At 38.6% G+C, this 134,321-nt stretch overlaps 14 protein-coding genes, 3 long non-coding RNA genes, 1 other non-coding gene and 2 pseudogenes across 44 annotated transcripts; 9 read left to right on the forward strand and 11 right to left on the reverse strand.

Moving 5' to 3' along the window:
* Positions 1-1,675: 1,675 nt before the first annotated feature.
* LOC110755627 (uncharacterized) lies at positions 1,676-2,617 on the reverse strand. The gene is made up of 3 exons (XR_015834350.1): positions 2,525-2,617; positions 2,322-2,394; positions 1,676-2,164 (listed from the first exon to the last, which is right to left on the reverse strand). It is a non-coding gene; the product is annotated as an uncharacterized LOC110755627 (long non-coding RNA).
* Positions 2,618-4,687: 2,070 nt separating this feature from the next.
* On the forward strand, positions 4,688-9,517 carry LOC110755622 (transmembrane 9 superfamily member 12 pseudogene; annotated as a pseudogene). 2 transcript variants are annotated; one of them, XR_015834513.1, is made up of 2 exons: positions 4,688-4,909; positions 7,078-9,517. The product of XR_015834513.1 is annotated as a transmembrane 9 superfamily member 12 pseudogene, transcript variant X2 (transcript). The 2 variants fall into 2 exon arrangements; XR_015834512.1 differs by lacking the exon at positions 4,688-4,909 and adding an exon at positions 6,609-6,748.
* Positions 9,518-10,249: 732 nt separating this feature from the next.
* On the reverse strand, positions 10,250-12,761 carry LOC110755625 (protein PHR1-LIKE 2-like). 2 transcript variants are annotated; one of them, XM_088250079.1, is made up of 7 exons: positions 12,416-12,758; positions 11,944-12,329; positions 11,758-11,834; positions 11,614-11,668; positions 11,313-11,379; positions 11,110-11,182; positions 10,250-10,953 (listed from the first exon to the last, which is right to left on the reverse strand). In XM_088250079.1, the coding sequence occupies exons 2-7, from the start codon at positions 12,323-12,325 to the stop codon at positions 10,501-10,503; spliced, it is 1,107 nt and encodes a 368-aa protein (XP_088106205.1). In that variant the 5' UTR covers positions 12,326-12,329; positions 12,416-12,758; the 3' UTR covers positions 10,250-10,500. The 2 variants fall into 2 exon arrangements, with proteins under 2 accessions (XP_088106205.1, XP_088106206.1); XM_088250080.1 differs by having other exon boundaries at positions 11,944-12,761.
* A 1,068-nt stretch (positions 12,762-13,829) lies between these two features.
* Positions 13,830-21,034, forward strand: LOC110755621 (portal protein). The gene is made up of 22 exons (XM_021956850.2): positions 13,830-14,075; positions 14,212-14,742; positions 14,857-15,128; positions 15,255-15,344; positions 15,645-15,779; positions 15,883-16,004; positions 16,302-16,466; positions 16,772-16,877; positions 17,125-17,230; positions 17,333-17,443; positions 17,567-17,730; positions 17,835-17,952; positions 18,126-18,350; positions 18,460-18,650; positions 18,794-18,961; positions 19,122-19,227; positions 19,325-19,462; positions 19,551-19,709; positions 19,886-20,095; positions 20,177-20,371; positions 20,455-20,526; positions 20,696-21,034. The coding sequence occupies exons 1-22, from the start codon at positions 13,830-13,832 to the stop codon at positions 20,852-20,854; spliced, it is 3,789 nt and encodes a 1,262-aa protein (XP_021812542.2). The 3' UTR covers positions 20,855-21,034.
* Positions 21,035-21,250: 216 nt separating this feature from the next.
* LOC110755620 (RNA recognition motif (RRM)-containing protein) lies at positions 21,251-30,049 on the reverse strand. Of its 2 annotated transcripts, none has more exons than XM_021956849.2 (4): positions 29,751-30,049; positions 29,278-29,610; positions 23,469-24,709; positions 21,251-22,768 (listed from the first exon to the last, which is right to left on the reverse strand). In XM_021956849.2, exons 1-4 carry the CDS (start codon positions 29,751-29,753, stop codon positions 21,538-21,540), a joined length of 2,808 nt encoding a protein of 935 aa, XP_021812541.1. In that variant the 5' UTR covers positions 29,754-30,049; the 3' UTR covers positions 21,251-21,537. The 2 variants fall into 2 exon arrangements, with proteins under 2 accessions (XP_021812541.1, XP_088106347.1); XM_088250221.1 differs by having other exon boundaries at positions 29,278-29,668.
* Positions 30,050-30,679: 630 nt separating this feature from the next.
* On the reverse strand, positions 30,680-36,385 carry LOC110755609 (vacuolar cation/proton exchanger 5-like). 2 transcript variants are annotated; one of them, XM_021956837.2, is made up of 13 exons: positions 35,872-36,382; positions 35,325-35,478; positions 34,982-35,230; positions 34,824-34,891; positions 34,475-34,503; positions 34,124-34,320; positions 33,800-34,012; positions 33,162-33,296; positions 32,845-32,961; positions 32,703-32,756; positions 32,298-32,414; positions 31,505-31,601; positions 30,680-31,190 (listed from the first exon to the last, which is right to left on the reverse strand). In XM_021956837.2, the coding sequence occupies exons 2-13, from the start codon at positions 35,412-35,414 to the stop codon at positions 31,162-31,164; spliced, it is 1,395 nt and encodes a 464-aa protein (XP_021812529.1). In that variant the 5' UTR covers positions 35,415-35,478; positions 35,872-36,382; the 3' UTR covers positions 30,680-31,161. The 2 variants fall into 2 exon arrangements, with proteins under 2 accessions (XP_021812529.1, XP_088106017.1); XM_088249891.1 differs by lacking the exon at positions 30,680-31,190 and having other exon boundaries at positions 31,268-31,601; positions 35,872-36,385.
* Positions 36,386-36,587: 202 nt separating this feature from the next.
* Positions 36,588-39,955, forward strand: LOC110755631 (Homeodomain-like superfamily protein). Of its 6 annotated transcripts, none has more exons than XR_002526515.2 (6): positions 36,588-36,745; positions 36,872-37,810; positions 37,971-38,040; positions 38,385-38,552; positions 38,642-38,682; positions 39,707-39,955. XR_002526515.2 is itself a non-coding variant. In XM_021956862.2 (5 exons), exons 2-4 carry the CDS (start codon positions 36,948-36,950, stop codon positions 38,523-38,525), a joined length of 1,074 nt encoding a protein of 357 aa, XP_021812554.1. In that variant the 5' UTR covers positions 36,588-36,745; positions 36,872-36,947; the 3' UTR covers positions 38,526-38,552; positions 39,707-39,955. The 6 variants fall into 6 exon arrangements, 2 of the variants coding, with proteins under 2 accessions (XP_021812554.1, XP_021812555.1); XR_002526514.2 differs by having other exon boundaries at positions 38,657-38,682; XR_015834339.1 differs by having other exon boundaries at positions 38,482-38,552.
* A 73-nt stretch (positions 39,956-40,028) lies between these two features.
* Positions 40,029-43,687, reverse strand: ADG1 (ADP glucose pyrophosphorylase 1). Its single transcript, XM_021956861.2, has 9 exons — positions 43,265-43,687; positions 42,870-43,166; positions 42,502-42,771; positions 42,234-42,413; positions 41,741-41,844; positions 41,508-41,619; positions 41,216-41,314; positions 40,945-41,064; positions 40,029-40,385 (listed from the first exon to the last, which is right to left on the reverse strand). The coding sequence occupies exons 1-9, from the start codon at positions 43,538-43,540 to the stop codon at positions 40,269-40,271; spliced, it is 1,575 nt and encodes a 524-aa protein (XP_021812553.1). The 5' UTR covers positions 43,541-43,687; the 3' UTR covers positions 40,029-40,268.
* A 1,278-nt stretch (positions 43,688-44,965) lies between these two features.
* Positions 44,966-46,806, reverse strand: LOC110755662 (period circadian protein). The gene is made up of 4 exons (XM_021956898.2): positions 46,648-46,806; positions 46,447-46,546; positions 45,426-45,809; positions 44,966-45,303 (listed from the first exon to the last, which is right to left on the reverse strand). The coding sequence occupies exons 1-4, from the start codon at positions 46,746-46,748 to the stop codon at positions 45,175-45,177; spliced, it is 714 nt and encodes a 237-aa protein (XP_021812590.2). The 5' UTR covers positions 46,749-46,806; the 3' UTR covers positions 44,966-45,174.
* Positions 46,807-47,803: 997 nt separating this feature from the next.
* On the reverse strand, positions 47,804-49,469 carry LOC110755664 (uncharacterized). Its single transcript, XM_088251193.1, has one exon. It carries the CDS (start codon positions 48,853-48,855, stop codon positions 47,923-47,925), a length of 933 nt encoding a protein of 310 aa, XP_088107319.1. The 5' UTR covers positions 48,856-49,469; the 3' UTR covers positions 47,804-47,922.
* Positions 49,470-49,801: 332 nt separating this feature from the next.
* Positions 49,802-53,777, reverse strand: LOC110755656 (putative membrane protein At3g27390). 3 transcript variants are annotated; one of them, XM_021956893.2, is made up of 11 exons: positions 53,617-53,776; positions 52,699-52,807; positions 52,420-52,612; positions 52,106-52,242; positions 51,728-52,016; positions 51,490-51,596; positions 51,234-51,399; positions 50,953-51,148; positions 50,622-50,859; positions 50,243-50,488; positions 49,802-50,145 (listed from the first exon to the last, which is right to left on the reverse strand). In XM_021956893.2, exons 1-10 carry the CDS (start codon positions 53,708-53,710, stop codon positions 50,248-50,250), a joined length of 1,770 nt encoding a protein of 589 aa, XP_021812585.1. In that variant the 5' UTR covers positions 53,711-53,776; the 3' UTR covers positions 49,802-50,145; positions 50,243-50,247. The 3 variants fall into 3 exon arrangements, with proteins under 3 accessions (XP_021812585.1, XP_021812584.1, XP_088106133.1); XM_021956892.2 differs by having other exon boundaries at positions 49,802-50,488; XM_088250007.1 differs by lacking the exon at positions 49,802-50,145 and having other exon boundaries at positions 50,347-50,481; positions 53,617-53,777.
* A 6,721-nt stretch (positions 53,778-60,498) lies between these two features.
* Positions 60,499-64,470, forward strand: LOC110755617 (uncharacterized protein At4g26485-like). 3 transcript variants are annotated; one of them, XM_021956844.2, is made up of 8 exons: positions 60,499-61,064; positions 61,330-61,534; positions 61,992-62,310; positions 62,487-62,649; positions 63,345-63,388; positions 63,627-63,732; positions 63,841-63,934; positions 64,045-64,470. In XM_021956844.2, the coding sequence occupies exons 1-8, from the start codon at positions 60,917-60,919 to the stop codon at positions 64,133-64,135; spliced, it is 1,170 nt and encodes a 389-aa protein (XP_021812536.2). In that variant the 5' UTR covers positions 60,499-60,916; the 3' UTR covers positions 64,136-64,470. The 3 variants fall into 3 exon arrangements, with proteins under 3 accessions (XP_021812536.2, XP_021812534.2, XP_021812537.2); XM_021956842.2 differs by having other exon boundaries at positions 60,502-61,064; positions 61,989-62,310; XM_021956845.2 differs by having other exon boundaries at positions 60,504-61,064; positions 61,989-62,310; positions 63,627-63,687.
* A 436-nt stretch (positions 64,471-64,906) lies between these two features.
* Positions 64,907-69,207, reverse strand: LOC110750507 (uncharacterized). 12 transcript variants are annotated; one of them, XR_015834526.1, is made up of 7 exons: positions 68,861-69,207; positions 67,011-68,005; positions 66,666-66,731; positions 66,507-66,567; positions 66,306-66,404; positions 65,896-65,991; positions 64,907-65,788 (listed from the first exon to the last, which is right to left on the reverse strand). It is a non-coding gene; the product is annotated as an uncharacterized LOC110750507 (long non-coding RNA). The 12 variants fall into 12 exon arrangements; XR_015834528.1 differs by having other exon boundaries at positions 66,306-66,399; positions 66,490-66,567; XR_015834527.1 differs by having other exon boundaries at positions 66,490-66,567.
* A 6,165-nt stretch (positions 69,208-75,372) lies between these two features.
* Positions 75,373-87,472, forward strand: LOC110755610 (uncharacterized protein At4g26485-like). Its single transcript, XM_021956838.2, has 3 exons — positions 75,373-86,410; positions 86,639-86,843; positions 86,961-87,472. Exons 1-3 carry the CDS (start codon positions 86,251-86,253, stop codon positions 87,331-87,333), a joined length of 738 nt encoding a protein of 245 aa, XP_021812530.1. The 5' UTR covers positions 75,373-86,250; the 3' UTR covers positions 87,334-87,472.
* Positions 87,473-89,025: 1,553 nt separating this feature from the next.
* LOC110755612 (uncharacterized protein At4g26485) lies at positions 89,026-90,787 on the forward strand. Its single transcript, XM_021956840.2, has 3 exons — positions 89,026-89,258; positions 89,428-89,632; positions 90,152-90,787. Exons 1-3 carry the CDS (start codon positions 89,108-89,110, stop codon positions 90,480-90,482), a joined length of 687 nt encoding a protein of 228 aa, XP_021812532.2. The 5' UTR covers positions 89,026-89,107; the 3' UTR covers positions 90,483-90,787.
* A 1,014-nt stretch (positions 90,788-91,801) lies between these two features.
* Positions 91,802-93,073, forward strand: LOC110755611 (uncharacterized protein At4g26485 pseudogene; annotated as a pseudogene).
* A 12,734-nt stretch (positions 93,074-105,807) lies between these two features.
* On the reverse strand, positions 105,808-105,914 carry LOC148295965 (small nucleolar RNA R71). The gene has a single exon (XR_015834919.1). It is a non-coding gene; the product is annotated as a small nucleolar RNA R71 (small nucleolar RNA).
* A 17,758-nt stretch (positions 105,915-123,672) lies between these two features.
* On the forward strand, positions 123,673-125,155 carry LOC110755619 (uncharacterized protein At4g26485-like). The gene is made up of 3 exons (XM_021956847.2): positions 123,673-123,885; positions 124,054-124,258; positions 124,811-125,155. The coding sequence occupies exons 1-3, from the start codon at positions 123,735-123,737 to the stop codon at positions 125,142-125,144; spliced, it is 690 nt and encodes a 229-aa protein (XP_021812539.1). The 5' UTR covers positions 123,673-123,734; the 3' UTR covers positions 125,145-125,155.
* Positions 125,156-126,426: 1,271 nt separating this feature from the next.
* LOC110755608 (uncharacterized protein At4g26485-like) lies at positions 126,427-128,085 on the forward strand. Of its 2 annotated transcripts, none has more exons than XM_021956836.2 (3): positions 126,427-126,802; positions 126,901-127,105; positions 127,534-128,085. In XM_021956836.2, exons 1-3 carry the CDS (start codon positions 126,613-126,615, stop codon positions 127,892-127,894), a joined length of 756 nt encoding a protein of 251 aa, XP_021812528.1. In that variant the 5' UTR covers positions 126,427-126,612; the 3' UTR covers positions 127,895-128,085. The 2 variants fall into 2 exon arrangements, with proteins under 2 accessions (XP_021812528.1, XP_021812527.1); XM_021956835.2 differs by having other exon boundaries at positions 127,525-128,084.
* A 1,935-nt stretch (positions 128,086-130,020) lies between these two features.
* Positions 130,021-132,657, reverse strand: LOC148295966 (uncharacterized). Its single transcript, XR_015834309.1, has 2 exons — positions 131,160-132,657; positions 130,021-130,630 (listed from the first exon to the last, which is right to left on the reverse strand). It is a non-coding gene; the product is annotated as an uncharacterized LOC148295966 (long non-coding RNA).
* Positions 132,658-134,321: the final 1,664 nt, after the last annotated feature.

Here is a 134,321-nt window from a genome sequence, read left to right on the forward strand (position 1 = left end):
AAATCGCTATGTACGGGTTAGAACCACGGGTTGGAATCAAAACTTAAAAATAGACTTAATTTTGAGTTAACCTGACCGAATTGCCCAATCCAATCATAAGAAGTTTGGATTGGGTTGAGTTAGCCTAATAATGAGTTGGTCTTGAATCTAAGAAATCATAAATAGCTATATATCGGATTGAGTTAAGGATTGAGACTCAAATTGACCCAACTCAACCCATGCCCACCCTTATGGTTAGGAACGATTTTTGAGTGTCACCGGTCGTATAAAACCATGCCCAAAAGTCCATGATTGACTCCATAGTCCATAGTAACAAAGCACCTTGAATAAATTCAGGAGTGTGCCATGAGCAGTCCAAAAAAGAAATAACCACTAGCAACAAGCATAACTAAGCTGCCAAAGTTTTACACCAGAACAAAAATCTTAAATTATGAAACTCCACAAGCAAACAACATAAAGGTGGTTTTGTTCTTTCATCCAGAGTGCCTTATGTCACGGATCGCACTTGAGCGTGTGCTTTCGTGACTCCGTTGGGACATCCATGCGCTTATGAGGTAGTCTAAGTGTGGAAGAGCGAGGGCTTAAGAGCTAGAATGGTTTGTGTTGGCCGGGTTGCATGGCTGAGGGGTATTTTGGGTATTTCCGAAGGTTACGGGAGGAATCTGAGGAAGCTAAAAATACTGGGACGTTCGTGTTGTCGACATACATGCAACGCAACTGATGGTTCGCCATTCGGAGTTCGTATGAATTAGTTATGCTCAATTATGACTCCTCGTGCATAGGTGATGTTCCCTCCTGGAAGAAGGCTAAATGCATAAAATGCTATATAGGGGGTGACATGGTGTCATGCTTTCCACCACCCCTGGTGCTTACACCCTTGTGGCACTAAGCGAGCATCCTTATGACATTGGAGGTAGTCATAAGGGCGGGCATGAGATTGTTGAAGGATAATCTATGTCTCCGAGGGAAAGGACTTCCCGAGGACAGTACGAACACGCGGGGCCGTTCGTATTGCGCATCGTTGGAAAGAGTGAGGTCAACGTATGGCATTCGCTATGCCGTCGGCTAGCGAGGCATTTGACGAGACTCGATGGACTTGGCTTGGGTTCGGCCTTGTCTAAGATGGAAGGAAGATATTCGGATGCCGGTACGCGTGGGTTGCGACCCCATGCAAAGCATAGATGGTTATGTGGGACATTCGGAATACATATGTCGCCAAGGCTTGGGCGACATGCGAGCGTGACAGCTTGCGTGGATAGCTTGAGGATGTGGGCTATCTTGGTTGCTAACGGATGACCGACAGAAGTGTGGGTAAACCGATGGTGTGTTGGATCGCTATGTCTCGACTTGGACATGAGCGAGCCACGAGTTTGGCATGCGACGTGGTCGATGCAGTTGACGTGTCTTATGCAACGCTTGATGTATGGGCGTCGAGGGTTCGTTGCCGGATGCGGGGTGATTGTGTTGTCACAAGGAAGTGTGACTCGTTGTCTAGCCATAGGGCTTGGCGCCTATGGGAGACGACACATGATGGTGAACCTCTCGCGGAGTTGTGAGAGTCATGAAGTAGGGAGAAGGCTGACTGGGATTCGAAGGGATCCTGGGCCGCACGGGTGTGTTTGTGCGAGCGAAATTTGTGTTTTGCTTCCGCCGCGCCGCGTACACTCGTCCCGTGACACTTAGCACACCATGTTGATGTGGGTTGATGAAATTAAGTTCTATGACTGGAGGTTCCCATTTCAGCAGTATCCAAAACCAAGTAAGCTTCTGCAGGGTCATTATCCAAACTCTGCTCCATTATCTTGTCATCGTCAGCAAGAACATAGAAATCTTCCACAGACGAATTTTCTGAATTTCCATGTGAGATCAGGTGGCCTTCAGTTTCGTGATAAGTTTCCCTCTGAGCTTCAAACCCACCAAGTTGGTCTTCAAGACTAAGCTGCATGCTGGTTTCCTTAGTTATGTCATATGCAGGGAATTGATCTTTCTGAGGTATTTTTGACACCATAGTTCCTAAACCAGCTACAACATTTCGAAATACGCCTGCAGAGTCTACTGCAACACTTCCAAGAAACTGATCAGCAAGCTTTTTACATGCATTATCTAGTGCATAATCCATATATCTTCGTTCGGCATCCTGACGCAATTTTAATCGCTTCTCAGCCTGCAAAATTATGGTGTATTGAGGATAAGTTTCATCAGGTACTTTACCCCTTAGTGTTTTTCTTGCAACATGCCACCAAAAAAACTAAAGAATAGAGAACAAGGTTCATATTTATCAGCTTAAGTTCCCAAATAAATTTCCAAACTTGAAAACTTGCCTCAATTTGCAGACTAAGTTTTTCTTCAACTTCCGTCTGGTTTAGAGCTTTCTTTATTAGTTTAGAAGAATGCCTATGTATGGAGACACATCCCACACAAATAAAAATTCACAGCCTTTAGCAGATAATGCACTTGAAAATGGAATTGTAATTCTGAAGAAAGACGTGTTTAGTGGAGATAAAAGGAGCAGAGCAAATCATACTTTTTCTGGGATCGCAACGAGCACAAGGAAGTGGTACTAACGCTTCTGCCTTCCAAGTCCTGTGAAACTGAGATCTCTTTCGTTTAGTGGTACTGAAAATCTAAGTCATCTCAAAAACATGATATTTTATTCACAACTCACAAGTTGGTTTTTCATCATTACATCAGGTGTTTAACTACTCTCTCTCCCCCCTCTTTTATTTTTGGGTTTTACTTTCCCGGGTGGGCCCCTCTTCAACCCTCTGGGATTTGGCAAAGATGAGAAGTCTTTGAAGGAGTTGAAGCTCAAGGAGGTGAAGAATGGGAGGCTGGCTATGTTGGCAATTTTGGGTTACTTCATACAAGGCCTTGTGACTGGTGTGGGGCCCTTCCAGAACCTTCTGGATCATTTGGCTGACCCTGTGAACAACAACGTCTTGACCAGCCTCAAGTTCCATTGACAGAGATTTGTAAAATATATCTTGGTTGCTTGGAACATGATGACCCTTTGGGTCTCTCTCTCCCCTTTCTCTTCTTCCTATCTCATTGTAAGTTATGTGAGAACAATTTGTTGTTATTATCTGTTTGTGACTCTCTGTAAGAAATGACATGTTAAAAGAGCTATTTAGAACCCTAATTGATGCTACATGTTCAGCTTTAGATTTCATAGTTAACAAACATATGGTGCATGGATTTGTTACTAGTTAATGCCTTCTTTTGAGTAAGATAGTTTAAATTATAAGGGGATGATGGTTTCTCATACATATACACACTATCAAGGTGTTATGAGAATTTGAACATGAGACTAGTAGTCTAAATAACTAGTTAATTCCTTTTTTTGGGGGAGATTGGCTACTCTCACCACGGACGTCTGGATAGACTCACAACCTCGAGTCGGAAGATAGTATATCTGATAACTGAAGCATGAAAATAAGGTTGGTATAAACAAAAAAACTTAATTGGCATTATGAATTGGAAGTAGAATTAGAAAGCACATAATCTCATGACCAAAAAAAAAAAAAGAAAAAAAAAGGAAAAGTAGATTCATATTATACATTCATACCAAGTATAGTAATTGCAAACCAAAGATTTGTAAACTAAAACCCATAAACCAAAGATTTGTACAGGATATATACAATATTGTCAATCACATTTTTCACAAAAATGAGATTCATGTCGGACTGATGTATGCAAATGGGGTCTCTTCTACTTATTTCCATACCATAAATCTTTATTTTCTAATGGCTTCTTGATGACATGTTCATTAGCAAGATTACTTTATAAGCATGTAATTATGACAAAAATTAAGTTTCATGTAACAAAACATTAAGTAACAATGATATTTTTAACCATTATAATGATGATAACAATGCACTTTCTTTACCATAAGAGCAAGTGCAGCCATGAGCCTAGCCCAAGGCTGGGGGGAGAAAAGCAAAAAAAGGAGTTTCCAGCGGTGAGCCCAAGCCCGGGCAAGGTGCGGGTCCCAGCAAGTCGGGCTGGCCCGAAGGCCAGTTCAGCTCGAGGTCCAAAACTCGGTTTGGGGTGACGTCAGGATGACGTCATCGCTACAGTACGCGCTACAGTACTCGCGTGCTACAGTGCCACTAAAGTCCACGTGTCATGCTCTGAGCTCTCCGATCAAATTTTTTTCTCTAATCCAACGGCAGCCAATTTTTGTGCAATAAAAAAAATGAAAAAAAATCGAATTTTTTTAAAAAAAATTACTGATTTTTTTTCTATAAATACCAAAATTTTATCCGATTGAGATATGAATTTTATAATAAATATTGACATGTACGAACCCAAAAATCTTATCTGAAAATATTATCCAAATTAATTATTGTGGTAAAAAAAATTGTGAAAAAAACAAAAAAATGAATAGTAATTGCCCTTAGCCATGGCAACGGGTGGAAACACAAAATATACTATTTGCAAGGGCAACCACTATTCACATGAATAGTGGCTGCCCTAGCCCCCTTGCCATGGCAAGGGGCAAATGGGTGGAGTTGCTCTAAAGCATTATAAAGTCGTCTCACTCTCAGATCTCAGTCGGTCAAGCTCATAAAAAATTAAAATAAATAAAATAAATAAATAAAATGAAAATCACACACCCAGATATTCAAGATCCAATCTAGCTTTTCCTTAAAAAAAAAAAAATTCCAATGTAACTTTAGCCAAGTGGGTTTTTCACAATACCAATATGAGCGCGTAGAGAATATGTTATTCTCATCTCCATTCGCACCATTTTTCCAAAGAAAGCAGAGTTAGTTCCTTCACGCCTTCCTCTTTGCTCTAACGGGAGTAGCATAAAATTTTAAAAGAAGGGTACGCCGAGATTTTGAGCTTCGCTCTCACGCACACAGCCTTCAGCATCCCTTCAAAGTTCTGCTCCAGATCTATTACGGTGCGTCTTCAATTTTCTCACATCTTCCATGGATCTATTGCATGTGTGAAATCTATAATTCCAAGTTGTAATATTTGAATTCATGGATCTGCTTCTGTTTTTTTAATTTTGTTTTTAATAATCGGATCTGATTGAGTGAGTATATGCTTGTTTATGCTCTGTTATTAGTGTATCTGATGCGAGTTAGAAGCTGCACCCTTTTAAGAATTGGGAATGGAAACTGCCAAGTGACCAACTTCTTTGGCCTTACTTGGAAATTCAGAAGTGCACCCAATGCATGTAGCTGGTTGGCATGAGAAATATCCACTTTTGTGTTTGCCTTATGGAACCTCCACCCTTGTCTCGAATTCTCATATGATAAGCCAGCTCAAGATCAATGGCACTACCACCATTGCACAACCCACTTGAGTGATGCATTATCATGACTTGGAAATGCAGAATTTCACCCAAGTACATGGTTGTGTTACCCACCAACTTTGCCCCATGATCAAAACCCGCAAATTCATCGGCAACTTCAAAAATTCTGTGGCCTCCGCCTTTGTCACGAATTGCCATGTGGTAGCCCAACGCAAGAGCAACAATATTGCCACCATTGCAAAGCCCAGGTGAGCTGTGCATTACATCAAACAGGTGGAGTGCATGTCTGCCACTGAAATCTTGTGTCACATATGGAGCAAGAACACCCACAATTGATGCAAGGTCCTTCAAGAAATGCAACTCCCCACTTTCAGAGGCTACAATACCACACTGCAGAGCAATGGGTTCAACTTCCTTCAGTGACATTGAAGTCTCACTTGTCATGGCATCATCATCAGAAACAATAAATCCAGAAACCAACTCACAAGATTTGGTCTTTCTTGAAAGAGAAACCAAATTGCAAATTTTGCTAACAGGTGGATCTTCCTTTGCTGCATTAGAAAAGAGATCCATATCAGGAATGGACTTCAGCGTTGTTTTTGCAGCAGAACAAAGGCCCATGGCATGAATGGGCGTCGGCTCTTGCAAGAACGGTTGAATCCCAACAAGACCCACTTCACAGAACACAGAGGGGTCACCATTCTTGGGGACGACATCTGAAACAACCTTCTCTGTCTCAACAAAACTGGGCCTTGGAAGTCGCAGTAAGCACTAAATCATCACCGGAAACATGAGACGCAGAAACCAAATTGCAAGCATGGAACATGGGATAGTCGGAACAACTCACGCCAAAAGCAGACTGTGGAGTCCTAGCAAGACCCACTGCCCTGACCAGCGAATCTTCAACTTGTTCGCTTACCAGAGATGAAAAGGCATGGACTTGAGGCGGGTTGGTACTCTGGAACACCGAGACAACATTTTTTGACCCAACGATGGCCATTGGAAAAGTCTGGAACTTGGGACCATCGGAAAAGGCAGCCTCGTCGGTGCTTGGCAACAAAGAGTCACATGAAGCAAGAACCGTTGGGGACAGCAAATGGGGCTTGAGATCCCAAGAAAACTTGTGATCCAAAGCATCGATGGTCTCCTGAAAACGGTTCAAGATTTGAGCCAGAAGTGCATCAATTCGATCAAATGAGGCCTCCATGGCCGGAGTTAACGTATCGGTGTCCATGGCGGCTCGAGAAACGTACTCGAGAAGGGAAGCGTAGGACCACTGGCTGATACCAATGTTAGACCCCGTCCAACCTTGAACCAAATGTACAGAGAGAATATACTATTTCTATTACTCAAAACACAATACAATTCAACATCCTTACAATACTAATTAAACTCCTAATATAGTCAATTAATGCTAATACAAAAGACAGAAAACACACAGCCTTCAGCATCCCTTCAAAGTTCTGCTCCAGATCTATTACGGTGCGTCTTCAATTTTCTCACATCTTCCATGGATCTATATTGCATGTGTGAAATCTATAATTCCAAGTTGTAATATTTGAATTCATGGATCTGCTTCTGTTTTTTTAATTTTGTTTTTAATAATCGGATCTGATTGAGTGAGTATATGCTTGTTTATGCTCTGTTATTAGTGGATCTGATGCGGTTGGAGAGTAGAAATCAAACAATAAACAACTTCATGCTCTAATTTGTTAACCCAAATGGTTATTTTGCTAATCCAGCTAAAAAATTTATTCTTTATTGTTGGCTGATACGGGGTTTTTTTGTATTTCTTTTGAAACTTTGTGTAGATTTATTGCTGAATGCATCTGTAAGACTAGCGTAGATCCACTGCTTACTCCAACCTCTGGTGAGTGCTATTTTTCTCGATTTCGATGGCGATATCGAATCCGAGAGTGACACTGACCTATATCAAATGGGCTTTGCTTGTTTTGGCTCTATTTGCGCACACCTGTAATGGGTTTTATCTCCCGGGAAGCTACATGCATACATATTCCAAAGCGCAAGAAATCATTACCAAAGTTAACTCCTTAACTTCTATAGAGACTGAGCTGCCCTTCAGCTACTACAGTCTCCCTTATTGCAAACCCCCTGATGGTATCAAGAAAAGCGCTGAGAATCTCGGGGAACTCCTCATGGGAGATGAGATCGAGAATTCCGCTTACCGCTTTAAAATGAATGTCAATGAGACTCTTTACCTATGTACCACACACCCTTTGACTGAGCACGACGTAAAGCTGCTGAAACAAAGAACCCGTGATCTGTATCAGGTCAACATGATCCTTGATAATTTGCCGGCGATGAGATATGCTTACCAAAATGGGGTTAAGATTCAGTGGACTGGGTTTCCTGTTGGGTACACTCCACCCAACAGTAAAGATGATTACATAATCAATCACCTGAAGTTCAGGGTTTTGATTCACGAGTATGAAGGGAGTGGTGTGCAGATAATTGGGACTGGGGAAGAAGGTCCGGGTGTCATTTCCGAAGCTGAAAAGAAAAAGGCATCTGGGTATGAGATTGTTGGCTTTGAGGTTTACCCTTGTAGCGTTAAATACGACCCTGACACCATGAAGAAAAAATCCATGTACCAAAGTATCCCAGCTGTAAATTGCCCCTCAGAGCTTGAAAAGTTTCAAATAATAAGGGAGCAAGAGAAAGTATCATTCACTTATGAGGTTGAGTTTGTGAAAAGTGATATAAGATGGCCATCAAGGTGGGATGCTTATCTGAAGATGGAGGGGGCTCGTGTGAACTGGTTCTCTATCTTGAATTCATTCATGGTGATCTTTTTCCTCGCTGGTATTGTCTTTGTCACATTCCTAAAGACTCTGAGGAGGGATTTAACAAGATATGAAGAACTGGACAAAGAATCTCAAGCTCAGATGAATGAGGAGCTCTCTGGGTGGAAGCTTGTTGTGGGAGATGTGTTCAGAGAACCAGATTCTTCAAAGCTTCTTTGTGTTATGGTTGGAGATGGGGTTCAGATTACAGGGATGGCAGTTGTCACTATCATTTTTGCAGCATTTGGTTTCATGTCGCCAGCTTCACAAGGAATGCTATTGACAGGAATGATCATTCTATATCTTTTCCTTGGGATTATTGCCGGTTATGTTGCTGTCCGTATGTGGAGAACTATAAAGGGAACTTCCGAAGGGTGGAGATCAGTTTCCTGGTTTGTGGCATGCTTCTTTCCTGGAATCGTCTTTCTTATTCTTACGGTACTGAACTTCATTCTATGGGGCAGCAATAGTACTGGTGCTCTTCCCATTTCCTTGTTTTTTGTACTCTTGCCCCTCTGGTTCTGCATTTCAGTGCCTCTCACTCTTCTCGGAGGGTTCTTAGGCACACGAGCTGAGGCAATTCAATTTCCTGTGAGAACCAACCAGATTCCAAGGGAAATTCCTGTGCGCAAATATCCATCATGGCTTCTTATTCTTGGTGCTGGGACGCTTCCATTTGGAACCCTCTTCATTGAACTTTTCTTCATCCTTTCTAGCATCTGGCTTGGGAGGTTCTATCATGTCTTTGGTTTCCTGCTTATAGTGCTTCTGTTGTTGGTTATTGTTTGTGCTGAAGTTTCAGTGGTTCTCACCTACATGCATCTTTGTGTGGAGGATTGGAGGTGGTGGTGGAAGGCTTTCTTTGCTTCAGGTTCTGTTTCCCTTTATGTGTTCCTGTACTCCATCAATTACTTGGTATTTGACCTGCAGATGAGGTTGAGTGGGCCTGTGTCGGCTATCCTTTACCTTGGTTATTCATTGATCATGGCAACTGCAATCATGTTGTCAACTGGCACAATTGGCTTTCTCATGTCTTTCTACTTTGTTCATTACCTCTTCTCATCCGTAAAGATCGATTAAAAGTGTTGACTGGAATTCTTCATTAAACAGCTGGGAAATGAGTCTGCTATGTAGGAAGAAGTATTTTTGGTTATTCATTTTGGTCTTTACTTGGTTGCATTGAAAGCTGATTGTATTGCACCATCTCAAGAGGCTCTCCGAGTATATGGCAAGAAGACCTATTTTCTGTTTGCTGCCTCGCTTGTGATATGATCAGCGGCAGATTCTCCTTTCACCCCACACATATCCGATTTGGTTTCTTACCACTTCACTAGTGTTGCGCTTTACTTTAGCTTAATCACATTCTACTAGAAAGTTGTAATTCGTGGACCTTCAGTCCTTGTATTATCTTTTACTTCATATCTGAATAGAAAGGTGAATTAGATAATTCTTTCGAATCCCAACAACCGTTTGATTTTGTGCTGGTAAATTTTTTAATTTGATACACCTCTTTGATGTTTCCTTATGGGATTTAATTCAGTTGAACTGTTGTTTTGTTTTAGTCGGAAGCTGAATTACAGGCTCATACAGTCCCACTGTTCATTGGTTAGTGAAGCTTGCCAACTTCAGGAGAGATTTTTGGTTGTCACCACCCTTATATAATCATGTGTCTATATCTTTCATCTCCAGGGTTGTATACAACTGGTGATAGGGTGGATTGTGTCTATATCTTTCATCTCCATGGTTGTATACAACTGGTGATAGGGTAGGGTGGATTTTAATAACGCTAGAGCCAAGGAGTCCATGGTTTGAGGGTGGGCACAATTTTGGGTCAATTTGGTCTAATCGTCCAACTTGGTCATAGTGAGTTGGGTTGGACTAAAAATGAGCGGGTCTTGAATTCAAAAAATCATAAATCGCTATGTATGGATTAGAACCACGGGTTGGAACCAAAATTTAAAAATAAGCTTAATTTTGAGTTAACCTGACCGAACTGCCTAATCCGATCACAAGAAGTTTGGATTGAGTTGAGTTAGCCTAATAATGAGCTGGTCTTGAATCTAAGAAATCATAAATAGCTATATATCGGATTGAGTTACGGATTGAGACTAAAACCGACCCAACTCAACCCATGCCTACCCTTATGGTTAGGAAAGATTTTTGAGTGTCACCAGTCGTATAAAACCATGCCCAAAAGTCCATGATTGACTCCATAGTCCATAGTAACAAAGCACCTTGAATACATTCAAGAGTGTGCCATGAGCAGTCAAAAAAAGAAATAACCACTAGCAAAGCAGAACTAAGCTGCCAAAGTTTTACACCAGAACAAAAATCTTAAATTATGAAACTCCACAAGCAAACAACATAAAGGTTGTTTTGTTCTTTCATCCAGAGTGCCTTAGCACACCATGTAGATGTGGGTTGATGAAATTAAGTTCTATGACTGGAGGTTCCCATTTCAGCAGTATCCAAAACCAAGTAAGCTTCTGCAGGGTCATTATCCAAACTCTGCTCCATTATCTTGTCATCGTCAGCAAGAACATAGAAATCTTCCACAGACGAATTTTCTGAATTTCCATGTGAGATCAGGTGGCCTTCAGTTTCGTGATAAGTTTCCCTCTGAGCTTCAAACCCACCAAGTTGGTCTTCAAGACTAAGCTGCATGCTGGTTTCCTTAGTTATGTCATATGCAGGGAATTGATCTTTCTGCGGTATTTTTGACACCATAGTTCCTAAACCAGCTACAACATTTCGAAATACGCCTGCAGAGTCTACTGCAACACTTCCAAGAAACTGATCAGCAAGCTTTTTACATGCATTATCTAGTGCATAATCCATATATCTTCGTTCGGCATCCTGACGCAATTTTAATCGCTTCTCAGCCTGCAAAATTATGGTGTATTGAGGATAAGTTTCATCAGGTACTTTACCCCTTAGTGTTTTTCTTGCAACATGCCACCAAAAAACTAAAGAACAGAGAACAAGGTTCATATTTATCAGCTTAAGTTCCCAAATAAATTTCCAAACTTGAAAACTTGCCTCAATTTGCAGACTAAGTTTTTCTTCAACTTCCGTCTGGTTTAGAGCTTTCTTTATTAGTTTAGAAGAATGCCTATGTATTGAGACACATCCCACACAAATAAAAATTCACAGCCTTTAGCAGATAATGCACTTGAAAATGGAATTGTAATTCTGAAGAAAGACGTGTTTAGTGGAGATAAAAGGAGCAGAGCAAATCATACTTTTTCTGGGATCGCAACGAGCACAAGGAAGTGGTACTAACGCTTCTGCCTTCCAAGTCCTGTGAAACTGAGATCTCTTTCGTTTAGTGGTACTGAAAATCTAAGTCAGCTCAAAAACATGATATTTTATTCACAACTCACAAGTTAGTTTTTCATCATTACATCAGGTGTTTAACTACTCTCTCTCCCCCTCTTTTATTTTTGTGTTTTACTTTCCTGCTCAATTTTTTCTTCAGTTATTTACAAAAGAACTCGTTTAGAGGTATGTTTTTACATTTGCTAGTTTTGATTAAGAACTTACAAGTTTCCGGAACCTCCTTCCACTCCTTCACCGAGTACTTTCCAAGTCTGTATTTCTGCAATATGATTACACATCAATGATCAAACACTTAACAACAAGAATTTCTCCTTAAATAACATCAATTAGTGAATGGATCAAACAGACCTGGAGGTGGCTCTTCAAGTGGTAAAGAGTTATTCCCTTGACACCCATTTTCTGCAGAAGCTTTTTCGGAGTTGCCTCTGCAAATGTAATATGTGACATGTTCAGTTGACTGAAAACAAGATACTATATATGTGTATGCATAGGTATATATATATACAACAAAGCCAAGGGAGATGGGTTGCTTACTGTGGGGGCCACCAAGCTGATTGATAGCATCAACAAAGCAGGCATGAAGGTGAGGAGTCCATCGAAGGCGAGGTTTGAAGTTCGAACTCAGAACCGAAGGTGTTTGAAGATCATGGGAAAGGTCCTCTTCTTCTTCTTCCTCCTCCTCGTCCTCCTCTTCACCCTCAACAACAACACTGTCATCACTCTGTGTGACAGTGGGAGTTGGGGGTCCTTGAAAATCTTGCTCATCATCACCAAAATAATCAAAACCATAACCAACCATCCTTTCTTTTTCTTCTTCTTCTTCCTGAGGCTGAAGAGCAGCAGCCTGCAGAAGCTGACTATTATATGTGTGATTTGGAACACCACTTCCTCCTCCTCCTCCTCTTCTATGAAACATCTACCTACAAACCCAGATAGAATAAAAACAGATAAGAAAACTTACAAACACAAACCCCCAACAACCAGATAAAGCCCCAAAAACACAAACTGATGAGGTTGGACTGGTTTGAACTTTGAACAGCTAGCTCTTTCTCTGTTATTTCCTTCCACACAACAACCAGGTGAAAAAACCGATGTTTAGGGCCTTGCAGCACAGAATTGGAGGTCTACACAGATGATCATGATTTACATGAGAAGCAGCACAGCAGAGGCCAATGACAGCAGGGCTTGCCAGAGATGAGCATAGCAGAGAGGCCTTTGATTTCTACTGCATGAGAGGCGAAACGTGGAAGCCTCTACTTACTTAGTTTCCTGTAATTAATTGTCTTCACCTTCTTCATTGCTCCTCCCAAGAATTTAATGCCAAACTGCTCTCTGGTTTTCAGGCATGGCTTGCTTTTCAGCTCTCTGTTTGTTAAGCTCATTTAGTGTTGGTTGGTGCACAGCAGTTATTATGATGCATTTAATGTTTTTATTTTCTTTCTTTCCTGACAACCTCTTTCATTGAGAAGAATTTACATAATTTTCTAGGATACAAGATAAGAGCAACTACAATGGTGGGATGTAAAACGGGTGTATATAATTTACACCTGCAATGCAATGGTGGGATGTATAAGGTGTATATATTTCGGAGGTGTAAGAGGATGTAAATGTGGCTTTACACTCCCGAATTTACACATAATCATTGGAGTTGCTCCATGTGCTATATCTTCAACCCAAATTCCAAACTAATAATATTCCAATAATAATAAAAATTCCAATTAGAAGAACATGCAAAAAGTGAGCAATATGGTTGCAAATCTCTTGTGGAACAGGCAAAGGGTTGAAAAAGCTCCCATTGCAAATCTCATGTTCTTTTTGGATCCATGTGGTGGGCATAGATAGAGTGAAGGTGAAGGGTCCTGTCTTCAAGTTCAGGTCAATGTGATGGTGATCTTATTAAAATAAAATAAAATAAAATAAAATAAAATAAAATAGTTATGATTATTTAATTTTGAGGAGTCTTCTCCATTGTGTGGTATTGTATAACGGTACACCAACATAATGAATACAGCAAATTACAGCTCTCCCCAAAAAGTTTCCATCACTCCTTTATCCTTAAAGAAGAGTGCAAATAACAATAATATTTTAACTTGTGTTTATTTGCATTTCCCCCACTCATTTTCTCTTCTTCTCCCAAAAAAAAAAAAAAAACAAATCTTTAAGTTGTTTATTTCTTGAACTAATATCTGGCAAAATGTAACGGTTCATTTTCTCTTAAAAAATAATATTTAGAGAGGAATTATTATTTCTTCAACTAAAATCTAGAAATTCGAAAATAATCGCCAGATTATTTAAATGAGCTTAAATGAATCATATTTTTTGTTCTTTTTATGTTTTTAAATTGTTGGATTGTGACATGAGGAAAAGTCCCCCGTCCATTTTTCCTAGAAAAAATAAAAGAAGAAAAAGGTCCCTTTTCTATGTTTGAAAAACATTTAAAAAGTCTAACTAGCCGTTGGCAGCCGAAATCCCCACATCTGCACCACCGACCTACGAGCTCTTTCTCTCTCTTCTTGTTCTTCCACCATCTCAGCTCCCTCAACCTTCCTTCTTCAACAAACTCTCTCTCTCTCTCTCTCTCTCTCTCTCTCTCTCTCATTCGCCCAGAACCCTGCAAAATGTTCACCGAAGGCCTCGACGAAAATGCAATCAAGTGGATCAAACAGGTACCCAAATCCCAAAAGCTCTTAACTTTTTAAAAACCATATACATAATTCATCTTTGAGAATCTAAAAATGCATGTTGAATCTGCGTGTTCATGTGTATTTAAGATCTTTATGGATTTCAATTGAATACCTGCAGGGATCAGAGGCTGAGCTACTTGAACAACAACAGCAACAACAACAAACACCACAAGCCATTCGATCTCCGCTCTCAGAGAAACTCACTTCGGAACCGTACCCAAAATCGCCTCTGCGCTTCAGCTCCAACATTGGAAGCCATGTTCTGCCTCCACTCAAGTTCCACGCTGGCCTCCTCGCACCTCATAGCTTGGTAGCTTCTTGTCTAAGCAGCGACACTGATAATGAATATGATGATAACGAGAGTGTAGCTTCAGTTTCTGATGATGGTTCAGCTGCCAATTACTTCGATGAAGAGACAAAACCGATGGAGCAGTACTATGAAGAAGAAGAGATGTTTGGTTACAAGAACAAGTCTAGCACAGGGTTGAATAGAGGGTTGTTGAAGGAGGGTCTGAGGATTGAATTGCCTGGAAATTGCAGGAGATTTACGGATGGTGAGGTGGGTTTCAAGAATAGATGTGCCCCGAAGACTTTGACACCATGTGCCGGCAATCAGCTTCTGAAAAGGGCTCAACTTCGTAATTTCAATGTAGGCCTTGATGCTGGTCTTTTTAGTTATAACTCAGAGTTATTTTTTTTGTAGTGGGTAAGACCGTAAGTGTTTGTTTGTGATTTTGAATCTTGGTTGGTGATTGTCTGGCAGTGTACTACCCCAAGTGGTGATGAATGTAGTATGCTTAGAGATTCAGCAGACTTGGGAACTCCAAGTGCGCCTCCCATTTTTGAAATTGCAAGGGACGAGAAGGGCTTTGAGGTTGAGAGTCAAGGGCAAGAAGCTTGTCAAGGGTTGACAGAGAGCAATGGAGCTGAAAATTGGACTTGCCCATCAAGGGGATCAATGGGTTTTGATGGGAGTGTAGACGCTTTAGCAGATTTGGATACTAGTTCTTTCAAAGCTTCTGAACTTGGTGACAGGTATTGCAAAAAGACTGGTTGCTCCTTGTTTTAGTATTTTTTTGTGAACTGTGACTTTCACTTGATTTCTTTTGTTTCTTTCTTGTGTTTTTTATAATTCGCAACATTTAACATTGTCTTCTGCAGAGCCAACAAAAGCATAGATGGAGAGACAGAAACAAGAATCCCTTCTTTGCAAGCCAGCCAATTAGACCATTCAGCTTATTATAATACCAGGTGCATCCAATGTTGAATTTCATATAAAGTCAGATACTTGTTTACTGCTACTTTGGTTTTAGTGGAGTTTTATTGCTTTATCAGTAAGAACTTAACTGTGTTTGCACTTCTACATTGAACAAGGAAAGAGTTGCCTTTCCAAAAATTTGATTATGATTTCAAATTTATTATATATATTCGTACTGAGTAAAACCCAGTTAGATCCAAAAGATTCTGCACATATATTAGTTTTGTCATTCTGAAATTTGAAAAACTATCTTTTTTTCATTCTTTTTATGGCATCTCAATTCATCATTGCAGTGGCCAATATGCCTGGCAAACCTTGATCGCACACGAGGCATGTATACGCTTATGCCTACAAGCATGGGCAAGAGGCTGCACTGAGGCACCCGAATTTCTACGAGATGAGTGCCTGGCTCTTCGGAATGCCTTTGGGTTAGCTACCTTTTCCTAATGCTAGATACTTTATTTTTTGAAGTGCTAAGGCTAGTTCTCGGGCTTTGTATGGGAATTTCAGATTTAAACTCTGATTATACAGGCTAAACACATTTTTGTTGCAACCCCGGGGTGTGCAACCAGTAGAAGCAAAGACAAGTAGGAATGCAGACCAAATTTTTCCTCCGAAGGCAAAGAAGGTGGTTGGAAAGATAAGAGTTGAAGGTGCGATCTTCTAAATGAATTGACTTTATAAATGAGATATTGACGAATGGGCTCGAAGTTACTTTCAGTTAAGGAAATTAACTGGATTTGAACTTCAAAACGCTCTTTTACCAAATTCAATTAATTGCTTTATATACAACTGTTTTCGGAGGCCAAAAAGTATGAAATGCTATCTTAACTATTTCTTAAAAGTAATAGATGGTTTCTATGCTAGCATTATTTAATCTTATCTTAGGATGTTAGGTTTATTTTGGACATTAAATTTTATAATTTAATGTGGTTTTTAAATGATGGCAGTGAGAAAACTTCGAGTAATACCAAGAAGGAAACTGAAGAGCACATATTCACAGAGAGGTGCAATGTACATACAAGCAGGGGCAGAATACGTCCGACATGTTTCATCACTAGTAAAAACTGGCATAAGTTCTTTAAAGTCATCGACATTATCAGTTACCACAGAAGGTTTGTACTGTACAAAAACTCTGGTGTTGTTCTTAAATCAAATTTTCTCTGAATAATTAATATGAAGGCACCATCTACTCTCTCTCTCTCTCTCTCTCTCTCTCTCTCTCTCTCTCTCTCTCTCTATATATATATATATATATATATATATATATTAAAAGCCTAGAGGTTTTTTGTTATTGATTAAGATAAGCATGAGAATATATCTATGTAGCATCCCTTGGTGGATCTTTCGTTATGACCTGTGATACGAATCCTGTGTTTCAATGGATGGATGATTGATGGTTATCTTTTAATGTGTGCAGAGACACTTTCCTGCATATTCCAACTTAGTAGTGCCACCGAAGACACTGAAGTAGAGTCAAGTTCAGCAATTTGCTTGCGCCCCGGAAGTGGTGATTACCATGTGTTGTAAGTTTCTATTTGACTAAAATGGAAAGTATTCTGTTTCTAGGCTTTAGTTTTTTGATCTCATGTTGTTAGTTATATTTTGATCCTTCTTTTTAATGGATATGCTGGTAATTTGCGTTAGTATTGTCTGTGGCATAATGTACCATACCAAAATGTATGTCAGCCCCTTCAAGGGACATTGGTTACAGTTTGAGAATTATGTTATGTTAAAAGTGGAGAAGATCTTACACATTCCATGTAATTTCAGTTTCCCAGAGAGTCAAGTGGACGCTCTGATGGTGGAAGTTCAAGACACGAAAAAATCAGTCCAAGGTCGAACCACAATTCCTATTTCATCCTTGACTGACACCACAGTATGCATCCTTCCCTATCATCCAATGTCAGATTTCCTAAAGGTGAAACAGTACCTTTTTACCATCCACATGTTATTTGATGTGATTTTTGTGACTATGCAGAATGATAAAGTTCGGTGGTGGCCTTTATACCATGATGATCAAGAATGCATTGGGAAGATTCAGCTCAATATTGGTAGTACGATCACAAATGACGAAGCTAATCATATAAAGGTTTCATTTCTTCCAACTCAACCGATACCCATTATAAGCAAATCTTGTCACATATTTTCTTTAGGTAGGTAGATTGGTGTATACTTACCCAGGTTCTCATCTATACTCTTTCACATATTATAGAGTGGACCAGTTGCAGAGACTCTAGCCTATGATTTGTTGCTGGAGGCTGCTATGCGGGCACAAAACTTTCATTCCCGGAACTTATGGTTAAGTGGACCTTGGAAGTGGTTGTTGACCCAATTTGCAGACTACTATGAAGTTTCCAAGTCATACACAAAGTTGAGGTACTTAGCAAATGAACATTTTGCCAAATTTAGTAACTAGAATTATTATGAAAAAATTTGTGATGGCTTGGCATCATATTCACTTCCCTTCGGTTCCTTTGTAGATATCTTTCACATGTCATGAATGTGGCAACTCCAACAAAGGATTGCTTGGAGCTTGTGAATGAATTACTTGTACCTATACTAAAGGCCAGGAGTGAAAAATGTTTGACAAGGCAGGAGGTATGGCTCTGCAAAAGAGCAAGATTACATGATACTACAACAATTCTTGAACCAATACTTTGTTTCTATCACTAGATTTAAAAGCTTTTTTTTTTCTTTTTCTTTTTGTGGTTATTTCCCTGTGGATCATAACTTCCTTTTCTTTTGTTGGCTTTGATCTTTCTTTCTTGCAGAAAAGTATACTGTTAGATTGTGAAACACAAATTGAAAGTCTTTTAGCAAATGTTTTTGAAAACTACAAATCATTAGATGAAGGCTCTACTACAGGGTTCGCAGCCTTGTTTGGTCCAACTCCAGAGTCTGCAGCGCCAGCTCTAGCTCCTGCTGTACAGGTCTACATTCTCCTTCATGATATCCTCACGCAAGATGCCCAAACTATGCTGCGCAACTATTTGCAGGTACATGAAAAATGTCAATTTAAAACTTGGAGGCAGGCTTCTTAGGCTTGTTTGTTTTTCACTTTGTTTTGATTGAGTATTTACTCAAACCAAATGCGTTTCTTAACAGACAGCGGCAAAAAAGAGGTACCGGAAACACACGCTGGAGACTGATGAGTTTGTGTCAACAAACTCTGAAGGTTTCCTTATGGACTCCATATCCATCTCAACAGCATATTTGAAAATGAAAATTTTGTGTATAAATATACAAAGGGAAATTCAGGCAGACATCAAGATCCACAATCAGCATGTACTCCCCAGGTACAGACCTTTCTTTTTCGTTCCTAATGCTGCTGACTCATGTACAATATTATAGTTGGATCCAACATCATAAAGTTTTTGAGTGTGAACTTTTTAATTTTGATTATTTCATATGTATGCTGACAAATGTTACCTATTTCCAGTTCAATTGACCTCTCGAATATAGCTGCTGCCATTTACAGCACTGAGTTGTGCAACAGGATTCGAGCTTTCCTTGCTGCCTTGCCTCCATCTGGTCCACAGCCACATGTAAATGAGCTTTTAATTGCAATTGCTGAATTTGAAAGGAACCTTGAATCATGGAATATCAGGTCAGTGAAAGAAATTTGGACCAAAATCCCTAGCATTAAATAAAGTTTTGTGATTTGATTTTCTAGAATGAAATGGTGCCCTGAGAAAGTCGCAATAAATGGTAGCAACAAAGTTTCTGTTATTTTGTATAGTTCTGATTTCATGTTTTATTTACTTCAGTCCAGTGCAGGGTGGCGTAGACTCAAAGAATCTGTTTCACAATTATATAATGGTCTGGGTACAGGATATGCAACTTAACTTACTTGAACTTTGCAAGGCAGAAAAGGTATCCCCTCTCTTAAAGAGCTTTTTGTGTATCCCCTCTCCTCTCTCCCTCAGTTGAGGAATTGTGTTTAACCAAGTAGCTCTAAATAATAATGCAGGTGCCATGGTCTGGGGTGTCAACAAATCATTCCACCTCACCATTTGCTGAGGAAATGTATGAGAACATTAGAGAGACCCTTATACAATATGAAGTGGTACTCAATCGATGGCCTCAATACTCATTGATTTTGGAACAGGTGAGTTCTCATCTCATTTCATGCCTATAGTTTTTGTCAAAGAGCTACCCTATACATTCATCTAAGCTATCTTATTGGTTCTGTGCAGGCAGTTGCCAATGTCGAAAGAGCAATCATAAAAGCACTGGAGAAGCAATATAATGATATCTTGACTCCATTGAAAGATGGTATCCAAAAGAGGCTCAATATGCAGGTACAGAAGCTGACAAGACGACAATCAATGGCAATCTACACTGTTCCTAATCAAGTGAGTAACCCACTTACAAATATTTCCTATGCGACCTAAACATGGTATCAGATTTATCCACTGGGCATCTGATACTGGAATGTAATCAAATCTAATCTAATCTGTCACTCATTCACACAGAGGCAAAATTATGTGTCACAATTCTATATATTAATATGTTTCTATATCTTTCCCAGCTCGGAATTTTTTTAAACACCCTGAAGAGAATTCTTGATGTCCTTCATAGTAAAGTAGAAGACATCTTAAAGCCTTGGGCATCCTATCTTCCTGACATGGGAGATAACAAGAAGTCGCTGTTCGGGGAGCAGATGAATGGAATCACAGTCCTTTTGAGGACAAAATACAAAAATTACCTGCAGGCAACAGTAGGGAAGCTCATTAGCAATGTACGGCTGCTCACAATTTAATACATCGTTGTCATTTGCAATTTAAAGCTCATTAACAGTTCTCATAAATGATTGTTTCAGGTGCAAGCTAACCGTAACACAAGGCTCAAAAGGATTCTAGAGGAAACAAAGGAAGAAGATGGAGAGGCTGAGGTCCGTGAAAGAATGCATGCACTGAGTTCACAGCTTGTAGACTCCATCTCCAACTTGCATGAGGTTTTTACAAGTAAAATATTTATTGCAATTTGTCGTGGATTCTGGGATAGAATGGGACAGGTAAATAGAGAGAACTGTATTTCACACAACCATTACTTTTTAAATCTTCTTAATTCTGATGCATAACAATTCTTTCGTGCTAGATCGTTTTGAAATTCCTTGAAGGCAGGAAGGAAAACCGAGTCTGGTATAACGGATCCTATTATGCTCTTGGGGTAAGTAGCTTCAGATTGAGGGCTGCCTCAATCCAAGTATCCAACCTTGTAACCATATTTGAACTTCGATGAAATAATTAGGTGCTTAAGGCCAGATGCATTGTTTGAGGTTGTCTCTGGTGGATGCTGCCTACTGCATGCTTCTAACTTCACTATGTTTTGTCTGTAGATATTGGACGATACCTTTGCTTCCCAAATGCAGCGATTACAAGGCAATGCTCTGCAAGAGAAAGATCTTGAGCCCCCTCGTTCAGTGATCGAAGCCCGATCAATTCTTTGCAGGGATACAGAAAATGCTACAGATGCATCTACCTACTTCTATGTTTAGCAGGATGCTTGAGCTAGTGCCAGATTTCCCATGTTCATCTTGGAGTTCATCAGTATTGTCAATATTTGCAGCACATATGTATAGTGGACATGTTCTATAATATTCTTTGATTCTTATTCATTCTGTAATATAACTTGGTATTAATTTTCTCCATATCAATAAAGCAAAATAATTTCCTTCTGCCTTGTTTTTAATTTTTCTCCAATTACCACTGGTCTTTTGAGATTACAACTATGCTAAAGGCAGGAAAAAAGATTACACAGAGTCCTTTGCTTATTATGTACAATATACGACATTATCTTAATCTCAGGGTGATATTAACATAAAAGAACGAAGCAAAAGAGACACTCCAGTTCAGTTTAACTATCAAATCTAGCTGATCCAAACTTCTTCAACTAAGTCCAAATAGAACGTAAATAAGTTAGCATTTCCATTGGACAACACAACCAATAGACGTTCAATTACTTGAACCCCAACAAGAAAAAAAGAAACAGAAAAGAGTATTTACATCTAATTCTGAGTTTGCTAGGGAAAGCAAGCAAAATTAATGTGCAACTGCACTCTGTTATAGATGTTGAATGTCGAATTTCCTTGTATTAGCACAAGTAGTTGTCCCATGGAAGATTATCAAAATTTTATTTGCTACTCAACTCACACAAAAAGATGAGACCAACACACTCTGGTCAACTTCCTTTCCCTCCTTGGATTTGCTGAAGAAGAGCTGCAGCCAACTGTAATGTTGCTTGCATGCGTTGTTTCTGAGGATCGGTTTCCACTGCTTCATTTGAGCTAATACTTTGCAGCTGTTGATTTCCCTGAACCCCTGCCTGAAGCTCTCTTTGGCCCATGTGAGGCATTGCCGACACAGTTGATACCTGCTGTTGCAGCTGCTGCAACTCTTGAACTTGACCAAACTGAGATGTTGATGGTTCAGAACTCACCTGATTATTCTGCAGACCAAATCTCTGGGATGTCCTTGGAAGGTTGTCAGACTCATTCATTGTGTTTCTCTGCCTAAAATCTTCTCTGGTATATGGATTTGGAGTGCTCCCAGGCTGCCTCTGCTGCCCAAGAAGAGATGAGGCCAGTTGTGCAAGTTGGTCTGGTTGCAGGGCTGCCAACGAAGGTGACGATTGGGTTTCATGGAGTGATGAATTGCTGTTTCGAATATGAGAAACTCCACCTGCAGCGCTTGACTCTTGCACTGCCCTTTGCATGATCCTATGATCCTGATGAATAGGATCAACGGCAACACCGGACATTTGGGTTGGTCTATTTCGACTACCAGAAACTGAGTTCTGCAGGTGGTGAGAAGACCAATTTGGCCCCAATGTAGGGCTTCCTTTATGTAGTGGATAATCGTGCCTGTTTTCATTGTAAGACTCAGACCCATTGCCAACACCATGAGCTGAACCTGAATATGACGCTGGTGGAGCTGATGTAATTAAATTCCCCAAGAAAGAGAGATTGCTACCTCCTGGTTTACTTGAATCAGGTAAACATGTAAATGGATGAATAGATTCTGAAGGTGTTGATGGATTTGTATATGATGTGTCCCCAGGAAACGACAATAATCTCCTATCTTTTCTATCATGTTGTTGGTGATGTGATCCAAAATTGGAACTAGGATGCTCTAACCTCAAAACAACACCAGAGATGCTGAGTTTCCCTGGAACCTTCAGCACTTTCTCTGAGAAGTCTGATGGGGGTACAAGAAACAAGGTATTCTTGTCATCTAACTTAGCAACGGCTGCACGCTGCTTCTCCCCAAGATAATGCATAAATTCATTGTAGTATCCAATATCAGCATCACTTTCAGGGACAAAGAACACAACCCAAGCGCTTGCTGCTTGATAGTAATGCTTCGAAAGCATGTCTAGACCAGTCCTTGCAGTACAATCCAAAAATTCAGGCCTGCAGCATAGCATTGGTGCTAATAACGATTTTAGATCCAACAAACACTATCACGTGTTACGAAACATTTGAAAATTTTATTTTGTTTCAGAGCAGTTGAAAATAGTCCATCTATGTTGCACATTGTAGTTTATGAATATCAAGAAAAGTATAATCATGAAGTTAATTTACAGAGGGACCAAACTGCTCAATAAAATTATGAAAAGGGATCAAAGTATAGTATGTTTTAATCTATTAATGTTGCTGCAGAAGGTGTGATTCAGAAATTCAATAAAATTGGGTCACCTAAGGATAAACCTTTTCTATGTGGAGAGGGGGGGGGGGCGTGACCTTTGCTGTCGGATTATTGATACATGAACCAAAATATCATGCAACCACACTTCTGTGAACTCTCAAATTCATTGAAAATAAATTGGAATTCTCCTATTCCTAACACACCTAAATACACTGCAACTCAAAAGTTTGCTAAGAATTAAAAAATATATATGAAAATACTAATGCATATTTTTGGGTTTAACAAAACTGGCATGTAACTAATAGACAAGGCAACAAGCAAGAAGTGATATCAATCAGCTGTTGTTAAAGATGGACAACAGGCACTAGGTAAATATAGACTTTTTCACATTCTTGATTCTGTTTACTCTAATCATGAAAGTAACCGGAAAATTTCATTTGAGGGAAAAAAACATTTACTACTTACAAAATCATGTCAAGAACTTTTCCCACAGGAAAGCAGCGAGCACGACAGACAGGAGTTCCTCCCTTTGCTATAGTCCCTTCCCATTTCCACACATTGAAAGAAGACTGGTCTGGTTCAGGAGTAAATCTTCTCCTATCAACAGGATTTGCTAGCTGAGAACCTGAGTTCACCTGAAGATTATCATAAGATTCTTTCCAGCGGTCACCCCTTTGTCCTGGAGGTAGAGCAAAACTCATTGGTTGCTCCGGGATCTGTTTGTAACCAAAAGGCCCAGCCTCAAAGTTTCTTTTAGAACTGTCAGATTGGGGAAAATCAGAGTATGATCTAGGAAAACCATGTCTTTCTTGTTCGAAGTCAGATAGGGCATACTCTGGAAGCTCTCTGTCAGGAAGAAAAGACTCTGTCTTCAATTTCTTGGCCCCGTGATGGAAATGAATATCTTCTGGCAAGTCCCATGGTTCTTCATATGGTTGACTTGCCTGAGGAAATCTCTGAGAATAATTGTGTAAATGAGCATATTTCTCTCTTTTAGGACTACCCCGATGATCATACATATCTTCCGATAGTCCTAGTTCAGACCCCATTTCCCCAAACCTCCTCTGGTCAAACGTATTGTTTTCACCTGTCCATAAATTCCCTTTCTTATTTAAACTATAGGGATCAGAATCACCAGCATCCAAATCTGGGAAATACTGAGGAGATCTGATGCTAGGATTCCCTGTTAAGCTCCCAAACTTGCTCTCCTCTCGAAAATTCTCAGGAGATCCTGAGCGGTCATTCCCCTTAAAATGTGGCGATGGAGGGGCATTCATTAAATTCCTTCCACTGTTTGATGAACCTGTTTCACTCTTTGCAAAGCAAATATGTACACGGGGATTTCCAAATAATTTTCCCTGAAGAGCATCTTTCGCTCTGCATGCTGACATTACACTCCTAAATCGAACAAAAGCATAACTACGACCAGGGAATGCCGTGATCTTCTCAATCTCACCAAATGGTGAGAAAGCCTTCTTTAATATCAGTTCATCCACCTTCAATAAAGCTGGAAACCCTATCCATAAAACTGCACTAGGCTCTGCATTCTTATCATTCATATTGGATTTTTCCTGATAAAATTGCTCAGGACTAGCCTGACGTGCTCTAGACTCCCTTTGCAAGAAAGGAGATCCTCTTAGAGCTGAACGTTGTTCATCTCGACGTTGGGAGTAATCTTCCTCACGCGATGGTGCTGATGATTTATCCTGTGATTAAAGATCTCATCAAAGTAAGCACAGAACGAACTTATGTCTGAACGAATATAGAAAGATCGATTCTAACTTTGTATCACTAATTCCATCCTGTTGGTCATATGTAGGTGCTAGTTGATATTGAAAGAAAATTCAAGTTTCATACCAACTCTCCAACTCTCATATAGATTACTCTAAGCAACAACAGAGGTATCCTGAACATCCTATTCAACCACCTCATGCATCACATGTCCTTCCATAACCCATTTACAGTGACATCTAATCCTACTTAACATAGTAATTCTGTTATTTAATTCATTTTCTTTTTAAATGAAGCTATTAAACTACTATTACTTCAAGCGTCCTTACTGAATTTGCACTCCATATATTATGTTTTACTTCTATCTCTGCCTTTATATATAATAGATATATGCAAATAATTAAAGAGCCCCATTTTGCAAATCATTTGGAAGGTCGACACACATGCACACCAAAACAAGTTCAAACAAAGGTTGATGGATCACTCACTAAAAGATCCACTAGAGCATTAGAAAACAGAGAAAATGCTGCTTTGCACTCCAAGAATGTAGCTTTCTAAGGTAAGTGTCAATGTGTCTCATTATTCAAATCAGAGTCGCAAATATATATCTTAGCACAAGAATTCTATTAGTAAATATCACATCCTGGGGGTTACACGTCACCTTTTCTGACTCGAAACATTATAAACCACACAAGCAAGAGTAAGCAAATACTTACTCAATAATTGTTTCCAAAGGAGCACAATCCTTAAGATGGGAAAAAAGAATCCAACTGAAACACTAAAACTCCTTACCATAATCATTAGTAAACTAGTGATTCTAAAGAAGATGATAAACCTGTTTCAGGTAATATCAAATTAGATTGAAACCGAATCAAGAGATCCAGCTCATCGTTTTAGAAATGGTTGCTAGAAAGAGTAAGCAAATAATTGGTCACCAATTGTTCCCAATGGAGCACAATCCTTAAAATAGAAAGAAGAAAAAATTTGCAAACCCTTCCATGATTATCATGTTAAATTGTCAAAACAAGATGACAGACCCTTTTCCGACTAATATCAAAATTAGCTTCTAATATTTGAAACCAAAGCAAGAGATCCAAATCATGCTTCGAAAAATGGTCCACAAATTGGCCGACTGCAACTTGACCCATAATGAGCACATACTTATTCCTACCATGCATATAGTAGGAAACCACATCTTCAGTGTTACAAATGTCTAACATGTCACAAAGGATGAAGCCACAAACATAACTTTTGATTTGTAAATTTTATTCCATGATCAAGTGCGCCATCTTTCTCATATGGTACACAGGAATTAAAGTATTTCAGCATTAAGACATGCAGGAATAACAGAGTTGACCTGGATTTTTTTAGTGAAGAATAATAGAAAATCCAAAAAGAGCTCCACAGTACATGGGCCTCCCAAGGCAAATATTGTAAACACAGGAAAACACCTCAGCTCATTCTTTTAACTGAAGGAGATAAGCAATGTGCTCAGCTGTTCCAACTCGAAATGAGATTTCTAACTGCTCCAGATGTACTGCTGTGCTAAATGGAACACACCTTATTTTCAACTCACATGAAACCTCTTAGATAAACTCTTTGAACATGAAAGAATACTTGCTCTAATGCTAGCCTGAAATTTCCATTCAAACCATTATCATGACGCAAACAAAAGAAGAAGATAATAGGGATACAGTTTCTAAAGCATGAAGCATCCAGTTGCATTATTATAGTGGATTGGATTCTCATGACAGATTTATTTTTTGAATATTGAGAAAGGAAAAAAGAGTGCAAACAATGTAGATTGCAAACATTCTAATATTAATAATGATTGGGATGCATCATCCACAAGATCTGACTATTTGCATATTTTAACAGATTGAATGTTGGAAGTTTGAGTTACATTAAGATTTCTGGTCGTTCATATGCAATTTGCAGTAACGGTTTTTTTCTGCATTTGGATATAACATACGGATCACACTTAAAAAGAAAGTGAAACATAATATGTAACTGTGAGCCTTGTGCCATCTCATGGTTTTTTTTTCTTCTTTCTAACATAAATTATTATGCATATGAATCATTCGGTGGTTGAACAGCTGCAGAATTTGAATAGCCAACACATGCAAGACATTGTGCTTATTCCAAGAAGATTTCTTCCTCATATGATCTGAGCTACAGCATGCCAATAGGATGTTCTGGCCACTGTATCTTAAATAAACAGAATTTTTTTTGGGGGGGTGGGTGTTGCATTGGACCCTCTCTGGACCTTTTTTAAACTCACCAAATGCATTGAGCACAAGAATCCACTCCCAGGTCTTTCATGTTTTCATTGAACCCTCCCCTGTCTTGCTGCATGTATTGGGGACTTAATTTGCCTTTATCTTATGAATTCAGTTACATTGTTATTGGAGATACTGGGCGAGGTTGCATATCTAAATATTTCCTTCTCGCTCTTGCGACAAGAGGCGACTAATTATGCTGAGTTGCTTGCTGTTCATAGGGTTCTAATTTTTGCTATTTATGGAATCATTTTGATGTGATAAAAGATGTTTAAAATTGAATTTCTAATAGTTAAAAGGTCCCTTGGTAGTGTTAAATATCCATGTCAACAATAGTTATGCCAAAATTGTCTCCTTTTATTATAGTCCAAGATATGGAGATCATGTTGGATTCTTACCTAGTGAGGGCTTCTTTTAATCTGATAAAAGGCTTCTGAACCCTTTTCTTTTCTTAAGTGAGAATTTCATATTCTGTTATTCCCATCAAATCAAAATTTTGTTTCCTTAATAGAATTATTGATGATCCAATTAAATGATTTTGATGAATTGTCAACTCACCTTTTCCTTCTCTGTTTTGTTCTTAGGTTGGGTGGGTGGGAGAGGGCTAGGAGAAAGCACCTTAAGAAGGCATATTCAACGTCTTTTTTCAATTATTCAGAACTATTCTCCACTAGTTATGGCCACAAATGTTTTAAAAAGTCCATTATAATTTCAAGAAACTCTTTAAGTTGCAAGGTAAAACCTAAGTGCTTTTGATCAAGAGAGGACAAGTAACAGACTACACAGCAAGTAACAAACGGTGAAGTCAAACATGCATATTTTAAGTCCAACTGTCTCCATATATCAAATAATGTATGGTGTTCCATGCTCTATCAATGAAAAATTTATTGACATGACTGTCCAATTAATTTCAGTCATAAAAAACAATCCCAAACTTCCAATAAGCACAGTCTACACTATGGAACTCAAAACAGATTAATTCCTGAAACTGTTCACTACATGGGATCTAGTGCTAGCACCCACAATCTAGACAAATTTCTCAATGATGGGAAAAATAACAAGTTCATTAGAGTTTCTCCAACCTGTAATACATAAAAATTTTAGTTCGGAAGAAAACACTAGCAAAATATTTCCCTATTACAATTGAAACTCTCGCTACTAAATGCCACCCCAACTATGAATTCAGTGTGAGAAAGAATACAGACTGGATAAACTGGGACTAGGAAGAGAGAAATCTATGAAACCTGTGAAGTTCACATAAGCCAATGGATTTACATTGAAACTTAGTAGTTTAATACTCAAACCCTGCCTAATTATGATTTGCAGTGAGAAAACCATCAAATCAAGATCCCACTACCTGACAGATGATTCTGAACCCCAACACAGTTGATAAAGAGTGCATTGTGACTCCAATTAGACAATAAGAATGACAGTAAGAATAGAGACAAGTGAAAAAATGGTGTGCTTTGCTCTTCTTTAGTAAATTACTTATGGGAACTTCGGAATGGTAATGGAATGCTATCATGCTAGCCATGAAATAAACATTCCCGCCATTCTATAGATTTTGCAGTTAAACCTCAGCTTGTCCAACTTGTGTATGGTTTACTACTATTCTTATGCAATGATAGAAGGGAAATACATTTTCCTGTGGTTGACCACTTCTTAGATAGGCATGCAACCCAGAACACTCCCATTCACTTATTACGTTAAGTCAACAGGTTTTTCATTAAACATTTGGAAAGCAAAGGAAACAAGAAAAGAGAGATTGGATTGCCTCCCCTTGCACGTGTTTCACCTTCAAAGCTAATCTTGAAACTACTGAAAGTATGCGGAAATGCTAGTAGAATGATCATGCTGAAAACCGTGGAATGAGAGGAAAGCACATGTCCCTCTATTCAGTCTTAAAAGTGTTCCCTACTAAAAATATCGGACTAACTTTTTTTTGTTACCATGGACATTAATCTTTCATGCGAGCCTTGTGATTATGCTGGTTTGTAATATCTTATGGATTAATGAATTTCGTGGAACGTGGCACTGTTATCAATCGTTATGCATCTGTCATGAAGCATTTTAATTAGCTAATTTGACATTATAAGTTGGTGAACTATCCAACACATTCTTGCTCAAGCTCAAAGATTATGGAAATAGTCAGCTACCATGGCCTTCAATTCAGATAACCAAGTTATAATACACACACATACATTACATAGTGCATATTTACAACAGAGATAGAAAAAAAGCATCTTGAAAAAAAAGTAACTAACCGCCTTGGTAAACTCGATCCTCAGCGGGTTGCCCGCAACAGGAAAACCCTGGAGGGACTCCATGGCGGCAATTGCTTCGTCTTCCCTCTTGAAATTAAGAAAGGCGTAACTCCGGCCGGGCTGGAAGGCCACGCTTTCGAGCTCCCCGAACTGAAGAAAGTGCTCAGTGAGGTCGTTCTCCATGATACTATGAGAGAGGTTCCCAACCCAGAGGTGTCTGGACGGCGGAGCTTTGCCATTCTTTGAGTCGAAACGCCGGGGACCGCCGCTGACCCCGCGATTTTCCTGATGCTCCATCCGAAACCGGTCCCTTCCTCCTCCGCCCCGACCCGTCTGATTATCGAAAACCGAACAAAATTGAGAGGTCCAAATCAAACACAAGCACAGTGAACTGTGAACTTGTACAATGAGTTAAACTGAAATCAATAAATTTTCGTTCGGTTTCTGAGATTGGATTGATTGGCAACACTTACCATAGTGTTTTCAGTGATAAATGCACAGTGATTTCAAACGACGTTTTTTCTCTTTCAACAAAAAAAACAACGCTTTTGGAACAACTATGTGAAGTGTAAATCCAAAGCCTTCTCTTCTTCTCTCTACTTTGAATAGTGAAAATTACAGAGAACGATAGCCTCTCAGTCACTCTTTCACTGCCACTGTCTTCTCAGCCTCTTCAAGTTTACAGCTTCTAGGGTTTGAGAATTGGGATTGAGCAAACCATCTTAACCCCTTTTTTTCTTTTCCTTTTTTGTTTTTGGTGCGTCTGTATAACAGGAGATTAGAAAATGAATAGGATAAGGTAGAATGTCCTCAACTGCAAAAGGACCAAGTAGCAATTTGCCAAATATTTTCGAGTAAGACAACAGACTTTGGGACCAATTCATGAATTAGGATAAATAGATAATGTCGTTTTTACCCTACTGTATTACGGAAACAGCAAGGGTATTATTGAGATAATACCATCTCAATGTCCTTTGAGCTCATGGTTCTCTTCTCCAGTTTCACCACTGTCAGTGGGTCAAACAATGCAAACTCCATTTCAATAATGAAAGCTTGAGCCACTAGAGTGGTTCCTTGCAACATTGGGCAAACAAAAAATAAAAAATAGAAACTTTTACTTGAGCTTTGTATTGGAGAACATTTTTGCTAAATGTTGGTGAGCATTTTACCACACTAATTGTCGTTGTATGAATGTGATTTAATCTACCTGTTACATGAATTTAAAAAATTCAACTCATCCAACGGTCACATTATTATGGTGATAATGCTCACCGCCAATTTGGTGAGCAAAATGTTCTCTTTGTATTGTGCTAACTGCCTAGGCTCCATTGAGATAATGAGATACTGTTTCTAAAGATCAAAATAGCACAAAGCTTAAACCAAAAATTTGAAGTTCCATTATCTATTATTAGCCTAAAGAAGAGCCTCAAAATCCAATATAAACAACCTTCAGAGCTCTGAAGATGAAGAACAAGTCTAATGTCTGGCAAATAGCCAATATTAATGGATGATTGGCTACTAAGATCCATGTAAACCAACATTGAAAATTTCATATTGATACTGTACATTACATGGTTGAACTATATCTGCGAAAATAATACATCATTTGCTAAATCTTAGTTTGACTCATACCATTCCTATTTTTTTGAACATCAATTTAAACTATATCCTATAAACAGCTATCTTTTCCCTGCTCCAATGTGGTGTGGGATGGAAACGTATAGCCATCATGAGTATTTCAACTTGGAAATCTATCCAGCATCTTCAGAAGATCCACCTACGAAGTACTCATAATCATCCAGGTTTCAGGAGCTACCGGCAAAACCACTTCTTCAATACATGACATTGACTTTGAGTATTAGTAGATTCACTTCATTGAATCAGTTACAGCTTTGGTTTCTGGGGCTTATCCCCTGCAGAAATGTGCATGAAGTCATAAGTAAGAAACATACTGGACAGAGAGATATTATGTAGATAAGAAATGAACTCAGTCTGTTCTCCATTATATTGAATGTGCAAGCAGCAAAATAATCCTTCAAAATGGAAGTATTATAAAATAAAGATGCATTCACTGCAAAAATGTATCAAGATATGGCATTTCCACATCGACATAATTGGAGCAAAAGCCTTCATACAAAATGAGACGAAACTTTTAGAACTCTGAATCTAATGGAAATTAGATAAATTATCCACTGGCCACTTGAGGGAAAAGGAGGGGATAACTCACTTATTGCTTTAGGATCTCTATGTACAAAGAAGCTTGCCGCGACAATAGTGTAGCAGAGAATGAGCATTAGTCCTTTAAAGTAATTAGAAGTTCCCTCCTGCAAGTTCAAATTAAATCCACGTAAACAAAAAACACAGAAAAAAAATAATCACTGCAAACAAAAGGAGACACCACAAACCCCAAATCACTGTTTTTCCGTGTGCGTGTTTGAATGCAGTGTATGTATCAGTATTGGATCTCACAAATTTATTTAGAACTTATTGATGTTTACCTTTACTATACCAACTTTAAAATACAAGCGTTAACTTTAAGGCCCGTTTGATAACCATTTCAATTTTAGTTTTTAGTTCTCATTTTTTGTTCTAGTCATAGAGGATAAAGAGGGAGAATGGAAGTGAGAATGAGAGTGGAAATGAGATTGAGAGGGAAGATGAGAGGGGAGGATGGGAGGGAGGAGTAACAAAAGTGAAAACAAAAACTAAAAATTGAAATCTATTTGAAATTGTTCACTTTTGTTACTCCTCCCTCCCATCCTCCCCTCTCATCCTCTCTCTCAATCTCATCCTCATTCTCATTCTCACTCTCATTTTTCTCTGTACTCTAGAACAAAAAATAACAACTAAAAACTAAAATTGAAATGGTTATCAAACGGGCCCTAAGCCTTCCAAACTTGCCATTCACAACTCAAAGAACATGGAGTAACTCATGGTACATTCTACGGTTTCCCCTATAAAAGCAGTCAAGTAACCATTACCGATGAAAATAGAAAAGATAATTTACTCAAATGACGAACCTGTAGCATGAAGGCTACTACTAAAACAGTTATGAAAAGCGTGGCTGTCTCAAACAGTTGGAAATCTAAGTCCATAGGGCACCCCATCAGCCACCCAACCACCACACAAAATGGAATCTGCAGCAATAGAAATGACAATAGAGGATTTAAAAAAGTAATAACCACAAGATGAAGAAAAAAAGAGCAATAAATTCTTCCAGAACATTTATATTCCAGCTATAATTGTTACGAAACAACAATAAGCAATATATATTTGAAAACATGAAAAAAAAAAAATCACAACAGATATAGCTGCATTTACGTACTGCACAGACTCAATCATAGTATCAGGATTAAGAACCACACATGCACAAGTTTTTTAAAAGATAAATGTCAGTCTAGATCCATATGATATTTGGAACTCACTCCAAACATAGATATCTGGGTTGATGAGCCTATCGCCACTCCCAAAGTTATATCCTGCATGAGACATTGAGAAAAATTCAACAAGAATATAATGACAAGTCCTGCATGATTGTATTATGGCACCAACTGGACAACCACTTACAAGCTTGTCTTTCATGGCAAACATAACAGCACCTGCATGCTCTGCTGCGTTCCCAACGATTGGCAGCAGAATAACACTAATAAATGCAACCGGAATGTTCATTGCAACAGATGCACCCTGCAAGCATTAATATAATATAATACCATAAGAATAACTTGGAAATATATAGATACTACATAAGAAATTCGTCACTACAAAAACCATAAGAACAGTTATGAAAATTACAAATCATCCAAACTCAGAGTTGTCATACACCTGAAGGGGAGATAAATAATATAAAAACTTAGGATAACAAGATAATTTGCAGAAGGGATTACCTCAATCGCATTAACTAAATATTCTGAGAGGACTGAAATCCATGCAGTTAGAATAGATAGCCATATTATGGATTCCCACTTAGAGATCTCAGGTTCCTCTTCATCATCTGAAATTTCTTCAGCGTGATTCTCTGCCTGGTTTTATGCCAAATATACACAATCAGATCACATAATGGAGATTCTGCACAAACTGTTTCACAGAGAGAGAGAGAGAGAGAGAGAGAGAGAGAACATAACAGCCATTTTTTGTATTTCAGTGCTTACTTTCCTTTTAAGTGAGCATGACAACCAAACTTCACTTATTTGATTTCTGTCTTCAGCCAATAAAATATTCATTTTTACATGGTATGATTCATTAAATAATGAGTTAAAACTTGTTCGCAAACAAATCAAACCAGAAAAATCATTGTTCCCTGAAACAATACATATGTAGAACATTTGCATTGAGAAAAAAATGAATTTAAAGAATTTTGGGTGGTTAGGCTTTCTCCATATTCAATTTCATCAGACACCAGAACAGTGAGAGGGTAGGAATTAGTAACATGGTAGGAGGTCCTCATTGGAGAAGACCAGAAAGAAAGTATTAAATAAATTCTTTTGGTATGAGGTCCTCATTAGTAAATTCTTTTGCTACCAACCTGATCAACTGGAACATATAAATTCTGCTGGCTCTTCAACTGAAAGAACAGATAGCAAGCATATGCTACAAGCATAATGCAGCTGGTAAATCTTGAAAGGGCTAGTTCAGATTTCCCGAAGTGCAACTCTGTGCGAGTAGAGTGCAGTACAGCTGGAAAGAGCAGACCCATGACCGCCATCAATAGCAATCCAGAGCTCACTGCAGCAGTTGCCTGAGAATATAGGAACTTTGAGCTTCAAGAAAAAAATACGAATGGTAGAAGACAGACACAGTTCTCTTTTTTATACTAACCATGCATTAGTGATAAAGAAAGAAAACATACCTTGTTGAAAACTTGTTCCCTCTTTGAAAACACAAGTCCACCAGCAAAGAATGCACATCCAAGCACCAGCAGCATGTTTGACAGAATTGAGCCTAGTAAAGACTGTTGAACAACACGAATCATGCCACGTCTCAGAGCATAAATTGATATTATCAGTTCTGTTGCATTTCCAAAGGTGGCATTTAAAAGCCCTCCAACTGCAAAATTGAAGACATAATTTGAGTCATGGCATAAAATTTTTAGATCGACGGAATGACTGCTAAATGTAAAGCTAGTACAATAGCTTCAAATTTTGGTCCTTATTTATGGTCGAAAAGAAAAGAATGATACTTGTATTAGCTACACACGTACCTGTTGGTCCAGTATAGCAAGCCAGCTGCCTGCATCAAAGAAGCCAAGCTGTATTAGGTAATCAATAATGCACATTAATTGCAAAGTTAGTATGGATGGCCGGCTCACGTGCACGTGGATTAAATCCTAATATGCTCCAACACTATAATAAATGTAGGTTCTCAAATACATCAAGTTAACTATATATTTATTCAGACATGGCTGTTGGATTCACTTGTGAACATAGATTTTGGGACCTATAATCAGAACCTACATGGCCACTCCCATGCGCTGTTGAGCTCAACAAGAAACTCATAAACATTTATGTTTGCAAATAAAGAAAATACAAAGAGAATGCAAGAAATCTTACTCTGTTGCATATCCTAATCGCTCAGCCAAAGGTATGATGCCCAACAAGCTTAAAAGGAAGACCCAACCCTAAAATCCAATAAATGAATCAAATAACCAAGTACACAATCATATGACGATCCGAACAATTCACATGCAGAAACAGATAAAGAAACTCACACGATGGCCGGAAAATTTATCAACCACGATCGCTAAAGGGCCAAAAGGCATGAGCAAGTTAATTTTGGCAGAGAAAACTACAATCTTGATGCTATCAACCACCGTATTCCTCAAGGCCTGGGGAGAACAGTCTCCTGAACCACCAGAATATAGAGATCTGAGGGGAGCCTCATCCAAGGAATGTTTGTCAGGACCAACTAGGCTCTGGTCCTCATACTCAAACGCTGGTTTGGGCTCCATTGATCCCATCTGTGGAACCAAAATCTTTGTTAATATCAGAGATTATCAATACCAATAGCAAATGCCTTTGACACCATGCACAGCTAAAGATTTAATAACTAACCTCAACATGGGAATCCATTTTTACTGTGGCTGCACCATTGTTGTGGTTGTTGTTGTTATTGTCGTTGTAAAAATGGTTATCAGTATCCATGGGGAGGTAGTACAATTCTATGCCAAGAAATCAACAAGAATTCCATCTCCGAAAGAAAGCATCACTGTTTCATCACATTCTCCACAATCAAACATACATACATATAAGTTTGCAAAAATCTGTCAAATCATCATGGCTCATACCTACATACATAAATATACATCCGATCTATGTATAGGTTCTTTACCTGTTCTAAAAAATCCCATATGAAATTTTGGAGAACAGTATCAATTTCACAACCCCAATAAACAAAAAAATAAAAAAATCATGGGAAGCAGAGAACTAGTACGAATCTGCCAAAGTATGATGACCTATACATACATACATACATACATACAAATACATAATCTTTACCTATTTGTAATAAAACCCATATGAAATTTCATCCAACAACATGAATTTCTCAACCTCAACAATCAAAACAAGAACAAGAACCATGGCAAGTAGAGAAACTAACCTTGTGGCAATGGAATTATATACATATGCATGTAACTCAATTGCAGTTGATGGATGCCATCTTGGGCTAGACCAAATGAACATGCAAATTAGTAACAAAATTGAATTTTGCCTTGTTGTCTCAATAAATCCAAGAATCCTTCCAAACTAAACGAGCAATGGAGGGCAGAAGATAAGAAGCAAAGAAGGTAGTTTATTGGGTGTAAATTGATGGTTTTTGATAAAAAGCGGTAAACAACGTTGAAGGCAGTAGGAAACACATCTGTGAATGTGATCCACAGCCATCCAGAGCCCGCCATTCTCGCCCAGCAAATACATTATCTCCATTACTATTTTCAGACATGCAAAGCACATTTCTTTCTTTCAATTCAATAACTTTCTCTCACAGTCTCACTTTTTTTCCGTTCTCATAGCAGAAAAAACGTTGCACGATTGACACCGACCAATCCCCTTCACATTAACCATTTTTCCTTTTATTTTTTTATGAGATAGGGGGACAAACCCCAAAAAGAAACAACAACTAACTAGTACAGACCAAACAAGGACCATTTTTCCTTTTATAAATAAACAAAAAAATCTTCCAATTTCATATGAAAATCTTTGGGCCGGTCCAGTCTGAGCTATTTGAATTATGTACAGTCCAATATCCTATGACCCCCAAAAAAAAAAGTCCAGCTTCGGCTACTAATCCGACACAGCTATACGACGTCGTATCACTCTCGTGCTTAGTACGAGAACCGAAAGGACCTCGACGGTGAACGTAGTTGCAGAGAGTCAGAGAACTACAAATGAAAAGCAAGAGACGGACGGTTAAGCCTCGGCCTGTGAAAAGCTCCAGACTCTTCTCTAGGGCACCGCCCCAGCTCTTCACTCAGGTTAGCAACTACTAAATTCCTGAAATTTCAAATCTTTTATCTGCTCTTTTTTTTTCTTTTTTTTTTTCCTGTTGAAACTTGAAATACTTGTGATTGAGTCCATTGAGTCCTTTTGCTTGTTGTTAGGATGAGCATGATGATGATGATGATGAGGATTTGAGTTCTGGGTTAAGCAAAGAACAGTGCTTGTTGAAGAATCTATATGGAGTTCGATAGGTTAGAAGTAGATAATTGTGTTAGGTGTAATGGTGGTAGTGGGAACGGGAAATTGTTGGTTTGTACTGAGATGGGTTGCCCAATTGCTCTGCATGTGGAGTGTATGTGTGCTAAACCTGTGTTTGATGAAATGGGCAATTTTTACTGTCCTTATTGTGCATATAAGCTGAAGTTTGTGCGGACTCAGAAGCTGAGGAGAAAGGCAATGGCTTCCAAGAGAGTCCTGTCCAAGTTTATTGATGCCGGAGAGGGAAATGGTTGCGGCTATGGTGACGGGTGTGGTGGTGGTGAAGTTCGGGATCAGACTGTGGGGATTGAAGGAGGTGAACCCGAGGAAGAGGACAACGAGCAGAGAGAGATTGAAAATGTAGGAGGTGGAGAAAGAATAGATGAGGACCAGCAGGAGGGGGAAGTTGTTGAAGAGACACCTGAAGTGGATGCAGAGCCTGAGAATGCTTGTTATGTACAAGAAAAGACAAATAAGGACCATGGACATGATGGATTAGACCAAGGAGATGAGGAAGGTATAAGGGTGTCTAAGGAGAATGAAGACAAAAGTGACGATGAAGAACAAGGGCAACCAGAAGCAAACGAGGTACCTGCAAATGGCACTGTCGTGTCCGAATCTGAGGAGTTAGATACTGGGTCTCCTCTAGTGCGGAAGAAGCGTTTCAAGAGAAAAGCTCAAAAGGCAGAACAGCCTCAGAATTTAGCTTCATTAAGGACAGTGCCTTCTCCATCAAGGGAATCATCCTCTCGTCAAACAAGTTTTGTGGAGGATTCAAAAAAGCAAAATGAGAAAGCTAAAACCTTTTCCAAGAAGGAAATAGAAGATCACGAATTTGCAAGGTGATCATGAGTTATGTTATTAATTTTAAATTTTCTTTTTTTATAAGTTTATATATGGAGTCTGGTTTTGTTTTCTATAAAAATAGTAGGTGGATTCATTTGATATTCTTATGCAATTAGTACCAATTGATAATAATTTATTTATCCTATTATGCTGCAGAAACTTGGTACTTCCCAATGGGAAGCGCAAGAAATTAAACTGGACAGGTGAAGAGGTAGAAATGTTAAAGGTATTTGTTTGTGTTTCCCTTCCTGCCTTTCTGGAAATGATTTCATCTTCTGAAATAGTATCATCTAATCCCTGCCAAGAGTATGTTGATGCCTAACTGATTTGTATCACTGGGAGTGTCAAAATTTTCAAATTATGTATTTTGTACGTAGCCTTGCATATGCCGAGCTCTCTTTTTCTTTCCGATTTTGAAAAGTTCTCAGATTTTTTCTTAAGAATATTTGCATAGATAAATCAGAGAAAGGTTAAAAAATATTGCTGGCCAAGGTGTAAAAAATGCAATTGCATGACCCAATTGGGGTCAGATCTGCGTAGGCTAAGGAGATTATCTTCTGATTTGTTCAGGAGGGAGTGAGAATTTATAAAGCAAAAGGCCAAAAGATCCCCTGGACGCAAATTTTGGAATTTGGTCATAACATATTTCACATAACCCGTCTTCCAGGCGATCTTAAGGATAAATGGAGGAACTTGATCGGGCGAAGGTGAACTCCACTTTGGACTCAGAGAAAGCAGGTAACTTTGGTACCCATAGTACATTTTTTTATAAGAAATATGTGGATCACTAATTCTGTTGATTTTCAATTTTTCATATTATATTTGAGAACTTTCTATGCAAGGAGGGTGTTTGGCTTGGGCGTAATAGGTAAAGATATGTAGCTAGTCTTTCTTTTTTAACTACATGCTCAAAATATACTTCATTGCCAATTGGATATTAAATTTCTCACCTGTCAACCTTAGCAATGGTGATGACGTCAACCAGTCTTGGGTCAGAAATAAATGACTTTGGAATAGCATAATGCTGAAGGATTTTGAGCAATAAGGTTTTTTTTAATGGTTTCTGAAGCCTCAAAACTTCTGACAAGTAGTATTAACAATCTAGACATCTTTCTGGTAGCATGCAAGTGAGACTGGTAGAGATATGGACCCTTTTATGTATGTCAAATGAGTACTTAAAAGCTTTGCCTTTGGTTTGAGTTTTAATTATCTTCACAGAATTAGGTTGTTGGGGGTGCTTTTCCTAATTCATGCAGGGGGGGTTCATTGGGATAGGAAACAAGTTGGATTTGGGCTCGTTTGGTGCTAGCATTGGATTGGATTGGATAACTCCCTATATTTAAAGCATGTTAAAGGAAGAAATTAAAAAAAAGAAAAAGAAATGACCGAGTTGAAGGTAGAATATCGATTACTCACAAAGAAAACTTATCCCATCTAATCCCCACAAAATGATAGGATACCAACACCTTATAACTTATCCCTCCTAATCCCCCCAAAATGAAAATCATTCACCTCTACCTTCATTTCCTCTTTCAACATACCTTAGATTTGGTGACTTATCCCATCCAATCCAATCCTAGACACCAAAGGAGCCATTAATGTGCCACCGCAGCTTCGCTTATGTCAGTTATGAATGCCTGAACCATTCATTTATCCTTAATTTCTAGTTTTTAAAGGGACTTGGTAAAGTACATAGAGCACTGTTTTTTAAGTTGTCTAATCATAACTACACGGAGAGATTGATGTAAACCAAAGAGGTTCTCTCATCTCTTGAATTCCTTGATTAAACATTCTCAGTAGCCAATTTCTTTTCTTACTTTTTATTTTAAGAATTGTACCAGGTCTGTAACATAACATGTATTAATTTTACCAAACTGATTTTGTTTCTACAGATAACGACAATGTGGTTGACAAACGCATGACAACTCAGCTGAAAAAAAGTTTGTCCTCACTGTTTAAGACGCAGGCATTGTCATGGAGTAATTCAAAACTGCTTCAGCCATGAAGATTTTTTTTATTCAGAACAACATTTTGCACTGTATTTTTTTGTAAAGCTTTGTAAAAAGGGTGTACCTGTAACATCAGTTGCATGCTGAAGTTTCAAATATCAAGCGTTGGGGCCAACTTACATTTTTCTCTAACATGGGTATTATAATTCTTCTGGTTTTATCAGCTTTTTTAAACTACTTAATTAAAAATGTGATCTCTGTGAGATAACTGAACATTTGGCAAAAACTTTATTTGAGATAGAAGAGAGCAAATTCCTGAGGTCTCTTCCTCTATAATTACATCGTGAAATATACATTACAGGAACAGAAGAGAGAAGAGCTCCAAGTAGACTTGTTAAGTTGCTGCTATAGCTGTGTACTCGGGGCTTCTCTCTCAGCCCAGTAACCAGAGAAAGAAAGAAGATTCGTGATCAGCATTAAACAGGTACAAAAACATGGGATGTGGCTAGATTACTGTTCCACTGGGAATCAAGGCATCCTTGATCACTGTCACGATCCCGCTCTTTATGAAATATCCATCCGTTTCTCTTGCAGCTTCTTGCACATTGTCACTGTTAATAATCTGTAATTTACATTGTCAATCTTCAGTTTCACAAAGATAAATGAATATAAAATGTTTCGAGCAATCTTCAAAGAAGAAGAACAAAAGTAAAATTTTGAATTAATAACTCAACATGAAAGTGCAACACAACATTGCATACAATATAAGTAGGAAACAGGAAGCTAGGTGCATATTCGAGTTGTTTCTTTCCCACCTGAGAATTTTAAGTCTGATATAATTTGCAGCAAGGTTTCTATGTTTTGTTATGCTTTTCAGTTACCAGCTATCAAGTGTTATGTTGCTTGGTGAGCAATGAGCATTAAACTTCGACAACTCTCTCTCTCTCTCTCTCTCCTACAATAGAGCATGGGGTGTCACCTGGTTTCTCCAGGTCCAAACCCCACACACCATTTAGCAGCTTTTAGCTCTGCCAGTTGAGCATAGTATCATGAAATTTCCATTTCTCAACTAAGTCCCATGTCAAGATTCCACTCCTATTCTCATTTCATAAGCCTTCTCTGATCTGTTTCCTCAAATGAAAACAAAAAAACAAAATCATGTTAAAGTGATTGATCCTAACCTTAACATTGTCGCCAATTCGAGCATTCTTATCAATTATAGCTCTCTTAATGTGAGAATTCTTGCCAATACCAATTGGAACACTACCCTTTGCAGCCAGAAACCTCCTGTCAGCATCCGTCTGTAACAATCATAGCAAATGCATTAGTATAATCTACTCAACCCACAGAAAAGTCAAACGAAAAATGACAAGATTTCTAAAACACAAAGACGTTTATAAGTCATCTCTGGACTGAGAAAGCAGTAGGTTTTAAATAAAGAGCAGGATTTACCTCATAGTAGTCTGCTCCCATCAGTAATGTGTCCTCAATGACAGCACCCTCCGAAATACAAGATCGAAGCCCAACGACTGAATGGTGAATTTTACAGTTCTGCAATAGGCAAAAGACGGGTGGGTTAAATGAGCATGACTGCAATAAGTTATGTTGATTCCCGTCATCTTTTCACAATAGGATATAAATGTAAACTTTTTTGACATTGAGGGGAACAGGGACTAGCCGACAAGGACTTCACTGTAAACCAGAACAAGTTAGCAGAATGCTGACTTTTCCAACAAGAACTCACCTTTATCACACATCCCTCGCCAATAACACTATCTGTGACATCAGCATCGAGCATCTTTGATGGAGGCAAATACCGAGGTTGGGTGTAGATTGGGGAGGAACGATCATAGAAGCTACAATATAAAGTTGAAAATTAGCCCGGCATACAACATCCAGATCCAGCTGATAGCATACCATATCAATTGGTGCAACAAAACAGAAGCATCAATAAACTAGTTTTAGAACAAAACGTACCTGAAATCTGGAACTGGTTTTTTGGTTATCCCTAAATTTGCATTGTAGAAAGCCTCAATGGTACCAATGTCTTCCCAGTAGCCATCATACAGATAGGCTTGAACCTGTAGACATTAAACAATTAGTACTCTGGGAGCTCGGATTCTAGAGACAGGGAAGCAGGGGAACGAAATGATGGCAACACTGGGAAACCTCTAGCAGACCATACTAATTCAATTATGGCCACTTATTTTCTTCACTAGAAAGCAATTTGTTCAGTTTCTGATGAAAGATATTTGAAATCGAGTCAGACTAGGCTATAATGCAGCTCCACTTGCTAATTTTGCTTAAATTTTTTAATAGAACTTGGGATTTCAACTCCACAGGAGCTTGGGACCAACTCTTAACAATTATTCCATTCTTTTCCCCCCAAAGTGGACATACAAAAGAAGAACCTTGTGATTGAAGGGAATGCAGAGACAACAGAAAAAGAATGTGTGAAATTAAAACTTACTCTCAAACCCATGGAAGTTGCACCTGGAATAACTTCACTCCCAAAATCATTTGCTCCAGGAAACTTGTCCCGAAGTAGATCCAACATCACATTTTTGCTCACAACATATATACCCATACTGGCAATATAAGGCATCTCTTTAGCTCTCTGATCGTCAAGACCCAAGATAGTAGTATCAACCTAAAACAAAACAGAAGCAACAATATTTTGCCTCACTAAAACTAAAACCAACAACACTCCTAGGTTTCTCAGAAAACTCAATCGTTACCTGCATAGCTTTGAGTTGCTCCCCTTTAGGTTTCTCAGCAAACTCAATAATGCGTCCCTCGTCATCAATCTTCATCAAACCAAAGGCAGTAGCACGCTTCTCATCCATGGGCAGAGCAGCCACAGTGATATCTGCATCAGTTTCTCTATGTGCCTGAATAAACCTTTCATAGTCCATCCTATACAAGTGGTCTCCAGCAAGAACCAAAAACTCCAACACATTGTGTTCCTCAAACAACCACAAGTACTGCCTCACGGCATCTGCGGTACCCTGTAAACCACCAAAACCAAATATCCCAACTCAGAAAACCAATAAAAACCCAATTGCCAACACAACCCCACAAGCGCAAAAACAAGCGTTTTAATCACCTGAAACCAATTGGGGTTCTCTGGGCTCTGTTGGGCAGCAAGAACCTCAACAAACCCTTCATTTTTGTATCCACCCATGTTACTAGCATAAGCACGAGAAAGATGGCGATTGAGAGAGGCGGAATTGAACTGGGTCAGCACATAGATCTTGGATACGTTGCTGTTGAGGCAATTACTGACTGGAATATCGATCAGCCTGTAGTTTGCTCCCAATGGAACGGCAGGCTTTGCACGCTTCTTGGTCAAAGGGTAGAGCCTCGTCCCAGCTCCACCACCCAGTATAATCCCCAACACACTCTACCATACAACACACCATAATTCAATCAAAACAAGAACGCAATATGTTAGTGCAGAGAACAAAAGCAGCAAAAATGGAGGTACAAATAAACACTCACACGACTTGCGTCGGGATCAAGACATGTCTGCGAGTTCTTGGAATCCGAAACAGCCTTCGGAGACACAACCAACGGTGGGGCTCTGTGAGTGGGGCATTTCCTCGAACAAGTGCTGGCTGTTGGGATTTTAGTCCCGGAGAGATGAGAGCTACTGAAGGAGAGGCCTCTGCTGCTTCTGCAGAGACTCGCGTTCTGGGTCTGCTTCAAAGCATTCGGGGACGTCGAAGATGATCGGGGTCTGAGCATTCCGCTCGCTGCCATTGAAGAGGAAGCCATGGAAGAATTCGGAAGTTGCAGAGAGAGAGAGAGAGTCGAAGTGGAGTGAAGAGAGTGGCAGCTGAGATTTGATGAGTTTTCGGGACGCGTTTGCCCTCCGGCTGTTAGTGTATATTACGCAACCAACCATGGGAGGTATTTGAAACTGGGAGGTTGAGGGCAGGGGGCAATTTCGACTTTTTACAATCTAAATTCACGTATACATGTGGTATTGAATAAATAATTAATAATAGTAAAAAATAGACGGAAGGGAAGGAGGACCAAAAATCTTTCGAAAATTGCGATTATATTAATAAGTGGATATCATTTCACCTCAGTGCGAGCGGTAGATTGATGGATTGATGGCAAGGTCACATGTGGCATGTGGGTTTTTGCCTAAAATTTTGTGTCACATGTCACCACTTTTGCTTCTCACCGTCTATTTTTTCTTTGTATACTTATGAAACAAATATAAAAAACATGAAGCAAATTTTAACTCTAGTTACGAACTTAGCTTGATAATTTGACGAAGGAGGACTATACTTCAAAGCAATTATTATCCCGTCACGTCAGACTTATGTTGTTAGACTGTAAATTAAAATTATTCGTTAAGTTAATTCTTATTTAATACGTAATTGAAATCACACGACAACATAAGCATTTTTTGAATAACACAAATTTGATAAAAACAAAACAAGTGTTACTATTTTATTACCTACTTGGTATACCTAATGGAGTAGAATATTCTACACTTGAATTGAACTATGAGGTGGGTATTGACAAGTTGCAGAAAATAACACCACCATTGCTAAATTCCAAATTGTTGTGTCACCCTCGATCCTAGAATGAGCATGTTGGTTCTACAAGTTGTTCCCTTCGCTTCCCAGCCATTTTAGGACCTCCATGATCATGTATTATCTCACAAATTTGACATAGATGCAGGTGCTTACTTTTAGATAAAACTAAGCTGGCAAATATTCTGGAAGTGCCTTGGAGCTTCAGAATTCATTAAAGCTTGCTTTCATTAGGATGAGAGATACCAATAATAGAATAGGATTTGCCCTCCTTCCAAACACATAGGCCAAACAGCCTGCAAATATAAATATTAAATAAATTTTATGCAACATTCCCTGTATGCCTGGATGGTTCGTTTATCACACATCAGTTCCTTTTTTTCTGCTCATGATCTTTTTGTTCAGATAGTGCAAATCCTCACATGGAATAAAGGACAAAGCAAGGACAAACATTTCAGATTTGAATGTCGCAGCTCTGGTGATCTAGTGATCAGATCCTGTCCCAAATCACCCAACTGTAGCTTCAACAGCTCAATCCTAAACACAGTTAACAATTTGAGTCACACTGGTCACACAAACTTCTAGAAATGCTGCAACCCCCATTTCTACGACACTAGATCAGTTCACTAACCAAACCAGAAAAGACAGAAGATAAAGGAAAAGCCAAATGGAGGTTTTAGCGAATTCATTATCTCGAAGGCCAGTTCACAAAATGAGAATCCAGATAAAGTAGTTTTATGTTTAAGCTCTATGATGTTGAACATAGATGCATCAATCACAGTATGAGCCCAAAGTGTTGTCAACCTGGTGCACCAAACGATTGATCTTGTCCCAGCCTCTAATGTCACAAACACCTGAGATTTAACCATATAACGCGCGCCATGGCTCCTTATCAAACTTTGTTTTCCGTGTTGGATTCCATGTGATTTTGTCTCTTGAAAAGTAGAGGTTCAAAGTGTTTGCCAAGAGCTCTCCTATCTCATAAAGTATCTGGATAAAAAACCACTTAGAGTTAGATGGCAAATGTACAAGATCTGTTAAATGTAGAAATAGAGATGGTTTAGGTAAACTGAATTTTGATGGTTTAGCTAAAGTAATAAAAAAGTATATACCTCAAGCTCTTCTTTATCAGAAATGCGCAGACCTGTTTCCCCTATAAGAACAAAAGTGGGCAACTTCAAAACACGGACCAACTGAAGAAAGCAAGCTAAAGGTTCATGATGAATCTGCATCGTTGGTGGTGGCTTCTGGGTTCTGGTTGCCATGGCCTTGCTTATGGCTGTTTCTGACCCTATCTCTGTACCATAAAGCGAAACTTTGCCTTCAAATTTTGTTGCAGATTTACTTTCCAACTTAAGCTTGGATGATGCAACAACAAATGGGGCAACAATTGTGGGAATTGAGGATGATTTTTGCCCTGCTATTTGAGCTAGAATTTCATTAACAGCGCATGCAAGTATTGGTGGTTCATAATATTGCATAAGCAACACAGACACCTGAAAAATAAAAATTTGAAGATAAATTTATAGTGCATATTCCCTAATATGTAATCTTCAAGATATATCATATAAAATAATTATTCACCATGTCCAAGTAACCCAAGCTTTTGGAAATAGTAATAAACCAGCAAACTTCACCATGGTATCAAAGCTGTTGGTTGAGCAGCGGTAAATTAACGAACTTTACAAAAATCTGCATTCATAAAACACTAATGTAGTGCCTGCCACTGTAATATTTACAGCATGAGTTCTGAAAGGCAAGAAGGAACACTATTTGTGGACAGTCATTAATACGGTTCTACCTCTTTGGACTTAAGAAACCAAATCTATAAGCTTTCTTAGAAAAATGCCTGCAACTGAGTCCCTTTTAACTCACAGATCAATCAACACTTTCATAAATCTGAATAGAATTTATATGCTACATGGTTTTGGAAAAGCAACATCATTTTCATGTACAATCTAAGCCAAATTGGCATCAATTTCTCTTTCAACATGCTAACTAGAAGACATTCGCTTAAAAACTATATGACCCATTTCTCAACGCCCAAATCCCACATAGAATCTACACGAATATGAACCCTAAGTGGGTCTTGCGCAATTTCATACGAGATAGAGACAGAGACAGAAGGGGAACCTCATATTGACCCTGGTGATCGAGGAAGTGACGAATGCTTCCAGACGCTTTGCAATTTTTGATCTCATAGTGCTCCAATGAAAGCTCGAAACTTTCCTCTCTGAAACAAAATGACAGCCTTAGCACCTAAAATTGAACTGATACGATATGAATTCGATTTCAATCTTTAAACTTTACAAAGTTGAGAAGAAGAGAGCTTACATGGTGGTATTGCTTGGCTTAGGGTGGAAAGCACCTGAGATGGCGTCGCCGAAGCCATCTGAGTCTCTCAACAGAAACACTACCTTCGAACCTACCTTCATTTTCTTTCTGCTCTTTTTTCAAACCAAGCCCCGGAGTACAGGCAATTGCAATATATACCAGGTCACGTGCCACTTCTTTTCTTGATTTTGTTTGGTTTTTTCTTTTTGTTAAAAGAATATAATCAAGAGTACATTTGGTTATAATATTTTTTGCAAGAGTAGTTTCTCAATGTTATGAGTAATTCTTTTATTCTAACATGTGTGAGAATAATTCTTTAATGTGACGCGTTCTACATTCATTGTATTCAATTATGTCATCTACTCATATTATAACACATGTATCAGTAACGTTATTTAACAGTGTGTCAGTCACATTTTGGAATTTCTCAGTGTTGGGAGGTAACTATCTCCTTATACTCAAATTTTTGCCATATACTCGGATCCTTTTTCCCAGTGGACTTTGAATCCTATGTTTATTTTGTCAATGAATATTTTAAAAAATTTATTACTAAACCTTGTACTATAGAGAATAATCCATAAGTTTGTGATATACTGAAAGTCTAAGAAATAACAAAACAAGTGGAGAGTGAATCCAATCTCCTCATTTAACTTCCTCTTTTACATGTTTTTCAAAAAAACTGATGCGGACTCATTATACATATGTGGGATTAAATTTTTATACATCAAAGATCCAATCCAGAAAAACACAATGTTGGTTTTGATTGAAAACAAGTTTTATCAGGGAATTTAGGCTAGAACTATATTGCATCAGATTTCAGATGCTTCTGATGCAAATGAATTGCAAAAGACAGAGGAAGATACTAAAACAATGGCAAGGTCAATGCATCACATCAACATATATGACCTTTTCCCTCTTCCCCATTTGGATGCATTGGGGGTTTGGGGACTTCAGTTGGCTGGTGCTATACCTACACCATTTCCAATTTTACCACAGAAAAATCCCTAAACCCTAAATATAATCAATCCGCTTTGAAAAATGGCAAAAAGCAGGTGATCAGGGTAAGCATCAGCAGACCTTAATTTCCTTTCCTGCAAATATGATATGAAGCAATTTACATTTTATCAAATGAATATTGGAGTGCCCATATATATAAATATATTAATGCTACTAAAATAATTTACAATTAACAACCATATGTTGTAATGTTTTTGCTAGCTATTGCTAAAACCTGTGATGCATATATATGGACATACACAAATATGTGCAAGTCTCTCACTCAATCTTATAAGCATGAAGAAAAAGGCAGAAGTCAGATGCTGTTGTGTTGCTCTGAGTTGAATAGTAAGCACTGCTGTGATCACTGTCTAGGCCGCCGCCGTTGCCGTTGCTTTCTTCTCTGTCACTCTCTGATTCTGGTGCCCCTGGCTTGAAAATAAACAAGCCATGCCCTGTGCTTGGGCTTGTGAAAAGCCAATCATGAACATCCCAGAACACTTGGACCGGTTGCATGTTCACAAGCACAGTTTGGTTCCCTCTGAATTTCCATTGCAGATTCTTCACATGGATCAGCACAATCCCATCTATGCTGATCCACATTTCGGGGTCTTTCAGTCCGGCTGTTGAGCTCTCCACAACAATGTCATGCTCTTTACTCTTCTCATCAAACCTCACTCTTGTGGCAAAGCTTTTCTTGGCAAACACGTTTTCTCTCTTGTAATATAGAAGAGCCTCAACAATGGCTGGTCTGGATTTGGTTCTCTTGTAAGCCTTCTTCTTCATGTCTCCTAGTAACAACACAACCTCCTCATCACAAACCAGAGCAACATAAAAGTCAGAACATGGTTCCGGGCCACCGCCAAATTTGGCAGAGCGAAGATCCCAATAGACCTCCACTTGATTTCCTTCCACCTCAAATGATTTGTACCCTTTTTTGCTCCAAAAATGCCATGGCTTGAGGTCAATCTTGCAAGTGTAATGAAAATCACCCTCTAAGCCATCAACCCTGATGCTGAGGGAATGGTTCATGAGATTCTTACACCATATGACTGTCACCTTGCGCCAATTGGTTGCAATGTTGGCAAGGTAGACGCAGGTCACTGTGCTTTGAGCGGTTTTTGTTGTCACGGGTTCGTCTGTGATTTTCTCTGCAAATGGTGCAGGCTCATGTAATGATTGGCCTCTCATAGATCGACTCAGACTCTGCATCTTTACAAATCTAAAAGCCTTCTTGAAACAATAATGCTAGAGTCACCAAATTTGTTCACCAAAACCGATGTATAAAATGCCTTCTAAAAACAATAATACTAGAGTCACCAAATTTGTTCACCAGAATCGATGTGTACTTCTTTCAATAGGGGATGATGATTGAAGAAAATGTAGCAATATTGAGGATTCAGGATGAGAGAGAGAGAGAGAGAGAGGAGAGAGATTTATAATATATATTGGGTTTGATGGGTAGCATTCAATAATCATATATTTCTTGCCACCTGCATTTTCATGTACTAGACCAACAAATATGTACAAATGTTGGGTTAGTAATAATTTGAGAGTTAAAAAGTTTCACATTGATTACCTCAATTGTGGACTTGAAAATCTGTGCTTTGAGAATGAAATCAAATGGAACTTACAACTTAGCCTCTTGGGATCTTTGGCCAAATAGGTGCTCTTGACATGGATGGTGGTTGGGGATCAAGGTGATAATGTAACGGGAAATTGATGAGAAAATAATTTGACAGAGAGAATCTGGTGAAGAGAGAGATGAAAGAGATTGTTGGAATGCAGGAGAGGAGAATAGGAGGCATGACAGTTTGTTTTGTGGAGAAAAAACCTCAATCTAGAGGCTATAATCTAAGAGGTTGCCGAAACAGAAGGGTTAACAAAAATCCTCTTTACAAGATCTTTTACTATATACAGCTCCTTATTTATTTGTTCGCTTAGATATCAAAACGGCTTCCAAGCTCAGCAAAGTTATTTCTTTCTATATCTTAATACCCTTTCAAATTTGAGATAGGATTTGTTTCTTTTCTGTTTTTTGTTATGTAAATCAAACAAGAAAATCCTTTTTTCACTATGTTTAGCTCATGGATACGACTAAATCATATAGATTATTCCATTTCGAAAATTCTATTGCTACATCTAAATTAATGACATGTTATTAAAAAATAATAATAATAATTAATGACATGTTTTGGTAGAGTACATTTTTTTTATTTTATACAAAGCGATATTGGAAGGGAAAGAATCGAAGAATCAATCGAAGAATCGAACCTAAGACCTAGGATGCAGTGTTAATGCTCTTAACATGTCAACTTGTTAATTAACTTTGTTTCACAAAGGAATACATCAAAATCCAAAAAAAAATATATACAAATTAAAAGAGGCTAACAATTAGATAATACCATTTCCTAAGTGAAGACTAATTGTCACAAAATCCAAATCCAAACTTCTGTTCAAAGTGGTTTTCCTCATTCCCAATTGGCAATCCTTCTCTCCAAAATGCAGAAGAAAACAAAATGGAAACATGAATCATGATGCTTCCAAACTTGATCTTCTGTGTGTAGATAATTTTACGTGTAGATAATTTTACAGAAACCTCATTCACACTATATTCCCATTGTCATATGTACTATTTCCTGCTCTGTCTACAGTTTCTTCTCCATCTTTTCTATCCTCGCTTCCAATCAAGCTATTGCCACCATTGCCAGGATTTAGGATTCCTCCTATATGATTGGCTGAAGCTGCAGCCTGAACCGCTTCTATATATAGCACCTTCACCAAATTCTTAAAACGACGTCTGAAAGTTGGTATCCGTGACATGGAAGCTACAAGCCCCTGCAATCTGACACGAAAATGCTTGTCAAAATTTCGTTTGCTTTCGAGGTACAAGGTACAACTGAAGATAGTACATGATGCTCAGACTATCCAACACTAGAGACTAGACCAAATATCAGATATCAAATAAGCAAGATTACCTCCTAAATATGGCTTGCAGCTGTGCCCTTCTGACATGGTCTCCGGATGGAAATCCGGTATCCCACTCTTCAGGTTTTTCATTGTTGCTTTTCATGAATAAATATCTCAGACAGAGTTCTTCGTTCGCATTCAAGTGGAGGTTCTTTAGTTGCTCTTTCATGACCAACAATGGCACAATGAACCACTCAAACACTTTATCCTTTGGTCCATTTGCCCTTGTCAACTCTACATCATCAGCTATGGGATTCAAATTAGAAGAACTATAATTAAGCTCAAAGTAGCTGAAATCAATTAACCAGAGAATACAAAGTTTTAAGTTAGATAACATACATATCACCAACCCAGATGAGTTAGATTTTGCTGATGCAAGAAGACATTGCAATATAGACCAAGCAGGTAGTTTGATGCCCAACTTCTTACAATTTCCCTTTTGAAGGCATTCTTCTATGTCCTTGATATCTATCAGACCATCGCGGAGGAGTATCTTGCCATTAATCTCACAAGACTTCAACAGCCAGCTCCACACCTGTTACCATAACAAAAATGACATTTTACTTATAAGTGGCACGTGCACTCTGAACAAAGTTGATATATGTTGTCTTGGTCCTTACCTGCACTGGTTTATACCGTTGAATTGCCTGCTTCCATGTTCTTGATTGTTGTGAGATAAGTTTTGATGTGTTCATGCCTTCTCTCCTATTCTCCAAATCATTTTTATCTTTGTCACCACACTTCTTCCTTTCCGGGCAAGAGCACATATTTCTACGGTATATTGGCCTAGCTGCCACAGGATATCTCATAATCAACATTAAAATATTGCAATCATTAATATAAAGTTTCAAAGAGGGATGGCACTCCACAATGTACCTGGGAAAGCAGGACCCTACTCTCAAGTAGAGCAGTTCATTTACATATTCGTCAAATAGCGAAACCGCAGAAATTATGAAGGCAAGTCCAAGGCAGATTGAGTCTTCCTGAAAATTCGTATATCTCTGTCACGATAAACTTTCATTCCAACACAAAAAGAACTATCCAAACACTAAGAATTTTTAAAATTATTAGCCTAAACTCAATAAAATTATGATAGAGGCAACCAATTATAGACCTGATAAGCAATAGCACCACTATATAGTCCCAGAAAGAAGCTAGAAATGAAAGCAGCTACCACGGCTCCCACTACCGCCAAAGGCCACAAGATAATGGCAAGACCGGCAAATGGTACACATACGGTTTCCAAGAATGGTCCTTCCCTGCCTATCAAATCTTCCAATAGCCTCTTCCATCCTCTAAACAGCATGTAGGGGCTTTTCCATATTGCAACAGCTGTAATCACAGGCACATCCACCGGCACTCCAATCAGACTCACCAACAAAGAAGCTGGCAATTTTAATAACCTAGCAAGGTAGACACAAAACTCATCAGAAAGTCTAGTTATGTAATTTTATTTAAAAAGTCATAAATTTTCAATTGTAAGATTTCTCACTCTATATCCATTGGCTTTTCATCTGCAGGTATCTGCTCAATTAGTTCATCCATGTAGGAGAAGTAGGAGTGGAAGCAAAAATCTGTGAAATCCTGCACAACTACGCAGCCGCCTATGATTGTCGACCAAGTTCCATCCTAGCATGCAGAATAACGAGTAACTAAAGTGTAAAATGGGCTGAACACTCTTGATGAAAATGTGGAACTTGTTTTTTTTTTCTTTTTCCCTTTTCTGTTAATGGCCTCTGCATAAACATTAAACCAAAACAATTTGCAATCGAAAAATAAACAGAGCCAAGGAGAAAGGGAACATACAACAAAACAGTGGTAGAACTTGTCAGTGATATTCTCCCCAACTGCCTCAAATGTTGCAAGAAGGGGAGCAAAAAACCCATATCCAATCCCACCTAAAATGCTTCCGACGACTCCGAGAACCGGCCAAAGGGAAAGAGGCAATGGCAGCAATAACAGCACTAGAATCTTCAACACAAGTCCAAGCCTCTTGCTTCTGAAATAATAGGGCCATAAAAAGTGAGAATCACATAGTATAAAGATTGAAAAACCATTTACAATGTTGGTTCAAGGGGAGCATACCTTACTACACAGTAATAAGTCCAGACAAAATGAGCTAACCAAAGCTCAGCAATTACAGCTGAATTTCCAATCACAATAATTCCCACCACCACAGGCCCAATGATTGCAGCTATCAACCAAAAAACTATCCCATTAATAATTTACTAATACACATATCACATAATTCCTACAAAAAAAAATATAGGTACATATATATATATATATATATATATATATATATATATATATATATATAGTGAGCTTCTATTGAGGAATCCCTCAAATAATCAAATAAGCTTATTTGAGGGACACTCTTGTAGGGGCCCACCACATATTTTTTTCAATGATACAAACCGTCTAATTTTTAGATATTCCCTCAAAGATCATATCTGCAAACAATCACATGAATCTGAAATCATTTGATCACTCAATTAGATTATTGTTATTTTAGTCTTTTCTTAAAGCGTGTTTGTCTATTTTGTTGCTTGCAATTTGATGCCTTAATGATTTTCCATTTTTCTGATTTTTGCATGAATGAAGACTTGAAAAATAGATGGTTTGGATCGTTAAAAAAAAAAATCCTAGGATACCCTAAAGGGGTCCGTTTATATATATAAACACATAAAAATTCACAAACCCACTCAATCAACTCCATCCATCCATCCACCCCCTTGCATCCCTATGAAATACACAAATACATAAATTCTAAAAAGTAAAGCTCCCTACACATAACATGTGCATACATACATACATACACACATTACATTACACATACATACATAAATGCATACTTAAGCATACATGCATACATAAGCATATAAGTATTATCTTGGTATCAAATATTAATGGGTTGTGCTTAAAATTACATGTTGATCATAGCATAACAGAGTAAACTAACAGAGTGATTAGCAATAATTAACAAATTACGTGGTTAATTACCTTTGAGAAGGCCAAGGATGAGGAGCAAGAAGAAGAAAGGCAGGAAGGAGACGAAGCTCCATAGCTTGGCCACAAAATGCACCGGAACGTCCATCAAAGTACTTTTGGGCAACAATTGAATTTAATAGAAACTAGGACAGGAGAGAGAGAGAGAGAGAGAGAGAGACTACAGAGATAAAGCTGTTGATCGATGTTACAATACGAAGGGAGGGTGAGGATGCATGACGTGGCGGGAAATGGGGGAAAAGGTACACACGTGGCGAATGGTGGGGCTTGTAAAGCGTGATTCCATTGTAGGGCAGTTGAGGCAACGACAACACACGACACCGCTTTCTGGTGGCGGGAACAGCCTTGCGAAGATATTTTATTTTCCTTTTTACTATAAAATTAAAATTTGGCTTTAAAGTTTAATCACATGTTTAGCTTTTATTGTTCAACTCATTTTCATTTTGGCCCCGGAACTATCAACTTTGACACAACGGCAATAGTATTCAAATTGATAATTCTACTAAAGTTAGTAGATGAAATTCGACATACCAATTTGGAACTACCATATACGAGATGAAGGAATAATATTGAGATGAGTTGATAGCCTTGGATGCAAGGCGTGTGTATCGATTGTCATATAAATATTGTTTACAAGAGACATAATGATGACTATACAATAATAGCTTATAGCAGAAAGATAACTATATAACAATAGTTTAATAATAGTGCATAACATAATCATGACAGAGGATAAGAGTGTGGAGAGGAATTCTGAGTTGATGACACGTCAAAAGATGATTCATTATTATGCAGATTCTGTTTATCACACCCCCGCAAGCTGAACGGTGGGGGACGAACCGGAAGCTTGGACATGAGGGTAGAAAAGCGAGCAGTAGACAATCCTTTAGTAAACACATCTGCAATCTGATCAGAAGTGTAGATATATTTTACATCAATCTCTTTGCGAACCACCTTTTCACGGATATAATGATAGTCGACTTCAACATGTCGTGTGCGAGTATGATAAACAGGATTTGCTGCAAGGGAAATGTCACTGAGATTGTCACACCAAAGCTTGGGACAAGTGAGAGAGAGACGCAAATCTTTGAATAAGGAGCGAACCCATGAAAGATGAGCTACCGTGTAGGCCAGTTGACGATATTCGGCTTCTGTACTTGAACGAGACACACCCCGTTGCTTTTTCGAACTCCAAGTAATAAGATTGGGACTCAAGTAAATACAATGACCATCAGTGGAGATTTGATCATCGGGATCATTGGCATAATCCGCATCACAAAATGCAGTAAGAGTGAGGGAGCCAGGTGTGTAAAACAAACCACGCGAGAAGGTGAATTTCAAGTAGCGAAGAATCCTTTTAACTGCCATCCAATGAGTAGAGGTTGGACAATGCAAGTATTGGCACACTTGATTGACGGCAAAGGCCAAATCAGGTTGAGTGAGAGTTAAGTATTGAAGAGCACCGACAACACTTCATTATTGAGTAGGATCTTTCAAAGGCTCACCATCATGGAGACTGAGACGACGACCATGGGCTACTGGAGTAGAGACAGGTTTGGCATCCAACATGTGAGTACGTTGCAGCAAATCATGAGCATATTTAGATTGGGAAAGAAATAACCCGTCCTTTGTCTGATCGGCCTCAATGCCTAGAAAATAGTGAAGAAAGCCCAAATCCTTCATAGAGAAAAGTCACCCAAGATTGGCAAGTAATTGGGTAATGAAAGTTGGATCATTGCTCGTGATCAGAATGTCATCCACGTAAATGAGTAAGTAAATAATAAGTTATCCAGAATGATAGGTGAATAAAGAAGAATCTACAATGGAAGCTTCAAACCCCAATTCCTCCAAATAAGAGGAAAAACATGAGAACCAAGCCCTGGGTGCCTGTTTAAGCCCATATAAAGAATGTTGCAACTTACATACATGATGGGGAAAATCTGGATCAACAAAGCCTTTGGATTGCTACATATACACATCTTCATAAAGAGAGCCACGTAGAAATGCATTTTGGACGTTAAGTTGGCGAACGGGCCATTCAAAACTAACAGCAAGAGCAAGAATCAATCGAATAGTGGAGTGCTTAACAACCGGACTAAATGTTTCACCATAGTCAAGACCTTCCTGTTGATGAAACCCATTGGCAACTAACCTTGCCTTATATCGCTCAATAGACCCATCAAAGTTCCGCTTAATTCTAAAGACCCATTTATTAGGAAGAATATTCAAATGCGGTTGAGAAGGTACGAGAGTCCATGTACCAGCCTTTTGCAAGGCATTAATTTCCGCTCCCATGGCTTGTCGCCACTCAACAAGCTGATTTTCCTGGGTAAAAGAACTCGGCTCAACAATATTAACATGAGAATGAATAGAAAGAGCATATTTGGGATTAGGCTTGCTAACACCCATTTTACCTCTTGTGACCATAGGATGAGCAGATGTGGTTGGTGGAGTTTGTATGGAAGATATAGGTTGAGAGAGAGTGGGGAGAGATGGGTTAGGTGGAGGAAAGGTGAGAACATGACGATGAGGGTCACGACAGTAGACTTGTAAGGGAGAAGAGGGTAAGGGAGGAGGTGTATGGGGAGATGGGCTAGGAATGGGAGATTGTTCAGGTAAAGGAGAGGAATTGGTAGGAATAGAGGGTAAAGGTTGAGATGGGCAAGGGATATCAGTAAAAAATAAAGGTAGTGAAGGTGAAGTGGATGCTTCCGTAGCCCGATTCACAGTGATCTCTTTAAAAGGAAAAAAACTTTCATCAAAAGTAACGTGACGAGACAAATACACACGACGAGTAGAGATATCTAAGCAACAATAACCTTTATGATTTAATGAATAACCCAAAAAGACACATTGGGTGGATCGAAAATTTAACTTGTGTTGGTTTTAAAGACGTAAATAAGGATAGCATGCACAGCCAAAAACACGGAGGGAATTATAAACAGGAGCACGTTAAAATAACTTTTCGTAAGGAGAAGAAAAATGCAAAACCTTAGTAGGAAGTCGATTTATTAAATAGAGAGCAGTGTAAATGGCTTCAACCCAGTATTGAGATGGCATGGAAGAATGAGTAAGGAGAGTTAAAGCTGTATCGACTAAAGGACGATGTTTGCATTCGGCAAGTCTATTTTGTTCAGGATGGTGGGGACAAGAAATGCGATGTTCAATTCCTTTACTAGCCAAAAATTCTTTAAGTTTATGATTAGTGTATTCGCCCCCACCCTCTGTTTGAAAAGATTTGATAGTAGAAGAGAATTGAGTGAGAACATAAGCATAAAATTTAATAAAAACATCACAGACTTCATATTTATGTTTTAAAGGAAACAACCAAGAATACCGAGAAAAATTATCCACGAAAAGAACATAATACTTAAATCCTTGAATAGATAAAATAGATGAAGACCAAATATCAGAATGAATCAACTGAAATGGAAAAGTGGTAATAGATTTGGACAAATGAAAGGGAAGTTTAGTAGCTTTTCCCAAAGGACAAGACGAATAAAAATCCAAAACATGAGAACCTAAAGATGGTAAATTAGGAAATAAACGATGCAAACTAGGAGGAGATGGATGACCCAACTGAGCATGCCAAACAGGAGCATCAATCTTGACAACATGAAAAGCAAACGGACGTTGAGAAAGGGAATGCAAAAAATAAACAGGATAGAGACCATTGTTACTCGAGCCTTGGAAAAGCGTCTTCGCCGTCTTAAGATCCTTCACACAAAAAAAATTGGGAAAGATGAGAAAGTAACAATTATTATCTTTACTAAATTGATGAGCGGATAAAATGTTGGTGGAGGCATTAGGAGAATACAAAATATTATTCATGATAAATGGGTGGGAAGAGTGAGTAAAAATAGATGAACCAATTTTTTTAATTTGCAAACCTGTACCGGAAACAACACCACCAACAGTATCACCACGATAGTCAAGAGATAGATTAAGGTTACCAAGGTCTGAGGTAATATGAGCATTAGCGCCTGTATCCAACAACCATGCACGAGGATCAGAGGACGAAGAGGCTAGAGTAGCCATAGCTGAGAGTGTCTGAGTAGGTAGACGTGGATTAGAAGCCATAGCTAAGAGTGTCTGAGTAGGTAGACGTCCTTCAAAAGCCAAGTTCATGCGATTGTAACCGTCGATAGCAGAATGGCCAGGGCGGTTACAAATTTGATAGAGAATTCGGCCTGTGGAAGACCGGCCAGCAACATAAGGAGATGAGGAGGAAGGACGCTGCCCAAGAATGGATGGAGAGCGGCTAGAAAACCTGCTACCAGAACCAGCAACAGATGAAGGAGAAAAGGAACCACGACCACTACGATCGACGGATGTGAATCCACGACTAACATCAAAACCAGCAAAAGTAGCACGACCACGGAGGCCACCACGACCAAAAAATCCACTACTATGACTAGCGTACAAAGCTTGAGAAGTGGCATCAGGAGCAACAACTCCTTGAGCATGAAGACGACATTCTGCGCTCAACAAGAGAGCTTCAAGATCATGATACGAAATGGGAGATTCGCGAGCCTGGGCAAAGCTCACGGTGGTCTCATATAGGGGTCCGACATTATTCATGATGATAGAAATTAAGTCACTATCAGGAACAGAATGCCAGCAAGAGCAAGACTATCAACAATTCCATTTAATTTGTCCAAGAAGTAAGATATAGAAAGATCACCACGAGAGGTGCGCAAGAGCTCACTACGTAATTGAAGAATGCAGTTGTGAGATGGGGAAGCATATCGGTTTGCAAGTGATAACCAAGTGACACGAGTAGAGGTGGAGCGAACAACCGTACCCAAAACGATCGGTGTGAGGGAACCGTTGATCCAACTGAGGACCATTTGATCTGTTTGAATCCATTCTTTATAGGCAGAATTGACAACTTCAGAAGTTGTGCCTTTTTCATCAGTAACTTGGAGAAAAGCCGAAGGACACTTACTAGTGCCATCTACAAACTGCATGAGGCCACGACTTTTAAGGATGGGAGTAATATGGGCTAACCATAGGGGATAATTGTTACGATCAAGCTTGATGAATAGAAGATTAGAGACAGATGTGTGTATATGGTTACTGGAAAGAGAAGAAGAAGCAGAAGCAGTTGCAGTAGCAGAGGAGGAAGCCATAATAGCAAGTGCAATGAAAGATGAGTAGATTATAAGGACTGGAAAAAAAACAGACGTGAGTCACTGAAGCTTTGATACCATGAAGGAATAATATTGAGATGAGTTGAAAGCCTTGGATGCAAGGCGTGTGTATTGATTGTCATATAAATATTGTTTACAAGAGACATAATGATGACTATACAATAATAGCTTACAGCAAAAAGATAACTATATAACAATAGTTTAATAATAGTACATAACATAATCATGACAAAGGATAAGAGTGTGGAGAGGAATTTTGAGTTGATGACACGTCAAAAGATGATTCATTATTATGCAGATTCTGTTTATCACGAGAATTACGTCATTTCTTCAAACGTTTGCAATCATATCATGTCTTTAAGAATGGGGTAATCGAACTTAGGATATCACTTAAGCTACAAGTCTTTGTCTCTTCTTATCTTTTTTTGACAATTTTAAACTTATAGAACTTTATTGTTAACCGATCAGAACTATAATTAACGAGAGAAAGTACTAACTTTCAATAAGAAGGACTAAAGCGAAAAACGAGTTACACGACAATGACCATAACATAATTTGACATTTCTTTAGAACAAACTGAAGGCCCAAACATTCAATACACAAATTTTATGTTCATGGGCACCCTTTTAAATTTAAGTGGTGTTCATGTCCTCTATATTCTTTTGGAAAATCATTCATCCAATTCTATCAAAACCAGTGAGAATTGACCCGTACGTTTGGCATTTCATTGAAAAAGGAACAAAAGAAAATTGTCTTATGGAGTGTTTCATGACTACCCTTGGTGGCCAATTGATTTGGGTGTTGAATGGAAATACAATGCACAGGAAGCTCCCATTCTCCAGATCATTGTTATAGTTGTCGACGTACTTCTTCCTCTCTGGGCAAAGAGCTCATATTTCCAAAACATTTCAACAATTGCAATCATTAAGAAAGAGTTTCATAGAGGAACGGCAATTCTAATTTGCATGATTTGGTCAATTGATATATCATCATATTTAATGTTCATTTGTGTGACTTACGTGCATATCAATTTGAGGGCATAATGGTCATTACCCCAAAAAAACAAAAACCCTTCAAATGAGTCATCATCAGTATGACCATTAATAAAAATCTTGATATAAACCCAAAAAAATGGGCTTACATTGATCCTACAAAGCACCTGCGTTTTCCGTAATCAACGCTTTAAGCTTTTGGGTTTATGCCTAATTTTTTAGAGATATTTAGTTATATACCCATTCTTAGTAATATTGATATAGATAAACCTTACACAATTTAATTTCTATAAACAAATCCAAAAAATGATAGCTGACCTTACTGAATTTAATTGTGATTATTAAATTACTTTGATACCCTATTGAGTGTTTTAGGTTTTTTTTTATGAGGTTTTGGAGTTGAGCTTGTTTTAAGAAATCGATGACAGTTTTGTAATTTTTAGGAAGTTCGAAGCGTCTTTGTTATGTTATAAATGGGCTTTGAGTGTGTTTCTAAAGTCCATTTCATATGGGATTTTTTTTATTTTATAGTGTGGGCACTTATATTAGGTATAATAGTGAATCTCTTAATTTTTTTATCTGGTATAAGTGATATTCTACTTTAATCTAATCTAAACTATGAAGAGGGATTCGAACTCAGTTAAGAGTGGGGAGTACATTCACTCTAGCTAACTTGATTAAGCTTGCCTATTAAGAGAAAGTTGATTGTAAATAAAGCAGAAGCGATGGCAGCCCTCAAGGACGCCTCTTTCTTGGCAGTGGAGAAAAGGGTTGTGACTAGTCGAATCACATTCTAAAGTATTGATCCAGAGCATAAAATAAAGGGTAACATAAAAAGATGATTGGAACCATTTGCAGGCCAGTAGAGTTGCGATGAGTTCCGGCAGGACCAACCCCTATCCTCCCTAGTTTTCGTTCTCAACAACGATGAACACCCGTGTCCCCCAAGAAACTAAGGCGATCGGGACAAGGTTCGACGTTTTTCCACCAGTGCAGCGTCTTTGGTTTCCCTTGCTTCCCTGTTGTGTCGAGTGTGTCTCTACTTTTCCGGTTCCTTTCTAGTTGTCTTTGGGTGTCCTCACTAGTTTCTGGGGCACCGTCTATGGAATCTCTGATGTTAAAAAATACAAAATAAAGAAAAATTCAAGAATGGGTGAAAAACAGAGATGGATAGGACACTACTCTAGCTCTCATAAGATATTGTTGGTTGGAGAGGGAGACTTCTCATTTTCTGCTTGTTTGGCCCGAGCTTTTCGCTCTGCGACTAACATGGTTGCAACCACTTTTGAATCGGAAGGTACATTAATTTTTCAAGTATACCTTGTTTTTATTTTTATTTTTTGTTTTTTGTTTTACATTAGCTAATTAATTTAATCAATATTATAAATATGCCAACGGGTCTAGCCGAATGAAAAAAAATATTGACTTATAAACCAGAAATCTCAAGTACAAACCCCACGGCATATTGGTTAGGGTGTGTATGTGAGAAACCCCCTCCCTAATTTAGATTATCGCTTGCACTAAAAAAATAATTTAATATTATATAAATGTTGGAAGTTCAGATACTCTATTGAAGGAACATTGGAGCAGTGAGGCACATGTGGATGAGTTGCAGAGAAGAGGATGCTTGGTGTTACATGAAGTTGATGCATATGACATGGACCAGCATCCCACCCTTATGTTCATGAAATTTGATATTATCGTCTTCAACTTTCCTCATGCAGGCCATGACTATTGGCTATGCGAAAGAGACAATGAGCTCATCCGGTAAGTGACCAAGCAGATCAAACTTGTCACAAGTATTCATATCAGGGATGCTTTAATTTCCGATAGTCTTGATCCATTAATGGTGGCATCCATTAGGTGTCGTAGTAGGGTTGGATTAGCATAATCCAATCTCGTACTAAAAAATGAAATAAGAGATAATCCCGCCATAATTTCATTAGCTGCTACAATTTTGTAAGTTCACTTATCCTAAGAAAACAAGGGTGAGATACATAATCTCACTATTCCAAGTATGTGACCCCAGACCGACAATCCGGGAATCGGAGGACCATGACACTAAGCTCTTAGTTGTAATCCCCATGCAATTCAAACCAATCTTAGTTATCAAGCATGACCTTAAACTCTTATTGATTTTCACATGTTTTTGTAATTAATACTATTAGTTACTTCATACTCTGCTCTTAGTGATCAGTTTGGGATTTCAATTGAATTTTAGAAGGCACAGGGGTTTGCTAGAAGCATTTTTCCGAAGTGCCAGTGGGATGCTGGGCGAAGGTGGGGAAATTCATGTTTCACACAGAGACGGCTACCCTTATGATAATTGGAAGTTGAAGAAGCTTGCTAAGAAAGCCGGCCTGGTTTTGAAAGAGAAAGTGTGGTTCGAAAAGTCGGACTACCCTGGCTACCACCAGAAGAGAGGTGGAGGCATCGAGAGCAACAAAACATTTCCTCTCAAAGAATGTTACACCTTCAAGTTTTCTCTGAAACAAGAAGCAAGTCGTGAATTAGTGCCTGAGGTTCCCGCTGATTTTGTAAAGGTCCCTTCCCTCTCTCTCTCTCTCTCTCTCTCTCTCTCTCTCTCTCTCTCTCTTGTTCCCATTGTGTCTGTCTACTTGTCAATTCATTTTCTCCATCTATGTCTCTGTTGTTTCCTTTGTCTTAACATTCTCACAAACTCAGTCTTGGGTCTTTTTGCTCTGTGGGGTTTGCGAAGATGAGTGGATGTGAGTTCAGGGTCTCAATCTCAAACAGCGTGAGAAAGACGATCCAGGACATCAAGGAGATAACGGGAAGTCATAGTGAGGAGGAAATCTATGCAATGCTCAAGAGATGTTACATGGATCCCAACGAGACCGCCCAGAAGCTTCCTCTTCAGGGTACCTACAATTGCTTTTTTGCTTTGCTCCTTTTGCTAAAGTTCTGTTTCACGGGGTTTTATTTGATTTTGATCATGCGGGAAGTGGGAATTGAGTTGGGTTTGATTTGCTGTAATGGGTTTTCAATGTTTGTTTGAGCTCGCACTTTGTTGGTTCATAGCAATCATGTTCAGGCATTTCAGAATGACTTTTTTTTTTTGTCGTACATTTCAGAATGGCTAGTGCGATCACTTCGTGTACATTTAGAAAATTTGAACTTAATTTTACCTTAAACTTGTGGCTATTTTTGGGGTACAGAAGTAAGCTATAGCTTGCACTTATAGGAAAATACTTCCCTCCTTTCCGTATAAGTAGGAACTTTCACTATGACATGTGTGCATAAATTTTTTTTGTGTGTGTTTTTGATGAATTATTTTGGCACATATGTCAAACCGTGATTTGCAAGGAGGAGCTAGCATCTCCTTAACTTGTTATTGCAGTGAGCTCTATGAAGTGGTCTTTTCCTGGAATAGGGTTTGATTTTTAACTGGATAATACTTCCCTCCTTGCCTAATGATGTAACTCAACCACAATCAGACACGTGTCTAGTATTGTCTTGGAGTTTAAACTCCAACTAGGTGGACTTCTCCATATTTTTTTTTTTTTTTTTTTCCCTTTAAACGACTGAAATAATACTCTTATGTATTGATCTGCAGATCCATTTCATGAGGTCAAAAGGAAACGTGACAAGAGAAAAGAGGTAAGAAATTCTAAATATGAGCTGATTTTTACCGTCAGTTAATTGGCGGGTAAGGTAGTGGATTTCTGGTATGTTGTCTCGTTAAGCAACTCGTTTTATGTTCTTTGTGAAATACAAACTTTATAATGTGGTTTTTCCTTACAAATATGTGGAACTGGTTTTTGGTATTATTTTCCTTCTCATTCATATATAATTATTATTTCTTCAAATTTAAATACCAATTAGTTGTCTCTTGCAGAATCTGAACAACATAGAGTCTGCAGAGTCGCCGTGGAGACCTGGAATGCAGGGACGGGAAGGTAAGAGCGGTTGGGTGAATTTCTCACCTCGTTATATGTCACATGGTTAGTGAAATTAGAACGTCTTTGAGGGTCACTATTGCTTGCATTTTTTCTTTTTAACCTGGTCGATTAGGGCACAACGTTATGTTTGAAATTAGAACTTCTTGGCAGATGCTGGTGATGGTAGAAATTCGGCTCCTCGAGTTGCTTCCTCTTTTCCAATCTCTCGTAAGACAAAAAATAAACAGAGAAGTCTGGTAACAAGGTGACAATAATTTTAAAACCCGAATGCCTTTTTATAAATTTTACGGCCATTTGTCTTGAATGCAGTTTATATTGCGTTGTAAAACTTACATGTTTAAGTATCATTTGCAGCTCTCGACCGATCATTGTGGATGGTCCTACCAATGTGGCTGATACTACAAGAAAAAACCCTTTTAGCGACCAAACGTTTTTGGTCGCCTAATGTATGTTTTTAGTCGTTGATTAATATTGCCGACAAAAATTTCGTCGCAATCTAGTCGTCGTAGAAGGGGCGTCGTAGATACTAGAAACAACGACAAGAAACTATTTTGGTCGGTGATTCTTATAAGCAACCAATAGTTCTCGTCGCCCATTTCTCATAATTTCGTCGTTGATCCCTTGTCTCTTTGGCGCGAAAGTCCAAGGGATTGGCAACCAAATAAATATTTGGTCGCAATTTACCATTGGCGTCCTACAGTTTGGGTCTTCAAAAGTGTAAAAGTTTGGTCGTTGAAGTTATGTTTATTGGCGACCAAATAAAAATTTGGTCTTGGTTTATATTTAATGTCAATATTTTTGGTCACTTATTAATTAAAGCTTTGGTCGGGAAAACCTATCTACTTCCAAGTTTTTTCTCAAATATTGAATTATTTTGTCGCCAATATCAAGTTATTTGGTCGCCAAGGATGTTGATTTTGAGGTTTTTTTAAATTTTTTAAAAACTGAAAAATATATTTTATTGAATATGAATAATTTTCTTTTTCTTTTTCTATAATTAAATTAATATAGTTTTTATAAAACTTTTATTAAATGTTCCAAATAAAATTACCATATATAAGACTTCCCCAATTAAATATTCTACAAAGTACACAACATACACCCTAAAAACATATCATACTTCATATGCAACATTTTCTTTTTAAAAGCAAAAGGGATTCATAAGCAAAATATAGTGACATAGCATAATTAACAAAATCACCATAGTTACTGCACATGAGATCAAAGTCATGTCTACTAAGACATATGAAATATAAATAAAAGTTACAGCTTACACATATACCTCCACTGTCCTTCAAAAACACACAAAAGTACTTCATCATCTCTTTAAGTCTTAGGAGCAGTTGCCACAAGCAACAGAAACATATGCATCCATTCAAACCAAAGCCTATATAAAATTTCAGCTAAGTCTATATACTACTTAATATATGGATGAGCAATGTGTGTGATCACAATCACACTTATAGTCAGAAGTATGGTGAATCTGACCACATACCTAAGTCATATTCTTGATCATATTATTGATCACACATATCTTGGATTTGAAACAAAAACCACATACCTAAGTCAGATTGTAGGATTTGAGTCCATCAAAGTCACAAAATCACCAAGATCATCCATACCCAAAACAACCAAAAGGTCTAAAACCTACCTAATGACCATGAACAATATCTTCAAGACCAGTATACACACCATCAACACCACCTTGTAAGTTGTCACTGTGATCAGTTGTAGAATCATCAAAATAAGAAGAATCTTGTCGGAGCCAAGGTCCCTTACCATTGCACTTACTGTTGCGTTTACGCTTTCTAGATCTATCATTAATCCCAGCTTGCAGCTGCTTAACGATGTCACAAAGTTTTTCCACAGTTTATGAGAGCTTATTGTATCTATCATCTTCAGTCATAGAGTTTTTGCCGTATCTACTTGTAGAGCGAGAACTAGTCTCCACTCGAAGATTCGAGCCCAATCCAATCCTAAGTTCTTTATTCATAATCCCCAATTGGTGCATGTCTGAAACTGAGATCTATTCAGAAGCGTTGCTTGAAGTCACAAACCCCTGCTGAATGTACATTGCCATTGCTGCTTTCATTTTCTTCTACAAAAAAGGAAGTCTAGTTGTGTTAGTAAAAGTCAAACATTAAAAAAAAAAAAAAAAATTTGAACATGTAGCTTACTAAAAGTATAGGAAAATTTATTATTTACCCCCTTATTCTCAGCAGCTTCATTGACCCATGCCTTTATCCCAGTGCATATATGCATGTTGTTCCAATCGTCGATAAGTGTAACATGTTGACCCTTCTACATTTTCCCAAGAAAAAAAAAGAGTTTAAGAAATCAAAAGGGGTCTAATATGATCAAGACAACAAGAAATCACAAGGGGTCATTTTATTAATATATTTTGCTTCCACACAGTACCATTTCACCTAATTTCAGTCAAACCCATTGATATTCTTGCTGCCGTGCTATTCGGATTATTTCAACAGATATCACATTCACCTTTACTTTAACACATTCACCTTTACTTTAATGCTTTTCCTTTTCCAATAACTAACAAAGGAGGACTACTTGAACTTAGTAGGAATAACATTAAATGTAAAGAATTTACTGATTACCTTCTCGGCTGCTTCCTTATGTTTCAGGAAAGGGCTTGAACCTTCTATGTGTTCATATTCTTTCGTTTTTCTGTTATCAACATTGGCTTTGCACCTTTTCTTCAATAAAAGCACATAGAATTTGTTATATTTCTTCTAACTAATAAATAAGAAAATGATTATAATCAATGAGTCACAATAGTACCTAATTAATTAAGATACCTGGTATCTCTCATCTATGTACAAGTTATCAACGACTAACCAGTGCCACTCCTCTATTTTCCTATGAGTTACGAAGACCTTGTTAGTGGGAGGTGTGGCCCGTGCAAGCTGAAGGTCTTATAATCAGTGTTTGTGACTTATTAACCACAAAACAAGTACCAAGCCCCACAGTTGGACCACAAGTGTTCCTATGCTTTGACAAAGTCTCTAAACGATCGCCCTGGCCTAAAAACCAAAAACAACTTGTCTAAGAGTCTAAATTGTTTGTACAATTGGAGTTCTGCTCCTGAAATCAGCTCAAATTTAAAAATAAATTCATATAAACATCCATATGAAATTGGAGTTCTGGTCCTATATACATCTGCCAACAATTAAGTTTATATAAAATCCGAGACAAATCAGTTCAGTATTCATAATACGTCCATACTTCCAATCATTAGTCATCATAGCATATTAAGTCCATAATAAAAACATCTTCAGCATCATAATAAACTCATTTTCTACCTGTGTGAGGAGTTGCTAGCGAGGCAGATGTAGACTCCTGATGTGGATGCGGTGACTGCAATGGCGGCTGATCACATGGGTGCTCATATTGGTGATCTTGTTGTCATGGTGCCTCTTGTGGTCGTGGTGCATGTGGAGCTGATCTTTGTTTCTTAATAGGATCATTATTTTTCTTCAATTAAAATTTAGATTTTTTATTTTCTAATATTATTACAATATTACTTATTCTTATGCCTTTGAAATTACCTCATCTCTTTGTAGCTGTAAACTGTACGTGCTTTGCTTGCATTTGGTTTTACTTTAGGTAAATTATCCTAGCCTCACTTGAAAAATCTGCCCCCAATGAATTGCCAACATCCCAACATCTAAATCCTATTGTCTAATTGCTGAATCTGTGTGTTTTTTTTTTTTTTTTTCCAAAGTACTGAATCTGTTCAATTACTAAATATGTATTTAGAATTTTTATATCATTTATCGCTATAAAAATAATATGGAAATTAAAAAAAAACAAAAATTATATGCAATTCAACAACCAAAATCATATGCAATCATACAAATCCAGCAAAATTTGTAAATTTTCATAACCCACAAAACCTTAACTACAAATCCACCAACATAAAAACTGCATAAATTAAAAAAGTACCTCTTAAGCAAATAATTCAACAACCTACAGAAAACTGGAGACAAATGAGAAAAGTATATCAATGCTAGAAAATAAATTTCAAACTAGTAAAAGTCAAATAATAAAAATACCAAACTTAGCGTGTTTGGAGAGACCAAAGACTCTAATTTCAACCTTGCGAGTGCATACTTGCACAAGTTTAGTGCATCAAACACTCACAAATTTGGCCAATATCCAAACAAAGGTTCTAAAATAATTTTTATACTCTAACCTTTTAATAAACCAGTCCCAAATAAGCTCTGAATCAGGACCAACTCAATAAGAACTCGAATCCAAATCAGGCCCTTCTTTGTGCGCAAACGATTTTGAGGACCTGATCACCAAAACAATATTAATTTTCACTACTGAAGCTCATCATTCCACAAAACAAGACATCATAATTTTCTAATATCACTATGTAACTTGTAGTCAGTAACATTGAGAGCAATGGATGTGAACAGATAGTTTTATCACTATGTATTTAAATCCCGAATTTTCGAATATATGATGTTCCATTTTCTTTGCATTATTTGAATTTATTTTTTTCCAGAACCACACTTATAATCTGAACATTTTTTGCTTATCATGAGCAGAATTTCATTATAGAAAAGCCATGCCATTTTCAAGGGGAAATGAGAGTTGAAAAAAGACTCCAAGAGTAAAAAAGCAAGCAAAAGTGTACATCCATAACATGAAATTTTCAAAGGCCATCCATAGATTTTGGGAGGACCAGAAGAATTAGAATATATTTATCTTTGCAAAGACCAGCTTCGGTTCCCTTTCTCCCTTTGGGGAAACTTAAATCACTCCAAGGGAACCCAATCCCTCATCATGTGTTCACATACATTGCTCTGCATATTATCATCCATATTGACAATTATGTGTATGTGTGTGTGCGTTTGGAGACAGACCTTTCCACTAAACCGGAAAGCAAGTAAATTTAGTCTAATAAGTTCAAAGTTTTGTCATCATCAAACCACAATCGAACCTTTGACCATCATCAGACCTTGGACCCCAAACGCACAAACTTATTACAGTCTAATAAGTGTAAAGTTTTGTAATCTAATAAGCTCAAATATAATACAAAGACTAAAGAAAAACATAACCTTGGACCATCATCATACCACAATCGAATAAATATAGATGAAATTGAGAGGAAATAATAAAAAAAAATTGTTAAAGCAACTACCTTCTTCAAATTCTGCTCATTGAATGACAATAAACAAACTGAATGCAAATTATGAAAGCTTGGGACTGGATTTTCGCTTGACCTCAGGGAAAAAAGGAGGAGTGGGTTTTGATAGTGGGTTGGTGGATGGGTTAGATTTGGGGTTGAGCAGAGAGACAGAGTGTGAGTGAGAGAATGGGATGTAAAGATGAGCGGCATTGGGTGTGGCTTCACGTCATCTCTCTAGGTTACAGAGATGACAGAGAGAGTGAGTGAGAGAGGGTTTGGTTGAACAGAGCAAAGTTTTCTCTTGCCTTTTTTTTTTTTTGTCTGAAAGCTAAGTGTTCTCTGATTGTGAAGTAAATGGGAAGAAAAGATAATAAAGCCAGGGCATTTATTGCTTACCCTTTTCAACGACCAGATTTTTTTTTGTCGTACCTTTGCAACTACCAATATTATATTAAAACGCTGTCGTATTACTAAAAGTATTGGTCGGCAAAAACCTTTAGCGACCAACCCTTTTGGTTGCTTCGTTATTGCCAAATTTTAGGCGGGAATATAAAAATGGCGACAAAAATGAACCAACAAAGCGACCAAAAGTTTGGTCGCCAAATAATTTTAGATTTCGCGCCACCTAGCTCTTATCCCAAAGCACTAGTTAGAGACCAAAATAATATTTGGTCGCTCAAATCCATTTTAGAGACTAAAAGTTTTGTCGCATAATGTGCCACTTCTCGTCGCTGAACATAATCCACAAGGTTCCGCATATGCAAAAATCCAACCAAAGTTTGGACGACCATATCGGAAATTTTGGTCGCCATTTAAATCATCAGAGACCAAAAATTATTTGGTCGCTCATTAATTGTCGCTAATCATATTTTTCCTTGAGATGGATGGTCGTATGATGTGCATCCCTCCCATTTATCTGGATGGGAGTTATGCCCATCACCTGTTGGATGGGATGTGCATCCCTCCCATTTATCTGATGAATGGTATGATGTGCATCCCTCCCATTTATCTGATGGATGGTCTGATGTGCATGCCCCCCCTTTATCTACTGGATGGGAATGATATTTTTATTTCAATAGGTAGGAAGGGGAGGGGGAATATTAAGTTGGATTTTGCACGGATTCAAATCGTTTTTACCCCTAATTCTTCAGACTCAAATCTTAAGTTCACAACTTTATTAAGAATTATTTAAGTTTAATTTTTTCCATGGATATTCTTCATTTAATCTTTATAAATAACTTCTTAATTTAATTTTTTCAACAATTTAACCTAAAAAAAATTAAAATTCTATAAATATAATAATTTTATTTGAGAAATAGGTGGGTATTTATAGAGTTTTGAGGTTGGATATGATCTAGATTAATTTAAAATATTATTTTAACCGTTGAATTTAAATTTTAGCCGTTGGATCTATTTATTACCGTTAAAATAGCTTGGATTTAATATGGATCATTGATTTGAATTATTGTTGGAATAAAAAAGAACAAGAAAAAAAAAGTGTTGATGCAGCAGTGTGCGACAACTTCTGCAACACTAGTGGCACATGCCCCATTATTTCCTCTTTTCACATGGGCGGCATCATGGTATTCTGCCCCAACTTTGAGTTTTCCCAAATTTTAGCTCCTTACTTTTCTTGGGTTGAGAGAGGAATTTGGTTAAAATTTAGGGTTTTTTGGGTTTGGCATGATGGATTGGAGATGCCCTAAGGAGGCTCAAAACCAAGATGCCATTTGGAGAGGGAAAGGAGGAGGGGAGGACCGCATACCACTATGGTTGTGCCCTAAAAACCAAGCATGGGATGAAATCTCCTAATAATAAAGGGCAATTTATATTGTTCTCTTTTACATTTCATTTTTTTGCCAAACTTCGGAAGAAGAGGGGAATGGTGTGGTGATGTGCGGTGCACACGCACTTGAACACATGATCGCATGGTCACATGGTTGGGTAAAGGCAATGCCAACCACTAAGCTACTTTTTCTTTAAAGTACAAAGTCAGAGATTACAAAATATGAGAAAAAATAATCTAATATAGATTATATTTGAGAAATATTTTATCTTTATCGATCGTATCCCAAAAGTTTCTAATTGTATGGTTATCAAATGGGTATATAAGACAAATTAAAAAAAGGTATTGATAAACTGATAAATTTAGCATCATAATATTTCAATTATGATGGATGTATTATCACATGGATATGGATGGATGTATTATCACATGGATGGATGTATTATCACGTCTATCACATGAATGTATTATCACGTGTGTTATAATATTATTGATCAGAGATAACAAATTGATATCCCAATTTCATGGAAGTGTTTCTCCTCCTAGTGGGGCAGCACATTGCTTGCTCTCAAGTGTTAGGTTGAGAATGTGACCAACTTCCTTGAGTTAAATATTGGGGACGCCCATCTTTCTCTTTTTTTTTGTCGTACATTTCAGAATGGCTAGTGCGATCACTTCGTGTACATTTAGAAAATTTGAACTTAATTTTACCTTAAACTTATGGCTATTTTTGGGGTACAGAAGTAAGCCCCAGCTTGCACTTATAGGAAAATACTTCCCTCCTTCCCGTGTAAGTAGGAACTTCCACTATGACGTGTGTATAAGTTTTTTTTGTGTGTGTTTTTGATTAATTATTTTGGCACATATGTCAAACCGTGATTTGCAAGGAGGAGCATCTCCTTAACTTGTTATTGCAGTGAGCTCTGTGAAGTGGTCTTTTCTTGGAATAGGGTTTTATTTTTGACTGGATAATGCTTCCCTCCTTGCTCATAAGGAGGAACTCCTCCTTGCCTAATGATGTAACTCAACCACAATCAGACACATGTCTAGTATTGTCTTGGAGTTTAAACTCCAACTAGGTGGACTTCTTGCTCCATCTATTTTGTTTTTTTTTCTTTAAACTGAAATAATACTCTTATGTATTGATCTGCAGATCCATTTCATGAGGTCAAAAGGAAACGTGACAAGAGAAAAGAGGTAAGAAATATGAGCTGATTTTTACTGTCAGTTAATTGGCGGGTAAGGTAGTGGATTGCTGGTATGTTGTCTCGTTAAGCAACTCATTTTATGTTCTTTGTTAAATACAAATTTTATAATGTTGTTTTTCCTTACAAATATGTGGAACTGGTTTTTGGTATTATTTTCCTTCTCATTCATATTTAATTATTATTTCTTCAAATTTAAATACCAATTAGTTGCCTCTTGCAGAAACTGAACAACGTAGAGTCTGCAGAGTCGCCGTGGAGACCTGGAATGCAGAGCGGTTGGGTGAATTTCTCACCTCGTTATATGATGTCACATGGATGGTCGAGGTGATGTGCATCCCTCCCATTTATCTGATGGATGGTCTGATGTGCATGCCCCCCTTTTAGCTACTGGATGGGAATGATATTTTTATTTCAATAGGTAGGAAGGGGAGGGGGAATATTAAGTTGGATTTTGCTCGGACTCAAATCGTTTTTCCCCCCAATTCTTCAGACTCAAATCTTAAGTTCGCAACTTTATTAAGAATGATTCAAGTTTAATTTTTTTCATGGATATCTTTTCTTCATTTAATCTTTATAAGTAACTTCATAATTTAATTTTTTGAACAATTTAACTTAAAAAAAATTAAAATTCTATAAATATAATTTTATTTGAGAAATAGGTGGGTATTTATAGAGTTTTGAGGTTGGATATGATCTAGATTAATTTAAAATATTATTTTAACCGTTGAATTTAAATTTCAGCCGTTGGATCTATTTATTACCGTTAAAATAGCTTGGATTTAATATGGATCATTGATTTGAGTTATTGTTGGAATAAAAAAGAACAAGAAAAAAGTGTTGATGCAGCAGTGCGCGACAACTTTTGCAACACTAGTGGCACATGCCCCATTATTTCCTCTTTTCACATGGGCGGCATCATGGTATTCTGCCCCAACTTTGAGTTTTCCCAAATTTTAGCTCCTTACTTTTCTTGGGTTGAGAGAGGAATTTGGTTAAATTTTAGGGTTTTTTGGGTTTGGCATGATGGATTGGAGATGCCCTAAGGAGGCTTAAAACCAAGATGCCATTTGGAGAGGGAAAGGAGGAGGGGAGGACCGCATACCACTATGGTTGTGCCCTAAAAACCAAGCATGGGATGAAATCTCCTAATAATAAAGGGCAATTTATATTGTTCTCTTTTACATTTTATTTTTTTGCCAAACTTCGGAAGAAGAGGGGAATGGTGTGGTGATGTGCGGTGCACACGCACTTGAACACATGATCGCATGGTCACATGGTTGGGTAAAGGCAATGCCAACCACTAAGCTACTTTTTATTTAAAGTACAAAGTCAGAGATTACGAAATATGAGAAAAAATAATCTAATATAGATTATATTCGAGAAATATTTTATCTTTATCGATCGTATCCCAAAAGTTTCTAATTGTATGGTTATCAAATGGGTATATAAGATAAATAAAAAACAGGTATTGATAAACTGATAAAATTAGCATCATATTTCAACTATGATGGATGTATTATCACATGGATGAATGTATTATCACGTCTGTCACATGGATGTATTATCACGTGTGTTATAATATTATTGGTCAGAGATAACAAATTGATATCCCAATTTCATGGAAGTGTTTCTCCTCCTAGTGGGGCAGCACATTGCTTGCGCTCAAGTGTTAGGTTGAGAATGTGACCAACTTCCTTGAGTTAAATATTGGGGACGCCCATCTTTCTCTTTTCATACTATGGAGAACTTTGAGGTAGTGGAGACTAGACTAGGCAAACGGGTCGAATTTGTCGTGTTCGTGTCAACCCGTTTGAAGGGACACGACCCGTTAAGTTGATGAGTAAAAAATACTAGACATACACATGACCTATTACAACTTGCGAATGACACGACACAACTCGTTTCACCCATTAATAATTTAAAAAGAAAAAGAAAAAGAAAAGCACTAATGCACGAACATCACACAAACCCATTCATTTTTGTTTTGCACTCTTGAGGCAGCTGACATGCCCTCTCAATCTCATCCATCCTGCCTCAAAATTGTAACACACCAATTGGCCGGAAAAGAATGAGAAGAATGTGGAGAAGTTGGTTGAAAAAAGGGAGGAAGGCTGGCTTTAGTGGATGCTCCCATTGTAGTAAAAGAAGGAAGAAATGGAGATAGTAAAATTCTCGAATGGAGTGACAAAGATGCTCTCTTTTAGTTAAACTAACCAACTTAGGCCAATGAAGTATATCTCAGTTGGTTGAGCTCTTTCACCTCTATCCATATGGGCAGAGGTTTGAAACTCTAAGGCACCCAATGAATATTTGTGTAAACCCACTCCTCTAATCGCTTGTACTATAATAAATAAGCCCATTTGAGCATAACATATTATACAAAAACCCATATAAAGCCTATTTGGAGAGAAAAACTCAAAACTAGCAACTAGTCATTTTATAATTGGTTCTAAGTGTGTTAAAATTTTGTAAGAACCAATTAGAAAATAATAAGTGGCTAATTTTCTATTTTTCTCCCCAAATATGTCATATTGGAATGAACCTCTTTATAGAAAGTCAAAAATCAATGAACTGGCCTCGATTTCAGTACCCTATATATCTCTCCTCAACCAAAAATTCAACAAAAGCTCAATAATTGAGTTGAATGACCAACCTGAAAATAGAGTACACGTTAAGAGACCATTGGCCTAATAAACCATTTTATGTATTTATTTATTTTTTTAAAGATAAAAATTGAAATGACTAATTGACTTTTAAAATTAATAGAACAATTGACAAATTTGAAAGTAAATAACAAGAGTAAACCATGAGTAAAAATAGGAGGACTATATAATCGAATTGAAAGACCAAAAGTGAAATTTAGGTACAAATTAAGGGCCTAAACCTCACTTGATTTGATCTACCTATTTTATCTTTTTCAGTTCTAAAATTTTAAAAACTAAAATGTAAAAAGAAAAAGAAAAAGAAAAAAACCAATTCTCACACTTATAAGCGTCTGTCAAGGGACTAGTATATATATATATATAAAGTTATTGGTAAGCCTTAGAGAATAATCAAACCAAAAAGAAAAAGGCCAGTACTAGAATTCGAATCCTATGTGTTACTTTAAGCAGTGGTGGTACATGAAATTCAGTAGTGAGGGCCAAACCAGCACCGTCTAGGAGAAAAAAGAGAGAAAGGGAGAGAAGAAGAGAGAAAAGGAACAAAATAACTAAGAGAGAGAGGGCAAAGAGAGAAGAAATAATTAAAAGGTGAAGGAAATTTGGGCTGACGGAGTTCTTTTAAGAAAAGTGTGGGCTTATTTGACTTAAAGTAATACATAATATGTAGGCCATGGCCTATAGTGGTCATTAGGTGGGTCCGCTAGGCCCACAGTTGAAATCCTTTCCTGCATTATGTGGCGTTTGGCCATTTGTCCTTGTTTTATTTTATTTTTTCTTAATACAAGTGATGGTCAAAAATTAGATCATACATACATTATCAAAATGTTATGGAGATTCGGATCATAAATCACTCCATTAGTCTGTAAGTCAAAACTCTTTTCATTCGCCTAAATCCGTTAACTTGGTGTTCTACCGGCCATTATTTATGGTTTATTGGAGAAGCCCCACTAGGCTGAAAGGCGACTCTAAACCTATAGGCAGCAGAGATTTGGATAACAAGCAGCTGCCGCACATCTTGGAAAATAGGCAGTCTTTCTGACCAAGGAGATTCAGAGTTTATCTCTTTCCTCCTCGTTTGTTTTCTATTTTATTCTTGAGTGTGCAGAGTTTGGTATATTTGGAATCTTGAATTTGTGAGGTTAAACATTATTTTGTAACCTATGTTTGATGATAGGGAATTAATTTGTCATCTTCAAGCCACACAGACTATAAAGCCGAACCACTATAAATCTTAGTGTTTTTATTTGTTGTTTGGTTTGTTTTATAATGAAATCCTTGTTGAAATTGGCTCAAATTTGCTTGTGATGTGTTTTGTTATGGGCACCTACCTTAATGTTGTGAGTTTCACGTGATGGAGTTTTGGTGGAGTGCTTTTGCACTTCTATTAATTAGGCAGCCGAAAGCAAGATGGAAAAGTGGAGAAAATCATGGTGCATAAATAATGTATAGTTTTGGACATTATTTTGTGGGGGAGTCTAATTGGTTGGTGACATTTTGGGTTCCTTTATTTGTCCGTTGGAGCTGTCCACTTTGAGAAAGAATTGGTTTCTTTCTCTTTGTTTATTCCAAGTGGGTGTTTTATGTCACTAATAATGATGACTTCCAGCACATGGTTTGGCTTCTTTTTCCTCTTCACGTGGGTTGGCATTGGCTGGCTGGCTTTTGGAGTTGCTGCATGGGTTCATAAAAGGAGATGGAGGGTGCGGAAATGAGTATGCATGTGTGTGGGCAGTGTGCCGCACCATTTGGGTGCCGTGAGCACCATTTCTCAGAGAGGCTAAAACAGAAGTGAGGGACACTTCCACACAGAGAGAAATACTAGAGAGCATCTCCATGATGGTGGAGATAAACTCCTCTTTGGCTACACGAGATGTTGAAGGAAGATCAAGCCATTTCAAGGTTGAGTCTTCTTCATTTGTTCCTTGTGTTGGTGGGAGGTTTATTTCTTTGTATTGTTCTTAGTGTGTTCTTTCCTAGTGAGCAAGAACAATTCATGTGTTCTTGGCTCTTGTGTGTGGTTAGCTTGAGAGTGACATGGGTGTATTTGGGATTTGGGTTGTGAGAGTTAAACTCTGTAATTCCTAGGATAGGTGAGAGGGTTAATCTCCTTTTGGTTGTAATCTCTTTTGGGATACTAGTGGAATTTCTCGCTATCTTCGAACTGGATGTAGGCTACACACGGGCCGAACCAGTATAAATCCTTGTGTCGTTTGGATTTTTGTATTTCATATTTTTCTCTTGTTGTTTCAACGGTTTCATATCAACCACCACAGTGCAATCCGCTTCCGCTGCGCACAACAAGTGGTATCAGAGCTCCAGTTTTTTCGATCTGGTGGAGTTTTGTGTTCCTGATGATGGAACCAGGAGACGTTGAGAAAATATTAAATTATTTTGACAGGAGAAAAATTCCAGACTTTGGTGTTGAAGATGAGAGCCTTGTTAGTGCAACAGGGGCTGCTCAAAAGGCGTCAAAGGGTATCTAAGCATGGCCAGCAACGTGTTCCAACGATGGGGAAGGATGATGTCTTGAATCGGGCACTCACTGCGATTGGATTGCAGTTAGCGGACGGTGTTCTTCGTGAGGTTGCCGATGAGACTACACATGCTGGGCTATGGCTGAAATGGTGGAGAATACATATATGACCAAATCATTTCCAATCGGTTGTATGCCAAACAACGATTGTACACTCAGTGGTATGGCGGAAGGTACACTTAGTCAAAACTATCTTGTTGAGTTCAATAAGATTTTCATGAATGTGTAGGTCATGAATATGAAAATAGGATGATAAGGATCAGGCAGTAATGGAGGAAAATCGCGTTCCAAGGTGAATGTTCAGGAGGACAAATGCAACTTTGCCACAAGGACGGGCATTTGAGATTTGATTGCCCAAGAAAAAGAGTCTAATAATTCCTCTTGCAGGTGCTTTTGTGGATGTCGTAGGGAGGATAAAATTTATGTTCCTCCTATGATCGATGATTCCGGTGTGCCGTGCTTGGGGTGTGATTTTTTACTTGTCTTTGGTAACTTTTGAAAATTTCTTTTATGGTGGAGTTTCAAGAGTTTTTTTTTTTTTTTTTTTTTTTTTTGTGGGTGTTCCTTGTGGGTAGTGTGTAGTTTGTTGCTTTGATTTTCTCTATGTACTTTGGGTAGCATTGTTTATGGCTACATGGGTTTTTTTTTTTTCCTTTGACCATTAGATTTTCAAGTGAGGGTTTTGATTGTAAGGGGTTATCTTTTGGGAGGATGATTCCCTCCTATAGCAGCTGAAATTGTTCGTTCTGCTACTTGGTTGTCCAGACTCTGCGTGTATTGTAGCGGAAGAAGCTTGAGGTTCAAGCGTTTAAGGTTTGTGCAGTTTATGCACGTACATTCAGCTGGTGTGGCTTGGTTATGAGGATGATAGAAGAGGTTCTTCTGTTGGGGTCATCCGGTTCGATCGAAGCACACATTTTTTGGTTGCAAGTTCAAGGAGTGCTTGAGCTTGATTTGGTAAGAGGTAGATGGGCGATAGAAAGTTCTACTGTGTGTCTTGGTAAATTTGTGCCAAGGTGGAGATTGTTGAAATTGGCTCAAATTTGCTTGTGATGTGTTTTGTTATGGGCACCTACCTTAATGTTGTGAGTTTCACGTGATGGAGTTTTGGTGGAGTGCTTTTGCACTTCTATTAATTAGGCAGCCGAAAGCAAGATGGAAAAGTGGAGAAAATCATGGTGCATAAATAATGTATAGTTTTGGACATTATTTTGTGGGGGAGTCTAATTGGTTGGTGACATTTTGGGTTCCTTTATTTGTCCGTTGGAGCTGTCCACTTTGAGAAAGAATTGGTTTCTTTCTCTTTGTTTATTCCAAGTGGGTGTTTTATGTCACTAATAATGATGACTTCCAGCACATGGTTTGGCTTCTTTTTCCTCTTCACGTGGGTTGGCATTGGCTGGCTGGCTTTTGGAGTTGCTGCATGGGTTCATAAAAGGAGATGGAGGGTGCGGAAATGAGTATGCATGTGTGTGGGCAGTGTGCCGCACCATTTGGGTGCCGTGAGCACCATTTCTCAGAGAGGCTAAAACAGAAGTGAGGGACACTTCCACACAGAGAGAAATACTAGAGAGCATCTCCATGATGGTGGAGATAAACTCCTCTTTGGCTACACGAGATGTTGAAGGAAGATCAAGCCATTTCAAGGTTGAGTCTTCTTCATTTGTTCCTTGTGTTGGTGGGAGGTTTATTTCTTTGTATTGTTCTTAGTGTGTTCTTTCCTAGTGAGCAAGAACAATTCATGTGTTCTTGGCTCTTGTGTGTGGTTAGCTTGAGAGTGACATGGGTGTATTTGGGATTTGGGTTGTGAGAGTTAAACTCTGTAATTCCTAGGATAGGTGAGAGGGTTAATCTCCTTTTGGTTGTAATCTCTTTTGGGATACTAGTGGAATTTCTCGCTATCTTCGAACTGGATGTAGGCTACACACGGGCCGAACCAGTATAAATCCTTGTGTCGTTTGGATTTTTGTATTTCATATTTTTCTCTTGTTGTTTCAACGGTTTCATATCAACCACCACAGTGCAATCCGCTTCCGCTGCGCACAACAAGTGGTATCAGAGCTCCAGTTTTTTCGATCTGGTGGAGTTTTGTGTTCCTGATGATGGAACCAGGAGACGTTGAGAAAATATTAAATTATTTTGACAGGAGAAAAATTCCAGACTTTGGTGTTGAAGATGAGAGCCTTGTTAGTGCAACAGGGGCTGCTCAAAAGGCGTCAAAGGGTATCTAAGCATGGCCAGCAACGTGTTCCAACGATGGGGAAGGATGATGTCTTGAATCGGGCACTCACTGCGATTGGATTGCAGTTAGCGGACGGTGTTCTTCGTGAGGTTGCCGATGAGACTACACATGCTGGGCTATGGCTGAAATGGTGGAGAATACATATATGACCAAATCATTTCCAATCGGTTGTATGCCAAACAACGATTGTACACTCAGTGGTATGGCGGAAGGTACACTTAGTCAAAACTATCTTGTTGAGTTCAATAAGATTTTCATGAATGTGTAGGTCATGAATATGAAAATAGGATGATAAGGATCAGGCAGTAATGGAGGAAAATCGCGTTCCAAGGTGAATGTTCAGGAGGACAAATGCAACTTTGCCACAAGGACGGGCATTTGAGATTTGATTGCCCAAGAAAAAGAGTCTAATAATTCCTCTTGCAGGTGCTTTTGTGGATGTCGTAGGGAGGATAAAATTTATGTTCCTCCTATGATCGATGATTCCGGTGTGCCGTGCTTGGGGTGTGATTTTTTACTTGTCTTTGGTAACTTTTGAAAATTTCTTTTATGGTGGAGTTTCAAGAGTTTTTTTTTTTTTTTTTTTTTTTTTTTGTGGGTGTTCCTTGTGGGTAGTGTGTAGTTTGTTGCTTTGATTTTCTCTATGTACTTTGGGTAGCATTGTTTATGGCTACATGGGTTTTTTTTTTTTCCTTTGACCATTAGATTTTCAAGTGAGGGTTTTGATTGTAAGGGGTTATCTTTTGGGAGGATGATTCCCTCCTATAGCAGCTGAAATTGTTCGTTCTGCTACTTGGTTGTCCAGACTCTGCGTGTATTGTAGCGGAAGAAGCTTGAGGTTCAAGCGTTTAAGGTTTGTGCAGTTTATGCACGTACATTCAGCTGGTGTGGCTTGGTTATGAGGATGATAGAAGAGGTTCTTCTGTTGGGGTCATCCGGTTCGATCGAAGCACACATTTTTTGGTTGCAAGTTCAAGGAGTGCTTGAGCTTGATTTGGTAAGAGGTAGATGGGCGATAGAAAGTTCTACTGTGTGTCTTGGTAAATTTGTGCCAAGGTGGAGATTGTTGAAATTGGCTCAAATTTGCTTGTGATGTGTTTTGTTATGGGCACCTACCTTAATGTTGTGAGTTTCACGTGATGGAGTTTTGGTGGAGTGCTTTTGCACTTCTATTAATTAGGCAGCCGAAAGCAAGATGGAAAAGTGGAGAAAATCATGGTGCATAAATAATGTATAGTTTTGGACATTATTTTGTGGGGGAGTCTAATTGGTTGGTGACATTTTGGGTTCCTTTATTTGTCCGTTGGAGCTGTCCACTTTGAGAAAGAATTGGTTTCTTTCTCTTTGTTTATTCCAAGTGGGTGTTTTATGTCACTAATAATGATGACTTCCAGCACATGGTTTGGCTTCTTTTTCCTCTTCACGTGGGTTGGCATTGGCTGGCTGGCTTTTGGAGTTGCTGCATGGGTTCATAAAAGGAGATGGAGGGTGCGGAAATGAGTATGCATGTGTGTGGGCAGTGTGCCGCACCATTTGGGTGCCGTGAGCACCATTTCTCAGAGAGGCTAAAACAGAAGTGAGGGACACTTCCACACAGAGAGAAATACTAGAGAGCATCTCCATGATGGTGGAGATAAACTCCTCTTTGGCTACACGAGATGTTGAAGGAAGATCAAGCCATTTCAAGGTTGAGTCTTCTTCATTTGTTCCTTGTGTTGGTGGGAGGTTTATTTCTTTGTATTGTTCTTAGTGTGTTCTTTCCTAGTGAGCAAGAACAATTCATGTGTTCTTGGCTCTTGTGTGTGGTTAGCTTGAGAGTGACATGGGTGTATTTGGGATTTGGGTTGTGAGAGTTAAACTCTGTAATTCCTAGGATAGGTGAGAGGGTTAATCTCCTTTTGGTTGTAATCTCTTTTGGGATACTAGTGGAATTTCTCGCTATCTTCGAACTGGATGTAGGCTACACACGGGCCGAACCAGTATAAATCCTTGTGTCGTTTGGATTTTTGTATTTCATATTTTTCTCTTGTTGTTTCAACGGTTTCATATCAACCACCACAGTGCAATCCGCTTCCGCTGCGCACAACAAGTGGTATCAGAGCTCCAGTTTTTTCGATCTGGTGGAGTTTTGTGTTCCTGATGATGGAACCAGGAGACGTTGAGAAAATATTAAATTATTTTGACAGGAGAAAAATTCCAGACTTTGGTGTTGAAGATGAGAGCCTTGTTAGTGCAACAGGGGCTGCTCAAAAGGCGTCAAAGGGTATCTAAGCATGGCCAGCAACGTGTTCCAACGATGGGGAAGGATGATGTCTTGAATCGGGCACTCACTGCGATTGGATTGCAGTTAGCGGACGGTGTTCTTCGTGAGGTTGCCGATGAGACTACACATGCTGGGCTATGGCTGAAATGGTGGAGAATACATATATGACCAAATCATTTCCAATCGGTTGTATGCCAAACAACGATTGTACACTCAGTGGTATGGCGGAAGGTACACTTAGTCAAAACTATCTTGTTGAGTTCAATAAGATTTTCATGAATGTGTAGGTCATGAATATGAAAATAGGATGATAAGGATCAGGCAGTAATGGAGGAAAATCGCGTTCCAAGGTGAATGTTCAGGAGGACAAATGCAACTTTGCCACAAGGACGGGCATTTGAGATTTGATTGCCCAAGAAAAAGAGTCTAATAATTCCTCTTGCAGGTGCTTTTGTGGATGTCGTAGGGAGGATAAAATTTATGTTCCTCCTATGATCGATGATTCCGGTGTGCCGTGCTTGGGGTGTGATTTTTTACTTGTCTTTGGTAACTTTTGAAAATTTCTTTTATGGTGGAGTTTCAAGAGTTTTTTTTTTTTTTTTTTTTTTTTTTTGTGGGTGTTCCTTGTGGGTAGTGTGTAGTTTGTTGCTTTGATTTTCTCTATGTACTTTGGGTAGCATTGTTTATGGCTACATGGGTTTTTTTTTTTTCCTTTGACCATTAGATTTTCAAGTGAGGGTTTTGATTGTAAGGGGTTATCTTTCGGGAGGATGATTCCCTCCTATAGCAGCTGAAATTGTTCGTTCTGCTACTTGGTTGTCCAGACTCTGCGTGTATTGTAGCGGAAGAAGCTTGAGGTTCAAGCGTTTAAGGTTTGTGCAGTTTATGCACGTACATTCAGCTGGTGTGGCTTGGTTATGAGGATGATAGAAGAGGTTCTTCTGTTGGGGTCATCCGGTTCGATCGAAGCACACATTTTTTGGTTGCAAGTTCAAGGAGTGCTTGAGCTTGATTTGGTAAGAGGTAGATGGGCGATAGAAAGTTCTACTGTGTGTCTTGGTAAATTTGTGCCAAGGTGGAGATTGTTGAAATTGGCTCAAATTTGCTTGTGATGTGTTTTGTTATGGGCACCTACCTTAATGTTGTGAGTTTCACGTGATGGAGTTTTGGTGGAGTGCTTTTGCACTTCTATTAATTAGGCAGCCGAAAGCAAGATGGAAAAGTGGAGAAAATCATGGTGCATAAATAATGTATAGTTTTGGACATTATTTTGTGGGGGAGTCTAATTGGTTGGTGACATTTTGGGTTCCTTTATTTGTCCGTTGGAGCTGTCCACTTTGAGAAAGAATTGGTTTCTTTCTCTTTGTTTATTCCAAGTGGGTGTTTTATGTCACTAATAATGATGACTTCCAGCACATGGTTTGGCTTCTTTTTCCTCTTCACGTGGGTTGGCATTGGCTGGCTGGCTTTTGGAGTTGCTGCATGGGTTCATAAAAGGAGATGGAGGGTGCGGAAATGAGTATGCATGTGTGTGGGCAGTGTGCCGCACCATTTGGGTGCCGTGAGCACCATTTCTCAGAGAGGCTAAAACAGAAGTGAGGGACACTTCCACACAGAGAGAAATACTAGAGAGCATCTCCATGATGGTGGAGATAAACTCCTCTTTGGCTACACGAGATGTTGAAGGAAGATCAAGCCATTTCAAGGTTGAGTCTTCTTCATTTGTTCCTTGTGTTGGTGGGAGGTTTATTTCTTTGTATTGTTCTTAGTGTGTTCTTTCCTAGTGAGCAAGAACAATTCATGTGTTCTTGGCTCTTGTGTGTGGTTAGCTTGAGAGTGACATGGGTGTATTTGGGATTTGGGTTGTGAGAGTTAAACTCTGTAATTCCTAGGATAGGTGAGAGGGTTAATCTCCTTTTGGTTGTAATCTCTTTTGGGATACTAGTGGAATTTCTCGCTATCTTCGAACTGGATGTAGGCTACACACGGGCCGAACCAGTATAAATCCTTGTGTCGTTTGGATTTTTGTATTTCATATTTTTCTCTTGTTGTTTCAACGGTTTCATATCAACCACCACAGTGCAATCCGCTTCCGCTGCGCACAACAAGTGGTATCAGAGCTCCAGTTTTTTCGATCTGGTGGAGTTTTGTGTTCCTGATGATGGAACCAGGAGACGTTGAGAAAATATTAAATTATTTTGACAGGAGAAAAATTCCAGACTTTGGTGTTGAAGATGAGAGCCTTGTTAGTGCAACAGGGGCTGCTCAAAAGGCGTCAAAGGGTATCTAAGCATGGCCAGCAACGTGTTCCAACGATGGGGAAGGATGATGTCTTGAATCGGGCACTCACTGCGATTGGATTGCAGTTAGCGGACGGTGTTCTTCGTGAGGTTGCCGATGAGACTACACATGCTGGGCTATGGCTGAAATGGTGGAGAATACATATATGACCAAATCATTTCCAATCGGTTGTATGCCAAACAACGATTGTACACTCAGTGGTATGGCGGAAGGTACACTTAGTCAAAACTATCTTGTTGAGTTCAATAAGATTTTCATGAATGTGTAGGTCATGAATATGAAAATAGGATGATAAGGATCAGGCAGTAATGGAGGAAAATCGCGTTCCAAGGTGAATGTTCAGGAGGACAAATGCAACTTTGCCACAAGGACGGGCATTTGAGATTTGATTGCCCAAGAAAAAGAGTCTAATAATTCCTCTTGCAGGTGCTTTTGTGGATGTCGTAGGGAGGATAAAATTTATGTTCCTCCTATGATCGATGATTCCGGTGTGCCGTGCTTGGGGTGTGATTTTTTACTTGTCTTTGGTAACTTTTGAAAATTTCTTTTATGGTGGAGTTTCAAGAGTTTTTTTTTTTTTTTTTTTTTTTTTTTTTTGTGGGTGTTCCTTGTGGGTAGTGTGTAGTTTGTTGCTTTGATTTTCTCTATGTACTTTGGGTAGCATTGTTTATGGCTACATGGGTTTTTTTTTTTTCCTTTGACCATTAGATTTTCAAGTGAGGGTTTTGATTGTAAGGGGTTATCTTTCGGGAGGATGATTCCCTCCTATAGCAGCTGAAATTGTTCGTTCTGCTACTTGGTTGTCCAGACTCTGCGTGTATTGTAGCGGAAGAAGCTTGAGGTTCAAGCGTTTAAGGTTTGTGCAGTTTATGCACGTACATTCAGCTGGTGTGGCTTGGTTATGAGGATGATAGAAGAGGTTCTTCTGTTGGGGTCATCCGGTTCGATCGAAGCACACATTTTTTGGTTGCAAGTTCAAGGAGTGCTTGAGCTTGATTTGGTAAGAGGTAGATGGGCGATAGAAAGTTCTACTGTGTGTCTTGGTAAATTTGTGCCAAGGTGGAGATTGTTGAAATTGGCTCAAATTTGCTTGTGATGTGTTTTGTTATGGGCACCTACCTTAATGTTGTGAGTTTCACGTGATGGAGTTTTGGTGGAGTGCTTTTGCACTTCTATTAATTAGGCAGCCGAAAGCAAGATGGAAAAGTGGAGAAAATCATGGTGCATAAATAATGTATAGTTTTGGACATTATTTTGTGGGGGAGTCTAATTGGTTGGTGACATTTTGGGTTCCTTTATTTGTCCGTTGGAGCTGTCCACTTTGAGAAAGAATTGGTTTCTTTCTCTTTGTTTATTCCAAGTGGGTGTTTTATGTCACTAATAATGATGACTTCCAGCACATGGTTTGGCTTCTTTTTCCTCTTCACGTGGGTTGGCATTGGCTGGCTGGCTTTTGGAGTTGCTGCATGGGTTCATAAAAGGAGATGGAGGGTGCGGAAATGAGTATGCATGTGTGTGGGCAGTGTGCCGCACCATTTGGGTGCCGTGAGCACCATTTCTCAGAGAGGCTAAAACAGAAGTGAGGGACACTTCCACACAGAGAGAAATACTAGAGAGCATCTCCATGATGGTGGAGATAAACTCCTCTTTGGCTACACGAGATGTTGAAGGAAGATCAAGCCATTTCAAGGTTGAGTCTTCTTCATTTGTTCCTTGTGTTGGTGGGAGGTTTATTTCTTTGTATTGTTCTTAGTGTGTTCTTTCCTAGTGAGCAAGAACAATTCATGTGTTCTTGGCTCTTGTGTGTGGTTAGCTTGAGAGTGACATGGGTGTATTTGGGATTTGGGTTGTGAGAGTTAAACTCTGTAATTCCTAGGATAGGTGAGAGGGTTAATCTCCTTTTGGTTGTAATCTCTTTTGGGATACTAGTGGAATTTCTCGCTATCTTCGAACTGGATGTAGGCTACACACGGGCCGAACCAGTATAAATCCTTGTGTCGTTTGGATTTTTGTATTTCATATTTTTCTCTTGTTGTTTCAACGGTTTCATATCAACCACCACAGTGCAATCCGCTTCCGCTGCGCACAACAATCCTTTCGTCTTCTTTGCATCAACATGGAAAATAACTGATCACCAGAATCCAGCAATTTCTCGTTCTTCACCAGCCCAGTGCAAAACCCACACTTGTATCTGTTGTCGATAATTTTTTTTTCTTTCTAAAATCAGTTGAGCAGAAATTCTTATCTTCCAACTTCACATATTCTTGCCTCCCTCCTCCTACACTACTCTTAATCACAAGATACTTTTCATCTTCTCTCTTTTCTATTATTTTTTAAGAAACTTACCATCTGTATTGAAAAGTCTTCTCATAAATCATTGGAGAAACTTGAGTGTATAAATCAATAATGGGTCGTAAAAAACAGAGACGGATAAGACGGGTACGGCACTACTCTAGCTCTCATAAGATATTGTTGGTTGGAGAGGGAGACTTCTCTTTTTCTGCTTGTTTGGCTCGAGCTTTTCGCTCTGCCACTAACATGGTGGCTACCACCCTTGAATCTAAAGGTACATTTTACAAATATATATAATATATATATATACAGATTTTCTCCTATGCAGATATCCGCAGCCACCCTTCAATGTTTTCCTCCCTGTTTATAATGGTGTCCGCATAGGGGAATATAACTGTATATATGCATTAGCAAATGACCAACCATTACCTTAACCTGTTCTCAATTTTTTGTTTTAGATTAGCTAATTAATTTGATCAATATATATATGATAAAATTTCAGATACTCTATCGACAAAACATTGGAGCAGTAAGGCACATGTGGATGAGTTGAAGAGAAGAGGATGCTTGGTGTTATATGAAGTTGATGTAGATGACATGGACCAGCATCCCAACCTTATGTGCATGAAATTTGATATTATCATCTTCAACTTTCCTCATGCAGGCCATTACTCTTGGCTATGCGAAAGAGACGATGAGCTCATACAGTAAGTCCAATCTAAACATCTATAAGCTTTGTTAGACAGTAATTACGACATTATATAGTACGTTCAGACTGAGCATGCACCGAATCTCATCACTAATTTGGGATTCAAATGGATTAGAAAGCACAGGGAATTGTTGAAAGCATTCTTCGAAAGTGCCCGTGGGATGATCGGCCAAGGTGGGGAAATTCATGTTTCACACAGGGATGACTACCCCTATGATCAATGGAAGTTGAAGGAGCTTGCTGAGAAAGCCGGCCTGGTTTTGAAAGAGAAAGTGTGGTTCGAAAAGTCGGACTACCCTGGCTACCACAACAAGAGAGGTGGAGGCATCCAGAGCAACAAAAAATTTCCTCTCAAAGAATGTTACACCTTCAAGTTTTCTCTGAAACCTGAATTCACTACTCATGAATTAATGCCTTCTTGCAGCCAAACAACCAGCGTTCTTGATGATGATATATCACATGCTTTAAAAGGTATGCATTTGAAGTAACAGCCATAAATGTATGGAAAGCAGAACAGAACATATATGTGCTGTATATATATGGATTTGTAATTAACGATTTAAGACTGAATCACAGTATACGTATGCAAAACAAAGATATAGATGGATTGTGTTTCCTTTCATGTCACATACATTTTGCCATTTTGCTAAATACCCTCACCGAATCACATCACACGTGCCTATCTGAACAATTGTGAACCGTTAATTGATTCACGTATAAATTCTGTTGCTTAAAACTATTTGAACATGTAATATATATAAGCATACAGTCATTACCATAAACACATTATATTTGCATGTGGGCATGATGTTATGTGCCCATGTGGCATAAGTAATATATTGATATCAAATATTCATGGGTTGGGTTTAAAAATTTTGGCTCACCAATATTTCACTAATAATACATATTGTTCATAGCATAATGGAGTGATTAGCAATAATTAACTTATGTGGTTAATTATAATTATCCTTGAAAAGGCCAAGAATGAGAAGTAAAAAGAAGACAAAGGGCTCGTTTGAGAAAGACTGCTAAAAGCCCTCCATAGCTTGGCCACAAAATGCACGGGAACCTCCATGAAACCATGCAAGTAAGTAATTTAGGGCAACAATTGAATTTAGAAATTAGAACACTAGAGAGAGAGACTAAAGAAAAATAAAGACTAGCATATGATAAAGGTCGAGTCTTGAGAGAGAGAGAGAGAGCTGTTTGATTTGATAGATGTTACAATACAAAGTGAAGGTGAGGAGTGGGCACGTGGCGGGAATGGGGAACTGAGGTGGACACGTGGCGAACGATGGGGCTTCTGAAGAGTTTGATACGCAGTCCATTGCAGGGATGTTGAGACAAAGACACACACACGACACCGCTTTCTGGGTCTCGTCACGCTTTTTGCGAGAACCCCCTTGCGAAGAAACTTTTTATTTTTTTATTTTTTTTATACTATAAAATTAAAATTATTAAAGTTTAATCAGATGTTTAGCCAATATTGTTCAACTCATTTTCATTTTGGCCCCGGAAGTAGTTTTATGAATGTAATGTTAGCTTTGTCTCATTAATAATAATAACAATGAAGCTCAAATTGAAAATTCTACTAAAATTAGTAGATGAAATTCTACATACCAATATTTGCAACTACCATAAATGAGAACTATGTTATCTCTTCAAAACATTTGCAATTATATTGACATATGTGCACACTCAACTACCATAAATAGTATCAATCAATCGGATAAACAATGGTGTAGTGTTGGCCAAGGGCCCTTTGATGCTTAAGTCAGAAAAAATATCTCAGGGAGATGTGTGTTTTCATGAAAGCAGGCTTCTTTGACGTAATTGAATGTAATTAGTCTTCCTTGATAGCTAATTAAATGAGAATTTAATCAACATAATTCATGTGATCTAGGATAAGTTTGATATTTATTTGCATTTCCACTTGACGTCGTTGGAGTGGTCGTGAAATTATTTGCTCCCACAAATGGATCAAAACTATAATGAGAGAAACTACTAACTTTAAATAAGGACTAAAGTGAAAAATGAGTCACACAACAATGACCATAACATAATTTGACTTTTTCCAGAACAAACTGCAGCCCAAGAGGCCCAAAACATCCACAAACCCAAAGCCCAACAATGACTCCTCTCAAATGCATAGCTGCTCTTCTTTAAAGGTGTGAGCTTTTTTTCCTTTGCTTGTGAGAGAGTGCTTTGGGGTCTCATCTCATGTGAGCACGTTTGAGCAGAAATCTTTCATCAGAATCAGAAATGGGTCGTGGTAGGGAAAGACGGATCGAACACTACAGTAGCGCACAAGAGATATTGCTGGTTGGTGAAGGAGACTTTTCATTCTCTGCTTGTTTAGCTCGAGCATTTGGCTCTGCTCGCAAAGTAGTAGCAACTTCTCTCGAATCTCAAGGTACATTTTTCAAAAACGCAACTTTTATGTTCATGGGTACTCTTTAAGATGTGACCAATAAATCTTTGTTCATTTTCAGTGCTACCCCTGTTTTTTGGTGCAACCATTTTTGGGGTTTCTTTATTTTTTGTTTTTCAGTGATTAATTTGATGAAAGATTCAATTTTTAGGTTCTTTAAGGGCCAAACATAGGAGCTGTTTGTCACACTTGAGTGACTTGAAGAGGAGAGGGTGCTTGGTGTTGCATGATGTTGATGTGTATGAGATGGACCTCCATCCCGCTCTGCAATGGAGGAAATTTGATGTCATCATCTTCAACTTTCCTCATGCAGGCCATTTCCCCTGGCTACGTGAAAGAAACCCTCAGCTCATTCAGTAAGTGACCCTAAATTAATTAACTAGAACAAATAATTAGTAGTTAGTTGTACACAGGTGTCAACCCTAACAGTTTGTTTTGATTGGATTGTATTTGTATGAGATTTGTGCAGCTTAAGTTTCTTAATTTCCCTTTCCAAGAATGAATGATTATGAATGCTCAACATTTTTCTACTACAAAAGTCCCTCTTTTATATTCTTTTGGAAAATCATCATCATCCAGATCTATCAACAAAACCAGTGATGAATTCATTGTTATGTATGAACTGGTGGAGATTTTGACATTTTATTGAAGAAGAGGTGGAGAATTTTATGTGATTGGTATCATATCCTAGGAAGCTATATTTTCCCAATTGTCTTATCAAGTGTTTCATGGCTAATCAATGTTATTGAATGCAGTGGTGAAGCTGCAGGCCTATAATTAGTTCCATAATTATTTGCTACCATATAGTATTCTTAATTAGTTACTTAGTTTCCCTACCTAGGGGGCTAATTGATTTGGGCGTTGAATGCAAGCAGAATGCACAAGAACTTGTTGAAAGCGTTCTTCGAAAATGCCCGTGGGATGCTGAGGGAAGGCGGGGAAGTTCATGTTGCAACCAGAGATGACTACCCGTATAACAGATGGAATGTGGAGGAACTTGCAGAGGAAGCAGGCCTGGTTTTGATGGAGAAAGTGTGGTTCAGAAAATCGGACTACCCGGGGTACCAGAACAAGAGAGGGGGTGACATCAAGAGCAACAAAACGTTTCGTCTCAGAAATTGTTTCACCTTCAAATTTGCTCTGCAACAATATGAGTCTGACTATACTTGTGATGAAATGTCTGTTTGCAGCGACGACTTTATATGATTATGTGAAGTGTTTGGTAGTATAGCATCCTTTTGAAGCAGAAGGTGGTGGTGATGCATTAGGCCTATGGAGAACATCATCGATCAGATCTCTCTTTTGCTTGCTTTGAATACTTTTGGTAGTTTTAATACTTTTGGTTTTGTGCGTATGGGTTTGTAAAAGATTTGATCGTAAGCAATATGAAGTATGCAAGCTGTGGGCCTGTAAAAATACACCTATTTTGATGTTAATGCATGTAGATTGCTACTTGATTGTATTAGGTATGACAAATGTCCTTGAATTTACAATAGAGTTTTATTTTGATATTGGCTTGTCTATTTAAAATTGAGGAGGAGCTCTTCCTTAAAATCAATGGAGTTTTGACACTTGTCAAATTCAAACAACATTGACAAAGTTTCGACAAAAAAGAAGGAATTTTAAAATAATTTGATAAGTGTCAAAACAACATTGGTTGTAAGGAGGAGTTCCTCCTTGGTTTTAAAGAGCTAAATTTTTTCCTTTCATAGTCCTCATATTTTCCCTCGCCTTTCGATCCATCTTATTTAAAATTAGAAACCTTAAAAAATAAGATTAAATCAGTAAAAGTTAAAATTTTAAATTTTACCCATACCCAACCCCTCCACCTCCCCTTACCTCAGTTGCCACTCTAGTTTTTTACCAAAAAATTCCGTTAGTTTTTCAAACTTTTAACAAATAAAAATATTCTCAAACTTTTCATCTTCTTGTCTCCCTCCTCCTGCACTACTCTTCATCACAAGATACTTTTCATCTTCTCTCTTTATTTATTTTGTTGGAAACTACCATCTGTATTTGTTGACGCCAAAAAGTGGTTCTTTGACTTAGAGGGTCAACTTAGTAATTTTATGCTTTCGGTATCCTTGATGCCTCGGTAGTCTACGCGATCTGCAATATGAGCAAATGCACGGTAAGACCTAGGGCACCGGTGTGGTACCGGCCGAAGGCTCTCCGATGCTTAAGTAAGTTCGGGAATAGAAAGTTCAACTGACAGATCAATAGGTTTGTATGCCGTAAGTTCTGATTACCTCTATTTTGGGATAGTTGGCCTCCTTTTATAGGCCTTGGGAGGTATGCATTTTGTTGATAATTTCGATGTGGGACTGTGGACGCCGCTTGGGAGCGTGCCACGTGTCCCAGGAGAGGGCGTTGCCCTAATGGAGTGATCGGTAGGTAGAGTGCCGAGGGCGCCTCTGACCAAGCCCAATTTCCTCCACGTGTCCTGCTCTTATTGGCTGTTTATTCTGGGTGTAAACAGTATTGAAAGCCTTCATTTCAGCACAGTCCCTTTCCTTTAGAAACTTCAGTTTAAATCAATAATGGGTGAGAAAAACAGACAAATAGGACACTACTCTAGCTCTCAAAAGATATTGTTGGTTGGTGAGGGAGACTTCTCATTTTCTGCTTGTTTGGCTCGAGCTTTTCGCTCTGCCGCAAACATGGTGGCTACCACTCTTGAATCTGAAGGTACATTTTTCAGATATACCCTGTTTTTAATTTTCTTCTTTTGTTTCACATTAGCTAATTAATTTAATCAATGTAATTTTTTTTTTTTTTTGAATTTCAGATACTTTATGGACAGAACATTGGAGCAGTGAGGCACATTTGGAAGAGTTGGAGAGAAGAGGATGCTTGGTGTTATATGAAGTTGATGTGTATGAAATGCACCAGCATCCCACCCTTATGCGGATGAAGTTTGATATTATCATCTTCAACTTTCCTCATGCAGGCCATTACTCTTGGCTATGCGAAAGAGACGATGAGCTCATACAGTAAGTGACCAAGTTGATCAAATTTGTCACAATTGTTTTCGTATAATCGAAGCTTTCATTTCCAATTATCTTGTCATATATATTGCATGGTTAATCAATTTTGTTTAATCCAATGGCGGCTTCGTTTAAGCTCTTTATTGATTTTTCATATGCTATATATGTATTATACACATAGATATCCTGTTTTAGTGGGTCGGTTTGTACTGGATTGGAATTGAGTCTAAGCTAGTACTTATGAGCTTCGCCACTCTAACTGGGACTTCTAATATATAATATGTTGGCATGTTGTCCCAATTTAATAAGCGAGTCCCAACATTATATGTTTGCTAAATAGCGATTAGGACATTAGTATCCAGACCGAGCCACTAAACGAGGTTAGTTACTTAATTACTCTGCTCTTTAGTGATCAATTTTGGGGGGTTCTATTGAATTAGAATGCACAGGGATTTGTTGAAAGCATTCTTCAAAAGTGCCTGTGGGATGCTCAGCAAAGGTGGGGAAGTTCATGTTTCACACAGGGATGACTACCCCTACGATCAATGGAAGTTAAAGGAGCTTGCAGAGAAGGCCGGCCTGGTTCTGAAAGAGAAAGTGTGGTTCGAAAAGTCGAACTACCCTGGTTACCACAACAAGAGAGGAGGAGGCATCCAGATCAACAAAAAGTTTCCTCTCAATGAATGCTACACCTTCAAATTTTCTCTGAAACATGAAACTTCTCATGAATTAAAGCCTGCTTGCAACCAAACAACTAGCACTCTAAGTGATGATATATCAGATGCTTTAAATAGTATGCATTTGAAGTAAAAGGCATGCATGAACAATTGCGGATCTAGGATTCGCGGGTGGAGGGGGTTACAATGTAAAAGCTTCGAAATTTTTTTAGAAGAAAATAACTTTTTTTTAAAAAAAACTGAAAAATTGTACTTTCCATCCAAATTTCAATTGTACACGACGAGTTTTCTTTTAAAAACATTGCATTATAGCTTCATAAATCATTTATTTTTAAATAATTTTAGGCACTTTTGTTAATGTATCATCAAAAAGAGATATCATTTTTTTTTATAAAGAATATAATTATAATGTATAGAGACTAAATTAAAATGAAACAAGCCCAACCCCCACTTTGAAAAAGAAAATTAAACAAAAAACAAAAAACAATACCTCCCATTTTCTTTTTCCAAGTTTCACTCTTTGCAACATTCACCCCAATTTTCTCTTCCGTACCTTCTCAACTTTTATAAAAAAAAAAAAAATACTACATATAATATAACATGTTTGCTGTTGTTGGCGTGCCTACATTCCTCTTCCCATTCCCTGCCACTTAAACTTTTGCTACTTTTAATATTATAGTTTGAGTTTTTCTATTTAAATCCCACACTTTTTTTTGTTCACCTCAATACTTAAATTATTAATTTTTAAGTTTTATTATTGTGTAAAAGGACAAAAAAGGTCATCTAACTTAGTAATTAACCCTAGTGCATATATACACACACGCCACCACTTGTGGATCGTCAATTAAGGTATATAATATGAGATTATTTCTTGGTTTGGGACTCCTCCCAGAATTATTGAGGATATTATGATCAAAGACTTTTATTCGGTCGCGATTGTGTGAGTTATGGGTAAATATTGCTCCAGGGCAGTAGTTCTCCAAGTCTTGGTCACAGGTCTCACATTTCATGCAGGAACCCACTACGACCCCAACTCCTACACGATCATCTACTTTGAATTTCTCCACATTCTTCCTAGCTTTGGTCAGGGGCGGCCCTGGGGTGGCGCAAGTGGCGCCACCGCACAGGGCCCCCGATTCTTGAGGGCCCCGAAAAAAAAATTCTTTACATTATATATATATATTATTATTATAAGAAATGTATATATATTATAGCATGCTAATTGTTTGCATAAAAGCGTATGTGGTCGAGTTGGCTTTCTAGCGCGCCTCTACTTAACAGAGGTGCCAGAGTTCGATTCTTATTGAAGTCAATCAATTGCCTTTTTATATTTTTTTTAGCATTATAACAAGCTTTACATAATTATAAAATAAATAGAAAATAGAAACACCTTTAAAAAACGGGAAACATCGAAGGTAACCACCAAACGGAGTATATATATCCCCCAAAGACTTTCTACTCCTCCCCTATAGTTCTTAAAAGAAAAAAAAAAGTTTTCTCCTCTAAGAAAAGTACTTTCTTCATTCAAAACAAAACAAAAAAAGCTTCATGACTTCTTCTTTCTCTTAAACTATGATTTTCTAGTAAGTAATCATCATCATTCATCAATCTCTCTTGGTTCTTTTTTCAATCCTTTGAAATTTTTTGTTATTATTTCAATTTCAAGAATTTCAACACTAAAAAGAGAAAACCCTAATTCCTAAATTCATAAAGACCACTCAAAATCAAATAGGCATATTCAAATCTCAATTCAAATTCAGGTATGCATCTAAATTTCAATCTATATATTACATGACTTATTTTATTAAATTATTATCATGTTGATGATTGGTTATATGAGAACATAGTTTTTAGAAATATTTATCTATTTCCTGTTGGGGTTTTCTTCCAGGTTATAGGGTTTTGGAATTTTTCTTTGTAATCTAAACATGCCACCTACTAGAAAATACGTTTCTGGATATACAAAACGACTTAGTTAGTCATTACATGTTTATTGATGGTGACTTTTAGTTCTAAAAAAAAATTGTTTATGACATTAAGTTATGGCAAATTTTTATTTATAGTATTTTTCGTATTAGATTATGTGAGGCCCCAATTTAAGTTTCGCACAGGGCCCTCAAAATCTCAGGGACGGCCCTGGCTTTGGTCACAACACTAACAATTTTATGCCTGGAAAATCAATTGAAAATGTTCAACACACATATGAATGATTTCACTGGAATAATAAAATGATTATTTCTGCTAGGTGCTGCAAAACGCACAGAGATACAACAACCAATTCCCACACATGAATGCAATTTTTGATAAGATATTTGATCATATGCAGAGGTAAACAAAATCAAAACCATTTTGAAATGCAAATATTAAAAAAAAACACTAATATGCATGTTAAGTTTTCGTCTGAGAGTCCTTTTAAGACTACTAAAAGCCCTCCATAGCTTGGCCACAAAATGCACGGGAACCTCCATGAAACCATGCAAGTAAGTAATTTAGGGCAACAATTGAATTTAGAAATTAAAACACTAGAGAGAGAGACTAAAGAAAAATAAAGGTCGAGTCTTGAGAGAGAGAGAGAGAGAGAGAGAGCTGTTTGATTTGATTGATGTTACAATACAAAGTGAAGGTGAGGAGTGGGCACGTGGCGGGAATGGGGAACTGAGGTGGACACGTGGCGAACGATGGGGCTTCTGAAGAGTTTGATACGCAGTCCATTGCAGGGATGTTGAGACAAAGACACACACACGACACCGCTCCTTGCGAAGAAACATATTTTATTTTTGTTTGTTTTTTTACTATAAAATTAAAATTATTAAAGTTTAATGAGATGTTTAGCCAATATTGTTCAACTCATTTTCATTTTGGCCCCGGAAGTAGTTTTATGAATGTAATGTTAGCTTTGTCTCATTAATAATAATAAAAATGAAGCTCAAATTGAAAATTCAAATCAAATTAGTAGATAAAATTCTACATACCAATATTTGCAACTACCATAAATGAGAACTATGTTATCTCTTCAAAATATTTGCAATTATATCTGTTGACGTGAGTCTCCTAATTAATCAAGGAGAATTATTTCCTTGATTAATTAAGGGATTTACTTTCCCATTCCATTTAGGGCATGTTTACGTATCAGTAATGGAGAAAGTAAGGAATCAAAGAATTTAGGAATCGGGGAACTACTGAATCGGTATGGGAAGAATCATTCCCATTAAGCTGTTTACTAAACATATGGAATTAGCAAAGGAATGGGGCTGATTCCCATTGTTATTGTTTACTAATTTTCATGAATCAGAATTCAAATTAATTTGATTACTAAAATGTCCTGCACATTTTCACCACAACACATATATAATTCTCAAATTCGCTAAGGAGACCAAACTAATCCTGCAGCAAACCAGTAAGGCAATGTAAACATGAGGAATCACTATGCTGAACAAGCAAGAGCCCAATTCAATGATAATGTTAATAACACCTTTGTCTAGAGCCAATTTGAAACAAAAAAATAAACTCTAATAAATATATATCTTTCACCTACGTAAATAGTAAACAATCAAATAATAATAACTTGCATAATCTTCATACTACCAAAAAAGAGATATATAATCTCCAAAAAAGTCTTTATCCAAGACCGTACTTTGTTTTGTGATGAATGTGAAGATAGAAGATAGAAGAAGAAGAAGATAGATATATAGATAGAATGACTTACATAGCACAAGGCGTTGCTGCTACTTCTGGGAGATTGTGTCTGCAACGCTAACGTGAAAAAGAAGTTAGAGCGTCTTGGAACTTCTTGGCATGAGTTTTTTTTTTTTAGGGTTTGGGGTGTTTTGGAATTATGGTAAAGTGGTAAGGGTATTTTTGGAAGTTATTAAGAGAAAACAGGAATGGGAATCGTATCGACTACTCCCCCCTAATTGATCTGATACCTAGTTTTGAGGGGATGTGATTACGGATTTTGAGGTGGGGCCCACTTATTTTTTCATTCCTGATTGCAAGTAAACGCAGGGGAAGTCAGGAATGGAAATCATTCCCTTTCCTCCCATACCCATTACTGATACGTAAACATGCCCTTAGTTGACAAATCTGTGTATAATTAGGAGATACTTTCCTAATTCCTGATAGTATCTTATTCCTTGTAAAGCACTCTGTAAACCTATATATATACCTCCTTATGGAGAAGAATAAAATATCTGAACATATTGAAAACCCGTATTCATATTTTAGCATGATATCAGAGCAATCGATCCTAGGTTGTCTCTAAATCCTCGTATTGAATCCCGAAACCCTGAATCCTGAAACTCTGAATCCTGAATCCCGAAACCCTAAACACACCCCGAAACCCTCAAACACTCTGAATCCTGAATCCCGAAACCCTGAATCCTGAAACTCTGAACCCTGAATCCCTAAAACCCTAAACACACCCCGAAACCCTACCTATTTTCCTTCCGCTGCCATGGATATCGTTTCCCAAACCACCGAATCCACTTCCTCATCCCCCCAAATTGTTACTATTCAGAGTGACAACGCTCCGTTTCCTACCGGCATCACCTTGACCGAGACCAATTATGCCTTATGGTCTCAGGTCATGGAGTTACGTATTGCTAGTCGCGAAAAATTGGGGTACCTCACCGGCGACACTCCGCAGCCCCCTAAGTCATCCTCCACTTACAACCAATGGTGTACGGCGAACTTTCGGGTCAAAGGGTGGCTCATCGACTCCATGTCTCCCGACTTGATGGGTCGGTTCATCCGTTTTAGTACCGCCAAAGAAATCTGGGATGCCGTGAAGAAAACCTACTTTGATGGGGGGGATGAAACTTTTCTGTTTGATCTCAACAAACGGGCGTTCACCATTAAACAGAATGGTGCTCCCGTCCACAAATACTACAGCCAACTGCAGACCATCTTTCAGGAGATTGATCATCGCACCCCAAATCGCATGCACTGTGACGCCGACATCACTGAGCGCCAGACTGAACTGGATCGTCTTCGTGTTCACCTTTTCCTTGCCGGGCTCGATCCTCAGTTTGATCAAGTCCGGGGGGAGATCCTGCGCAAAGACCCCAAATTGGATCTTGACCAAACTTTTGCATATGTACGTCGCGAAGCTCAACAACGATTGACCATGGCCAGTACTCCAGACACTGCAGTTCTGGCCACTCACCGTCCGAGGGGCCCTCCACCCTCTACCGGTGGGGCTTCTCAGCCTCAGACCACAAGCTCTCGTCCGGAAACCAAATGCACTCATTGTGGTGGGAACAAACATAATCGTGCTCGCTGTTATGAACTAATTGGGTACCCGGATTGGTGGGACCACTCCAAAGCTCCTCGCAGGAATAAGAGCACCTCCCTTCACACATCTTCCGTGACGGATCCTGTAAGTCCTGCTGCTCCACTGTTCGGTTCATTTTTATACATAATTTTTCATGTTATTCACCCACTATTTTGAGTTAGTTCTTGACATTTTATAGCTTTTTACTTCCTTTTTGTGTTTTCTTAGATTTTACCTTGGTTGGAATGAAAATGAGCTAAAAGTGCATTATTAGTTATAAATTCTGTTTTTGTTCATTTTCGTAGGTGAACTTCTTGGCCTGGGATCAACATGCTCTGGTGCTCGGATGAGGTCATGATCTTCATGAGATTTGTTCCAATGGATGTTAACTACAACATATCCAAATTTGAGCTCCATTGGACAAGTATTGCCTATCCAACCAATCCAGCATGTTACCACAGCTCTGGAAATCCGGATTTGGCCAGCTTTTACCTCCTTTGTGTCATCTTAATTTCTTGTTACCATAACTCTTGGTAACAAGGAATTACCTTTGTAAAAGAGATATTTTCTGAAGTATTTGGCATCTTTGTGAGTCAATGCTTCATAATGGCAAGGGGACAATGGGCAAAAGTTTTAGAGAAAGAATGAGTTTTATATTAAAAGTGTGAGTAGGAAAAGATGGGAAAAGGAGCAAAAGCAATTGGCAATCAGATATGGAGGGAGCCTTTGAACGTGGAAAGCAATTCAATTCTGAATTCTACAGATTGAGAGCAGATTTTGGAGAGTTTTTTGGAGCTTGGAGAAAGCCAAGGTGCAGCCAAGAAAAGTGGAGAAGAAGACTTCCACCATTGATGATCTTGAAGCTTTCATCATTTTCTGAAAATCTGTAAACTCTTTCTAATTTCATTTTGAATTTGTATTTGAAATAAGTATGAGCAACTAAACTCTATAGCTAGGGCTTAGGTTGAAGCCCTAAACATGATTACCTTATTGTTTTGATACTTGAGTGTATGAATTTCTAGATATTGTTGATGAATTCCAATTCACCAAATTAATCTATCCTTGATGTGTGTTTTTCCTTGGTTGGTCATCTTTGAAAGCATGCTTCTTGAGATTGTTGGGATTATGTGTATCTTCATGTTATCCTAAGCAATAAATGGATGAAGTAAGAATCATCCATGTGAATTGGTTTCTTGAATACCTAATGTAAACACCATGCTATTAGGATTCTTGTGATGTTCATATTCTCTTTGAACTTAATGGGTTCTCCTTGTAATTGAATCAAAGTACGAACCATACCTAGGTTCGGTTATGGGGAGGGTACAAGTATTGTAGCACGAACCATGCACTTTACGTATATTAGAGAGAATCAATGCGTCTTGAGCCACGACCCATGGCCTTGATTGCGAACATTTTCATCAACACGTTTAGAGTTCATCACTTGAGTATTCATGAACTTGGGTAGAATTGTTTAGGGTGGATTCCGAAACCCTAGTGTTTGTTACTTTTTAATTCCACTCTTTGATATTTCATCTCTGCCTTTCTCATTTAAATTCAAAGTCCATTTACTTTCATGCAATAGAAATAGGTCACTTGAAACAAATCAAAACCCCCCCAATGTGTGTGTGAGTTGTGTGTTTGATACGTGGTGTGTCTTTGATACTGAATTTTATTTGTTTCCGTAATTGTTTTGGACTTTTGGTCCGCGTTGTGTTCTTGCATTTTCTGTTCTGAATCCAACCGTATAAAGAACGTGAATTTTCGACGTACGGTTGGAAAGTTATAGACAAAACACTGGACAGAGGTCGAAACTGAAAAACAGAGAAACGAATCTGCCCAAAAACGACCGGTCGTTACTGTTCACGACCGGTCGCTCATCACACGTTTATTGAAATTTCGACTTTGCCGAAAAACGACCGGTCGTCACTGTTCACGTCACTGTTCACTGTTCACAGCACTGTTCACAGGTGATAAACAGGTGACAAAATGGCGATAGAAAATGCTGTTTGTGTTTTTCTTTAGTTTTCTTGTGTTGTTTCATTTCTTTTGCACTTTACTTATTTTTAGTTTCCATTTTGCATTTGCGTATTTGTGGTGTGTCAATTAAGTGTTCTTTACGTACTCAAATTAGAACTTATAGGGAGCCGACAAGTTCTTCGTGGGATCGACCCCGTACTTACATAATCTATACTTCATTAGATTCGTGCACTTGCGGGTATTTTTAATTGGTTGTTTGCACATTAATTTGTGTCCTTTTAGGAATGCAACATCCACCTGCACCGGCTCCTGCCTCTGCCTCTGCCTCTGTAGCCACATCAGGTACCCAAGGTTATGTTTTGCATAGTTCCTCAAAGAAACACACATGGGTCATTGACACCGGAGCCACTGATCACATGACCTTTGATCCGGGACAAATTATTTCTCATACACCGCCTTCTCAATCGGTGGTGTCTAATGCCAATGGTACCCCCTCCCCGGTGATTGGGGAGGGTTCCCTCTCTCTCTCTGACTCCCTCACTTTGGATTCTGTGTTGATTGTTCCATCCTTACATCATAATCTCTTGTCTGTTGCCCAAATTACTACGGCTTTGAATTGCACTGTAACCTTTTGGCCTACTCATTGTGTTTTTCAGGACATTCTCAGCAGCAAGACGATTGGTTGTGGTACTAGGAGGGGCAAACTCTATTATTTGGACCTGGCATCTGACAGTGAAGCCAGCCTCAGTCAAGCTTATAAAATTGGGGGGACGAGTGTTGAGAAGAAAACTTCCGAAGTATGGTTATGGCATCGCCGTCTTGGACATGCTTCGTTTGGATATTTACAGAAGCTATTTCCTTCATTATTTTCAGATTTAGAGAGTTCTAGTTTTAAGTGTGACATTTGTGAACTGGCCAAGAGCCATCGTGTTCCCTTTCCCTTAAGTTCCAATAAAAGTTTATTTCCTTTTTCCCTTGTTCATTCTGATGTTTGGGGCCCTTCTAAAATTACCACTCCCGGGGGAGCTAGATGGTTTGTCACGTTCATTGATGATTGCACACGCATGACCTGGGTTTCCCTTCTCAAAACTAAAGGGGAAGTCAGTTCCAAGTTTCAACAGTTTTATCACATGGTGGAGACACAATTTCATACCCGAATTCAGGTTCTTCGGTCTGACAATGGCGGGGAATTTCTCAACCATGATCTTAATGAGTTCTTCCAAGCTCACGGTATCATCCATCAACGCTCATGCCCGTCCACTCCTCAACAGAATGGTGTGGCTGAACGAAAGAATCGACACTTACTGGAAGTAGTTCGTGCATCCCTCTTTGGCGCAAATATGCCTCGGTCTTTTTGGGGCGAAGCCGTCCTCTCTGCGGCTTACCTTATCAATCGGATTCCCTCTAGTATCCTCCAATTCCGAACCCCCCTTCAAACACTCCAACACCATAGCCAAATACCTCCCATCCAAAACCTGGAACCCCGCATATTTGGTTGTGTGGTCTTTGTCCACTTACATGATCACCAACGCGGCAAATTAGATCCCCGTGCCGACAAGTGTGTGTTCATTGGGTATGCACCTCATCAGAAAGGTTACCGGTGTTATCATCCGCCGAGTCAGAAAGTATATACTTCCATGGATGTTGCGTTCTGGGAACAGGAGAGCTATTTTTTGGATGCCCAGGAGGATCCTTCTCACATTTCTGAATTTTTTACTCCAGCCTTTTTTCCAGATTCGTTCCAGACTCAGAACGACCGGTCGTCGATCTATAGCGACCGGTCGCCCGACGAAAACGACCGGTCGCCAGATGAAAACGATCGGTCGCAAACGACTCTGCCTGAAAGCGACCGGTCGCCAGATGAAAACGACCGGTCGCCCACGACTCTGCCTGAAAGCGACCGGTCCCATTCTTCTCACGACCGGTCGCCCCGCACGTCACAACGCACGATCCCGACTCTGCCTGAAAACGACCGGTCGCCTGACCCTCACGACCGGTCGCTCCCCCCGTTTTTTGCTGAAATTGTTCCGCTTCAGTCCGATCCCAGCCATCACACTCAGGAGGAGAGAATTGAAGAGCTTATGCCTACTCCGAAAAATTCTTCAGCTCCAGTACCACACCAATCATCTGCTGAGGACGTCATTCAGGTAACTTCTCTACCTGAAACTGATAACATTAATGAAATAACTGATTGTATTTCAGAAGGCGCAGAGCCTACATATCAGATTCCAAAAAGGAAGAATCGTGGTAAACCCCCAGTACACTACGAAGCAGATATTAATGCAAAGGGGAAATATCCCATCAACAATTATGTATCTCTCACCAGATTATTTGAGTCACGGGTACACTTTGTGAAGCAGTTAGCCGAAATACCTATTCCTAATAGTGTAACTGAAGCACTAGAAGATCAAAAATGGAAAGAAGCCATGAATGAAGAAATGCGAGCTCTCCAGAAGAATGGCACATGGGAACTTGTGCCATTACCTCATGGAAATAAGACAGTGGGATGCAGATGGATCTATACTGTGAAACTCAAGGCAGATGGATCTGTTGAAAGATATAAAGCTAGATTGGTGGCAAAGGGATACACACAGAGATATGGGATAGACTACCAAGAAACCTTTGCCCCAGTAGCCAAGATCAAAACTATTAGAATCCTCCTGTCTCTAGCAGCAAATCTCGATTGGCCATTACATCAGTTTGATGTAAAGAATGCATTCTTACATGGAGACCTAGAAGAAGAAGTATATATGGACTTACCACTGTTCGGTTCATTTTTACACATGATTTTTCATGTTATTCACCCACTATTTTGAGTTAGTTCTTGACATTTTATAGCTTTTTACTTCTTTTTTGTGTTTTAATAGGTTTTACCTTGGTTTGTATGAAAATGAGCTAAAAGTGCATTATTTGATATAAATTCTGTTTTTGTTCATTTTCGTAGGTCAACTTCGTGGCCTTGGATCAGCATGTTCCGGTCCTTGGATGAGGTGATGATCTTCATAAGACTTGTTCCAATGGATGTTAACTACAACATATCCAAATTTGAGCTCCATTGGACAAGTATTGCCTATCCAACCAATCCAGCATGTTACCACAGCTCTGGAAATCCGGATTTGGCCAGCTTTTACCTCCTTTGTGTCATCTTAATTTCTTGTTACCATAACTCTTGGTAACAAGGAATTACCTTTGCAAATGAGATATTTTCTGAAGCTTTTGGCATCTTTGTGAAGTCAAGGCTTCATCATGGCAAAGGGGACAAGGGCAAAGGCTTTAACTAAAGTATGAGTTTTATATTATATTTGTGAGCTGGAAATTGATGGGCAATGGAAAGTTAATTGCAATCTGAAGTGGGAGAGGTTTTGAACGTGGGTAGCCAGGCTATTCAATGATTCTACACCATTGAGAGCAGATTTTTGGAGAGCTTGGAGCTAGGAGAAAGCCAAGGTGCAGCCAAGAAAAGTGGAGAAGAAGACTTCCACCATTGATGATCTTGAAGCTTTCATCATTTTCTGAAAATCTGTAAACTCTTTCTAATTTCATTTTGAGTTTGTATTTGAAATAAGTATGAGCAACTAAACTCCATAGCTAGGGCTTAGGTTGAAGCCCTAAACATGATTACCTTTTTGTTTTGATGCTTGAGTGTATGAATTTCTAGATATTGTTGATGAATTCCAATTCACCAAATTAATCTATCCTTGATGTATGTTCTTCTTTGATTGATCACCTTTGAAAGCATGCTTCTTGAGATTGTTGGGATTATGTGTATCCTCATGTTATCCTAAGCAATAAATGGATGAAGTAAGAATCATCCATGTGAATTGGTTTCTTGAATACCTAATGTAAACACCATGCTATTAGGATTCTTGTGATGTTCATATTCTCTTTGAACTTAATGGGTTCTCCTTGTAATTGAATCGAAGTACGAACCATACCTAGGTTCGGTTATGAGGAGGGCACAAGTATTGTAGCACGAACCATGCACTTTACGTATATTAGAGAGAATCAATGCGTCTTGAGCCACGACCCATGGTCTTGATTGCGAACATCTTCATCAACACGTTTAGAGTTCATTACTTGAGTATTCATGAACTTGGGTAGAATTGTTTAGGGTGGATTCCGAAACCCTAGTGTTTGTTACATTTTGATTTCACATCTTGATAATTCATCTCCGCCATTCTCATTTAATTTAAAAGTCCATTTACTTTCATGCAATAGAAATAGGTTACTTCAAACAAATCAAACCCCCCCCCCCAATGTGTGTGTGAGTTGCGTGTTTGACACGTTACGTGTCTTTGTTACTAAATTCTATTTGTTTCCGTAATTGTTTTGGACTTTTGGTCCACGTGGTGTTCTTCCATTTTCTGTGCTGAATTCAACCGTATAAAGAACGTGAATTTTGGACGTACGGTTGGAAAGTTATAGGCAAAACACTGGATAGAGGTTGAAACTGGAAAAACAGAGAAAACGACTCTGCCCAAGAACGACCGGTCGCCAGTGTCTCACGACCGGTCGCTCAGCACACAATTCTGAAGTTTCGACTCTGTACTAAAACGACCGGTCGCTTTTACCTCACGACCGGTCGCCAGACAAAAAAACGACCGGTCGCTCTTAACAAACGACCGGTCGCTGGTCACTGTTCACAGCACAATTCTTTTTTTTGTTTTGTTTTGTTTGTTTCTTTTATATTTCTTTTTAGTTTCAAATTTTCATTTGTGCATTGTGGTGTGTTAGTTAAGTGTTCTTTTTGTACTCGAATTAGAACTTATAGACAACCGACAAGTTCTTCGTGGGATCGACCCCGTACTTATACAATCTATACTTCGATAGATTCGTGCACTTGCGGGTATTTTTAATTGGTTGTTTGCACATTAATTTGTGTCCTTTTAGGAATGCAACAATTTTTGGCGCCGTTGCCGGGGAACTGGCACGGTTGCTTATATGTTTTGTTTGAGTATATTTAGAGTACTTAATTTTATTTTCATTTTTTTTCTTTGTTTGTCATTTCATTTTATTTGAGTTTGTTTTTGTTTTCTTCTTATTGCAGGAACATTTTGCTTATGTCCCTTCTGAATTTGGATATTTCATTAGATAGCACTGTAGAAGATATCCAAGCTCAAGCTTTGAGAGAAAGGAACATCCAACTAGCTGTGTCTACTCCATTGCCTTTTTCACTCTCGCCATTTTCATCATCACCAAGCTCACCAAAAGTCGAGTCACCTCCACCTTCACCAATGGCGGCAGCAGCTGCAAATGCGGAACTTACTATGCAAGAATACTCTTCACCGCCAACAACTGGACAACCATCTTGCATAGTATATCCCGCAAGCACTTTGGAAAACTTTGAGTTGAGATCGGGCATGATACACATATTGCCTAAGTTCTTGGGAAATCCTGGAGAAAATCCTAATGCACATATCCTAGACTTTGAGGAAGTGTGTTCCACAATAAAGATTGAAGGCATGAGTAGTGATGAGATAAGAATGAGACTTTTCTCATTTAGTTTGAAGGATACAGCAAAGGAATGGCTTCACTATCTACCTCCAAATTCCATCACAACATGGACGGATCTTGCTACAAAGTTCTTGCAACATTTTTTCCCAGCACAAAGGACAAATGAACTCCGAAGTCAGATTACAGGAATTCTGCAAAGGCCGGGAGAAAGCTTCCAGGATTATTGGGACCGTTTCAAGAAGCTTCTAATCACTTGTCCGCATCATAACATACAAGCTTGGCTTCTAATGCAACACTTCTATGAAGGACTTTTTGAAGCGGACCAAAATAATGTGAATGCAGCTGCAGGAGGAACTATAATGACCAAGACTCCAACAGAATTGCGAGCAATATTTGATCTTGTTGCTGCAAATGCTCGCCAATATAATTCAAGGCAAAGACCAGTCAGAAAAGGGGAATCCTATGATGTAAGTACCCTTTCTAGTATGGAAGCTCAGATTGCAAACCTAACCAACATGGTGAAGAAATTGGCACCGGGATCATCCAAGGTTTGTGCATTTTGCTCCACAATTGGTCATGACACTGAGGATTGTCCCTTGGCACATGAGGAAGCAAATGCAGTGGGCTCATTTCAAAGAAATCAGTGGCCTAAGAATGATCCTTTCTCACAAACATACAATCCGGGGTGGAGAAATCATCCAAATTTCAGGTGGAGTGACAATTCGAATGTTCAACAAGGGCCAACTCAACCACCTCAAGGGCCAACTCACCCACCTCAAGGTCAACAACATACTCGGCCACCTCATGGTCAAATGCACTACTACAATCCACCACAACCACCACCTCAACCACAATCTACAGGAAAATCTTTGGAAGAACTTGTTGCTTCCATGGCTAGAAACACAGATAGTTTCATCACTGAGACAAAAAGCTACATGCAGAGGAATGACACCCACATGCAGAAAACGGATAAGGCCATTGCCAATCTAGAAAATCAAGTGGGACAAATTGCTCAAGCTTTGAGTCAAAGGGAACCTGGTATGATGCCTAGCCAACCAGAGATTAATCCAACTGGGCGTGAGCATGTTCAAGCAGTTACCTTGAGAACTGGTAAGGTAATTGGTGAAATTGATGGTTCTAAAGATTTAATTCACAATGTTGATGACATGCAGGTTGAACAAGTGGCTGAGCCTAAAGAAAAGGATGAAAGCAACAAAGAGAGAGATAAGCAAGCAGCTTCTTCATCCGAGTGGATCCCAAAGCATGAACTTGCAAGAAGGGCAAGAAAGGAGAAGGTAAGTCGTGAACCTACTGACGAAGAAATCTTACGTGCTCCTTTTCCTCACAGGCTTATGAGTTCCAAAAAAATTCAACAAGCCAAGGAAATATTGGAAACCTTCAGAAAAGTGCAAGTCAATATTCCTCTCTTGGATGCAATCAAGCAAATTCCGAGTTATGCAAAGTTTTTGAAGGACCTTTGTACCACCAAGAGGAGATTCCAAGATCATGAAACGGTTGCACTAACGGAAAAAGCTTCTGCTGTTTTGCAAAGGAAGCTCCCTCCCAAATTGAAAGATCCAGGAAGTTTTACAATTCCTTGCATAATTGGAGATAAATTGTTTGACAAAGCTTTACTTGATTTAGGTGCTTCAATTAATCTGATGCCTTATTCTGTTTTTGAAGCCCTTAACTTAGGTGATCTTAAACCAACTTCTGTTAGCATTCAATTGGCGGACCGATCAGTGAGATATCCAAGAGGAATTTTGGAAGATGTACTTGTGAAAGTAAATGATCTCATCTTACCAGCTGACTTTTTGGTGCTAGAGATGGAAGAAGCTCCTATTCCGGGTGCGGATCTTCCATTGATTCTTGGCCGCCCTTTCATGGCCACTGCAGATACTGTGATCAATGTTCGACAAGGAACATTGACAATGACAGTTCAAGGGGAAACAATAAAGTTCAAAGTTTATGATGCCTTTAAACTCCCCAATGATGAACATGAATGTTTTCGTATTGAATCATTGTGTCATATTGTGCAAAATACATTTAATAGTACTCATGGTACAGATTCATTAGAAAAGGTGTTGACACAAAATCCTCAAGTTGCTGAAATTGTTGATAATGAGTTACTTGAGGCTGTGAAATTCCTTGATGCATGTCCAGCCATACCACGTAAGTACACTCCAAATTTTATACCTTTGCCAGTCAATACTGAAAAGCTTGTTCCTTCTCTTGACAGGGCACCCGAGTTAGAGCTCAAACCATTGCCATCCCACTTGAAGTATGTTTATTTAGGTAAAACAGAGACATTGCCCGTGATTATTGCTAGCAATCTCAATGTGGAAAATGAACAGAAGTTGATGCAAGTGTTAAGAGAACACAAGGGAGCAATTGGTTGGAGTATTGCGGACATCAAGGGAATAAGCCCAACAAGATGCATGCATAGAATTTTACTGGAAATTGATTCCAAACCCACAAAGGATGCTCAACGCAGGTTAAACCCAATCATGACAGAGGTAGTCCGAAAAGAAATTCTGAAGCTATTGGATGTGGGTATAATTTATCCTATTTCCGATAGCAAGTGGGTAAGCCCGGTCCAAGTGGTTCCTAAAAAGTCAGGAATAACTGTTGTAAGAAATGAGGGAAATGAACTTATTCCTTCTCGTGTCAAAACGGGATGGCGTGTTTGTATTGATTATAGAAAATTAAATACCGCCACCCGAAAAGATCATTTTCCATTACCATTTATTGACCAAATGCTTGAACGTCTTGCAGGTCACAGTTACTACTGCTTCTTGGATGGCTATTCAGGATACAATCAAATTGCCATCGCTCCTGAAGACCAACACAAGACGACATTCACATGTCCTTATGGTACCTTCGCCTACCGGCGTATGCCATTTGGATTGTGTAATGCCCCGGCCACCTTCCAACGATGCATGATGAGTATTTTCTCCGATATGGTAGAAAAATTTATTGAAGTATTCATGGATGATTTTAGTGTGTTTGGTCATTCATTTGATTCATGCCTTAACAACTTGTCTTTAGTTTTGCAAAGATGCCGGGAATGCAACTTAATTCTCAATTGGGAAAAGTGTCATTTCATGGTACAACAGGGAATCGTTTTAGGTCATGTGATTTCCAGTCAAGGCATTGAGGTTGACAGAGCCAAAGTAGATGTGATAAGCGGGTTGTCACCTCCCACATCAGTGAAAGAGATCCGATCCTTCTTAGGACATGCCGGGTTCTATAGAAGATTCATAAAAGATTTTTCTAAGATCTCTCGACCATTGTGTAGCTTGCTTGCCAAAGATGCAAATTTTGATCTTAATGATGAATGTTTGGCAGCTTTTCAAAGGCTCAAAACTCTTCTCACAACTGCACCTATCATTATGCCTCCAAATTGGAATTTACCTTTTGAATTAATGTGTGATGCATCTGATTTTGCAGTTGGAGCTGTATTAGGACAAAGAGTTGAGAAGAGATTGCATGCAATATATTATGCAAGCCGTACCCTTAATGATGCTCAGTTGAACTATTCAACTACTGAGAAAGAGCTGTTAGCTGTAATTTTTGCTTTAGAGAAATTTCGTTCGTACTTGATAGGCTCTAAAGTAATTGTTTTCACTGATCATGCAGCTTTGAAATATCTCTTGGCAAAGAAGGAAGCAAAACCAAGATTGATACGATGGGTTTTGTTGCTCCAAGAGTTTGATATTGAAATCAGAGATAAGAAGGGATCGGAGAATGTGGTAGCTGACCACCTTAGCCGATTGATCACTAACTCCAATACCGAAGAAGACACTCTTCCTCTTCGTGAATCCTTTCCTGATGAGCAACTTTTTGCATTACAAATTTCTGACCCATGGTATGCTGACATTATCAACTTTCTCGCTACAGGAAATATACCAAGGGATTTGTCAAGAGGTCAAAAGGACAAATTGCTGAAAACCACCAAGTCCTATGTGTGGGATGACCCATATTTGTGGAAGTATTGTTCGGACTCCGTGATTAGGCGATGTGTTCCCGAGACCGAATCTCAGTCCATACTCACATTCTGTCATTCGAACGCATGTGGTGGCCACTTTGGAGCCAAGAAGACAGCTTTAAAAGTTTTGCAAAGTGGATTCTATTGGCCAAGCTTGTTCAAAGATGCATCACAATTCTGTCTATCTTGTGATAGGTGTCAACGAATGGGTAACATTTCATCTCGAAATCAAATGCCTTTAAACCCAATTCTAATTGTTGAAATATTTGATGTTTGGGGAATAGATTTCATGGGTCCATTTCCTTCATCTTTTGGAAATCTATTTATTCTACTTGCAGTTGATTATGTTTCAAAATGGGTGGAAGCAATTCCAACCAAGACTAATGATGCGAAAGTTGTTCTTAGCTTTCTTCGAGCCAATATCTTTTGTAGGTTTGGAACACCGAGGGCCATCATTAGTGATGGGGGATCCCATTTTTGCAACCGATCATTTGAGACCCTACTCAAGAAGTATGGCATAACTCACAAGGTGTCCACCCCCTATCACCCTCAGACTAGTGGACAAGTGGAGATTTCTAACAGAGAGGTGAAGCATATATTAGAGAAGACTGTTGGTCCTACTCGAAAGGATTGGTCTTTGCGCCTTAACGATGCTCTCTGGGCCTACCGAACTGCTTACAAAACTCCAATCGGTATGTCTCCATTTCGCTTAATCTTTGGTAAACCTTGTCATCTACCTGTTGAGCTTGAACACAGGGCCCTTTGGGCAATTAAGAAGTACAACTTCGACATGAAGGAAGCAGGAGATATCAGAAGGTTACAACTGAGCGAACTGGATGAGCTTCGCAATGATGCTTATGAGAACGCAAAAATTTACAAAGAAAAAACAAAGGCGTTTCATGATAAGCATATCATTAGAAGGTCGTTTGAAGTAGGGCAAAGAGTATTACTCTTTAACTCTAGGTTCAAACTCTTTCCAGGTAAGCTTCGTTCCCACTGGACTGGCCCATTTGTTGTTACTAATGTCTTTTCCTATGGTGCAGTTGAAATCCGACCAATAGGCATAGGAAAGGAATTCAAAGTTAATGGGCATAGGTTGAAAATCTACCACGAAAATACTTTGCATCAAGAAGATGAAGTGCTTCACTTCATTGATATACATTCGGGGATGCAAAACTGAGTTGGGAAGGTAAGTCCTTAATAAAGTTTTCAACCCAAAAAAAAAAAAAAAAAAAAAAAAAAAAAAAAAAAAAAAAAAGAGAGAGAACGACCGGTCGTACATGCCTCGCGACCGGTCGCTCGTTTGGTTTTTCAGAAAAAATTGAATCTGCTTCGAAACGACCGGTCGCTTTTCACTCGCGACCGGTCGCTCGTTGTTTTTCTTAAAAAATTGAATCTGCTTCTAAACGACCGGTCGCTTTTCACTCGCGACCGGTCGCTCGTTGTTTTTCTTAAAAAATTGAATCTGCTTCTAAACGACCGGTCGCTTTTCACTCGCGACCGGTCGCTCGTCGTTTTGCTTAAATTTGAATCTGCTTCAAAGCGACCGGTCGCTTTTCACTCGCGACCGGTCGCTCGTCGAATTTTTTTTTAAAGAACCGTCTTTTTCTTTCCTTTCTCTCTTCTCTCTCCTCACTTCCTCTTCTTCCCAGCGACAGACCCACCCCCCCCTTCGACTTCTCTCTTCTCCCTCCCTCTACCTCCCTCACAACCCACCCTAATCCTAACCCAAATCACACTTTTCTCACTTAATTTTTCGAGTAGAATCCGTTTTTGGCATCTATTCCTTGAAATTTCAAGTGTTTTCTTCAATTTGAGGTGATTTTCAGTTAGGGTTACTGTAGCACCAAGGTAATTTTCGAATTTTTCTTGGTGTTTTCTCTTTGATTTTCTTACTCTAATGCATTCCTATAGTTGTTTTGTTTCTAATTTGTTGTTTCTCTTGTTTTTGTTTTGGGTTTGGCTTGTGTTTATCATTTGGTGTGATTTTCCTCAATTGGGTATGTTTTTCTCACTCTCTTATTTGATTATTGTTGTTGTTATTTGTGTTTATTATTGGAATTTTGTCATTTTGGTTGAATGTTGGGAATGTTGTTTACATTTTGGAATTTTGGCTTAATTGTGCATTATGATTAATATTGTGGCATTGTGGTATTTTACATTGTGATTAAATTGTTGACTCGTTCGAATTGGTGTATATTTGTATTGTGGCAAATTTTGGCTATGTGCATGCATTTTGGTTTTGATATTGGTATAATTGTGGCGTATTGCATGTTTGGGAACTGTGGCATGAATTTTGTTGTTGATTTGTTTTGTGCATATTGTTTTTTTTTTCTCCTTAGATGTCTAGAGCTAGACAGGGTACCAGAGGGGGTGCATCTTCTTCACGAAGTGCACCTCAACCGGAAGAGGCAATGCTCACTGCCACTGTGGTTACTGAGCGTAACTTAGATCTTAGTCCCTCCATCCAAACCGCTGGACTTATTCAAGTCCGGCACCTTATTAGGGACCGAAACCTCCTACCCTTAGCTCACATCTATGCAAAATATAATGAATCAATTGTGCGTGAGTTTTATGCCGCTTTCCCTAGGGAAGAACTTAGACGTAATGCAGAGGTGCCCCTTAAGGTTCGGGGCAAAAATATTGTACTATCCACCTCCATTATCTCTGAGGTTCTTCAAATAAGTGACAGAGAGAATACTGTTAATTGGAGACAATTTTTGGGTGAGGATTTTGACATGCAAAGGGCAGCTGAAACACTTTTTTATGCTGACCCTGCTGCCTTTGCATCTCAAACTAAAAAGACTGTCCTCATTCAGGGTAAGTTGACACCCTACTTTGCCATCCTGTGGAGCTTTGTGCGCCACAACATTTATCCATCCGGCCAACGGTCGGAAATTCCATCAGTAGGGGTCAAGCTCCTGCAAATTTTGCATGAGGGAACTTTTATCCTACCAGTTGTTGACATCATTTTTGAGCGCCTGAAGGCTTGTGCACGTAAGAAAAGCATAATTTATTATCCTTGCCTTGTTAGCATGATTTGTGACCGCTCAGGTGTTCGGGCTCGCCCCACTGATATATATGTTGAGCCCATGGGTCCCATTTCGGACACTTCTGTGTCCAAGAGTATCTCTCAGAGGCGCCATGCACATGCACCTGCACCCGCACCTGCTCCAGTGCCGCCTCATATGCCACCACCACCACACGGGCCGGCCTCATTCCAGCCATTCCCGCCTGCTCCCACTGTCGACACTTCTGCTTGGGAGCCCTCTCTCCAAGCCATTTGGGACTTGCAGATGCTCCAGTATCAGCAGATGCAACATATGAGCACTTCCATTGACGCCATTTGGACGCACCTCCAGATGCCAGGTCATCCCGGGACCTCTGCACATGTTGATGGTGATGATGTTGATGGTGATGATGATGATGAGACTGATGATGATCAGTAGTACTTTGAGCTTTGTACCCTTTTGAACTTTTAATTTATTTTGTTTTTGGGTTTTATTTTGAGACGGTTATTAGTTTGTTTGTTTCAACTTTTACTGTTAGTTCAACTTTTAATTGTTTACTATTTCTTTTATTTTGTGATTATCCATCCCAATTTTTCTATATGGCATTGTTTAGTATTAAATCTCCATCATTTATAAACATTGTTTCATATAAGTTTGGGAAGTAGGTTGTTTATGTTTATGCACTCAGAATTTTGGCTCAAATGCTTATTTCATTCCAAAACATGTGATTCTACACACAAATTTATAAATTAAAAAAAAAAAAAAAAAAAAAAAAAAAAAAAAAAAAAACAATAAATTTATGAATCACTTGTTTCTTTTGCATTTTGAGCTAGCTGAGGCTTCTGCTAATTGCCTCTGTCTGTTCTTGCTTGTAGAATCTGCAGCAGCTCTACATGATCTTCGTTCCTTTTCTGCAGCATCTCTACATGCTGGTTGGCGCTGTAGAGCCGCTTCTGCAGGTCCGCCACCAGAGCTTTCAGGACCGCCACCTCCTCACTCAGTGCCCCGCACTCTCGTGTTCTCGCCAGTAGGCGCATGCCCAAATTTGTGGCCGAGACCGCGTTGAGCACGGTTAGATTGTGGGACTCGTCCACTGCCATCTGGTCAGACCTCTGCGCCACATGCAGGTGATCTGCAACTGTCAGTCTGCTGACAGTCATGCCCTCCGGCATTACTGCCCTTCGCGGCACCACCTCAGAGAAGTTTGAGGCCGAGCCATGGTGGTATGAGGAGTTTGGGAAGATCGGGTTTGGAGGAGCCCTTATCTGGGAATTTGGTGGTGCTAGTGACAGCTCAAGGTTGAGATCATCAAGGTGAGTACATGTGGATGCCATTGTTTTGTCTTTGGATGTTTTTGATGGTTTTCCTTGAGTTTGCAGAAAGAATTGCAGGGTACTCTTCCGCTTGCAGAGGCGTGGCTTAAATAGACATATGCAGATGAGAGGGAGAGCCAACGCCATTTCGGATTTCCCGGGCATGCTCGACCTAATCGCTTCAAGGGGGAGCACATTAACTTTCACTTTACTTTTCTTTTTTCCGTGTTTTTCTAGTGTTTTGTGTTTTTGCCTTTCCCTTTCGGCTATCACCTTTGTCTTATTTTAGTTAGGGAAGTGTGTTTTCCCTTTCGGCTGTCGTCTTTGTTTTGTTTGGGAAGTGTGCTTCTTTTTCTTTTCCAACTTCATTTCTTTTATTTCTGACAATCAAAAAAAAAAAAAAAAAAAAAAAAAAAAAAAAAAAAAAACAACAAACAAATACACGGAAAGGGCAAAGACAACCAGGCACACCACTAATACATTAGAAATTATTCTTTCACAGTGCTCGGTGTCTCGGCCATTGGACCTTTGAGTTTAGCCCTATGGCTATCCTCTTCCGGGGCTTCACGCACAGCCTCTTGGGGCTCATCACTCGAGCTCCCAAAGATCGCACTCTTAGCTTGAGCATACCTACTCTCGCGATCGGTTTTCTTGCGTTTACCCGGTTGGTCCAGGTCCTCCAGCTGCTTTCTCATGTCATGGGCGTAAACACTTACCATCTTTGAGAGATTTTGGTTCTCTTCCCGCAACGCCTCTAGCTGGTGTCGATTCACCTCCACTATCCTTGCCCTTTCCCTTTTTAAACTTTTAATAATACTCTGGCACTCTTCCACCATACTTCGCTCCGCCGCCAACTGACCTCTTAGCACCTCCACTTCATGGGACTTCGCAAGTAGGCGATGACCCACACTTGCGACTGTTGCGGTGCTTTGCACGCTTAGTGCCAGAGCATCGCTCACGACCCGGTTGTCATCCCTTGATCCCAGCACCCGTATATCCTTGGGAGTTACTAGATTTCTAGCAACTCCAAGGGCAACATCGTTGTCCAGCAGTATCGAGTCATTCACTGTCACGTGCCCCCGTGCAGAGGCAAAGTAGGGCATCCACACTGGTGCCACTGCTTGGCCCCGAGTCTGAGTCGGTGGAGCTAGGTTGAGATCCAACGAGAATGGGTAGGAAGACGCCATTTCAACTCTTACTTTCTTTTGTCTTTCTTTTCTCTTTTGTGTGTTTCTGAGTTTGTGTGTTCTTCCCCAACTCTTTCTCTTCTTCTTTTATAGAGTTAGTTTTTACGTAACCCTAGCCACTGCGCTTCTGCGTTTTGCGCGGCCCTTACGGCCTATCCCCTTAGGTCACCTCACCTGGTCCCCAACCCCTTTAATTACAGTTCCGCCTTTCAGCGCTTTTGAGAAACGAAAGTCGTCACACCTTCCTATGAAGCCAATAATTCTGGCTTGGGACCGAGAGAGAGACCGCTGCTTGTCGACACGTCTCTCACTTTGTTTCCCGTGACTCACAGGTGCCGAGACTTCAGGGCCCACTTTTTCTATCTTACTGAGTCCTCGCTCTTTGTGCTTCTGACTTGGTTTCTCTGTTTTTTTTATTTTTATTTATTTACTTTCTTCGCTTTTGGGCTTTCGTTTGGGTTGGGCTTTCATTTGGTTTGTGCGTTTCTTTGGGTTGGATTTCTGCATGTGTAAGACTGTTGTTAGGGCTTACTGTTTTATTTGTTTCTGTTTGGATTCGTTTTTGTTTTTGTTTTTGCGACCGTGTTGTAGTTGTTTTTCGTGTTTGTTCTTGTATTTACTTGCTTTATTCCCTTTAATTCTTGTTATAACGTTGTTGGTGCCTGAATTCTTTAACATTGAGGACAATGTTTGTTTCTAAGTTTGGGAAGGGATAGCAAGTCTTTTTCGTTTCACTTAAATTCTTACTTTCTTTTATTTTGTTTTCTTTTCTGTTTTGAGTCTTTTTTGTTCTTAAGTCACTTTCCGGACATATATGATGAGATTGTGATGAATGTTTAAATGACTTGATTGAAAATGCTTTAAAAAAAAAAAAATAATAATTTGTTATTCACTAAATGGCATCGTTCTAGCATGATATGTTTGAAACCCTCTACGCACTTGCCATTTGTTTCATAATTCTCTAGTTGAGGGACTTGCATGATCCAAAGAATTGTATCAAGCATGAATTAGACTTGTATAACCATATAATGTGAGCTTTGAGCCTTGTGCTTCAATTCATGAGTGTTATACACATATTCTTACTTTTCTTGTCATCTGAGTTGTTGTCTGATCTCATTATTCATTGATTTGGTTGAGCACTTAAAAGTTACTCATTCTTGTGCAATTTGATTACATGACATTTGAGAAATGATATTAAGGCCCTCTTTGGACCGTTTGTGCCTTTCAAGCTAACCTTATGCATGCTTAAGCATGATTTTCCATTGTTAACCACCTTGAGCCTATATGTATGCCTTTTCTTTCAAGTAACCAATTATTACTTCTAGCCTTAGCCTGAAAAACAAGAATTCACCTTTCTAAGGAACTCGTGAGCTTTAATTTAGATGTGTTTTTTCATGCTAAGTTTGGGAAGGGTTATTACATTCTTTAAAAATAAAAAAAAAATTAAAAAAAGAGTACTTCACTCAAAGGGTGAAAGATGAGAGAAAAGTTGTGGTTATTTGGCAATGGATTCAAATTTAAATTCCATGTCTCTTGGTTGGCCTCAAAATAAATAAATTGATGGTTGTTCAAATGGAAGGAAGGAGTGTGATTCGTAATTAGTGGAGGTATAAGGCTTTGTGGTCTATTTGATCACCAAAAAAAAAATGAGTGAAAATCTCAAGCGTGATGTTTCAAAGTCTTTTAGTCAACGATTATATGCTCTTACATTGTGAGTTCCTTGGACTTTGTTGTATCCATATCCTTCATTTCTTACTCACCTTACACCCTTAGCCCCATTACAACCTATAATAAAGACCTAAATTGATCCTAAATGTCATGTGGTTGATTTGCACACATTTTTCAGCTTTTAAGTGTTTAGCATCCTTCTTGAGATCATATTCATGCATGTTTTTCATCTTGCTAATTTTGAGTTAAGTCCCGTATGGTTTAACTCTATTCTCATATTTATTATTGAGTGATGCATTGTAACCCTCTTCCGAGTGATTCATTTGTGAGAGGACAACTTTGGTGAGATTTGAAGTTACATTTGTGCTTGGTATGATTTTTGAAGTTGTGTGAAAACTGAAATTGGAGAATGAGTTCCATTTGGCCATCACACTACTACACTTGAGCATGTTGTGTTATGAATTTTGCCGCCTTGTGAATAATGTGTAAACTGAGTTTTTCTTGTGAAAACTTTTGAGTCGTTTGCATGAGTTGCTCTCTCCTTAGAAAGTGTTCGGAAAGTTTTGTTTCGAGTCTTGTTTTAATTTCTGTTTTGCTCGAGGACTAGCAAAAGATAAGTTTGGGAAGTTTGTTCGGTTCATTTTTACACATGATTTTTCATGTTATTCACCCACTATTTTGAGTTAGTTCTTGACATTTTATAGCTTTTTACTTCTTTTTTGTGTTTTAATAGGTTTTACCTTGGTTTGTATGAAAATGAGCTAAAAGTGCATTATTTGATATAAATTCTGTTTTTGTTCATTTTCGTAGGTCAACTTCGTGGCCTTGGATCAGCATGTTCCGGTCCTTGGATGAGGTGATGATCTTCATAAGACTTGTTCCAATGGATGTTAACTACAACATATCCAAATTTGAGCTCCATTGGACAAGTATTGCCTATCCAACCAATCCAGCATGTTACCACAGCTCTGGAAATCCGGATTTGGCCAGCTTTTACCTCCTTTGTGTCATCTTAATTTCTTGTTACCATAACTCTTGGTAACAAGGAATTACCTTTGCAAATGAGATATTTTCTGAAGCTTTTGGCATCTTTGTGAAGTCAAGGCTTCATCATGGCAAAGGGGACAAGGGCAAAGGCTTTAACTAAAGTATGAGTTTTATATTATATTTGTGAGCTGGAAATTGATGGGCAATGGAAAGTTAATTGCAATCTGAAGTGGGAGAGGTTTTGAACGTGGGTAGCCAGGCTATTCAATGATTCTACACCATTGAGAGCAGATTTTTGGAGAGCTTGGAGCTAGGAGAAAGCCAAGGTGCAGCCAAGAAAAGTGGAGAAGAAGACTTCCACCATTGATGATCTTGAAGCTTTCATCATTTTCTGAAAATCTGTAAACTCTTTCTAATTTCATTTTGAGTTTGTATTTGAAATAAGTATGAGCAACTAAACTCCATAGCTAGGGCTTAGGTTGAAGCCCTAAACATGATTACCTTTTTGTTTTGATGCTTGAGTGTATGAATTTCTAGATATTGTTGATGAATTCCAATTCACCAAATTAATCTATCCTTGATGTATGTTCTTCTTTGATTGATCACCTTTGAAAGCATGCTTCTTGAGATTGTTGGGATTATGTGTATCCTCATGTTATCCTAAGCAATAAATGGATGAAGTAAGAATCATCCATGTGAATTGGTTTCTTGAATACCTAATGTAAACACCATGCTATTAGGATTCTTGTGATGTTCATATTCTCTTTGAACTTAATGGGTTCTCCTTGTAATTGAATCGAAGTACGAACCATACCTAGGTTCGGTTATGAGGAGGGCACAAGTATTGTAGCACGAACCATGCACTTTACGTATATTAGAGAGAATCAATGCGTCTTGAGCCACGACCCATGGTCTTGATTGCGAACATCTTCATCAACACGTTTAGAGTTCATTACTTGAGTATTCATGAACTTGGGTAGAATTGTTTAGGGTGGATTCCGAAACCCTAGTGTTTGTTACATTTTGATTTCACATCTTGATAATTCATCTCCGCCATTCTCATTTAATTTAAAAGTCCATTTACTTTCATGCAATAGAAATAGGTTACTTCAAACAAATCAAACCCCCCCCCCCCCAATGTGTGTGTGAGTTGCGTGTTTGACACGTTACGTGTCTTTGTTACTAAATTCTATTTGTTTCCGTAATTGTTTTGGACTTTTGGTCCACGTGGTGTTCTTCCATTTTCTGTGCTGAATTCAACCGTATAAAGAACGTGAATTTTGGACGTACGGTTGGAAAGTTATAGGCAAAACACTGGATAGAGGTTGAAACTGGAAAAACAGAGAAAACGACTCTGCCCAAGAACGACCGGTCGCCAGTGTCTCACGACCGGTCGCTCAGCACACAATTCTGAAGTTTCGACTCTGTACTAAAACGACCGGTCGCTTTTACCTCACGACCGGTCGCCAGACAAAAAAACGACCGGTCGCTCTTAACAAACGACCGGTCGCTGGTCACTGTTCACAGCACAATTCTTTTTTTTGTTTTGTTTTGTTTGTTTCTTTTATATTTCTTTTTAGTTTCAAATTTTCATTTGTGCATTGTGGTGTGTTAGTTAAGTGTTCTTTTTGTACTCGAATTAGAACTTATAGACAACCGACAAGTTCTTCGTGGGATCGACCCCGTACTTATACAATCTATACTTCGATAGATTCGTGCACTTGCGGGTATTTTTAATTGGTTGTTTGCACATTAATTTGTGTCCTTTTAGGAATGCAACAACCACCAGGATGTAACTTCACTCGTGACAAAGGGAATCAAGTTTGCAAGCTCAAAAAGTCATTGTATGGGTTAAAGCAGTCTCCCAGGGCATGGTTTGGTAGATTCACTAAATCCATGAAGTTTTTTGGATATACACAGAGTAATGCGGATCACACTTTGTTCCTGAAGCGTGATGGAAAGAAACTTACCGCACTGATTGTTTATGTGGATGACATAGTTGTGACTGGAAACGACACAGGAGAGCAATTGAAACTACAGAAGTACTTGTCTCAGGAATTTGAGATGAAGGATTTAGGTGATCTGAAGTACTTTCTTGGAATTGAAGTAGCAAGGTCCGCAAATGGTATATTTCTGTCACAGAGGAAATATGTATTGGATCTACTTGTTGAAACAGGATTGCTTGGATGTAAGTGTTAGAAATGTGCCCTAAGAGCCAATACATTTGATGTAATCTCCTTAGAATACATTTCGTATATGATATATAAAGGGCAAACTTAATTTGTTATCTTTTACATCGTGTAAAGAAACAAATGTCCAGGGTATGCTGAATAAGAGATAAAGTAATCTAAAGAAGATTAGATTCATGAGACCTTTAATCTCTAATTGTAGTATCCCAAAATGTTCCTAATCATAGGTTATCAAATGGGCATTGATAAACCGTCAAGATTAGCGCATATTATGTATGCTCAATTGGGAGGATGGTTAGTCTCAAACCATTTGTGTAGTTGACACTAATACAAGTATGTGGGTGCTCATTAGTGAATGAGTACACTGAACGCGATCAACCGTAGTTCTCATATGGAGTATTTATCTACATGTCAAATGAGAACTCATAGTTGCAATAATGCAAATTAGTCCCAAGACCTGAGGCATCATGGTTGTCTTGTGATGCGTTATTGATCTTTGATAGCTCTTAAAGGCAAGCCGTAAAAGATTTGTCTTAAGTGTTGTTGGGATCTCTTAATTCATCATAGGGGCATGTGAATGTACAATAAGGAATCTCTACTTTCGATAAAGAAGGAGAATGTTTCAAGATGTGATTCAGTAAATCTTTGGCCAAAGTATTTTGAGCTTGATTTAGAAAGTTGTTCTTATTCATGTTCTTTTGAATCACATGAGGTTATAAATCATATTAGGGGTTTGACATAAACAATCCGTACCCTAATAATATGATTTGAAACATTGTATAAGAGAAGGATCGTATTGCATTGCAATTCCAACTGAATAGGTTCTTCATCTATTCTGGTTAGCTTGGGTAGCCTTGATATATTGCTAGATGTCACTCTTGGCTTGTGGAAGTCCTAGGATTGATTGTGATCGATCCAAATAAAGGAAGAATTAAAAAGGGGTTTTAATTCCAGTTGGTTAGAAAGAGTTCTAATATTTTCCCACTGCCTTGCTAATTAGAACCTAATGGATCGCACACCTTAAATGGTTAACTTTGAGTAATACAAATGAGAATGAGGAAATCAATTTGATTGATTTGATGTGGATGATTTACTACGTGTAAAAACGTATTTGGGCCTCGATAATAGTTAGAGGGAAGCCCAAATGGTTGGGTATCAAGCCCAAGGGCTTAAGACACCTAAATATTATGGTTTAAGTGTCATAAGGCCCAATTTTGGAAGCCCAATGGGATTTGGCCGAAAATGGTTAAGTGAATGTGTATGGGAATTGTTTCCATAAGCTCATTAACACACAAACACAATCCAACATCAACCAAATAGGTTTGGGAGATCAAAGAGAGAAAAATGATAGTTTTCAAGAGTGAAACACTTTCATCTTTCAAAGTGGTTTAGATTGAAACCAATCTTGAGAATCTTGCACTAGCATCCAAGTATTCTCAAGATACTTCTTCTCATCTCAAGGTTCCATTGGTGTGGAGACTTAGAGGCCATATACTTTTGTGGCTCACATGGAGGAGAAAGATCAAGGAGCAAAGATCAAAGATCAAAGAGGAGATCAACAAAGAGGAAATCATCAAGAGAAGACCAAACACAAATTGGTTCATATAATTGCTTCAAGGGTAATTAGATCTTATCCTTTCTCTTGAATTTTCATTTATGAAAAACATATCAATGTTCATGGCTTAAGATACTTGGAAGAAAGTTTTGTTTTTGAATTTAAACAACCACCTTAGACTTCCGCTGCGATTAATTTGATTAAATGCATGTTTAATATTCAAATGAACTTTGGAAAAATATTTTGAAATTTCCTACAGTAAGCCTGCTGACACACCAATCGAGATGAATCACAAGTTGTGTGAAGGTATGGATCAAGAACCAACCAATAAGGAACAGTACCAACGCCTTGTTGGAAGGTTAATATATTTAGCCCACACAAGATTAGATATTGCATATGCTGTGAGTGTGGTTAGTCAGTTTATGCATTCACCCAGTGTGTCTCATAGGAATGCAGTTGATCGAATCTTAAGGTATTTAAAATTAGCCCCTGGAAAAGGATTAATGTTCTTAAAAAATAGAGATCTTGAAGTTGTGGGATATACAGATGATGATTGGGCTGGATCCATTACTGACAGACGCTCTACTTCAGGCTACTTCACCTTCGTGGGAGGTAATCTAGTCACTTGGCGGAGTAAAAAACAAAATGTGGTTTCTCGGTCTAGTGCAGAAGCAGAGTATCGAGGAATGGCTCATGGAGTTTGTGAATTGCTATGGATCAGAAGACTCTTGACAGAACTGGGTTTCAAGCCAGGAAAGCCAATGGAGTTGCATTGTGACAACAAGTCAGCGATTGATATTGCCCATAATCCAGTTCAACATGATCGAACCAAACATGTTGAGGTGGATAGACATTTTATCAAAGAAAAAATTGAGAAGAAGATCATCCGCCTACCATTCGTAAGATCAGAAGATCAATTAGCTGATAACTTAACCAAAGCTGTTTGTAGCAGAGTGTTTTATGACTCACTTACCAAGTTGGGCATTGGTGACGTATATGCACCAACTTGAGGAGGAGTGTTGACGTGAGTCTCCTAATTAATCAAGGAGAATTATTTCCTTGATTAATTAAGGGATTTACTTTCCCATTCCATTTAGTTGACAAATCTGTGTATAATTAGGAGATACTTTCCTAATTCCTGATAGTATCTTATTCCTTGTAAAGCACTCTGTAAACCTATATATATACCTCCTTATGGAGAAGAATAAAATATCTGAACATATTGAAAACCCGTATTCATATTTTAGCAATATCGGCATATGTACACACATTTTTAATTTTTCTTAATACATGCAATATTGGAGAGGGGAGAATCGAACATAGGATATCAAGTGCAAAAATAAATGCCTTAATCACTTAAGCTACAAGTATCTTGCCCGCCCCCCCGTTCCCCCCCACCCCCCATTCTCTCTCCCCCAATCTTGTTCTGACGATGTTAAACTTTTATAACTTAATTGTTAATGTGTAGTAACAAAATTCCTTCTAGATGAATTAAATTAAGAACTTCACTCTACTTTAATTACTCCTCGAAAATTACCTGCAAAATAGTAACAATCAATTGGATAAACACTGGTATGGTGTTGGTCAAGAGCTCTCCGATGCTTAAGTAAGCAAAAATATCTCAAGGAGATGTGTGTTTTTCATGAAAGCTACAGGAGGATTTTCGAATTGATCACCCTTTTTGTGTATTCCTTGGCTATAAATAGGGGAATTATCTTGTAGCCATCTTTGGAATTATTAAGGGCCCTTTATTTAAAGAGATAGATGAGAGTATGGAAATTGAATGTAATCAGCTTTCCATTATAGCTAATTAAATGAGAATTTAATCAACATAATTAATGTGATCTAGGACAAGTTTGACATTTATTTGCATTTCCACTTGAGGTCATTAGAGTGGTCGTGAAATTATTTGCTCCCACAAATGGATCAAAACTATAACGAGAGAAACTACTAACTTTAAATAAGGACTAAAGTGAAAATCGAGTCAGACAACAATGACCATAACATAATTTGACTTTTTTTCCAGAACAAATTGCAGCCCAAGAGGCCCAAAGCCCAACAATGTCTCCTCTCAAGTGTATAGCTGCTCTTCTTTAAAGGTGTGAGCTTTTTTTCCCTTGCTCGTGAGAGAGTGCTTTGGGGTCTCATCTCATGTAAGCACGTTTGAGCAGAAACCTTTCATCAGAATCAGAAATGGGTCGTGGTAGGGAGAGATGGATCAAACACTACAGTAGCGCACAAGAGATATTGCTGGTTGGTGAAGGAGACTTTTCATTCTCTGCTTGTTTAGCTCGAGCATTTGGCTCTGCTCGCAACATGGTAGCAACTTCTCTCGAATCTCAAGGTACATTTTTCAAAAACACAGCTTTTATGTTCATGGGTACTCTTTAAGATGTGACCAATAAATCTTTGTTCATTTTCAGCGCTACCCCTGTTTTTTGGTGAACCATTTTTGGGGTTTCTTTATTTTTTGTTTTTCAGTGATTAATTTGATGAAAGATTCAATTTTTAGGTTCTTTAAGGGCCAAACATAGGAGCTGTTTATCACACTTGAGTGGCTTGAAGAGGAGAGAGTGCTTGGTGTTGCATGATGTTGATGTGTATGAGATTGACCTCCATCCCGCTCTGCAATGGAGGAAATTTGATGTCATCATCTTCAACTTTCCTCATGCAGGCCATTTCCCCTGGCTACGTGAAAGAAACCCTCAGCTCATTCAGTAAGTGACCCTAAATTATTTAACTAGAACAAATAATTAGTAGTTAGTTGTACACAGATGTCAACCCTAACAGTTTGTTTTGATTGGATTGCATTTGTATGAGATTTGTGCAGCTTAAGTTTCTTAATTACCCTTTCCAGGAATGAATGATTATGAATGCTCAACATTTTTCTACCACACAAGTCCCTCTTTTATATTCTTTTGGAAAATCATCAACATCCAGATCTATCAACAAAACCAGTGATGAATTCATTGTTATGTATGAACTGGTGGAGAATTTGACATTTTATTGAAGAAGAGAGGTGGAGAATTTGACATTTTATTGAAGAAGAGGTGGAGAATTTTATTTGATTGGTATCATATCCAAGGATGCTATATTTTCCCAATTGTCTTATCAAGTGTTTCATGGCTAATCAATGTTATTCAATGCAGTGGTGAAGCTGCAGGCCTATAATTAGTTACATAATTATTCGCTACCATATAGTATTCTGAATTAGTTACTTAGTTTCCCTACCTTGGGGGCTAATTGATTTGGGCGTTGAATGGAAGCAGAATGCACAAGAACTTGTTGAAAGCCTTCTTCGAAAATGCCCGTGGGATGCTGAGGGAAGGCGGGGAAGTTCAAGTTGCAACCAGAGATGACTACCCATATAACAGATGCCCGTGGGATGCAGAGGAAGCAGGCCTGGTTTTGATGGAGAAAGTGTGGTTCAAAAAATGGGACTACCCTGGGTACCAGAACAAGAGAGGGGGCGACATCAAGAGCAACAAAACGTTTCGTCTCAGAAATTGTTTCACCTTCAAATTTGCACTGCAACAATATGAGTATGACTGTACTTGTGATGAAATGTCTGTTTGCAGCGATGACCATTATATGATTATGTGATGTGTTTGGTAGTAGTAGTGTCCTTTTTGTTGTGCGGAAGCGGATTGCATAGGGTGGACAATACGGAACCGTTGAAACAACAAGACAAATATGAAAATAGCAAAATCCAAGAGACACAAGGATTTATACTAGTTCGGCCCGTATGTAGCCTACATTCAGTTCGAAGATGGCAAGAACTTCCACTAGTATCCCAAACAAAGGAGATTAAACACTCTCACCTAATTTAGGAATTACAGAGTTTAACTCTCACAACCCAAATCCCAAATACACCCAAATCACTCACACACAGATACCAAAAGAGAAAGAGAGGCTACAAATATATGAAGAACACTTATAAACAAAGAAGTTCTTCACATCACCATCTCTTCCTCATGCAAAAGGTGCAGCAGCAAAGACATCATGGTGCATACGGCTTGCCCCATGGCAAGAGCACTCTCTCACCTATTGTGCTCACCAAAACTGCCCACAGATAACTCTCTGCCAAGCCTTCATTATATAACAAAGAACTTGGACCAACAGCCGCATGAGCACCTCCAAAGTCCTCCACAAAACAAGGGACATTAATGCACCGAAATAACTCAACCACCAGCATTGAAAAGAAACCAGCCGCTCCTCATCTGCTGCCAATAAAGTCCCTAATTAGGCATAGCTCTAGTTGGCATCTCAAAGAACCCAAGAGCCAAAAGTAGTAGCAACAATACAAAGTTTATTCTACTTTTCTCTTTTCTCTCTCTAAAGCTCACGGCTGCCACTCCTAATTTTGCAATCAATATGATTGCCCCATAGCCCAAGTGGCTAAATAAATATGGTAGCCAATCCGTGAATTAAGGGACAAACTTGCTTTTCCCATTTTCAGGTTGCTTCACATGGCTTTTGTTCCCTTCTTTTTGACAAAGGCTGACTTGAACCAACATTCCCTTCCTTTGATAGCTTTGCCCACGTGCTGCATGTCTTCCTTTTGTACTTTTTGTTAATATGAAATTCTATCAACAAAAAACTGTTCCTTTGCTTTCGGCAAATGCATGAGAAAGGAAAGAATAATCTCTTCCTTTCTTCAACACTTTTGAAGCAGAAGGTGGTGGTGATGCATTAGGCCTTAAAAAATAAGATTAAATCAGCAAAAGTTAAAAATTTAAAATTTTACCCATACTCACCTCCACCTACCCTTACCTCAGTCGCCACTCTAGTTTTTTTTTTTGTTTTTTTTTTGTTTTTTATAAATTCCATTAGTTTTTCAAACTTTTAACAAATAAAAATATTCTCAAACTTTTAACAAATAAAAATATTCTCAAACTTTTCATCTTCTTGTCTCCCTCCTCCTCCTGCACTACTCTTCATCACAAGATACTTTTCGTCTTCTCTCTTTATTTATTTTGTTGGAAACTACCATCTGTATTGAAAGCCTTCATTTAAGCACAGTCCCTTTAGCTCTCTCAGTGCTATTATATAAAGTGAAATAAGTCATTCCATGAGAATACAGTATTTGCAGAAACTTGAGTTTAAATCAATAATGGGTGAGAAAAACAGACAAATAGGACACTACTCTAGCTCTCAAAAGATCTTGTTGGTTGGAGAGGGAGACTTCTCATTTTCTGCTTGTTTGGCTCGAGCTTTTCGCTCTGCCGCAAACATGGTGGCTACCACTCTTGAATCTGAAGGTACATTTTTCAGATATACCCTGTTTTTAATTTTCTTCTTTTGTTTCACATTAGCTAATTAATTTAATCAATGTAAATTTCTTTTTTTTGAATTTCAGATACTTTATGGACGGAACATTGGAGCAGTGAGGCACATTTGGAAGAGTTGGAGAGAAGAGGATGCTTGGTGTTATATGAAGTTGATGTGTATGAAATGCACCAGCATCCCACCCTTATGCGCATGAAGTTTGATATTATCATCTTCAACTTTCCTCATGCAGGCCATTACTCTTGGCTATGCGAAAGAGACGATGAGCTCATACAGTAAGTGACCAAGTTGATCAAATTTGTCACAATTGCTTTCATATAACCGAAAGCTTTCATTTCCAATTATCTTGTCATATATATTGCACGGTTAATCAATTTTGTTTAATCTAATGGCGGCTTCGTTTAAGCTCTTTATTAATTTTTCATATGCTATACATGTATTATACACATATATATATCTTGTTTTGGTGGGTCGGTTTGCACTGGATTGGAATTGAGTCTAAGCTAGTACTTATGAGCTTCGTCACTCTAAATGGGACTTCTAATATACAATATGTTGGTATGTTGTCCCAACATTTATAAGTTTGCTAAATAGCGATTAGGACATTAGTATCCAGACCGAGCCACTAAACGAGGTTAGTTACTTAATTACTCTGCTCTTTAGTGATCAATTTTGGGGGGTTCTATTGAATTAGAATGCACAGGGATTTGTTGAAAGCATTCTTCAAAAGTGCCCGTGGGATGCTCAGCAAAGGTGGGGAAGTTCATGTTTCACACAGGGATGACTACCCCTACGATCAATGGAAGTTAAAGGAGCTTGCAGAGAAGGCCGGCCTGGTTCTGAAAGAGAAAGTGTGGTTCGAAAAGTCGAACTACCCTGGTTACCACAACAAGAGAGGAGGAGGCATCCAGAGCAACAAAAAGTTTCCTCTCAATGAATGCTACACCTTCAAATTTTCTCTGAAACATGAAACTTCTCATGAATTAAAGCCTGCTTGCAACCAAACAACTAGCACTCTAAGTGATGATATATCAGATGCTTTAAATAGTATGCATTTGAAGTAAAAGGCATGCAAGAACAATTGCGGATCTAGGATTCTCGGGTGGAGGGGGTTACAATGTAAAAGCTTCGAAATTTTTTTAGAAGAAAATAACATTAAAAAAAAACTGAAAAATAGTACTTTCCATCCAAACTTCAATTGTACACTATGAGTTTTCTTTTAAAAACATTGCATTATAGCTTCATAAATCATTTATTTTTTAATAATTTTAGGCACTTTTGTTAATGTATCATCAAAAAGAGAATATCATTTTTTCTAAAGAATAAAATTATAATGTATAGAGACTACAATTATATTTTAAAAAATTAAAATGAAACAAGCCCAACCCCCCACTTTATAAAAGAAAATTAAGAAAAAACAAAAAACAATACCTCCCATTTTCTTTTTCACAGTTGCTTGGGCCTAAAATTGGTGCGCCCAGTCCAAAGTCAAAAGCCCACATCGTTTTTTTGACAGGCCACCTGTTCAGACCTAAAATTGACACACTCAGCCCATCGACGCGCTCAGCCCGTTAAAAAATTAAACAAGCCAAAACGATACACTTGGCCTAGACATTGGAGGCCTGTAAGCAGTCAAAACCAAGAAGAAACCTGGGCCTCGAAAGGAACCTAAATCAAGCTCGAAACCAAAATGGGCTTGGCAGGTTTTAAATTGAAGAAGGAAAAGAGAGGCCCAAAAGAGAAACATACTCACGTGACTTACCTGACTTTGAAAAGTCAAAAATTTCAACTAAGTCACAAAGAGAAGTTACAAGAATTTATGAATACACGCTTGCAGAAAATTTCTCCAGACTTTTACAGGCAAAGAAAGATGAAAATCCTTTTTTATATATATAAATATATATATATATATAGAAAACTCGGCAGACACTATTCTCAAAGGATATGCAGATTGTGTTTTCTAGAAGAAAGAAAAGCAGGAAACAAGGAGTCGCAGAAATGGAAAATCACACTCACCATCATGGTTTGAAAAGCAGTTAGATTGGAAAAAGGAGGTATGACGCCCCATCAAAATACAGGGAAGTGACGGTCTCAGGAAATGATCATTGAGGGCCTAACTGCCAGAAAATGGATAGAACTCCCTTTCTTTTTCTCTTAAAACTAAAGATCTTTTGAGATTGTTTGCCGCCCATTATTAAAAGAATTAAAACTCCCGCTCCCAAAAGCATTTCTTATAAATACAGGAGAGAGTGAACAGAGCACACACATTCAATCAACACAACCAAAAAATCAGTCAAAAGACAAACACTCAAAATGATCACTTGATCTCAGAGAACCTTCAAGCAAATTGAAGCAACCAAAAGCTAGCTAAGCCATAAGAGAAGCCAGCTACAAGTCAAAGCTTTTAGTTTCCAGACTTAAAAGAAAATCAATTAAAACGAGATTTCTCTCGTTACAAATTTGGTTCAGCAAAGCCAAGGCAAGCAGGGTTTGAGTTTTCACAAATACGAAAACCTGAACAAATTTATGGAGAGCCCTGACTAAGCAGCACAGGTACCACAGTACAGCTCCAGCTTAAGTCCAGCCACTTCTGCCCCCTTTCTAGACTGAAGAAGTCCTAGTTCTGCCCATCTAAAAGCCTTCCAGGGCTTGAAATAGATTAAAGCTCTGCCAAACTCCAGCTTTGGTATCGATTTGCAGCTAAAGCCTAGTAGCTGAAGTTGTTGAAAGTCCAGTCTAGCACAGGCATACCCAGTCCAGCCCAGAGCAGAAGTATCTACCCAGACAGAAATGGAAGCACAGCCCTCTTTTTGTCTTTTTATAGTCAATTTTTCCTTTTTGAGCTTTGTAAAAAGGAGTTCTGCCTGAAAGCGTTTCACTCTGTTATCATTTATTCTGGTAAGAACTACCAGTTTTGTACTGGAAAAAATTGTGAAGTCCTCACCAGTCTGAGGCAGGAAAAGAACTTACTTGGGAGATATTCCTCACCCAAATTCACAGTCGCTTGTTCAAAAATCAGTAACTTGGGGTGTAAGTTATTTATTTTTAAAGAAGTCTGCTAGGATTTTCATTGCTAGCAATGGCACGCTTGCACACTAAAGAAAGTTGACTTGTTGACCAGTCAATGGTTTTCAAGACAATGGGGAACTTTACCCTACTGTCACAGGAGACAAATCAAAACGGGTGAACAACAGTTTCACTCTTTGCAACATTCACCCCAATCCTCTCTTCCGTACCTTCTCAACTTTTATAAAAAAAATAAAAATACTACATATAATATAACATGTTTGATGTTGTTGGCGTGCCTACATTCCTCTTCCCATTCCCTGCCACTTAAACTTTTGCTACTTTTAATACTTTTAATATTATAGTTTGAGTTTTTCTATTTAAATCCCACACTTTTCTTTGTTTACCTCAATACTTAAATCATTAAGCTCTTAAGATTTATTATTGTGTAAAAGGACAAAAAAGATCATCTAACTTAATACTTAACCCTAGTACATCTATACACACACCCCACCACTTGTGGATCGTCAATTAAGGTATATAATGTGAGATTATTTCTTGGTTTGGGACTCCTCCCAGAATTATTGAGGATGTTATGCTCAAAGACTTTTATTCGGTCGTGATTGTGTGAGTTATGGGTAAATATTGCTCCAGGGCAGTAGTTCTCCAAGTCTTGGTCACAGGTCTCACATTTCATGCAGGAACCCACTACGACCCCAACTCCTACACGATCACCTACTTTGAATTTCTTCACATTCTTCCTAGTTTTGGTCACAACACTAACAATTTCATTCCTGGAAAATCAATTGAAAAACACACACATGAATGATTTCACTGGAATAATAAAATGATTATTTCTGCTAGGTGCTGCAAAACGCAGAGATACAACAACCAATTCCCACATGAATGCAATTTTTGATAAGATATTTGATCATATGCAGAGGTAAACAAAATCAAAACCATTTTGAAATGCAAATATTTAAAAAAAACACTAATATGCATGTTAAGTTTTTGTGGGGTGTGGGGTGTGAGGTTGATAAGTTTTTTATTTTTATTTTTTTTGTTGGGTGTGTATTTAGAGGTAGTTTGGGAAGATAGTGTGGTTTTCTTAGAAATTGTGAAAATTAGAATTAGAAGTTGGGGTGAACTTAGAATATGGGGTGAACAAAGACAAGTGAGGGTTTAAATAGAAAAACTCTATATTTTTATGTTGTTTTCAAAGCAAACTAGACCTTTAGAAAAGCAAAAAAATTAAAAGACAAAAAAGACAAAAGAGAGTATAGCTCACGACACAACACAAATCAAAGACAGACTCTTTTTTACCCCTCTCCAGTCGAACTCTCTGTCGGTGGTGGCTCTTCTTGCAGTGACTCTTTTGCTCCTCTGGTTTGTGTTGGGGAAACACCGGTTTCCTCCTCGTCACAGCATATCCCGATAAGAAAAATAAATAAATAAACCAACAAGCTCAAGATGACAATGCGTAAATACACGAGAGAACACACCAAGAATTTACGAGGTTCAGCAAAAACCTGCCTGCATTCCCGGACAGTCTGTCAATGAGAATAGTAACCGTACAAAATACATATTGAGTTAAATCAACATAACCCAATATAACACTCGAGTTTTATACCCAAACCCGAGTCTCTGGTACACCCACTCACAGTATTTCCCAAAGCACACTGTCACTTCCCAAAAGATATACCCTCCCTTGAACATTTGATGAACCCAGATAACTCCCAGCTGAAACATCCTCCAGGAGTTTATGGACTGCTTGCTTGCATCTCACAAGCAACCCACTCTCCTTCTCTGTCGTGCTCTCTATTGAACACCATGCTTTCTCACCACAACTCCCTTGTATGTAAACAACACACACACCACCTGAGTTGTTGTTCCCCACTTGATACCCAAGTGAACCCAAGCGAAACCCCTCTTGATTTTGCTGGAGCTCGTGGGACTGCTTGCTTGCATCTCACAAGCAGCCCACTCCCACTTACACTCCCGTAAGCCTCAACTCTCAGTTTGGATTTGACCCACAAGCACACACCGCTTGCATGCCCCACACACTAAATGAATCAGCTGCTGTATATTATAGGCCATTTGCTCAATGTGAAAAGCAAGACTTTTCTCATACTCTACACCAGTGTCGGCAGCCTCAAGTGAAGACCTAAATATGTTCAATTTCAACCACTCATTTAATGCAACATGACTTCCTCCAAAACCAGAACTTGCTGCCCCATTTACTACACCACATGGGAATTTTACCAATGTCAACAGTTTGCAACACAAATTCCCTTTGATCTGCTGTGCCTTGCCTTTCCATTTCTCTATCTTTGTCCAAAATTAAAACTCACCCACCCATTACCATCGCTGTAACCCATCAACCCACCTCTATCTCTCTCTCTCTCTGTGGGGACTTTTGTCGTGCACGTTCGGTGCACTCAAGGGGTCAACAAGCTGCTGGCCAAGGGGTCTGCAACTGCTTGCCTGAGACCTCCACAGCCAAACGCCGGCATCCCAAGGGGTCAATTGACCCCTCTTGTCCCTTGGTGCGTCCACATGAAGTATGTGAGCATTTGAAGTAAAAAGGCATATATTGTATCCTTCCATGTTATAGTTGGTTATTTAAATTTATTTTGCTAAAAATCATCGCCGATCCGATCCACACGTACGTGGATGACTGTGAACTATTGATTAGCGCGAGATCCAGCACCGACGGTAGCAAAGCCCGGGTTTCTAATAGATTCTGGTGCTTAAACTATTTGAAAATGTAATTTTAAAGAGTTGCCCTTGCATGGACGGTGGTTTGTGTTGTCTAGTTTTCATAAAGGTGATATTATATTAGATGCTTTGTTGTTGATGCAAAAGACAGTGGTCTCGAGCATCTCAAAATCTGATTATCTTGTGTTTGAAGAATCAACAAGACCAATAGCAAATAACAAAAACAAACTTAATGGTTGATAAGCCTCAGCCATTTACGTGACACTTATCTGCTTAGGCTAATAGAGTTCTGCTGTATCATGACTTCTGTAAAAGCAAATACAACTCTCGTCTAGAGAGTACGGTTTTGGGACCATAGTTTCAATGGTTACATGACACCATTTTATAGAAGTTTAAAAGATTTTAAAGAAGTTTAAAAGTTTAGGTGTATTCAATCACGATTTTATAGAAGTCTATTCAATTCTTGGTGTATTCAATTCAGACTTTTTAAACTCCATTCAAATTTGGATGTATTCAATCATGACTTTAAAAGACTTCATAAAAGTTTGAGTGTATTCAATCATGACTCTAAAAGACTTAATAAATTTCTAAGTACGGTGTATTCAATTTATATTTTAAATGATTTTAAAAGAGTTATAAAGTTGATGGAGTTTAATTGAATTTAATTGAGTTTGATTGAATTCTACAAACTCCATATAGATTTTGACTGAAATTGTGTATAGATTTTAATTGAGTGTCTTAGAAATTTATTATTGATTTTAATGGAGTTTATAGTGGTGGCGATGGTGGTGATGGCAATGACGGTGGCGATGGTGGTTTGTGGGGGAGGTAGTGGGGGTGGTAGTGGCGGTGGGAGTGAGGTGGTGGAGGTGGAGGTGGCAATGGCAATTATGATGATGATGCTGGCAGTGGTTGTGGTGGTGGTGACGGTGGGGCTGATAGCGGGGGTGGTAGTGGTGGTGGAGGTGGGGGTAAGGGTGGTGGCGATTGCGGCAATGGTGGTGGTGGCGATGGCAGCAATGGTGGTGGAGGTGGCGGCGGTGGCAGTGATGGCGTTGGTGGTAGTGGTGGTGATGGTGGGGGTGATGGTGTGGCTGGTAGTGGGGGCAGCGGTGGATGGTGGTAGTGCTAGGGGGTGGCGGAGATGGCGGTGGTGGTGGCGGCGACAATGACAATGACTGTGGTGGTGGTGGTGGCACGATGATGACTATGGTGATAGTCTTGATAAGATGGTGGTAGTAGAAGTGGTGAAAAATCATATTTTGAGAATAAAATAATATATCTATCAAAATCTCGAGGGGGAAGCAAAGATTTGTCATGGCCTAAAATTAGTCTATTATCAAACGAAATCCACCACTTTTTTGTATTTCCTTTAAAATCAATGAGTTTTTGAATACACCCAAACTTTTATCAAGTCTTTTAAAGTCATGATTGAATACATCCAAATTTGAATGGAGTTTAAAAAGTCTGAATTGAATACACCAAGAATTGAATAGACTTCCATAAAATCGTGATTGAATACACCTAAACTTTTAAACTTCTTTAAAATCTTTTAAAATCTAAATTGAATACACCCCCCTAAGACACTCAATTAAAATCTATACACAATTTCAGTCAAAATCTATATGGAGTTTGTAGAATTCAGTCAAACTCAATTAAACTCCATCAACTTTATAACTCTTTTAAAATCATTTAAAATATAAATTGAATACACCGTACTAAATCATGTTTTAAATCTTAACTTGATTTGTTAAGTGCACAAAATTA

Source organism: Prunus avium, chromosome 3, assembly GCF_965620075.1.
Source record: "Prunus avium chromosome 3, drPruAviu1.hap1.1, whole genome shotgun sequence".
NCBI classification, from domain to species: domain Eukaryota; kingdom Viridiplantae; phylum Streptophyta; class Magnoliopsida; order Rosales; family Rosaceae; genus Prunus; species Prunus avium.

Bases quoted from the DNA above. Each gene is read 5' to 3' on its own strand.
- LOC110755610 (XM_021956838.2), top strand. From the start codon at position 86,251: ATGGGTCGTAAAAAACAGAGACGGATAAGACGGGTACGGCACTACTCT. The intron at 86,411-86,638 runs GTACATTTTACA...ATAAAATTTCAG, and splicing joins TACCACCCTTGAATCTAAAG to ATACTCTATCGACAAAACAT. The intron at 86,844-86,960 runs GTAAGTCCAATC...CAAATGGATTAG, and splicing joins AGAGACGATGAGCTCATACA to AAAGCACAGGGAATTGTTGA.
- LOC110755612 (XM_021956840.2), top strand. From the start codon at position 89,108: ATGGGTCGTGGTAGGGAAAGACGGATCGAACACTACAGTAGCGCACAA. The intron at 89,259-89,427 runs GTACATTTTTCA...TTCAATTTTTAG, and splicing joins AACTTCTCTCGAATCTCAAG to GTTCTTTAAGGGCCAAACAT. The intron at 89,633-90,151 runs GTAAGTGACCCT...GAATGCAAGCAG, and splicing joins AGAAACCCTCAGCTCATTCA to AATGCACAAGAACTTGTTGA.
- LOC110755631 (XM_021956862.2), top strand. From the start codon at position 36,948: ATGGAGTTCGATAGGTTAGAAGTAGATAATTGTGTTAGGTGTAATGGT. The intron at 37,811-37,970 runs GTGATCATGAGT...ATTATGCTGCAG, and splicing joins GAAGATCACGAATTTGCAAG to AAACTTGGTACTTCCCAATG. The intron at 38,041-38,384 runs GTATTTGTTTGT...TGATTTGTTCAG, and splicing joins AAGAGGTAGAAATGTTAAAG to GAGGGAGTGAGAATTTATAA.
- ADG1 (XM_021956861.2), bottom strand. From the start codon at position 43,540: ATGGCTTCCTCTTCAATGGCAGCGAGCGGAATGCTCAGACCCCGATCA. The intron at 42,772-42,869 runs GTGATTAAAACG...GGTGGTTTACAG, and splicing joins AGAACCCCAATTGGTTTCAG to GGTACCGCAGATGCCGTGAG. The intron at 40,386-40,944 runs GTTAGGATCAAT...TGTAAATTACAG, and splicing joins GAATTGGCGACAATGTTAAG to ATTATTAACAGTGACAATGT.
- LOC110755656 (XM_021956893.2), bottom strand. From the start codon at position 53,710: ATGGACGTTCCGGTGCATTTTGTGGCCAAGCTATGGAGCTTCGTCTCC. The intron at 52,613-52,698 runs GTATGCTCCCCT...CTATTATTTCAG, and splicing joins ACTTATTACTGTGTAGTAAG to AAGCAAGAGGCTTGGACTTG. The intron at 50,489-50,621 runs GTAATCTTGCTT...TTTTCGTGTCAG, and splicing joins CTGCAAGCCATATTTAGGAG to ATTGCAGGGGCTTGTAGCTT.
- LOC110755625 (XM_088250080.1), bottom strand. From the start codon at position 12,325: ATGTTTCATAGAAGAGGAGGAGGAGGAGGAAGTGGTGTTCCAAATCAC. The intron at 11,835-11,943 runs GTAAGCAACCCA...TTACATTTGCAG, and splicing joins TCAGCTTGGTGGCCCCCACA to AGGCAACTCCGAAAAAGCTT. The intron at 11,669-11,757 runs GTCTGTTTGATC...ATCATATTGCAG, and splicing joins ACTTGAAGAGCCACCTCCAG to AAATACAGACTTGGAAAGTA.
- LOC110755621 (XM_021956850.2), top strand. From the start codon at position 13,830: ATGTTTGAAAAACATTTAAAAAGTCTAACTAGCCGTTGGCAGCCGAAA. The intron at 14,743-14,856 runs GTAGGCCTTGAT...ATTGTCTGGCAG, and splicing joins CTCAACTTCGTAATTTCAAT to TGTACTACCCCAAGTGGTGA. The intron at 16,878-17,124 runs GTAAGTTTCTAT...ATGTAATTTCAG, and splicing joins AGTGGTGATTACCATGTGTT to TTTCCCAGAGAGTCAAGTGG.
- LOC110755608 (XM_021956835.2), top strand. From the start codon at position 126,613: ATGAGAATACAGTATTTGCAGAAACTTGAGTTTAAATCAATAATGGGT. The intron at 126,803-126,900 runs GTACATTTTTCA...TTTGAATTTCAG, and splicing joins TACCACTCTTGAATCTGAAG to ATACTTTATGGACGGAACAT. The intron at 127,106-127,524 runs GTAAGTGACCAA...CTATTGAATTAG, and splicing joins AGAGACGATGAGCTCATACA to AATGCACAGGGATTTGTTGA.
- LOC110755619 (XM_021956847.2), top strand. From the start codon at position 123,735: ATGGGTCGTGGTAGGGAGAGATGGATCAAACACTACAGTAGCGCACAA. The intron at 123,886-124,053 runs GTACATTTTTCA...TTCAATTTTTAG, and splicing joins AACTTCTCTCGAATCTCAAG to GTTCTTTAAGGGCCAAACAT. The intron at 124,259-124,810 runs GTAAGTGACCCT...GAATGGAAGCAG, and splicing joins AGAAACCCTCAGCTCATTCA to AATGCACAAGAACTTGTTGA.
- LOC110755620 (XM_021956849.2), bottom strand. The intron at 24,710-29,277 runs GTTAGTTACTTT...CTTTAATCACAG, and splicing joins GGATCGAGTTTACCAAGGCG to GATAAATCATCAGCACCATC. The intron at 22,769-23,468 runs GTAAGTAGTAAA...GCTATGCTGCAG, and splicing joins AAAGTTCTTGACATGATTTT to GCCTGAATTTTTGGATTGTA.
- LOC110755609 (XM_088249891.1), bottom strand. From the start codon at position 35,414: ATGGATACTGATAACCATTTTTACAACGACAATAACAACAACAACCAC. The intron at 34,013-34,123 runs GTATGTTTTCTT...CTATATTCTCAG, and splicing joins GGGAACAAGTTTTCAACAAG to GCAACTGCTGCAGTGAGCTC. The intron at 32,962-33,161 runs GTAATCCCTTCT...TAATGCTTGCAG, and splicing joins ATTTAGTTAATGCGATTGAG to GGTGCATCTGTTGCAATGAA.
- LOC110755617 (XM_021956842.2), top strand. From the start codon at position 60,917: ATGGGTGAAAAACAGAGATGGATAGGACACTACTCTAGCTCTCATAAG. The intron at 62,311-62,486 runs GTCCCTTCCCTC...GGGTTTGCGAAG, and splicing joins TTCCCGCTGATTTTGTAAAG to ATGAGTGGATGTGAGTTCAG. The intron at 62,650-63,344 runs GTACCTACAATT...ATTGATCTGCAG, and splicing joins CCAGAAGCTTCCTCTTCAGG to ATCCATTTCATGAGGTCAAA.
- LOC110755662 (XM_021956898.2), bottom strand. From the start codon at position 46,748: ATGAAGGTAGGTTCGAAGGTAGTGTTTCTGTTGAGAGACTCAGATGGC. The intron at 46,547-46,647 runs GTAAGCTCTCTT...ATTTTGTTTCAG, and splicing joins AAGCCAAGCAATACCACCAT to AGAGGAAAGTTTCGAGCTTT. The intron at 45,810-46,446 runs GTTCCCCTTCTG...TTTATTTTTCAG, and splicing joins ATCACCAGGGTCAATATGAG to GTGTCTGTGTTGCTTATGCA.
- LOC110755664 (XM_088251193.1), bottom strand. From the start codon at position 48,855: ATGCAGAGTCTGAGTCGATCTATGAGAGGCCAATCATTACATGAGCCT.